The sequence below is a fragment of the Lycium ferocissimum genome, chromosome 2, assembly GCF_029784015.1.
Source record: "Lycium ferocissimum isolate CSIRO_LF1 chromosome 2, AGI_CSIRO_Lferr_CH_V1, whole genome shotgun sequence".
Taxonomy (NCBI): domain Eukaryota; kingdom Viridiplantae; phylum Streptophyta; class Magnoliopsida; order Solanales; family Solanaceae; genus Lycium; species Lycium ferocissimum.
Genome location: NC_081343.1, coordinates 40974302 through 41097909, shown reverse-complemented (window position 1 = coordinate 41097909; position 123608 = coordinate 40974302). Strand labels below are relative to the sequence as shown.

General features: G+C 36.1%; 7 protein-coding genes, 1 long non-coding RNA gene and 1 pseudogene across 11 annotated transcripts in view; 7 read left to right on the top strand and 2 right to left on the bottom strand.

Moving 5' to 3' along the window:
- Positions 1-8561: 8561 nt before the first annotated feature.
- On the top strand, positions 8562-11444 carry LOC132037720 (uncharacterized). 2 transcript variants are annotated; one of them, XM_059428326.1, is made up of 4 exons: positions 8562-8719; positions 8806-9360; positions 10043-10310; positions 10935-11444. In XM_059428326.1, the coding sequence occupies exons 2-4, from the start codon at positions 8818-8820 to the stop codon at positions 10997-10999; spliced, it is 876 nt and encodes a 291-aa protein (XP_059284309.1). In that variant the 5' UTR covers positions 8562-8719; positions 8806-8817; the 3' UTR covers positions 11000-11444. The 2 variants fall into 2 exon arrangements, with proteins under 2 accessions (XP_059284309.1, XP_059284302.1); XM_059428319.1 differs by having other exon boundaries at positions 8562-9360.
- Positions 11445-15077: 3633 nt separating this feature from the next.
- Positions 15078-27832, top strand: LOC132037694 (uncharacterized). 3 transcript variants are annotated; one of them, XM_059428278.1, is made up of 17 exons: positions 15078-15390; positions 15475-15600; positions 16767-16826; positions 17446-17559; positions 17677-17764; positions 18864-19009; positions 19085-19186; positions 19977-20048; positions 20120-20219; positions 20310-20392; positions 21367-21444; positions 21560-21658; positions 21760-21810; positions 21921-21977; positions 22085-22126; positions 23573-23636; positions 23736-24208. In XM_059428278.1, the coding sequence occupies exons 1-16, from the start codon at positions 15247-15249 to the stop codon at positions 23630-23632; spliced, it is 1422 nt and encodes a 473-aa protein (XP_059284261.1). In that variant the 5' UTR covers positions 15078-15246; the 3' UTR covers positions 23633-23636; positions 23736-24208. The 3 variants fall into 3 exon arrangements, with proteins under 3 accessions (XP_059284261.1, XP_059284244.1, XP_059284252.1); XM_059428261.1 differs by lacking the exon at positions 23736-24208 and adding an exon at positions 27638-27832 and having other exon boundaries at positions 15080-15390; positions 23560-23636; XM_059428269.1 differs by having other exon boundaries at positions 15080-15390; positions 23560-23636.
- Positions 27643-30701, top strand: LOC132037708 (hypersensitive-induced response protein 1-like). The gene is made up of 5 exons (XM_059428294.1): positions 27643-27831; positions 28981-29101; positions 29267-29358; positions 29444-29540; positions 30202-30701. The coding sequence occupies exons 1-5, from the start codon at positions 27643-27645 to the stop codon at positions 30558-30560; spliced, it is 858 nt and encodes a 285-aa protein (XP_059284277.1). The 3' UTR covers positions 30561-30701.
- Positions 30702-31697: 996 nt separating this feature from the next.
- Positions 31698-35528, bottom strand: LOC132037710 (mitochondrial outer membrane protein porin of 34 kDa). Its single transcript, XM_059428307.1, has 6 exons — positions 35383-35528; positions 35228-35295; positions 33086-33196; positions 32689-32775; positions 32376-32584; positions 31698-32196 (listed from the first exon to the last, which is right to left on the bottom strand). Exons 1-6 carry the CDS (start codon positions 35429-35431, stop codon positions 31890-31892), a joined length of 831 nt encoding a protein of 276 aa, XP_059284290.1. The 5' UTR covers positions 35432-35528; the 3' UTR covers positions 31698-31889.
- A 5304-nt stretch (positions 35529-40832) lies between these two features.
- On the top strand, positions 40833-41762 carry LOC132047594 (uncharacterized). The gene has a single exon (XM_059438617.1). The coding sequence runs from the start codon at positions 40833-40835 to the stop codon at positions 41760-41762; it is 930 nt and encodes a 309-aa protein (XP_059294600.1).
- A 10276-nt stretch (positions 41763-52038) lies between these two features.
- On the top strand, positions 52039-55184 carry LOC132048052 (probable pectate lyase P59). The gene is made up of 4 exons (XM_059438997.1): positions 52039-52366; positions 53055-53458; positions 53559-54070; positions 54678-55184. Exons 1-4 carry the CDS (start codon positions 52167-52169, stop codon positions 54903-54905), a joined length of 1344 nt encoding a protein of 447 aa, XP_059294980.1. The 5' UTR covers positions 52039-52166; the 3' UTR covers positions 54906-55184.
- Positions 55185-80500: 25316 nt separating this feature from the next.
- On the top strand, positions 80501-82404 carry LOC132037691 (pectate lyase-like). The gene is made up of 3 exons (XM_059428249.1): positions 80501-80966; positions 81151-81727; positions 81821-82404. Exons 1-3 carry the CDS (start codon positions 80663-80665, stop codon positions 82128-82130), a joined length of 1191 nt encoding a protein of 396 aa, XP_059284232.1. The 5' UTR covers positions 80501-80662; the 3' UTR covers positions 82131-82404.
- Positions 82405-101709: 19305 nt separating this feature from the next.
- Positions 101710-102723, bottom strand: LOC132047593 (L10-interacting MYB domain-containing protein-like; annotated as a pseudogene).
- A 19510-nt stretch (positions 102724-122233) lies between these two features.
- Positions 122234-123608, top strand: part of LOC132037686 (uncharacterized) — a 1512-nt gene continuing 137 nt past the window's right edge. Inside the window, exons 1-2 of the long non-coding RNA XR_009409963.1 lie at positions 122234-122335; positions 123487-123608. The exon at positions 123487-123608 is cut by the window's right edge and continues 137 nt beyond it. This is a non-coding gene — a long non-coding RNA (uncharacterized LOC132037686). The remainder of the gene's footprint in view (positions 122336-123486) is intronic.

The window sequence follows — 123608 nt, the reverse complement described above, 5'->3', positions numbered from 1 at the left end:
CAGTTTCAGTTCTTATCATGTTATTCCATGTCCCATGTTATTTCTTTCAGTTACTTTACATACCAGTACATTCAATGTCGACGTCCCCTTTTATTGCCGGGGCTGCATTTCACGACGCGGTACACATTTACGGGACGGCGCCTCGCTCGTTAGGATGCGCACGTACCGAACATTGGTGAGCCCCAACTCATTCGGGGTTTAGACATTGTCTTTCTTTATTTAGTTTTGCATCTAAAGGTATGATGGGGGCTTTGTCCCAGCAAGTATATTATGTGTTTCAGACTCATGTTAGAGGTTTCATAGACAAGACAAGTGTCATGTTAAACTTCCAGAGTTGGTTAGCCGGTTTGGCTCATTTATGATATTGTCCGCATTCATGACTTAACCAAGTACTTATGTTTAATATTATGACTTATTATGTTTTATAAAAGCTCATCATGCACTTCACATTATATTTCCGCTCATGTATGCCCCATGATGATTTAGCAAGCCATGTGGTTCGTTCGGTCACATGCAGTCAGGCACCGAGTGCCGTGTTACGCCCAGGCCATAGTTCGGGGCATGACAAAGCTTGGTATCAGAGCCTAGGTTCAAATGTCTTTAGGGAGTCTATGAAACCGTGTCCAGTGGGGTCACTTTTATATGTGTGAGGGCCCCATACATATAAACAGTTGACCATCAAGACATTCGGTGATTGTCTCACTTCTTTCATATTCTAGATTGTGCGGTTAGAAAGCAAAGATACTTTTAGGATGTCTTTCTAATTCGGCGTGTACGTATTTTCGTAAAATACTGCAAAAATGAAATACACCGTAAAAGGCTACAACCGGCCCAAGGGGCTACTGCGGAAGCAACTCGCGAAGAGATCGTTCCGACTCGGACGGCCCCCCAATCGCTCCCACAGTAACACCTCCTATTGATTTGGATGGGGATGTTAGGAATGCTATCAATATACTCACACAACTGGTAGCAGCTCAGGCCCAACGTCAGGAATCTGGGTCAAGTTCAAGAGATAATGGAGAGTCTTCTAAGACTAAGGACTTTCTCAGGATGAATCCCCCAGTCTTTACGGGGACAAAGAAAGATGAGGACCCTCAGGACTACATCGATGCTCTTCAGAAAATCTTTAGGATTATGACAGTTACGGAAACCGAAGAAGCTACTTTTAGAGCTCATCGTACTGCAGAGCATTGCTAACACCTGGTATGAATCTTGGGAGTTATCCCGAGGTGAAGATGCACCTGATGCTACATGGGATGAATTCACAAGTGCATTCCTGGGACCACTTATGCCAATAGAAGTCGAGGAGAGGTGATTTCGAAGCTTAAACGTAATGGTAGGTCGGTTCGGGACTACTATTTGGAATTGTCGTGCAGGCTAAGCATGCTCCACATATGGTACCGGATATAAGGGCAAGAGTGAGGAGGTTTGTTGGAGGACTTGATTCCCATTTGTATGATGGGGCCAATATTGCTGCACAGAATGGGGGAATGACCATCTCCATGGTTGCTTTCGTACAGGGGTAGTGAGACAAGGCTAAAAGAGGAAGCTTTGCGAGAAAAGAGAAAGACAAGAAATTCAACAAGAGGGTCAAGTCTCTCGGACGGTTCGGCGGGGAATGGAAATGACATTCTTTAAGAACGGGTCGGCAGGACTGCGCTCCGTCCACAACAAGTGCCCCGGTCCCCAAGTTCCGTAATGATAAGAAGCAGAATTTGTGCCATCAAGTTTTTACTCTTAGGCTAGTGTGGGTCAGTCGACTTATTCTCATCCGATATGCGGTAAGTGTAACAGGAGACACTCAGGTGAGTGTCGTATGGGTGCGATACTGCTTTTAGATGTGGTCGAAGGGCATTTTCGAAAGACCGTCCATCGACGGACGAGTACGCGGAGCTAATGTGACGCGATCCGTAAATTCGACGACTCTCGTCTGTCCGGCCCGGCGGGGGCGTGGCACGGCAGGTCCGACAATACGGGCGGTGGTCGGAAGCTGTTTGCACGCGCAAAGGCGTCGAGGTACGCAGGCTAGAGCGGATTTTGTCATAGGTACACTCGCGATTTTTCACTTTTGAAGTATACGCCCTTATTGACCCGTGATCCACCTTATCTTATGTAACCACTTTTGTTGCTAAAAAGTTTGGTATTGAACCTGAAAAAATGTATGAACCCTTTGAGGTGTCCACCCCAACTGGGGAGTCGGTCATAGCTAGACGTATTTATAGGGTTGCCCAGTTTTAGTCTATCACCGCAAAACCATACCGATTTAAAGGAATTAGAAATAGAGACTTTAATGTGATCATAGGTATGGACTGGTTAGCTTTATGTTATGCCACAGTATGTTGTAGAACTAAAGTTGTAAGATTCGAGTTTCCTAATGAGCCAGTCATAGAATGGGAGGGTAATTCAGTAGTACCCAGGTGAATTTTCAGTTAATTATTTCTGATCAATATATGTTATATGTACCAACAAAGTTGGCTTGTGGTATAAATTTATATTTGATATATGAACTCTGGATGACACTCTAGCATATATTTGACATAAAAAAGCAGAGGTCAAATAGATCTCAATTAGTCCTTTGATTACATTTTATGTGGCATTACTTCTTTACTAGTATTAGTTTGTAAAAAAGAATGACATATTGTAACACCTCGTACCTTTAACCTAAGCTTTGACCATGATCTTAGACTTAGAAAATCAGATAAAGGATGTGAGAATTGGAATTTCCCTATTCAGTTGTAAGATGGGGGTTTACGCCCATGAACAAGGACTATATTTCAAAGATACGAGCCGTAATTCAAGTCGTAAACTGGTACCAAGGATTTCTGAGCATTCTGGAATTTGGCATTTGGATGTTACATTGTTAAATATGGACCGTATTTCAAAATACAGCCCGTCTTTCAAAATATATTTGGAATTTGAGAAAACTTCCTTGATGAAAGTTGTAGAGCTTTGAAATACCTTTCCAACGGTATATTATGGGGGGGGGGGGGGCAAACGGACATCTGTGCAAAGAGTTATGGCTATTTTATCAAGAGACGCAGTGTAGACCATACGGAATACGGACCGTATTTCAAAATACGGCCCGTCTTTCAAAATACGGCCAGTATTTAATTGGGCGTAAAATTCAATTTTCCAGAACAGTATATATTCGTCCATATCAGTTCAAATAATTATTTTTCATTCCTTCAAGCCCTAGCATGACCTCCTACCCTCTTCCATCATCAAGAACACCAAGGTAAGCCTACTATAATTATTCCAAGTCAATTATAATATATATCCTTGTAATCTAAACAAGAGATCATCATTCCTAAACTAGGGTTTTCAAGAAAACCTATCTCAAGGTTCAAGAATTCAAGATTTTGGAAATCCTATTCAAAGTTAGAGTCTTTAATTCAAGTTTGGGGCATTACCAGGTATGTAGAGTTACTATCTACGTGTCGGAATATCATTGTTCTTTCCCACGCCTCATAATCCATAAATTATGATTCTCTACTAAAACTAGGGTTTCTATACCATGCTCATGATAACCCTAGGTCCATGTCCATGATTATATTATGTATGAATTGTTATAATTCCATCATTTAGTTCTTAATATTTCTTTATGATTATTAAGAATCCGTCCGTAATCCATGAAAACCCATATCTTGTATTCCATGGGTTATTGCATGCATGTTTTTAAATAAAAATGCTTATTTCATGAATATCCTACATGTCTACAAGTTTTCATACAATTGTATTATATAACTATCTTCATGCCATGACTCAAGATACATACATGCTAAATACAAGTTATTTCATGAAATCATGTTTACAAGTTATTTCGTAAAATCATGATTACAAGTCAAGTACAAGTTAATTCACGAAAATCATGGGCTTCTTAGCCAATTATATCATGTTCATGTTTTTGGGAGTTGCACGAATTACCGAGAAGGCTCAAATAGCCTGAAACTACGTAGCCACCGTAGGACAAGGATCGCTCCGCCCAGTTAGGACGATTCCTTAATTTCACACTGAATGGATCCATCAGGCACGTTACCACCTAATACCCTGGCATGGGGCCTTGTTATTGTCCCATGAGGTACCGACTCCACGTACCCACGTGGTGATATCATGTTATCGGTTTATGAAATGCTCTATACTTATCATGTTTTACTTATGTTATATATATGTATCCATGCTCATGTTCATGCTACGTTCATATCCAGTTTTGTTTTCGGTTCTTATCATGTTATTCCATGTCCCATGTTATTTCTTTCGTTGCTTTACATACCAAGACATTCAATGCCGACGTCTCCTTTTATTGCCCAAGGGGCCTCGCATTTCACGACGCGGTACGCATTTACGGTGACGACGCCCTCGCTATCGTCATGGGGATCCGCACGTACCCTGACCACGGGGGCGAGCCCCATCTCATTTGGGGTTTAGACATTGTCTTTCTTTATTTAGTTTTGCATCTAAAAGTAGTTGGGGGCCTTGGCCCAGCAAGTATGTTATGTGTTTCAGACTCATGTTAGAGGTTTCATAGACAAGACAAGTGTCATGTTAGACTTCCAGAGTTAGTTAGCCGGTTTGGCTCATTTATGATATTGTCCGCATTCGTGACTTAACCAAGTACTTATGTTTAATGTTATGACTTACTATGTTTTATAAAAGCTCATCATGCACTTCACGTTATATTTCCGCTCATGTATGCCCCATGATGATTTAGCAAGCCATGTGGTTCGCTCGGTCACATGCAGTCAGGCACCGAGTGCCGTGTTACGCCCAGGTCATGGTTCGGGGCGTGACAACATCATTGATATTTAGATATAACTAGTAAATTGGTCCGCGCTTCGTGCGGTTATTAAAAATTTATTAAATTATGAAATGAATCTTTTTTTTTTTTTTGAATATCTAAATACAAAGAGAAATTCAATAAATAAATAAACCTAAAATTTTGTCAACCGCGTTCTCTTCACATTTATGTAGTTTTGAAGTATTCAAATGTTTAACAAAATAATTGAGACCCTTAGTTATAAATGTATACCTTCGATATTTTATTGTATTTTGAGAAAATACAAAAACATTGTTTCCTTTGAAGTCAATCTTTTGCATAATTCTTTAAAATCCATCTTTTGTTATAAATATAACATTTTAATTTCTCAGATAATCTTTGATTCCATTTTTTCCTTTTTTGTTGTAGTTTCAAATAAGTAAATTTTATTTGTTTCAAAATAAATTGGTTTACTGGAAAAAGTTAAAAGGAAAAATACATAATTTTTCTATTGTTGATAAGTTAAATAAGGATATAAGAAACATTGACTTTAATCCCTACATTAAGCTTAAAGGATTTTTTCAATAAGTAAAAAAAAGCCTATTACAATAATAATATGCATAAATAATTGAAAAGGAACAAAATACACAGAAAAGGAGCACCAAAAGAGAAAAAAAAAAAAAAAAAACTGACCTACACTTTTGTTTTAATAAGCACTTGATAATCCAATTGAAATGAACATATAACAATGAATAAAAAATATCTTTAAATAAGTGATAATATTACAACAACCTTCAATATATATCACTCCTCCATTCTCCTTAAATATTCCCTTGATCTTCTTGTATCTACCATCCTTCAGGAAAATATATTCAACCATTTTTCTCATTCACTTTCATCTTCTAAAAGTCCTTGCCACAAGCACAAGAAAATAAAATTCAGAAAAGAATGAAATCTACAGCAATTTCGAATCAATTGAATGCAAAAAATAAGGTACCAAGAGATACAAAATATGTGTGAAGACTCCAAATAAAAATATGGGAAAAAAATATTAATAGAACATTTACTTTCTTCTCCACACTAACTTCCGGTTGTCCTCCTCGAATCTCTTTTGCAGAATTTGTCATTCTTCTGCAAAATCATGAAATTTCTTTTCCTTGATTAACTTTTCTTAATTCTATAAATATTTTTGAAAAATGGAGAGGAAAAATAATAATTGAGTGAATTTATAGATGCACAACTAAGGAAATTTAAAAAAGACGTAGAATCATACCTAAAAATAGGAGTCAAAGTACTGTTAAAAAGGAAATCAAGGGGCAAATTAAGATTTATAATTAGGATAAATAAAGAGAAGGAAACTCCATATTGATCAGTAATGCAGAAGGTAATGGCAATGCACCCCAGCAGGCAAAGCAACTATTTTATATTGAAAATAATGGGCAATTGAAACAGATCATTATACATAGAAGTAATGAGGTACTAATGAAATTGAATGGAGAAAGGAACGTGGGATAGGAAAAGGGGTGGTTAACGATCATACCATCTGTTGAAGAAAACCAATTGTATACAACAATAACTAATTACCACAATGAATTAGTGTGGCAGAATTAATGAAACTCATTAAATAAGGTAGATTATAGTTATTTCTTTAATTAAAAAAATGAGGGAAAAATATAAAAAAGGTCAAAAAAAGGAGATAAAAGATAAATAGGAATGATGGCCCCACGATAGAGTATACACACATAACTTTATCTACTTTAAATTTTTATATTATATATAGATATAACTCTAAGCTTTTCATGTTATCTTTAATGGCGAGACTTTATACCCACATAAATCTCATAAAATATACTATAATTACGAAGTTAAAAAATCATTCGTTTTTCAAAAACTATATGTCCAATCAGACTATATTACATACTCCTAAATTAAAGCATGAGGAGTAATTTTTCCCGGGTAGATAAGGTTAATGGTAATTGACAGTTTGATACTTTGCCGACTCAAGAAACAAAAAAGTCCTGCATGAATCAAACATTTTTCTAAGGTTGAAAAATTATGACACCGTGGCTCCCCCACGATTAAAAAAAGTTGTGGTAGACACAGGGCTATTAAAGACCGTGTCTGCCTTCTCAAACTCGCCGACAATTTCCTACAAGCATCAAGGACCAGAGTAAACACATGAGAATCAGCAACTCGACTTTATATGTAGAGTGAATTCAGAGACGGATTCAAGATTTAAATTTTATGAGTTTAATTTTTAATTTTTAATATTGAACCCATTATATTTTAAAAGTTATGAATTCATATATACTATTTATTACAATTTTAATACTCCGTCCCAAAAAGATTATTCTAACGACATGCGAGTTTAAGAAATAAAAACTTTTGAAATGTTGCGGTCCAAAACAATGTTTTAGATCTTTTGTGTGGTAAATCATCTCATAAAGTTAAATTGTTTTTAAATATAGAAAGGGGACAATCTTTTTAGGACAGATTAAAAAAGGAAAGGAGGACAATCTTTTTGAAACGGAGGAAGTAATATTTTACAAATAAACTTATATTCTGTGTCGAAAATTAAACCCCACTTGGAATGCTAGATATGCCCTACTGTCCAAAGCATTTGTGCTGTGAAACACTGAAACACACTTGGCTGAAGAGTATGATCATGTGGTGATTAATCAACCATCAGGACACAAGCAGAGAACAAAAAAGTGAAACTTGACTTATATGCCCATCCACCGACCACCGTGGCACTGTCGGCCGCTACACTCGTTGTCTTGTAACGGAAAAATCTACACGTAATTACTTTGAGTTAGGGAAAAAATGTAAAGCAAAATTAAGAACAATACAGTGGCCCTAGGCTAGCTAGTCGTTACCAGTGGGGCACGTTGATTTTTAATTTATGTATCACATAAGAGGCCTCCACCTAGTAGAAATAATATTTGATTTTGTGGTCAGTCTGGGACCAAACAAATGACAGAAGTCAGAGTCATTTGTTAGCCAAGAACTTTAAATTACAAATTCGTTTTCTTGTTGAAGAAATATCTAGGGATTATTAGATTGCGTGTCTCAGTTGTAACAATTGATTTATGTTTACACGTACATTGATGCAGGGTGCATATTTTTACATTATCTGATTAATTAAAACACTAATAGATTACTTGTATATAATTATTGTAGATTGATAATTTGAAAAATAGAGTAATTACTAACATAGTAACATGTTACACCGACGAAAACTATAGTAATAGTACTCCTTTCACGTATAATATTGAAGGGGTGAGGGATTCTTCTTTACATACATATTGATTCTAATCCATATAAATTCGAAATGTTGGTGTGAGCAAGTCATATATCAAATGGAGTCTTTATGGTATACTATATGAGTTGATTTAAGAAACCACAGAGTTGTAGTCAGAGCGGAGCAAGGGATTTTAGCCGGAAGATTATATATATATTAGATATCGAATTCTTTGACTTTTTAGTGTGTTTTACTTTTTCATTTTTTTAAATATTTTTAATGAAAATTTTGACTTCAACATTAATTATAATAGAATGATTGGAATCGCAATTTTCGAATTTGACTTTTGAGAATGATTTTTTTAATAGAAAGCACCTTATTTCTTTTAGTAAATTATACTAGTGAATAGTAGTAGGAGTACTATATTAGTGAGGTCAATAAACTTTAGAAAAAAGGTTGATTGTAACGTGAAAATAGTATGATCGGATAAAAGGAAAAGGTACTGAAAAAAAAAAAACAAAGATAAAAGGAAAACGTTAATGTTAAAGTCAAAATTCTCACACAGAGGTTAGCCAAACAAATTACTACCTACCCTCCCATCTGCCCGTTACACAATTAGGACATCTTACATGCATTAATAACAGTTGTTTCACACAAACTCTATACTTTCTTCCTCAATTTCCTGATCTTTATCACATGTCTGGAACCTCAAGTCTCTGATCCAGGTGGAACTCTACATCAAAAAGATAATTCCTTTTTCGTCATTCAATTCTTGAAAATTTTGCATAAAAATTTCATTTCTTTATTGCAGAATTAATTCTTGATGGAATTCTTTCAGAAATCCAAATCTGTTAGGCTCAAGAGCCACCATGAGAAATTCTTACATGCTGATCCTGATCAAGAAACCGTATACCAAGATCGCAGTGGATCTTCAAAATCCGCAAAATGGACTGTTGAATTCCCTGAAGGATTCGACAATGTGATCCGATTAAAAAGCTGTTATGGCAAATACCTTACAGCCTCAGATGAACAATTTTTATTTGGTGTAACAGGTCAAAAAGTTATCCAAAGTTTGCCTAGTAAATTGGATTCATTAGTTGAGTGGGAACCAATGAAGGAAGGATCTGTAGTAAAGCTGAAAACTAGATATGGGAATTATTTAAGGGCGAATAGTGGATTACCTCCTTGGAGAAATTCAGTTACACATGATATACCTCATAGACATCAAGATTGGATCTTATGGGAAGTTGATACTGTTGAGGAACTTCCAGAATCGAACGATGAAAGCATTTCGAGATCGGAATCAGTGGGTGATGATTTGAGCTCATCTTTTCATCTTACAACTGCTAAATTCTCCAGGACTCAGGTTTGTATAAATTCTGCCTATTGTACATTTTGATGCCAAATGGAATCTTTCTTATCGTAATAGATAGACTAATAGATTTAATGTCGTTTGGTTCGTGGACAAAGTTATGCTGGGAATTGTAATGCAGAGATTGTAACAGGGGATTATACAGTACTTATGATTTATTTGGTTCATTAGATCAAAACTAATCTAAAACAGGTGTTTGGTTTAAACTAGAGAAAGTTGGATAACCTTTTGCTTCAAATTTTAACCTACCTTCTTAAGGAAAGGGCTTTGGGAGAATTCCAATTGTGTCATTTACTTGTTTTTATCCAAGTATAGTTAATCCTTGGCTTGTTATCCTAGATTGGATGTGCTATAGAATTATACCAATATTCCAGTACAGAATTATACCAGTATTACTTATACTGAAAATGAAAGTGCAACCAAACAAAGTATATAAATATTACCGAAGTTTCCTTGTTTTGATAATCCCAGTAACAAAACGAGCCCTTAGGATTTAACTTATAGGCTTACAGTCATTGTAACAGGTTACTTCCATTTTTTGTAGGTTATCGATCAATCCATGCTTGATATTAGCAAGTTACTTGTAATTGACTTTTTAAGTGTTCTCATAATGTAAGTTACTATTTACACTGGAATGAATTAAAGCTGATCTCCTAAATTTGTATGAAACGTGCAGTCCTCGGTGATGTCCGAAGGTAGGCTTATCAATTATTATGTGGCAGATGAAAATGGAAATGTGAATGATTCAGTGGAAGGGCCTTCATTTCAGTTCAAAGGGCATGGATTAGAGGAACTGACTCAAAAGTTGGAAGAAGAAACAGGGCTCGAGAAGATTGTTGTTTGTTCTAGGAACAAATTTAATGGGAATTTATATCCTCTCCGTTTAGCATTACCTCCAAACAATGCAACTATGAATGTTGTTGTAATACCTGCATCGTCTAAAGGTCAGTATACTTAATCCTCTTTTGAAGAATGTACCGTCCTTATTTCTTTTCAGTAACCAGCTCGAAAAAGCTTTTGCAAATAGCACGAGACACATTGTTTTTAACAGCAATGTGACTTTACAATGGCAAATGCATCGTAAAAATGGTTACTTGATCAGACCATGTGTGATAACAAGTCTATGTGAGCATTATTCTTTTCATTTGGAAGTAACATTACTGATGTCTGATCGTTCATCTATGTGTACTATGTACTGCTGCCAGTTTCTATGTTTGCATGCCTAAAGTACTAACACTGTGATTAGGGACAATCATTAGGCCTTTAATCTTCTGGAATTAGAAGTGCATATAATTAGGATGCGGAGTACAAAATGCTATAATCGAGGAACGAAAGATTGAAACAAAGATCTTTAGAGTTGGTTTTTTTCTTGTCTAAAAGTTTGTTTTTCGTTTGACCAAACACAGTAGTCCTCAAAACAATCTTTCTTGACTATCTTTAGCATATAGATCTAAACCGGGAGCCTCCTTGCTTTGGCCTCTGTATGTTGGTGTTTTCTTCTGTGGTTTTATAATCCTGCATCTTGTTTTATGATTTGTTGACAACAATGGTATTGTGCTGCTGGACAGTGGCAAAGGAACTGATGGCAGATGTTCCCACATCCAAATGGTCGGTGTTGAAGACTCTATCGTGAAACATTATTCCTGTCAACTAGAAAGTATATTCTAAATCTTCCCGAGAACCAGAGGCGGATCCACAATTTGAAGTTTATGAGTTCATATAACAACCTCAAGTTAATATACAATAATAAAGGGTTCATACCCAAATATTTATAGATATTAGGTAGATTTCTTGATACATATACACGATCTGGTCAAAAGTTATTGGGTTCATGTGAACCCTTAGATGACGTGTGCCTAGCATTTCTTTCTTCTTTTGGTTGTAGTTAGATTTTAAGTGAATGTGGTGCAACCAAGACTTGGTATCTTTGCAGATTCCAGTTGGTAGCATTATTTATTTGTTGAGAGTTGACAAATGCAACTTTCTTCACCTGTGTATTTTGGTTACTTGTCTTTTGGAGATATAGTTGTAATATCCAATCTTTTCACTTGCAGTAACTATCCTTATGATTTCTGTTCCTTCTTTTTGAACCTCTAACTTATAACAAACTGAGAATCTTAATACTGAGACAGAGTTAGATAACATTTTACAATAAGATATTCTTGGATAGTTTAAACAAGAAATTGGATTCAGAGAAGGTTACTTCTAGAAACTTTCAGAACAGAGGGAAGCCAAGGATTTGGGTCTGACAATCTTGCTCTATTAAATATGCACACTAAAAATCTGTTCCTGCATCATGTCACTGAGATCCAACAAGTGAAATAACTCTATATGGCACCACCAAACATGTATGATGTAACTGGAAATGAATTTGAAGTTAAAAAACACTGAACTCCGTGAAGTTTAAGAAATTGCACGTATTTTAATCAAATCACATTTTTGTTAACTTATGTTGACGGATAAGTAAATAGTACTCTAGGAAATAGCAAGAGTCGAATACGTGGCGTGTCAGGGCGACTAAAAATCCTGGATTCGACTTTATCGGTGCAATATATCTTCAACACGGCCTAGCCTTGGAACTTGGAGGCAGGCGGTATTTATTTTTCAAAATATGCAGGGGCGTGGAATTAGTCCTGATAAGTACTGTTGACCATGGAACATGCAGAATCTGTTCATTTAGGGGTTCTTCATCAAGGGAAGTTGATTCATGATTATATTAAGGTGAGTAATTGGTTAGAATAACATGTGTTTATCGGTATTGAACATATTGATCATATGTATGTTAAGTGTTAAGGTGGATCCGGGATTTGAAGTGTATGGGCTCTGGGTTCTAGCCCATTTGAGTTATTGGTTTCTAAATCATAATTTGTACATATTAAATGATTTTTTTGGATTCTGCATGCCCAACCCACACTGTCAACTCCTTATCCGCCCTTGCTAAGTGGGGGTGTATTCACTTGGCTACTGAGGTCTTTTGCAGCATGCCTAAGAGGAATAAGCATAATTTGCAGCAAGGTTTGAGAGTTTGCAGTATGGTTGCCTGAAGCAGCAATTACTAAGCTGTTTGGAGAGGACTGATGGTATTGCCAGTCTGGGGCACATGCATAGCTTCTGAAGGGAAGTCAGATGTTTGTTGAATAGCATGGAATATTTATATGGTGTTGCACTCTGTGTAACAGAATCCTTGAAATTTGCCTTGACATCCCGTGTTGAACATTGTAATAAGAACGTTGGTACTTCGCCCGGATTCTTTAAAATACACTGAAACTTAGGAAAAAGCTTAACGTACCCCTACCGGATACCTTGTGTACACCCTAGCTAGGTACCGAAAAACAATTCAATCAACCTAAAACTAGTAACCCAGGATAGTTGCGCAAGTATGTGACAGCATACATTCAACTCTTTGACAAAATAAGGGATGCAATACAAGTACTTCTGGTACTACTCTCTCCAAACACACCTTTAATTTTTTTTCTGTTTGCAACTGGCTGGAACTCACTGACTCGATTAATCTGCATTCGCTCCATAAAAAGCTCAATATGCGAGGGTTTAGCTACCTACGAAAGTGGATCTCTGCTCTAAAGTAACTTCATCAAATAACTAAAGTTCTAAGAACAAAATAAATTTAACATATCATTGGACATATTAATAAAATATCTTAAACAACCAGTGTAGCTATTCTTCTAACATTTGAGACAAGAAGTGATATTCTAAACGGAAAAGGGTCAAATATATCCCTGTACTATTAGAAAAGGGTTAAATATACCCTCGTTATACTTTGGGTCCAAATATGCCATTTCCGTTATACTTTAGGTCCAAATATACCCCTCTGTTATACTTTGCGTTCAAATATACCCCTCCTCCATTAAAATTATCTATGGTGGACATGAGATATGACGTAACACTGATAAATCGGTGAGGTGGACACCACATGGCATGCCACCTCACCACCCCAATCCATTTACCCTCTCTTCCCCTTCTTCTTCCATCACTACCATCTTCTCCACCTTCACAACTTTTGCCACCATTACCACCACTCCATTGTAATGTTAACTAGCGAACTCTCTAAACAACCTTATCGTGTGTAAATTATTTGGTATATACCTAAATTATCAAGATGAATTACTAGGTTGATAAAGACAATGCATGGATTGTGGAAACGTAGGTGCAGTAAGTTGCTACTTTGTTCTGTTTGGTCTTCTTATGCTTGCTCTATTTGTCTCTTTGCATTTGTCTACTGTACTGTTGAATGATTGAGATCTAACTGTGTTGCTATTCATTCCAGAACGGACCGGTACACCCTTGACAACAGTACCAGGAACAGTAATTTTTTAAATTGACTAGTGATTCAGTATGCCATGGATTTTGATAGATGGAGAAGTTCACCAGAAAGTCATTTGTTCCAAAGGGAGTTAGTATAATGGTGGAGATGGTGCTAATGGTGACAAAGGTTGTGAAGGGAGAAGAGATGATAGTGATGGAAGAACAAGGGGAAGAGAGGGGTAAATGGATTGGGGTGGTGAGGTGGCATCATTTATCGATTATGGATAATGGTGTTTATCTTTAATTTCATGGGATAAATTATCACCGATTTACGCCCTTCAAATTATTTTACCCTCAAATAATTTTTTTACCCACGTAAAATATCTCAATCCGACCCAAATTTTTTTTTTCAAAGAAAAATAATAATAATTTTTCCAAAAAAAAAAAAAAAACGTATTAGTTTGAAATTTCAAAAAAAAAAATTCAGATTAGTGGGTAAAAAATTATTTGAGGGTAAAATAAGGGCTACACAGAAGGGTATAATCGACCCCAGATATAAATGGATGAACTATTTTTCAAAGTTCGGGGTAATTTTAGCCCCTTTTAATTTTATTGAAGGAGGGTATATTTGACCAAAGATATATTTAAACCTAAAGTATAATGAAAAGGACATATTTGGATCCAAAGTATAACGAGGGGTATATTTAACTCTTTTCTAACAGTATAGGGGTATATTTGACCCTTTTCCGTATTCTAAAAGTCACCTATTTTATCTACTAATCGTTCTTCAAGAATCAAATGAATTTATATTTAAATAAAAAATTTAGTTTCCATACATTACGTAAGATCCTTAGATTTCATTTGTTGAATAAAAAAATTATCCAATGCTAAATTTCATCTAATTAATTTCAACAAACCTGTTTTGTTATTGTTTTATTCTGAGCCGAGGGTTTATCGGAAATAATCTCTCTACCTCCCAAGGTAGGAGTAAGGTATGCTAACACTCAACCTTCCTTGCACTCATTTCAACGAGTCAAAATATTTCAAAATTAATCGGATTAAGGTAGTCATTAGAGTTTTATTTTAATAGCTGTCACTCCAAACCAATCAAGAATTTCCTTTTCAGCTATCTTTTATTTTTGGAGTCAAAATATTATCAAAATTAATCGCGATTAAGGTAGTCAAATTAAAAAATTATTTGTTTTAGTTTAATTTAAAAATTGTGCTTTATTACCTCAAACCAATCAAGAATTTTCACCATTTATCTTTTATTTTCAATGAAAAAAGTGGCCATCAAATATACCTCTCAACATTATTATCAAAATGACTCATCAAATTTCATTAAAACCCAATAAAAAAGTGCTAGCATATATACGTTTATTAGTTTGATATTTACACAAATGATACATATTTGCCCTTTCATTAACACAGATACTTATTTTCCAAATTAAAAAATTATTTGCTTTGGTTTTAATTTAAAAATTGCGCTTTATTAAAAAAAAAAAAAAATAAGAATCAACTCATCATGGATAGAGCAAACAAGACGTCAGTGAGCTTATTCTACATTTTGTATTGAAAAGGTTGCAAACTCAACTCGAGTACAGGATATTATCATCAATGAATTTGATACCGCAGCGCTTCATTTTTCGTCTTGGATTTGCCTCTCAAACTTCAATTCTCAAAGTAAACCATCCTTGCTCAATCCCTAGCCATGGAAGAAGAAAACTTAGTACAATTACTTTCTCCTTAGCAGTTCCAAAGGTAACATTCATAGTAATGTACATATTTCTACAGACTTATGGTAATTAATATAAGCCTAACCAGTTGATGTTTTCGGTGAAATAGTCAGGTGAAGAGGTTTTGGTAGTAGTAGGTGGTGGAGCTGCTGGAATTTACGGTGCTATTAGGGCCAAGACTATTGCTCCTAATCTTAAAGTTGTTGTTATTGAAAAAGCTAAACCTTTATCAAAGGTTAGTACTTAGTACTCCCTCCCTTTCAATTTGTTTGACTTACATTGAGTTTAAGAAAGTAAGAATACTTTTCAATCTTGTGGTCTTAAACTAAAGATAGATACTTAGAATGTTCCATAATGCCTTTTAATCTTGTGGTCTTAAACGTGTCATGTGGAAAGTTTGGAACCAAAGAATTGCCAAAAAAAAAAAGAAAAAGAAAGAGACATTCTGTTTAAAACAGACTACAAAGGAAAGTAAGACAAACAAATTGACACAGAGGGAGTGCCTTTTTCCACTGTTATGAGAATCAACACAGCAAAATTTCTCCATTTTTCATTTATTAATTGTATTGAAATGATTTGGACCCGAATAAAGGGGAATGATTAAATAGAGGATTGATATAACCTGACCCAACTTTGTTTGAGATTTTGAGATTCAAGTGTAGTTGTTGTTTTTCAGAACTTTGAGAGTGTTGTACTCCCTCCGTCCCAATTTAATTTTGTTAGTTTGGCGAGGCACGAAACTTAAGAAAGAAAGAGAGACTTTTGAATCTTGTGGTCATGAATTAAAGATGCGTATAATGTACTAAAGTGTCCTTCAAATCTTGTCGTTTTTAACTTTCCATGTAGGATGTTTGAATTGTACTTATTAAATATAGAAAGTGGCACTCTTTTTGGGACAGACCAAAAAGGAAAGTAAGACACTTAAATTGAGACAGAGGGGTACCTTTTCCCCTGTTCTGAGAATTAGCACAACAAAATTTCTCCATTTTTCATTAATTAAACGTATTGAAATGGTTTGGACCCGAATAAAGGGGAATGATTGTATAGAGGATTGATATAAGCTTACACAACTTTGTTTGAGACTTTGAGATTGAAGCATAGTTGTTATATATAAAACTTTGAGAATGTTGTACTCCCTCCGTTTCCGTGCAAAAAAGAATGACCCCTTTCTATATGTGGAAACAATTTACCTTTATGCAATGATTTATAGCCACACAAAATATATGTGACTCATTTAACGCACAAGTTTAAAAGTCTTCTCTTCTTTCTTAAACTCCGTGCCCAGTCAAATAGGTTCACATAAATTGAAACGGAGGGAGTATCATTTATCTTTTGCTCATAATTCTTGAGGATTTAGTTTGTGTTTGTAATGAGGAAATATTTGGTTGTTTGTTTTGGCAGGTCAAAATTTCTGGAGGGGGCCGCTGCAATGTGACTAATGGGCATTGTCTTGACAATAAGGTAAAATTCTCTTTTCAGTTAAAAGATATAATCTCTGCTTAGCTGTATGAAGAATCGAAGCCCAAAGCTTAACGTTCTTGGAATATGACATTTGTGGAAGAGTGAATTTTGTTTATGTGTAACTTTTGTTCCTTGGTGGCTGGGGAATTCAATGTATTTGCTTGCTCCTCTGGTGTATCTGACATTGGATTTCTCATTTTTAATCTTAATATTGGAAGCTATTTCAGAAATACTAGTACTAATTATAATTCCGAAGATTGTATATCTTAAGAATTTGAAAATAAACGCCTTTTATCCTAGGCACTTTGCACATGATAAATCGAAGATACAAATAGATAATTGAGTTTGAAGAAATACTTACTCTTTTCTACTATTTGTAGTCTGAACTCCCTCAACCCAGATTTTGCATTCGCCTATACTAATTGAGTAGGATGTTTGTCAGTAGCTTATGAGAATTATAAGCTCAACTAAAATAACTGAGTCTAAGAAGAGTGTGTGTGCGCATGCATTCTTTTCTTTTCTAAAAGGCGTTCATAGTTGAATGTCATTTTTAACTTCAGATATGTGGCATTATAGCAGCATATAAGTCAAGCTCAACCAAAACCAACCTCGTTTACAGATTTTGGCAGAACAGTATCCAAGGGGTCATAAGGAATTCAGAGGCTCCTTTTTCCATACTCACGGTCCAATGGATACAATGTCCTGGTTCTCTGATCATGGTGTGGCGTTGAAAGTAATCACCAAAACTACCTTTTTGATGTTTCTTTTCTTCTTGTTGATGTTTTTTTTGATAAGGTAAAAGTGTTCTTCTTGTTGATGTTAACTAGTAGTTCTGCTGATTTTGTCTCAGATTGAGGAAGACGGAAGGGTCTTTCCCACCAGTGATAGTTCATCTACTATAATTGATTGCCTCATGTCTGAGGCAAAGAGGAGCGGAGGTAGATAAACTATTCTATCACAATTTTGTTTTATCTAAATTGTTTAATTGAGTAGCTTTGGACTTTGGATCGTTGTAAGGTCAGAATTTCCCTAAAAGCAAAAAAATTGGACTTTCTACTCTTGTATGGTCACACTTCCCCTGAAAGCAAAATGTTTTCTGTTAGCTCGTGTGTATCTGCGTCTCTCTCTCGCTCTCTCTTTCTCTCTGTATGCACTGACACTTACTGATATGGCATTACTGGTGAACTTGAAGCCAAGTATTTGCCAAGAACATCTCGGGATTTGAGACATGGAATCCTTTATTTTTTCTTATGATAAAATATGGGAGACGGTGGCAACTTAAACAAATTGGAATTGGAAACTATTAACACTTTGAATCGTTCTGCCTAAAGTATCCACTGCCTAGATGTTTATGAAATTGTTTCAGGGTTATAGACCAAGGCTAGATGTTGAACAATCATGAATTTAAGGCCTATGTTAAGACTCCCTGCACCCGGCTATAGTATGCTTAACTGCTTTATTTTTAAAGTTTTCTCAATTATCCTTAATGTATTTATTCTGTTTCAGTCACCAGGTTGAGATGGAAAAGTTGTGCCTAAAAGCTAAAATAGCTACATTTTGAAATAGTGTCCTGCATTTTTTGTGCATTTTCTATTTCATTTCGTACTTGTGATGATGAGAAAATTATATCATCCAAATGTGCAACTTACAGATAGACCATATTTCATGGACTAAATCAAAAAGTAGGTTGCTGAAAATTGGAAGGAAATATGCTCCTAATCTGAACAGCTATGAAATATCAGCCTTTTATATTTCTTCTTTTATTAAACTTAGAATGCTCTATCATCTACAATGGCGAGTTGAAACATCTGCCTAGGTATGGTGAATCATGAATTCAAATACCCTTATGCTAAGTAAAAAGAAATGAAAGTCAAAATTTCTTTCATTTCTCAAATTCAGACCACAAGCTCTCAGAAGGTTTAGGATTGCACATCCTTAGCTATGACTCAAGCAATTACTTTACGTATTTTATAATTTGTGGGGCATTCTATTTCTCTTTTTCCTATTAAGATGCTGATATGCCAGTTCCTCATTTAGTCTTGTTGCAGACTGGAAAAGTTGTTACTGGTGCATCTTCCACTGCTGATGGCAAATTTGCGGTCAAGCTTGAGAAACGTAGTCTTGATTATGTGGAGCAGATTGAAGCTGATTTTCTACTAATTGCTAGTGGGAGTAGTAAGCAGGTCAGTTTGGTAATGAGTTAGTTGCACTTTTTTTGCATCCATTCCTTCACTTCATTTCCATCTTTTCCTGTTCAGGGTTATGATCTTGCCACTCAACTTGGTCATTCTATTGTGGAACCTGTTCCGAGCCTATTCACTTTCAAGATTGATGACTTGAAGTTAGCAGAACTGTCTGGTGTAGGTTTCTCTACCATTTGCAGCCAATTGAGTGAATTCAGTCTTTGAGGTGTTTGCCTGCTACTCCTTATCTTCTATATCACATCAACAAAGATATAGCTTATTATGTATTGTCAATAGTACCTTCTTTCCTGAACCTTGGTTATACTTAGGAAGATGCTTTATATGTCTCATAAATGTTGTTTAAAATAATTATTTTGGATTCAGATCCTATTGGTTTTTGAATATAACCTGATTAATATTAGTACTAAGGATGACATAGCTCTGATCGTCTTCCAAATATCTGCACTGATAATTTTTTCTTTCCTCGTCTGGCACTTTATGTCTTATGAGGCAGCTAGTTTCTTTCCCAATGCTACACAGTTGCATGCTTCAACTTCTATGTTCTATAAGTACCCAAGCTAACTCTTTTCTCGAATTAGTGCTAATTGCTATATAAAAACATGATAGTCTTGTGTGCCCTGTAAATTCACCTTTCTGACATTTTAGAAGATGCTTTGGTGTTCTTTATCATGGGGCAATGTGCACTGATAATACTTATTTGTCTAATGGCATCGTGATCTCTGCTTCTTAACAGAGATTTTCATTTAAATTATGAAGATTTTGACTGTTTCCCTGTTTTTTTGTTGCTAGAAATTCATATTAAAGTGAACATATATTTTATGTATTTCAGACATCATTGCACTTCCGTGTTGATTCTTAAATAGTTGTGACATACTTATCACACCTTTGAGAACATGAAGATGTTCATGCCTATGTCTAATGGTAATCATTTTGCTGTCATCCATAGGTGACATTCCCAAAAGTAAAAGCAAAATTACAGCTAGAAGGCATCCAGAAGAATATACCACAGCTTACTCAGGTATGCATTTCTGATTGATTGCATTTCTGGGATATAATTTTTGTACTGCAGAACATAATTCTATCTTTTAGGTAGGACCCATGATAGTAACCCACTGGGGACTCAGTGGGCCTGTGGTTCTTAGGCTATCTGCTTGGGGGGCACGATATCTATCCAGTTCAGACTATAAGGGTAAAGAATGTCTTCCTTTTTCTGTCATTACCATTTTCTCTTTACCACAACCTTTTTTCTCTTGCTGAATTTAGTTGCAAACACACCCAGGTACGCTTTGCGTGGATTTTACTCCTGATATCCATATTGAAGATCTAAAGTCTCTACTCACTCGTCACAAGAGTCAGTTTTTGGTAATACATTGTGTGACCTGAGTTGAAGTTTATGACCTTTCAATTATCTTGTTTGCTTGTCCATATAAACTAGTTTGTCAAAGACGGGAAACATATGGAAGAGAGAAAAGAAAGCTGTCCTCCATGAGAAGAAAGCTACAGGAACTACTTCATCTTTTAAAAAAAGAAGAAAGCTCCAGGAACTAATACTTAAACATGAAATTAAATATTTGCTTTATATAGTGAGCAACTATATCCATGGATGCTTCATTTGAAGTACATGTGATGTGAGCAGGTATGGGTTTTGTCGAATAGATTCAAAATAGCAAAAAGGGTTGTATATGTTAATAGAATTACAGGAGCTCAATAGAACTCGAGGAATTCTGTGCTAATCCAGGACTTATACAGAGATAATTTGAGTAAATCAGCTATAGAAATGAAAGGAAGAAGATGGAATAGAAGTTGAATAGAATAGAACTGAAATGTAAAATGTTTGTTACAATGACTTGTATGCACTCAATGAATGGAATAGCTACAGATTACAATTTGACTTGACTTCAACTAACTAACTGCTTTTAACAACTTTTGTTGACCTGGACAGTTCGTAACTAACTTCTGGAACTGTCAACTAACTAACTGAGTAACTAACATTTGGACTTAACTAACTTTTGAACTAATTCTCAGAATCATGTATCTGTATATATCTCCACTCGGTACTTACGCACACCCATATATGATAACTGGACCATATAAGGTAGTTGAACAGAAATAAAAAAATTCTACTAACTGATTGAACCACATAAACGGAGTTGTATGAGATACAGTGACTGAGGGTTCTTAAACTATTGGTCGATCTTATCAAGAGAAAAAAGGTTCTGAAACTATTGATTAGTCTCTTCTGTGAATAAGATCTCATCACGACACCAAAGCATATGATTTCTGAATTTGAATTGGATATTACTTCACCACTTTCCTTATTGTTCTCTTCAATGCAGAGGCAGAAGGTGCTGAATTCTTATCCTTCCGAATTTGCGGTTGTGAAAAGATTTTGGAAGTATATATTAGATCGTGAGGTGAAAATGCTTACTTCAGTTGCAAGGATGTCTTTTGACTTCTGCAATATGAATATCTTCTCAGAATGTTTGTCGTCCACTTTTATTTATTATTTTTCTTTTTCGATTAATGCAGGGCATATGCGGAGACATGCTGTGGTCGTCCATTTCCAATAATTCGTTATTCGCTGTCGCTTCTTTGTTAAAAGATTGTGCATTTAGCGTGAAGGGAAAGGTATCATGGCTCTTTCCATTTCTTACAATGATTTCTGCTTTTGACATCATTACTTTGATTGAAAAAAAACTTTCTGTTGCATCCTTTTCGGGGTAATGAAGGGCCAATTTAAGGATGAGTTTGTCACAGCTGGAGGTGTTCCACTTTCAGAGGTGCTCCCTTTTCTTTTCTTCCCGTCTGTATATGCCTTTCAATGCTGAGACCCTTTCAATTTAGCTAAACTAGTTTCTGAGAGTTGCAACCTTTCTATTTCTTCAAGCAGATCTACCTTGATAGAATGGGAAGCAGGATCCATTCTCATCTCTACTTTGCTGGAGAGGTTGTCTAACCTAATACCTGTAGTTTACTTCTCTTGCTTCAGGTTCAAATTTAGGACACAGGTTATGGCTTTCCCTATGTATTTATGATTCTTTGAAAATCGTGTAGGTACTCAATGTTGATGGTGTTACTGGTGGCTTCAATTTTCAGGTAATGTGAACATGATGTGAATCCACAGGGTAGAATTAATGAGAAAAGTGCATCATGATCTCTTTATTATATATTTTAATATGTATGCATTATATGTCTGTTGGCTGATGGGTATACTATAAAGAGAAGTGCTGATGTATTTTAACAATTTGTTCAGCCAAAACCTTTTACTTATAATCATATTACTATTTGGTGCATCATTCAAAAACTGAAATCATCAATGTTTGTAAGTTGAAAATAAATTAGAATGAATTGGTCCAAATTACTTGAAATAAATAGTGAGGGTTCATATAGCTGATTGCAATTAGCTTGGGGTTGAAGCATAGCTGTTGTATTATCAATTTGATCACACTCACCAAAAAGAATACATATTGCTGATGTTGTTGGTGGATCGTCAAAGTGTGATTTAGTCTGGTTTAATTTGAGATAGATACAGTAGGGATCCTTGTCAAAGTAAACTTATGTTCATCTAATTAAACAACTAAATTGATGCTCATCTTTTCCTCATCTTCTTACAAACAGAAGACTGGAAACGACATTTTCTTTAGATTGTGTACTTTCAAATTGATTGTCGTGTTGTCTAAGAAATTCGTTTTAGATTTTCTTAGGTAACTTATATCATAAAATTTGCATTCTTATCTTTTTGTAATTCCACTTTTCCCATGATATTTGTGATAATTTTAGTCCATGATAGAAATTTTTCCTTATCAAAAAGACATGATAGACAATTTTAAGTTAATCTTTTAGGAAATTAACAGACCAAAATATGTTGTATCGGAAGGAAGATCTACTGATATAAATTTGGCCTGTTAGGGTATATTGGCCGATTATCTACTCTCTGCAAAAAAGAAATACTGATTGTGATATTTGATGATGTATCGTGTAATTTACTAATAATTACTCCTCTTTTTTTTTTCCCCTTGCTATCAAGTTACTAATGATTACTCCTATACATGATATTGCCTATTTTGAAGGCTTTATTGTAGAACTTTTTTGCAATTTCATTTATCAAAGTTTGATATAGCACTTCTGCATTCTAAAAATTAATTTTTTGATGCACTACCTATTATTTAATGTAAACGTCTAGTTCAACGGGATTATCTTTAAGTTTGAGCCTCTAAATAGTTAAAAATGTGTCCAGATGGATTTGTGCTTAATACTCTTGCAAATGGGGAACGTGACACTGATAAATCTGATATCACGATTCTTAACCATGATGTGTTGTCTTGCTCCTAATACGCGTAGTCACTGTCTGAATAAACCTACTTTACCCATGTGTCTTGTTTCATAATTTTTTTAATCCCTTTCTTCCTTTTAGTTACCTTTTGGGGGAGTGGGGTGGTGCGGGGGTGGAGAAGGGGGTGTATAAATAATATTCGTATTTCAGCAGGCTACTTTCTTTGCTGATTGTTAGCACTCTGTCAACTCTGCAGAATGCTTGGACAGGGGGATACATTGCAGGAACAAGTATCGGTAACCTGGCTGGAGTTGCATATAACAGAGTAAATCAGTAAGTTATGCAGTATTTGGAGATATTGATTATTGAAGAGCCTGACAAAACTTTGAAATTAGTGATTCCCTTAGTTATGTCACCTGTTTTCTTTCAAAGGAAAAAGCAAGCGTATCAAAAGACTTCTGTGTAAGTTTTTGAAGTAGTGTTCTATGCCGAAAGTTATGCTGAAAGCCTTTCGGGAGCTAACAAATGCTCAAGAAGTCGCTGAATCAGCTCAGAGAGAATCTCTTTAGAATGTACTGATAGCATGAGCTCTCTCTTCTTGCATCAGTGGCTATCTATGGAACTATACTAGTTAAGGTAACATGCATATTGAAGAGGAAAAAAGGACTAATATGAGGAGTGGCAGAATTGTATAACTAATTTGGTGCAGCCTAATTGCTAATGCCATATTTAGAGCACAGTTCAAATCTCAAGAAGTTTGCTATTCAGTTGGGCTTTCTCAACTCTTCTAACTTATGTGCAAAGCTTAATTAAAACAGAGACGGAGATAGAATATATAATCCAGTTTTGCGTTTTTGTTAACCTGACATCTGCGCAAATTAGTCTATTCACATTTTTTTTAATCATTTGCTAGCTAGCAGTAACGTGCAAGGTTATCAGATAACTTTTGAATTGCATCATTGGGTGTATCACTCAGTGTAGCAGCTATATTGCATGAAACATTCATTAGCTTGACATAATTATGGATGTCAAACCGGTGTAACAAGATGTTCATACCTATGCATAAATCATAATACCCACATGTACCCACAACAAGTCCATGTGAAATGCTATTAAATTTAGACCTTTTAAGTTTCCAAGAAACCTCATTGACCAAAGTTAATAAAGAAATTTGCCGGACTGTGATTACGCCTATAAATATTCCTCTTAATAAATTATGGGTAATTTCAACATCATTTGCTGGAAGATTTGCCTCGGAGTTGGACATGTGATTGTGATTTACAAGAACAATTGGCATTAACAATTGAGTTGGTCAAACTTTTGTTTTTTTAAAACTCTGGTACTGTCTTTTGTTTTAATATTGTATTGTTGTGTGCAAGACACTTGTCGAAAATGAGTTGATCCAGGTCTGTCATCGCCCGTCCACAATTTTCAGTTACGTGTCGCGTTTCTTGTTGAATATGAATATTCTTCGAAGGTTGAAATCTTGATATGTATGGTTCCTCGAAATGTCGAAAAGAACAAGGAGATTTTATCGAGGTTCAAGTAATTAAAATCTGTTAAAAAAATTAAAAGTGATTTGAGTACTATAAAAGAATTGCATGGAGATTTCAATATTCTATGCTCCCACTATCTCAAAAGGTCATAGTCAAACAACTTTTCTTTTAACGAAAGTTTTCCTTGCAAATTGTTAGAAAATGTTTTGAGTTACCGATAACTGTGGTTTACAGTACTTCCTTTGTCTTTTTATTGATATTGTCTATAAGAATTAAATAATCATGGGTTTTATAGTATTTTCCAAATAAATTTAGCTATGAAAATTCTGATTTAATATAGTTTTTAACTAGTTATCCCTTCGTTCATTTAATGTGAATCTGTTTGACCGGACATAAAGTTTCAAAAAGAAAAACGACTTTGAAATTAATCTCAAGTATGCTGTAACATTTCTATGATTATAAAAGAAAGTCATTAGCTAAAATGAAAAAAAGTTAAAATTAAATTGTTTTTAAACATATAAAGATATTTTTGCAACTGAGCTAAAAAGGCAAAATACATCAAATGACTCCTGAACTATACTCGAAATGTCGAATTCACACTTTATACAGACAATTTATTTACACACCCGAACATCTAAAAAGTGAATTTAATTCCACCCTACAAATGATGGCACAAAAATAAAAAAATAATTAATAATCGCGCGTTTTTTATAAAAATTATTTTTTTATTCCATTTTTTATTAAAATAAATGTTTTTGTACCCCCACCCCCTCAGCCCGCCCCGCCCCTCTATCACTCCAAACCCGCCCCACCATTCTTTCTTCTTCATCCCTGCACCCTTCACCCTTCACCGCTGCTCTTTTTTTTTTTTCCCCTCCCTTCACACCTTGCTCCATCCCCCCACCACGCTGCTGCCCCGCCCCGTCCCTCCATCTTCACGCCAAACCACCCCCACCCCCCAAACCCCTCCCTTTCTTCTTCACCATACCTTCCATCACAAATAATCACATTGCCACAATCAATTTCTCCATCCTCACCTGTCCCACCATCAAAAATTCAAACCCAGCACCATTAATATAAATATCTCAATCAATTTTTGTTGATTAGGATAGTAATACAAAAAAAAAAAAAAAAAAAAAAGAACATGAATCTCGATGGTGGTGATGACATCTTTGTTTATAACTAGTAAATTTGATGGTGCTGATGGAATTGATGATTGGGTTTGGGGATGGTGATATGTCGCCGGTGATAATGGAGGTTTTGTAATGAGCGGGTGGGGGAAGAGGAGCGGGTTTGGGAGGGGGGGGGGAGGGGAGAAGGGTGCAGCAGCACGGGTGGGGTGGGGGGGTGGGGGCAGCAGCAGCAACAGCACATTGAATAGTCGGGGCTGTTGAACAGCAGCAGCAAATTGAATTTTGGACGGGGTGATGTAATTTCGGTGGTAAATTTAGTTGCAGATCTTGAATTTATGGTGATTGTTTGCAATTTCTTATAGTGGCAGTAGTTATAAAGCGATTTAACGGTTGATTTGGTTGTGGGTGGTGAAATTTGTGGTTAATTTTTTTATTTTATGGTGGTGGGTTTGATGGTTGGTTTGACGGTGGTGATGGATATGGTGGTGGTGAAATTGATTGTGGTGGTAGCGGCGGATATGGTGGTGGTGAAATGGGTGGTGGCAAATTTGGTGGTGGCGGATATGGTTGTGGTGAAATTGGTGGTGGGGGTGGTGGGTTTTGTAATGAGTATAGAAGAAAAGGAAAAAGAAAATAGTGCAAATTAAAAAGAAAAAAAAAAGTACTGAAAATAATAAAATTTATTTTATTTTCACGGCATTCTGATGGCGTGCGCGTGTGGAACACCACACGCTGTGAAAGTGGTGTAATACCTTGCAGGGTGGAATTAAATTCACTTTTTATATGTTCAGGTGTGTAATAGGTCGTCTGTATGGTTTGAGTGTGAATTCGACATTTCGAGTATAGTTTAGGGGTCATTTGATGTACTTTGCCGAGCTAAAAATGAAAAGAGTCACTATGGAACATCCATAGTTTATTTCAAAGAAAATGATTAACGAATATATGTTTAACTTAACACCGATAATTAGATCCTTTTGCACTCTAAACCTCACAGTTCTCTGACGGGAAATACATGTTATATAATAGCATTATCTTCCTTAGTGCATGCATAAAATATTATTAAAATAAATTATTACGATGACTAATAATACTATGTAGAAAAAAGTAAACGCATTGATCGTTATGCAATCCTCGTCATTTATTTAGGGCGAGATGTAGCTTCCTGACGTAATTTTCTGTGCTATACAGTGGTCTATATAATTTAGATTTCCCCTTTCTAAATTCCATCTACTTAATTAACTCACACGTTGCTACACATCGAGCCATATTTACCCCCACAAACAACCCACCCCACCTCGTATCTTTATCTGCAGCGAACAAATTGATCTCTGCAAAATAATAATCAAGGCAAGTATATTCTATCCTTGTAATCTGGGAAATTCAATCTTTATCTTTTTCTTATCCATTCTTAAAAAATTACTTATTTATTAAGTTTGATGCCAAATGTTAGCATAACTTTTGCAATTTCATTGTTTCCTTCGTGGGCACCTTAAAGAACAGAAAGAAAAACTTGCCCTTTTATTCTTATATAACTTAGTCCAAGATACTAGACCTATACACTTCTTCTATGTGGCGTTGGATAATTGGTTCTTCTTTTATTTGTTAGAAAAAGAAAGATTGCTCTTTTATCTTCAATTTTTTTTTTTGTTTTTTTTTTTTGAAGTCTTGAATTCTTCCGTGCTCTTTTGGAATTGTGTTGAAACAGAGACAATGGGGAATCTGTTTTGCTGTGTACAAGTTGACCAATCAACAGTGGGTATCAGAGAGAGATTTGGCAAGTTTGATGATGTGCTTGAGCCTGGATGTCATTTCTTGCCATGGTGTATTGGCAGCCAGATTGCTGGTTACCTTACTTTAAGGCTGCAGCAGCTTGATGTAAGATGCGAGACCAAGTCAAAGGTGCGTAAACTAATAGGGTTTGGTGTAAACACTAGATGCGATAAATTTTTACAGTCAAAGGTGTTAGCTTGTTTTTGAATGCCAATTGCTTTCAATACTTTTACCGAGTTCATCTGAATTCAATACTTTTAATTTGAAGTATAAAATTTATGTGTAAAAATTCATTAGAATTGCAACAAATAGTAGATATGAACTCATAACTTTGAAAATATAATGGGTCAATGCGAAAAACCTTAAATGTTGAACCCATAAAGTTTAAATTCGAAATCCATCTCTGCTGCCACCTGAATCTCTTAGCATATGCTTGGAAAAACACTTTTCCCTTGATTCTTGTGGATTATTAGTTCATGTTGCAACATGATGTATCTGCGTATGGCTTTTCAAATTTTTCAAGTTTTTGACCTTTCTTTAACTTCTCTTAACTAATGAGAATCAGGAAAAGACTGTTAAACTAAGAGGTTGGAAGTTCGAGTCACCAAGTGAGCAAAGTTGGAAAGGGCCATTGTTGACTCTTGGGTAGGTGGTTGTGGGGCGAGATTTAACCTATCAAAACAAAAAGGTAAAAAAAATATTGAACTATTAATGCAAAGATGATGTTATGTTATAATTAAATTTGTATTGTCTTGATCATTTCCTTTTTTGGATTTTTGATTTTTTTGTAATTTTTTTTTTGCCTCACCCTTCCACGGGGGAAAAAGTTTCTACTTCTCTTGTTGACTCGAACCTCGCAACCTAGTGGTTGAAGGTCGAGGTGTTCTACCACTATAAAAAACTAAATCCTTGTGCTTGTCCTCTCTGTCTTCTGCGTCATGTTTACTGAGCCAAGAAGTCTTCAAGAGCACAAGCAACTAATTCACTTAACTTGGATTTCAGTAGATAATGTCTGATAACTGATATGGCCATAGAATCTAAAATATTTCTTGCTAGACTGCTAGTTGACATTTTCTAGCACGTTTGTTTTTCTCCTTATTCACCTTTGTAAACATCCAGGTTCTGGTTTCAATCAAATGAAAGGACATTATGTAAACCATCATATCATATCATGGTAATCTAATATGGGCTATCTCAGTGTGCTCAATGACCGTAATCTACAGCATGACCTTTTCCTTTGTCATGATTTAACTGGTAAAACCTTCATTCATTGTGCAGGATAATGTATTTGTAACTGTTGTTGCTTCAATTCAATATCGTGCTCTGGCTGATAAAGCTACTGATGCTTTTTACAAGCTTAGTAATACTCGGTCCCAGATCCAAGCCTATGTCTTTGATGGTATGAAAATGTGAATCTCTTATATTTTTCTTTCTCATGACAATAGATAAAAAGTGATAATATCTACAAGTTCTGTGTGCTGCAATTGCACAAGCACAATACTTCTCTTTTCTGAACTATTTGTTTGCGTCCCAAATGATGATGGCCTCTCTCATAACTGTACAGTTATCAGAGCGAGTGTTCCAAAGCTAAATCTGGATGATGTCTTTGAGCAGAAGAATCAGATTGCTAAAACAGTGGAGGAGGAACTTGAAAAGGTAATTCATTCCCATCATAAATGGTGTAAGTAAAATGACAAGCAATGATGGTTATTGTACTCATCTTCCTTTGGATGATATGTAGGCAATGTCTGCTTACGGATATGAGATTGTTCAGACACTAATAGTTGATATAGAGCCAGATGAACAAGTCAAGCGAGCTATGAATGAAATCAATGCAGGTATTATGTATAACCTGTCTCTTTAGGTAGACTGATGTAGTTAACACATCCTTTCTCTCTGTCTAATAGCAGTAATTCATCATATGGGAAAGTTCTCTGGTGCTTATAAAGAACTAACTGATGAAATTAGGTGCGATCAGGTTTGGTAACCTACAACCATAGCTGTTTCAGAATTATGGAGGGACGAGGATGTATAGCTAAGTGGAGAACACATGAACCCAAGATAAACGAATATGGATAATAGAGTAGAGGAAAGATTTGGCCTCTCAGATGTACGAATTATCTCTTTTTCTTGAGGAGAACAAAAAATTTAGCTTATGTATATCTCAGCCTTGCACATATTCTCGTTTGAAGCATGAGAACATGAACAAGCTCAGTCTTTAACTACTCGTGTGACCCACCTCTTAGCTTTCAAAATGGCCTAAAGTGCATGATGATTCGATTTCTGAAATATATAAACGTAAAGAAAAAAAATCCTCTTTTACTGTTCTCAAGAAAAGATCTCCCTCAAAAGGAGAATAATACCATAGTAGCTAGGTTATGTTGACTACATTGGGCTATGTCAAGCAATCCATTTCAATCTTATCCAAAATCTGGTGCTAGTGGTAGGTAATTTTTTTAAGCTTCAACCTAATCGCTGGTTTACATTGAATTCTGGCAGCTGCAAGGTTGAGAGTAGCCGCCAATGAGAAAGCAGAAGCTGAAAAGATTATCCAGATTAAACGAGCTGAAGGTGATGCTGAGGCTAAGTACCTGGCAGGACTAGGGGTTGCTAGACAACGCCAGGCCATTGTGGATGGTTTAAGGGACAGTGTTCTTGGCTTCTCAGTTAATGTACCAGGAACTACAGCCAAGGACGTCCTCGATATGGTCCTCATCACTCAGTATTTTGACACCATGAAGGATGTTGGTGCCAGCTCCAAATCCTCAGCAGTCTTTATCCCACATGGACCTGGTGCTGTTAGTGACATTGCAGGGCAGATTCGACAAGGGTTACTGCAGGGTTCAGCTGTCCAGTAACCAAATCTTTTATAAATGTGTTTTCACCATGTCTCGTGTGGTTCCAGTTTGTAAGTAATGTTTCTTTGTGATTTGATTATGATGGCCGCAATTGTTCTCTACATACGTGTGTTGCTAATGTAATTACATGCAGTTTTCTAAGTTTTGAGTGTTTGTCATCTAATAGTCAGGTTCAGTATTTTGTTTCATTGACATTAATATGCCGGAGAGCTTCGGCCGTGGAAAGTGAGCAAACTGACTGCAACGAGGCTTCCACAGACACGCTTCCCTTTTGGGCGGTTGTTTGAACTTGGAAGCAGTGTTATACAATACAAGTGTCTGCATAAAGCTATATACATGAAGTCTTCTTCAAAATGATTTCACTGCATTTAGGGCTCTAATTAGCCTGCCCCTTTACTCTTACGTAAACTTACTTTCACTTTTGTGAGAATTGGATCGATACCTACTAACTCGCACCTCTTCTTGGATTCTGAACAGGATCTTCCTTTCTCTGTTCCCCTGTCTATGCCTCCCCATTCCCAAAAAATAATTGAACAAATAGTGAAAAAATAGAAAATGCCGTGTCCCGCATGATATACATTTCCTTTGCACAAGAAAGTATAAAACGAACTTGGACGTTTTGTGCTACGGGAAAAAATCTTTTGCCTCCAAGAAACAAATGTACAGGCGAGTGACTTTGTTCATACGAGAAAAAATTGAGCGATCGCTTAACGAGGTAGTGAATCAACTGCAAAAATACCTACGAAGAAGGTTGACTCAAAACCTTTTAATCACGAGTTTAAAAACTTTTTTCCTGTCCAGTGATCAAAAATCATCCTTGGTGGATATTTTATTGAGGACAGTTGTTTGGGAAACCTAGAAACTAATGACCACGTTCATTCTCGTTGCGAGCAGTGTCATGTGGATACCTTAGAACACAACTGCAAACACTAGAATGGCACCAATAGAATAAAAGTAGAAATGACCACTAAGCAGAGGCTATAAACATCAATTACTCTGAAAAACAGAACCATGCATATGGCTTGGTATGAGCTTTATTTGACCGACCCGGCTGCATGATACAGTCTCAGCAGTTTCAGAGCTGTAAACATGGACCGGTAAGAATATTCAAAATTGGCTGTTGATTATAACAAAATCTCAAGCTTAACCTCTTAGAATCAATTGCCACCCACCATTTTCGAAAAGGGGGAATAAGAATGTATGAACTTGGAACGAAGATGCATAGGTTCAAGCAACCACCTAAATTTATTTTTACAGAGCAAAAAACACCACAGAACAAGTCTTCAAATTGCAGCAACGCCTCATGTCTATGGATTAAAGATGACAAGCCTATGGCTTGAGAGCCAAAGCAAGTCCAAACTTGGCACCCTTGTCAACAGACTTAGTGTCCACTTCTCCTGAAACAGTGAAAAGGGACTTTGGGCGCCACTCATGTTGAAGCAGAGCACTGGCCTTTCCAAAGTTGTTAATCCTTGCTTTCACACTGGTCAAAGGATCCAATCGGTGCTGAGTACCGACAGTGATGGTGTTCTCATTGGTGGAGAAGCTGTGGTTCACCTCAGCCCCAACAGCAGTACTTGTGAGAGGGTTGACTGTGTGGTAGTATGATGCACACAGATTATCTCCCTTGTTATTCCTGAGTTGTCATAACACAAGCACATTGAATATTAAACCTATGATCACTGTTAAGCCTTTCGAAACATTTTATAATAGAATAGCCTAATAAACTAACACACAGTATACCTAACTTGATATTTAAAATATGCTGAATCTCAAGTGAACATATGCTACAGTAATGCAATGTAAATCACTCACAGATTCAAAGAAGCAACAAGGTCGGCATTTGTGAAGCTCAAGCCAGCATTGCATTTGGTGAAATCTCCCGTCTTGGTGTCAAAAGATACATCAGTTCCAAGAGCAAGAATGTTGGTACCCACTACACCAGAAAAGTTAACAATCGGGTTTGCTGTCAACCCAACGCTGGTGCATATACCAGCATAGTCATGTAGATATTGAACTTCCAACTGTCAAGACCGATACAAAAATTAGAACAAGCAGACGTGTTACGCAATTTGACATTTTCTTCTTTTAATAGATATATTTGATGCCATATGATATTGCTATTTACCTTTCCAGACCTCTGGTCAGGAACTCTGAAGCTCAAAATTGTCTTCAACCCTGGAGCAGGCTCATCAACCGAAATGGTTGTGAAAAGCTAGCATAAATACACCATTAAGTCAGATCAACTATATTGTCATAATGTATATCCCAAAAAGAAAAAAAGGCAAAAAACTTATGCTTCAATAATACATCCCAAGCAGCAAAGACTGAAGAATGAAACAGTACGTGAAAATCAATTTATAATCAATCAAATGTTGTTTTTCATATACTCCCCGGTTATAGGACCTAATGTCCACATTGATAGAGCCCAGAATTATAAGCTGACAAATAAAATAAAAGGGAAAATTTAAAAGAAGAGGATAAACTAGGAGCACATCAAGCAAGGAGTAAGTTGCAGTACTCACGTTGGAGTTTGTGTCTACTTTAATGTCTGTTGTAACATTCTTGTTCTTCAACTGAGTGTTAACATCAGCCAAAAACAGATCACCTTTCTTTGCTCCTGATGAAGTAATAACCTGTGAAACGACATGGAAGGTTAGCTTACAGAACAATCCTAACAGCAAGAGAACAGTGAGTCCATAAAATTACTGCACAGAAGGGCTTATAATCAATGGGCAGCAAAAACAATCAACTAGATTTCCATCGCAAAGAAAAAAAGGGAAAATATAGCAATCAGCCTGAAGCAAATAATTGCCATTATTAAGAGCCTGTTTGAAAGGGCTTATAACTTATGGCTTACAAGTATAAGCAATCCTAACTTATGACGTTTGGCTTATTTTTGTTATTTTGACTTAGCTAGTGCTTAAAAGCATTTTTTTAATCTTACCTAAACAGTACAAAAATGCTTAAAAACAATTTTGGCTAAAAAGCACCTAAATTAAGCCAATCCAAACAGGCTCTAACTTTTTGTTAATCCATAAAAAAATGAGGTTAAATCAGCCAATCCGAAAGGTGCACAAGCCTATAAATGAGTAAATGCATCAAAGTAGCGTTCCTAACAACTATACCAGTGGAACCAACTGGAAAGACTTCTATATGCATTAAAACATCCACAACATAACATCTAAGGGGTCATTTGGTAGGATGTACTAGAGAACATAATGCATGTATTAGCTTTGGTATTACTAATCCCTATGTTTGGTACACTTTTTCAACCTATGTATACACCCTATTTGGTATTATCCTATGTATAACTAATACATAGCAAATCATGGTATTCGCAATACCAAGCCTATTAATACATGCATAAGCATGGTTAAAGACAAAATTTCCCTTGAAGTCCGTCAAAGCTAAAGAATGTGGAGGATATTTTTGTAAACAAATTACTTTTTCTGAAATTATGAAATGCATGTAATCTTTAACATACCACACCAAACCATCGATAAGAAATAATCTTAGCATAACTAATCGCTGCATTACTAATAAACCCTATTAAGTACAATTCTTATACACCCTACTAAACGACCCCCAAGTGTAGCTACAAAAATGCTAGTACTGCCTTTGTCCCAAGCCGAACTCGGAGATGTAAATGACTTATGAGTCATATTATTAGTAGTGGAAGAAAAAAATAAGTTATTCTTATGAAGTTGAAATTGAATAATTAAATGAAGTTAAATTTTTGAAAGGTGTGAGATAACATTATTCATTAAATAGTTCCAAATGCCCCTGTATTAAAGTGATAGTGAGAAACAAATTCCTTCTATAATAAACAGCCATAACCAATTTTGATGAATTACACAATACACAAGGAGGTCAGAGGCGGACCTACATGGAAGGGTGGGAGTGCACGTGCACCCCACTCTTCGGAAAAAATTATGTATACATGTATATATATCCTGAGAAATTAGTATATATTTAATTGTGCACTCTAACAAACGAAAATATTTTTGGGGCATAACTGCTGCTTCCCTTACATGTCACCCCGGATCGAACCCGAATGTCACTTTTAATTATTTTTTTGAGCCTATTTTTAGGAAAACAATAAGCGTTAAATGAGCTCGCCCAGATTCGAACCTGCACTGTCACCACATGTTGCACAGCCTTAGCCACTGAGCTATCTCTTTCATTTGCTTCACTGTGTTAAATTTTATTTATTACACATATTTGACCTATATACTTGTATTTTCGCCACTGCTATGCTATTAGTGACCGGTCCGACACGGTATTATCCCTCAGTCGTCATTAAAATTTTTGTTGGCGTTTATGTTAAGATAATAGTGCCCCCGCCATCTTAAAATCCTGAGTCCGCCTCTGAAGGACGTATTAGTAATATAAATTGGGAAACTTTCAAAAATATACAGCCCAACATAAAACACTACGCCACGTAGCCTAACATACAATATTATACCTGGGAAAGCATTATACATAAATAAAAGTGTATAAAAGGTGTTTATACACACACAAGTATGTGCTAAACCGGGTAACAACACTAAAAAATATGGGCTAGGTGGTGTAAATATTTTTCTCTCAGCAGACATATAGCGTAATTTTCCCATATAAATGAAAGGAACAAAATCAGCAAAAATAAAGAGATCAGAGAAACTTACAACACCGGTGGGAGAGTAGGTGGTAATAGAGAACTTATGGTCACTCTGGTAGTCCTTGTACAATAGATCTGATTATTCAACACAATACAAATACATTAAAATTACCAACGGAAACAAACATTAACAAAGTTGAAAATACAAAAAAGTAATGTTACCTCGTGCTTTTTTGCCAATTTCAGTGTAAAGACCAGGACCTTTCCCCATGATTGAAGCTTAAAATCTGAGAAATGCAAAGGAAGCACTAGTGTGTGTGTGTGTGTGTGTTATTTTGTGTGTGTATATAAATGCTGCAATGCAATGCCCTAATTATTTGGTCTCTTTTTGAACGGTGTGCTATTACCAAGGCTGATCTCCACCGTAGATTTCTGGCTTGCGAAGGGATATTCCTCGCTTAGGACCGTTGATTTTGTGCATAGAGATGGGAACTTAGAACGTATGATGTGTGTTTTTTTGATGAAAATAGTGAGAGTGTAAACATTTTAATTTTCAAAAAATAAAAAAATACTCGAATATAAATGTCTGCAGCAATTAAATTTGAGATATGTCACATTGGTAACAATTTGGAGTCTGGTTTTAAAATTAAGATGTTCATTACATTTTAATTTATACCCCGTGAGATACATTAGGTTTTAATTTACTGTTATTTTCTTGATTATATACATTCTATAGTGTTTTATAAAAGGACCAAGGCAATGAACAACTATGAATTAGAATGAGCCTAGTATTTTGGCTTAGGTTTTGTATATGCATTAAAAACATGCTAAATAAGTAAAAAAAAATAGAGTTTAAATTAGTAAACTAGATGATATGTAATAGCATTCTAGTTTCAAACGTAAAATTCAAATTTTTATACTAAGTATAGTTTACGTCATACGCAATGACGACGTTATCCTTATATGGAACATAAAACTAAGTGAATAAATAATAAGCAAAATAAGAAAATAACATGTGTAAAATAGTAGCGTATCTCATGTACTCGATTGGGTGGTAGATACTTTTTTCCAATTTTTTTTTTTCTTTCCTGTAGTATCGAATAGGCTTAATAGATATGTGGCCTTCTAAATTTGTTTTGTTTTTTTTTTTCTTTTTTTCATTTTGGCACCTCAACTAAGTGTTGTTCTTATCAAATTTCTGAATTCATCCTCAAGTGTGTTTATCAAACACAATCCGACTTACATAGTATTCCATCTTCAATTTAGCAACATGCTAATACATATTCTAATTTAATTATGTTATTTTTTAGCTAAGATTAGCAGCAATTAAGAGGGCAAAAAAGCATAACTCTTAATTAATTGCTCGGTGGAAGAAAAGTGGAAGTTAATAAACCGACACATCCATGGCCTAAAAAATAGCTTACCAAATGTCTAAAATATTACTCCATCTTCATTTTCCAATTTAATTTCTGCTTCTAATAAAAATCAGATTTAAGAGGTTTGATAGACACACTTAAGGATAAGTTGAGGGGTTCAATAGGAACAACACTTAATTGAGATGTCAAAATGGAAAAAAAAAAAAAAAAAAAAAAAAAGGACAAATTTAGAAGGCCACATATGCATTAAGCCTATCGAATAAGATAGCAAAAGATGGATTGTCCATCAAAAAAGTGTTTTTAATACAGCATAAAGGAGAAAATAGAATATTGTCCTAAAAGGATACTGTAGGTCTTTCCAGCTATATATAAAACATGGTGACAAATTTTGCTTTCAAGCCTAGACCAAGCAAATAATATGAGGTGCTCAGCTCTGGACCAAAAAGATGTACTCGATATTTGTTCTATTCTTTGTGCTTAATTTATGCAGTAGGTTTTAGCAAATCAAATTCTATTAACCTTTGAGTTTATTACAAAAAAGAAAAGAAAAGAAAAAAACTTCGAGTTTAACTAATTTACAAAAGAACTTCCAGTAGTAGATTGACAAAAACTTTTCGGTATCAAAATTCGCAGTTGAAAAAAGTTTGGGAAAAGCCTCTCTTTTTTTTTTTCCTTTTTTTTTTTTTGGCTGAACATTCCTTGCCTCATTTTTGGACTATTGTGAGTTTTGTTTGTCGCATGGTCGATGGAGGACTATTATGATAAAGGAAAAATATGTCAAGAAAGGGACATCATTTTTGGTTTCTTAACATATGCCAAAATGATTACACTAAGGATGATAATATGATATCATTGAAGAGCAAACATGAGGACATCAATGGCCTACTACTATATATGCACTAGATTCATGAAAAATCTTGAAAATAAAAAGTCAAGAGTTGGGTGACTTTTTTTTTTTTTTTTTTGGAAAACATCCAAATTTGTACTGTATGAAAAGGTTTAATTTTACCGTTCGTTAGAGGTTTGATTTATTCATATTATCGCTGTTAAAATTAACTCGACACTGTCCTTAATTAGTAACGACCAATATTATCAGAGAAAAGATTCAAATTTATCCTTGTGGTTTGATATTTGGCACAAATATCTATGTTTTGTGTCATTTTACATCCTATTCTTATGACTTTTATCGCTTAATCTATGATGAAATCGTCATATTTGAGCTTATGTCGTTATATTTCATGTGTATAGGTACGATGAGGACAAACAATAGGAAATCGAGCAGTTTTGATTGAGTCTGGAGGTGATTTGGTGTGCATGAGTAAACGAGAGGAGCGTGCGACACTTATAAGATTTTCTGGAAAGAATTGAAGGAAATTGTGCCAGACCCGCCTTGTGGATGCAACGCGGGTTCACAATCAGGCGTTAGCCCCGCGTCGCGTGGCCATAACGGGAAAACCAAGCTGCAGAACTTTGGCAAATCCATGTCAAACCTGCGTCGCGAGCTCAGCACAATTGAGGGCCCAAATCATTAAAGACCCCGCGTTGGACCCGCGACGCGTGGCCAACGCGGGAATGCCTAATTTTGTCCGATTTTAAGTAGGATTAGGACCTTTTTATTTGGTTAACAACCCTAAACTATAAATAGATGTTTTGTTCGTTATTAATGACGTCTTTGGGATTATTTCAAGACTTGGTTCGTCATATTACTTTCTCTTTAGATTTTATTCTATTTTCATCTTTTCAACCCTAGATTATTCATGAATTCTTGTTGTTCATTGAGAATCATGAGTAGCTAAACTCCTTAATTCTAGGGTTGTGGCAAAAGACATGATAGGTGGTTTGGCGACACTTTCTATCAATTAAATTTCCATATTTTGGGTTGCTTATTTATTCTTGATCTTAATTGTTTGATTATCTGGCCAATAGTTGAACACTATCTGTGCCGTGTGAATTGAACTAGGGATAGGGAATTCGCATGCGTAATAAGAATAAATAGGGCTTGTTCGATATAATCGTTTCGCTAATGAGGATAGGAATATACCCTTTAGCCTTACTTAGTTGAATACAGAGAAGTAAATGCGTTCTTGTTATCTCTGGCGACCATAGGGATATAGGCGTTATAATAGCATCTAAAGGCTTGCGAGCAACTCGGAAGATACTCATAAAGTTATAATTAACCCGTCAACTAGTAACCCAGGAAATAAGATAGGTAGAATTGTCAAAAGATCAACTGGATTGTCGAAAGTCATGACCTTGGAACTTTATCTCATCTGATAAATCTTATAGTGTTTGTCAAAATACTCTCAGTCACAAAAACACTCATCACAAATTGTTTACTTTTCAATTTTAGTTTAGTTACAACAAACACCTTGATTTACACTTTCTTGAATAGTTTTATTCGGATTTGAATTAGTTTAACAGTAGAATCTAAGTCTCTGTGGGATCAATATCTGGACTTAACAGTCTATATTACTTGTACGACCACGTATACTTGCGTGTGCGTTTGGGAGCAACAAATTTTTGGCGCCGTTGCTGGGGACTTAGAAAAATTTACTGTTTTTCTAATTTGAGTTTGTTTTTCTACTTAAGTCTTTACTTTTTTTTTTTCATTGCTCTACTTGTGTCACTTCAGGTTTCTCTAGTTTATGCCAAGTACTAGAAGTTCAGGAAAACCGTTAGTTGATCTTGATCCCGAAATCGAAAGAACTTTTCACAGATAGAGAGAAATGGCTGACGAAGCAGCAATACTTGCTCTTGAACAGCGAGAAGGGATAGAAACGAAACGGGGATGAACGGGGTGCAAGAGGTGTCACAGGGCACAAGAACAACGGATTCTTTTGTCCAGTTATGCTAGACCTAGTCTAGCAACTATCGCTAAGGCTATCGTTAGGCCTGACATTACTAAAAATTTTAAGTCGAAAGGTGAACGATCTTGTTTGGTGAAAAGATACGTGCTGCTAAAGATATATGGGTAAGTCTAGTGAAGACCCGCATAAGCACTTGATGCAGTTCGTGGAGTTGAGCGATAATTTCCAATATAGAGATGTTCCCGATGATTATGTGCAGCTGTCCTTATTTCCGTTCTTATTGATTGGTGAAGTAAGGGAATGGTTGACGAATCTACTTGCAGGTTCTATCACTTCTTGGGAGGTATCATCAAATAAGTTCATCAACAGGTTTTCCTCACCCAAGAAAACAAAGGAGCTGCAAGGAAGAATAGCTAACTTCACTCAGAGAGATTCTGAATCTCTGCCACACGCTTGGGAAAGGTATAAGGGTTATTTGCAAGATTGCCCACATCACATACAGCCAAAGGATATCATTGAAAACTATTTTGTAGAAGGACTTAACCATGAATCAAAGGCCTTGTTGAATGCTTGACTCGAGTACAGATCTTAAACAAAACATGAAGAGATGGAAGCTCTCCGAGATGATATCCGAAGGTCATCATGAGTATCACGAAACTAGTAGGGGTTACCACTAAAGCTAGGGGTTCTTTAAGTTGATGATGTTACAGCTATTCGGGCTGATATAAGTACTCTTACTAATGTGATGTTGAGGGTGTTTCCTCAAGCTCAGCAGATTCAATCAGTTCAATATATTCAGCAAGCAGCATGTGTAACTTGTGGTGAGCCTCATGATTATAGCAATTGCCCATTGAATCCAGAGTCTGTCTATTTTATGGGGCAGCAGAACCGTGGCATTGGAAATCGGGGAAACTATTATAGAAATAATTACAACACTCCATTCGGGAAGTAGGACTTCCACAAACCGAACAATTATCAGCAACCTCAGGCTCAACTAGCTAGCAATTTGGAAGAAATAATGAAGCAGCTCATAACTCAAACACAAGTGACGCAGTAGTAAAATCAAAAAGTTCAGAGTGAGATGCAGAAATCTATTCACGATCTTGAGCTTCAGATGGGGCAGATGGCTCTTATGCAGAATGTCAGACCACCGGGTGCTCTTCCTAGTGATACTGAGAAGAATCCAAAGGATTGGAAGGCAGTCACCTTGAGGAATGGCAGAGAACTTGAAGAAGGGCCTCCAAAAAAGAAAAACATAGCAGAAGCAGAACTCATCCCTGATAAGCGAGCTAAGCCAAAGCAGACAGTCACGAAGCAACACATAGAGGAAGTGGTTCGACCACCCCCTCCCTTTCCATAGCGACTTCAGAAACAGAAAGCAGATTCGGCTTGCAAGAAATTTCTTGAACTCTTAAAACAGGTACACATCAACATACCTTTGGTGGAGCTTTTGTAAGAAGTTCCAAAATATGCTAAGTATATCAAAGATATGGTTGCGAACAAAAGGCATTGGACAGAGTTTGAGACTGTTACACTTACTGAGGAGTGCAGTTCTAGAGTGAGGAGTAAAATTCCTCCAAAGTTGAAAGATCCGGGCAGCTTCACGATTTCGATTACTATTGGCAACATGGAAGTTGGGCTAGCATTGTGTGACTTGGGTGCTAGTATTAATCTGACGCCTACTTCTGTGTTCCGAACGCTGGGCTTGGGTGAGCCTAGGCCAATGACTATTACGTTGCAGTTGGCTGATCGATATCTTGCTTATCCTGATGGTATTGAGGATGTTCTTGTGAAGATAGGCCCGTTTATCCTGCCGGTTGATTTTGTAATACTTGATTATGAGGCAGATAAGAGTGTTCCTCTCATCATGGGGAGAGGATTGTTGGCTACTGTTGATGCTGTGATCCGAGTGAGAGATGGGAAGATGTCTATGACAGTTGATGGACAAGAGACGACTTTTGATGTGTTTGAAGCTACCAAGATTCCAGCCCATTATGAGGAGCTGAAGATAATTACCGTGGCGGAGCCCGAGCTCACTAATGCAGAATTAGATCACTTTTTAGCTTCGCGAGATCCTTTGGAGACAACTTTAGTGTATTGGGAAGAATTGATGATTGATGCAGAAGTCGAGGAGTGTCTTAGCATCCTTGACACTTCATGTGCTTATTTACGAGCAAACACACTATTTGAGGAGTTAGACAGACCAGAGTCATGGAAGAAGCCGAAACCATCTATTGAAGGGGCTCCAGTTCTTGAGTTGAAGCTATTACCTCCTCATCTTCGCTACGCTTTCTTGGGTAGTGGAGACACATTGTCTGTAATCCTCTCTACTTATTTGACTGATGTGCAGGTTGAACGTGTGTTACGAGTGCTAAGAGATCTAATCCGAGCCCTTGGGTGGTCGATAGTTGATATTTGAGGTATTAGTAGTTCGTTTTGCATGCACAAAATATTATTGAAAGAAGACAGCAAGCCTAGTGTTGAGCGCCAGAGACGACTGAACCCGATCATGAAGGAGGTGGTGAAGAAATAGGTAATCAAGTGGCTTGACAACTGCATTATTCATCCCATCTCTGATAGCAAATGGGTAAGTCCTGTACAATGTGTCCCGAAGAAAGAGGGCATGACTGTGGTAGAAAACGAGAAGAATGAATCGGTGCCTCAACGAACTATTACTGGTTGGAGGATATGTATTGACTATCGCAAGTTGAACAATGCCACCATAAAAGATCACTTTCCTTTGCCCTTCATGGATCAGATGCTCGATAGATTGGCTGGGCATGATTATTATTGCTTTACGGATGGCTATTCGCTACAACTAGATCATGATTGCACTGAGGATCAAGAGAAGACCACATTCACATGTCCATATGGTACGTTTGCATTCCGGAGGATGCCTTTCGGTCTGTGCAATGCTCCAGGTACTTTTCAGCGATGCATGATGGCTATTTTCATCGATATGGTGGAAAACTATGTGGAGGTATTTATGGTTGACTTCTCTGTTTTGGGGGATTCTTTTGATGACTGCTTAAACCATCTTGATGTCGTGTTAGCTCGTTGTGAAGAAACGAACTTGGTACTTAACTGGGAAAAATGCCACTTCATAGTTCGAGAGGGCATCGTTCTTGGGCACAAGATATCGAGTAAAGGAATAGAAGTTGACAAGGTGAAGATTGAAACAATTGAAAAATTGCCACCACCCATATCAGTTCGGGGAGTGCGCAGTTTTCTTGGGCATGCAAGCTTCTATTGACGGTTCATCAAAGACTTCTCTAAAGTTGCTAATCTAATGTGCAAGCTTTTAGAGAAAGATATGAAGTATGTGTTTAATGAAGCCTGTTTGACGGTTTTTGATGAGTTGAAACAGAGGTTAGTGTCTGCTCCTATTATCTTCGCACCCGATTGGTCTCTGCCGTTTATTTTGATGTGTGATGCCAATGATTTTCTTTGTGGGGCGTCCTTGGTCGAAAAGGGACACGATTTTTCATCCTATTTACTATGCCAGCAAGACACTTGATGCAGTCCAGATGAACTATACTGTCACATAGAAGGATTTATTGGCGGTTGTCTACGCCTCTGACAAATTCCGATCATATCTTGTGGGCACAAAGGTGATTGTATATACTAATCATCTTTGCAGTTCGTTATTTGTTTGCGAAGAAGGATGCAAAGCTGGGGCTTATTCGTTGGTGTGTTCTTCTTGCAGAAGAGTTTGACATTGAGATTCTTGGACCCGGAAGGGCATGAAAATCAAGTGTTAGATCACTTATCGAGATTGGAAGATCGGGAACATGTAGATGAAGCTGGTGATTAAGGAGTTTTTTCCTGATGAACAACTTTTTGCTCTTCAATCAGCTGAGATACCATGGTATGAAGACATGGTGAACTTTATAGTAAGTGAGATTTACCTCCCTGAAACTAATCACGAGAAGAAAAAGAGGATTTTACATGATAGCCGTTTCTATGTATGGGATGGGCCCTATCTATACAGGGTTGGCACAGATCAACTGATTAGAAGATGTATCCTAAAGGAAGAGATCCCCGAGATTCTTGAGAAGTGTCACGCGTCACCTTATGGTGGTCATCACGCGGGTGACATAACAGATGTGAAGGTACTTCAGTCCGGGTTCTATTGGCCCACTTTGTTCAAAGATGCTCATGAATTTGTGAAAGCATGCGATAACTCCCAGGGAACCGGAAATATCTCCAAGCGTCATGAAATGCCTTTGAATGGCATCTTAGAGATCGAACTATTTGATGTGTGGGGTATCGACTTCATGGGACCTTTCATACCGTCCAAGGGGAATAAGTACATATTGGTTGCTGTAGACTATGTTTCGAAGTGGGTGGAGGCCATTGCACTTCCCACCAATGATGCTAGTGTAGTGGCAAGATTTTTGAAGAAGAACATTTTTACAAGGTTTGGGAGCGCTCGAGCCATCATCAGCAATCAAGGTACGCACTTTTGCAATCGACTTTTTGATAAATTGTTGCTCAAGTATGGGGTGAAACATAAGATAGCGACTGCTTATCATCCTCAGACGAGTGGTCAAGTGGAGGTATCGAATAGAGAAATTAAGAGGATTTTGGAAAAGACTGTGAGCATAAGTAGGAAAGATTAGTCGCTGAAGCTCGATGATGCTCTGTGGGCATACAGAACGGTCTCTGAAAAACTCCTATTGGCATATCTCCCTATAAGCTCATCTTTGGTAAAGCATGTCATCTACCAGTGGAGCATGAGCACAGAGCATATTGGACGATAAAGAAGCTGAAATTAGACATGGTTCAAGCTGGAGAAAAGAGACTGTTGCAATTGTATGAGTTGGAGGAATTTCGCTATCATGCTTACGAGAACGCGAAAATGTACAAGGAGCGAACTAAGAGAATTCACGACAAGCGCATCCAACCTCGTGACTTTGAGCCTGGGCAGTTATTTCTTGTTGTATAACTTGAGGCTGAAGATTTTCGGAGGGAAGTTGAAAAGCAAGTGGTCTGGTCCGTTTGAAGTTGTTCAGGTAACCGTACATGGGGCGGGTGAGCTGAAACCGCTGAACGTAGAGCGAACATTCTTGTTAAATGGGTAGAGGGTCAAGCACTATTTTGGAGAAGTCATCAATCCAGAGAAGACCTCGGTGGATTTAGAGGAGGCTTGAAAAAAAAAAAAGCCTACGTCGTGACGCCACGTTAAATCAAGTGCTTCTCGGGAGGCAACCCGTGTTTGTAAAAGTAGCATAAGAAAAAGAATAAGAAAATGAAAAAAATGAGAAAAATACAAAAAGAGTCGTGCCACGACCTTAACTAAGGTGCTGGTTAGGAGGCAACCCAACGTTTTTGTGTATATCGGTCACGTTTGTTCATGTTGCAGGACTAAGCAAGGAAGAGGACCACAAAACACGCAAAAAAAAAAAAGTTGAAATTCATCCAGGTTTGATGTATGAGCTGGACCCATGATGCGGGGCCAACGCTTGAAAATAAATATTCTGCAGCTGTGTTTTCCGCGTCGCGGGTGTAATGCCAACTCTGATATTTTTAAAAATATTCTGCAGCTTTTTTTTTTTTTTTGCGTTGCACCCGCGATGCCGGTGTAACGCCAACTCTGATATTTTTTTCAAAAACATAAAGTTTTAGCGTTAGACCTGCGACGCGATGTCAAAGTGTGTGGGGCGGTTAATTTTTTTTTTTTTAAAAAAGGCCAGATTCGCCCCTCAATCCCTCTCCCACTCCAACTCCACACACCTTTCTTTCTCCCCTTCCCTCTTAAAAAATTTGAATCCCTCCACTCTTTTTCCCCAAAATCCATAGGAAACCCAATTACAACTTCAAGAACTTGTGATTTCATCTCATAACATCAAGAGGTAAGCATAATCTTTTCCTTTTTCACTTGTTCTTGAGGATTGAAGTTGTGAAACTAGGGTTGTTGGGTTTGGGCGAAATTGGGTCGGGGATCGGTATTGGTTGTGTGTTATTGATGTTTAGGGCTAGAAGATGACTCCCATTGTGAAAGGGAGGGTTTAAACCCACCAATGTTTCTTCAAATTTAAAGGGAGGATTCTATGCCCGTAAGGTGTTCATAAAAATGCTCGAATGCTTTTTTATGTGCAGTTGTGAAGTCTTGAGTAGCAATATGACATTAATTAGTTATCCGAATCCTTGGACATCGATTGTGTGCCAGTAATTGAGAATTGGGTTGAAAAAAAACATAAATCACTAACCCCAAGTCCTAAAACATGAAACTAGTTTAGATTCTTGATTTTTGTTCTTTAGTCTAGTCCAACTTAGTTTATTTTTTTGTTTTCCTCTTTTCTAAGTAGTTTGAAGTAAGTGTGGGGTCGGTTCAACCCCAACTTAGGTGTTAATCATGAAAGGGCTCGGAAGAACACAAAGTTGGGCCACACAACTCTAAACTTGAAAACATGGGAAAGACTTAAGTGTGGGGTCGTTTCACGACTCTTTTTAAAAATAAAAAAAAAATTGGATTCATTCTTTGGTATTGTGTTGTTTTGTAGGCAAAATGGTTAACATCAAATTTAAGGAAAAATCGACTGCCACTTCCACCTTCCAAGGTACAAAACGGGGGAGAGCCAACCCCCTCAAAGCTAAAAAGACAGTAAAATCGCTATCGGGGGGTAAGCAACCAACCGTCCCTATTCCTCGTGCTCCATCGTCCAGACCCAGGACAGATGTCCGTGCATCCAGAGAGGATTGGTACGACACATTTAACCCCGTAGCGGGGTACTTCCATGAGCGTGCCATCAATGGCACCCTATTGTAGCGCCGCTTCAGGAATGTGTACAATCGGCTTGTAGACATGAGGTGGGTGTCCATCTTTGAGACACCGGGGCTAGTTAACATCGATCTTGTCCTCGAGTTCTACGCCAATATCACGTTCACCCGACATAACAAATGGGAGCCGACTATCTATTGTAGGGGAGGGGATATACCTATCTCACCATCCTTTTTATGTGTACACTTAGGAGTCCTGATTATCCTACCGAACTGCTGTTGGACGTCATTCACCGGCATGATTACAAGGCCATTCGGGAAACCTTGAGTGGTGTTGATTCCAAAGCCTCATAGGCCCGTTATGCGAGAAAATATTGTAAGCACAAGTACATGAAGATGAGTAATTTCAATCAGGAGGCGCGCGTATGGTTGCGTTTGTTGAATTACCGAATCTGGCCATTGGAGCACTATTCTGAGGTGAACAAGGAGCGGGTCTGCATTGTATACTTTCTTATGATGGGACAGCCCGTTAACATAGGATATTTGATGATGGAAGAGATATATAGAAGGTTCGATTACACACCCCACCGAAGTTGAGTTTCGGCAAAGACTTCTCGCTTTTACTTGATGAACTTGAATGACTGGACAGACAAATTGGTCCTCGATGAGTGTTACCACCTCCTGAGGATGCCCTTGATATTTCAAATGTCGAGGCACCAGAGTTGAGCAAGAAGCAGCAGCTCACCTCCGCCGATGAGAGGGCAACCCCATCCACAGTGTTGGCCCAACTTTACAGAGAGATGACAGTGGCCGCCGAGCACTTCGATGTCGATCTGTCCAGTGTGTTTGCTGCAGTCACACCGCATACTCCCGAGATCTTGTGGGAGAAGAGGCCACGTTAGCTGCCAATGAGGATGTGAACTCGGCGGACTTGATTGAGGCCGATATAGCCGTTGGTGAGGAGGTAGAGTCCCAGATGGGGGGGGGAAAAATGACGATAATGCTGTGATGGAAGCTGAGTCTGAGGATGGCGAGGCTGATGATTTTGATGAGGATGACTAGGCCCTAGTGGGCCCCAGGGAGTATCTCTCGCATTACTTTTGTTTTTATCTTTTCATACGCACGAGGCGCGGCATAAAAGTAAGTGTGGGGTGGGAGTACGTCTCGAGATAGAGGATGCTTATGCCTTAGGATTTTTTTAGGATGTAATTTTAGCTTAATCTTTCTTTTTAATTAGGTTGATGACAACCTACTTGAGGGAAAATTAGTCCTTAGGATAGGCGTATTCAAATGCTAGGTGCACGGGTTAGGTGAAGTATTGGCATATGAGTGATCTTAATTTTTTTTTTGTGAAAAGCATGCCTTGAAATTTATCGTTTTCTTGAAAGCACTTGCAAATTGTTTTGTGTTTGACTCGTTATGACCCACTTGGCATTGTTGATTCTTATTGTTTGTTGATTCGAGGGACAACCGGATCCCTCTTGTGTTAATTGTGTGCCATGTGTGTGTAAGGTTTTGCATTTGTATCCATGTGTGGTATTGATGTCTAGAACTTGCCCTGTGTGTTCGCAAAGCGAAATGAAGTTCGGTTGAGACTAGAAAATGATAGAGGCGTTTCTCTGATTAGTCATTAAAAAGCCTAAAATGTTTATCTTACCAACTTGTAAATATCACCCTAGTTAACCCTTTTGAGCCTTTAGCCTTTTCTTGGGTAGCAGTTAATTAGCCTTTACCCCTTCGTTCTATAAAACTCGATTTTTATCCAAATACTCTATGAGCACTTTAATCATTTACATATATAATAGGAGTTAGGATGTGAAGGGAAAAAGGGGAAGTGGCTGTTAATTGTAATCTAGGAAGACTATGGGAGCACCGAATGAAAATAACTAATTCACTTGTTAGTTGGGAACTAAAAGAAAAAAAAAATGCAGCGAAAAATTTTCCCTTCTAACTTGTGTGACTTTTAAAAGAGTGGTGCTTAAACAAAGAAAAATGGGTGAATTGGGAGAAATTTAAAGGGTGGTTGGTGTTGAATAAGGGCTAATGAAGAAATTGTGCCAGAATGATAGACGTATATGTATTAAAGTGCTTAGGGAGGTTAGTCACTATTACCCAAATAATTCCTACCCATCCCTTAGACTACATTACAACCCTCAAAGTCCTACTTGATTCTAGGTTCGTCTTACTTGTATTAGTGGAGTGGTTACACTATGGGCAAGCCTATGGTACACCGTACCTTGCATGTGGTATTCTTTGTGAGAGTGAGCGTAATTATCGATGTTATGTCCATTGATTTAAACATATGTGATTCTTGAGAGATATGGACTACTTTCTTTTGGTGAGGGCACATAGTTAGAAATAGAGCGGTGAAGTGTTGATTTCTTGATCATAAGAATGTTTACATGCTTTAAAGTGGTGTCGCTGGGTCAATTAATTTTAAAAGTGAAAGTGTTTTTAAGGAAGATGGTCATTGTTGCTAAAAATGAGGTTTCAAATCTTTGGCATGACTTTCGTAACTTGGCTCATTGTTTTGGTTTTGAAATCTTTCTTTTGAGATAGCCATACTAGTCGAATCCCGTTGCAGACTTGTTTGAATGAGTTAAGCTAGAAGTGTAGTTTGGTGTTGGTTTGTGGTTGCTCGAGGGCGAGCAAAGTCTAACTGGGGGTGGTGATATTTGGATCAAATATCTATGTTTCGTGTCATTTTACATCCTATTCTTATGACTTTTATCGCATAATCTATGATGAAATCGTCGTATTTGAGCTTATGTCGTTATATTTCATGTGTATAGGTACGATGAGGACAAACAATAGGAAATCGAGCAGTTTTGGTTGAGTCTAGAGGTGCTTGGGTGTGGACGAGTAAACGAGAGGAGCGTGCGACACTTAGAAGATTTTCTGGAAAGAATTGAAGGAAATTGTGCCAGACCCGCCTCGCGGATGCAACGCGGGTTCACAATCAGGCGTTAGCCCCGCGTCGCGTGGCCATAACGGGAAAACCAAGATGCAGAACTTTGGCAAATCCGTGTCAAAACCGCGTCGCGAGCTCAGCACAATTGATGGCCCAAATCACTGAAGACCTCGCGTTGGACCCGTGACGTGTGGCCAACACGGGAATGCTTAATTTTGTCCGATTTTAAGTAGGATTAGGACCCTTTTATTTGGTTAACAACCCTAAACTATAAATAGATGTTTTGTTCATTATTAATGACGTTCTGGGATTATTCCAAGACTTGTAAGCCGTCATATTACTTTCTCTTTAGATTTTATTTTATTTTCATCTTTTCAACCCTAGATTATTCATGAATTCTTGTTGTTCATTGAGAATTATAAGTAGCTAAACTCCTTAATTCTAGGGTTGTGGCGAAAGACATGATAGGTGGTTTGACGACACTTTCTATCAATTAAATTTCCATATTTTGGGTTGCTTATTTATTCTTGATCTTAATTGTTTGATTATCGTCAATAGTTGAACACTATCCGTGTCGTGTGAATTGAACTGTGGATAGGGAATTCGCATGCGTAATAAGAATAAATAGGCTTGTTCGATATAATCGTTTCGCTAATGAGGATAGGAATATACCCTTTAGCCTTACTTAGTGAATACGGAGAAGTAAATGCGTTCTTGTTACCTCTCCGTGACCATAGGGATATAGGCGTTATAGAAGCATCTACGGGCTTGCTAACAACTCGGAAGATACTCATAAAGTTATAATTAACCCGTCAACTAGTAACCCGGAAATAAGATAGGTAGAATTGTCAGAAGATCAACTGGATTGTCGAAAACCATGACCCTGGAACTTTCTATCATCTGATAAATCTTACAGTCTTTGTCAAAATACTCTCAGTCACAAAAACACCCATCACAAATTGTTTACTTTTCAGTTTTAGTTTAGTTACAACAAACACCTTGATTTTCACTTTCTTGAATAGTTTTATTCGGATTTGAATTAGTTTAACGTTAGTAATCTAAGTCTCTCGTGATCGATGTCCGGACTTAATTTACCCCATATTACTTGTACGACCACGTATACTTGCGTGTGCGTTTGGGAGCAACATGGATTGTGAAAGGTCTAACTTCACCCTATGGTGGTGAAAGGTCTAACTTTTCCCTCTAGCGAAATGGATTACACAAAAAATTCACTCATTTTCACTACACATTCCTTCTTCCACTTTAATTTCCTTGTAACAACAATTTTAATCGCACTACTAAAAAAAACAGGAATCCGCAACGGACAAATTCTGTAGCTAAACAACAAAATTCATTCTGCGTGCTAATCCTATTTAGCAACCGATTAGCGATGAATTGTCACAAAATTCTATTAGCTATGAGCTAGAGATTTAGCAATGAAGTTCATAGCTAATTCAAGTTCTTTTGTAGCATCTGTTTATCAATAATACACAAGAAAAAAAATACCATCTAACTATTTTGCCCTGTATTACTATTACATTATTTTGATAAATAAAATATCTTCAATATGCCCTTTTAGAAATACCTTTAAATTAAAAAACCTAATTTCCTCGTAATTTAGAAGACGTTGCAATTCTACCATGGACTCGACCTTTTTGTTTTGCGTAAAGTAAGTTATATTATTAATATACAAAAGAGACTAAGTCGCAGTAAATATTATAGGTAGCCCGTATAAATTAGATGATTCTGATTCCAATATAAAAAAATTACTCATTGACCTGTTAATGTTTTCCTGAAATAAGGAAAAAACAATTAAGTCCAAAGAGGCTGGTATAACATTCAAGGAAAGAATTAAATCATATAGCAAATGAAAACTTAAATCAAGAATATACTAGTTAATATTAGGATGAAAATCTGAGACAATTTTATGAAAAATACCACAAAGAATAGGTTCAGCCATGACCTTATCTTTAGCTAGTGGCTAAGGGCGATTTAAGCCAAAATTATAATGGCGAGGATATGGATACGCCAAATTTCTAAATGAGGATAAATTCACACCTTCACACAAAGTACAAAGGTAAAATTGCATTGTTTCCTTTTTTTTTTTTTTTTTTAAATCACAGTATTTGGGCTTAGCTTGCGCGCATCTCAACTAATTTCACGAGATATATGTTACCTCTCACCAATACGTATCAGGTAACTCTGTCCATCAAGGCCTTGACAGATGGGGGAAATCACCTACTATGTAGTTTTGTCTCCACTAAAGTTTTGAACTTAAAATTTCATGGTTCTCAAATCACTTCATTGATCACCAGATCACATCCTTAGTTGAATGACTAATTTTGTCGGAACAAAAATGTTGCCTAAACACAATGTCGAGTTCTTTCCCGCTTAGTGGGCAATTATTTGCCAAACATGAGTAACATTTATGAACGATACTTTTTGTATACCAAATTATTTTCGGCATTGAATTGAATTTAAATAATTCAAGAAGAAATATACTGACTGGGGGGCCTAACTAACAACCCGTTTAAAAGGTAATATAATTTGGTTATCATAACATAATGTGCCGAATCAACCCATTTAAAAATCTAAGACTAATAAACGAGAAAAGACTGGATATAGTTTCCTATCTGAACAAGCAAATCGGAGTACTCCGATCCCTCTTCTTTTTATTTTATGCGGTAGAGTTCAATACTTAAATTTCGATGTGAATTAGAATAAAATTACATACTTGGCAAATATATATAAATCTATGTAATATGTGTCACAAAAGTTTAAAAAAAAGAAAAAATCATGGTCAAAGGAAATCTTTTCTTTAATTTCCTAAATAAAATAGTGTCACACGAAAAGAAACAGAAAAAAATGCTTAATGCTTCAAATATCACACCCTTGTCAGCATCTTTGGACCAGAGTTAAGCAAGGAAACTCAGCAACGAACTAGTGTTGATGGTTCACTTCAGTAAATAATGGATATGCGCATCTTGCGATAATTCTATGTCCATTGTTACGACAAATACCTATTTAAGCCACATTTTACCAAAGATAAAATTTTATCTTTTCTCTGTTGAGACAGAGAGGCTTAACTAAGATCAAAATAAAAATTGTGGGTGTAGGGTCTGAACCTTTTATTGAGTCATCGGTTCGACCCTGCCTAGACCACCAGTAATACAACAAAAATAAAAAATAATGAAAGAACCTAAGATGACGCATTCACTCTTCGTTTTATTTTTCATAGTTGGTGCAATGATTCCAACCTTCAACGCTCATATTGGCGATTTTGATGAAGTGTGGAGGAGGAGAGCTGAGGAAGCTAGAAAGTTCGCTCTTCAGACTTATGAGAGCGAACCTGCAAATGTCACGTTGGCATTTAACAAGAAAACTCGCGAGTATGTCAAGTTCCCCTCTCTTTCTCTCTCTCTTTCTCGCGCTAATTATTATTAGCACATGTTACATCCTTTTGTTTCTGATGGATCAAGTTCAATAGCAAAAATGCAAAAGCATAATTATATCTAACATTTATAGGATTTATCTTGTAGATTATAATGCAGAAATTCCACGGACGTAGATTGAGGACATGAGAATTCGGACGTAGGATGCAATTTGAAAACATTAATCAAGTTAATTACTTTCAATCTACTTTGTTGTATTACAAATTCAAGATTTTAATGACGTTTCCACCCATGCATTATAAGCAAAAGAAAGAGAACAGGGCAGCTAGCATATACTTTTGTGTTAGATTGCCCACATTAGGAGAATTCTACACTTCATGAGCTAATTTTTGGTATTGAGGTATATCCAATATTCATTTTTTTGCCATGGTTTCAAAGCCAAATCAATCATTATTATTGTGTTTCCCAATGTTGAGGCCCATGTTATGTTATTTACGCTCCATTTTTCCAAGACTAGGCGTGCGAGATGGGGATGTTAGCTACATTAATTGAGGGAATGTAATGTTGTTTTTCTATATGGTGCTGAACAATCTTCAGCTCGTGAACAGGCTTTTATGGTTTAGTTAGGTCCAACGCCTATTTTCTTGTCGTTATGTTGCTAAGATTTGTCCTCTTATTCATGCAGTGCTGTGAAGGAATTAAGTAGTGTAATACCAAAGAATGACACGAGGAGGGAGCTAGGAACCAAACACTACGAGGGCCCTTGCATGGTCACAAATCCAATTGATAAGTGTTGGAGATGTGACCCTAATTGGGCTGACAACAGGAAAAAGCTAGTAGAGTGTGCTATGGGCTTTGGGTCCAAGGCCACCGGGGGGAAGGACGGCAACTTGTACGTTGTCAACGACTCTTCAGATGATTATACCGATCCAAAACCAGGAACCCTCCGTCATGCTGTTATCCAAAAGGAGCCATTATGGATCATTTTTGACAGAAGCATGAACATAAGGCTACACCAGGAGCTGATCATGCAGGCCGATAAAACTATCGATGCTCGTGGTGCTAATGTTCACATTTCTGGCGGTGCTGGTAATGTTGACTTGTCTGATCATCTCATTTAAGAACTTAAACGTAACTGATAAAGAGATCACAATACTTTTATTTACTTATTTATATCATGTCTGAATAGGTATCATGATCCAGTATACGAAAAACATTATCATCCACGGATTACATATTCACGATATTGTCCAAGGGAATGGTGGAATGGTTAGAGATGCAGTGGACCACATTGGGATCCGCACAATGAGTGATGGAGATGGAATTTCCATATTTGGTTCGTCCAATATTTGGATTGATCATATGTCAATGTGGAATTGCTATGATGGGATCATTGATGCTGTTGAAGGATCCACCGGTATCACCATATCTAATGGACACTTCACAGATCATAATGAGGTGATGTTGTTTGGTGCAAGTGACAGTTCTTCAATAGATCAACAAATGCAAATTACACTGGCATTTAATCATTTTGGAAAGAGGTTGGTGCAGAGAATGCCTAGGTGCAGATGGGGATACATCCATGTTGTTAATAATGACTATACTCACTGGAATATGTATGCTATTGGTGGTAGTAAAAATCCCACCATCATTAGCCAGGGCAACCGTTTCATTGCTCCCCCTGACATCTTCAAGAAGCAGGTATTTTTTCCCCTTTCTTTGTTTGTTCATTTTCAAATATTTGGTCCATACCACTAAAAGGATAGTGTAGGATAGTCGGGATCTCTACATTCTTAACAAAAGTTTCAACCAGGTCTAGGAATATGGAACCTTCTGGTAGCTAGAGGTGGAGCCAGGATTTAATCTTTATGGGTTCTAATTACTAGAAAAACGACATCAGGCATTAGTAATTACAACAACAATAACAACATACCCAGTGTGGTTTGGGGAGGATGGGGTGTACGCCGACCTTACCCTTACCTTTGTGGGGTAGAGATCAAGGGTTAGTATTTGAATTCAGATTTTTTTTTTTTTTATTTTTTTATTTCTTTTTATACATATTTAGTGAATTTCTTAATACAAATACAATGTTTAGACTAAAATTACTGGGTTCGGCCAAACTTGTAAGTAACCTTCTAGGTCCACCGTTGTTGGTAGCACTTTATTTTCCTTAGTGGGGCTGCCTAGTGTGAATCCAAATTAGTTGAGTGGGTGAATTTCAAAGACTCTTTAACTTTTTCAATTTCCATCTAATATTGTGGAAACACCTACTAATTTTTTCCCTATAATTATGAATGTACAAACACAGATTACAAAGAGGGAGTACTCTCCAGAATCAGTATGGATGCAGTGGACATGGAGATCAGAGGGAGATTTATACATGAATGGAGCATACTTTGTTCAATCTGGAGATCCTGATTGGTCAAAGAAACATCAAGATCTTTACGATGGCATAGCAGCAGCACCAGCAGATCAAGTCACTTGGATAACAAGGTTTGCAGGAGCACTTGGTTGCAAGGTAGGAGAGGCTTGTTAGAAAACAGCTGACAGAAAGAATATCAAAAACAATTATTACTCCACATGGGATTATACTATGTTGTTGTTCTAATGACTTTATATTTTTGTACCTGTACATAATCGAGACCCTCTCAATTTTGGATTAATCTAGTTTTGTAATCAATGTTTCGGTTATGGAAAAGAAATCCTTTTTGATTCAATACAACCGTTTGTAGCCTAGCTTCTGACATCGTGCTTCATAATAATAATGTAAATAATTTTTACACTATGAATAATAAAATTGAAGTATAAAAAATTAGATTACTATAAATTCCTAAAATACTAACTGAAATTTTACATATTAAGTATGAATTGGTTGGTTGAGTACCGATAGTTACTATAATGAGTTTAAGTTTAGTGCACTATCAGTGTACCAATTTTTTACATCATCAGGTACTTTTAAAGGTAAGTACAATAACTTGTTTAAGTAATATTAACAATTCGCATTATTTAATAAGAATGTAATTTACAGAAGATAAATAACATTAAAGGAAAGTTGAGTCCTACTTGTACTCTAACCAAAATCATCTCCTTATTTGCTCGTAACGAAATTAATTCCTTCTCTAATGTTGTTTACAGTTTTGAGTTTTTCATGATTTTTCTCAGGATCATTACTGAAGTAATTCTTTAAATCTTCAAAAATTGTGAACCTCGTAGCAAGTAATTCTTAAAACACCTCATATATTGTGAACCCTGGGGAGCTTCTTTTTGTTTAACAACAATTCCTTATGCATTTCTAATAAATATCGAATTTTTTCTTTCCCTTTTTAAGTATATAAAGGATCATTGTATCTTAAAAGGCTTTTCATACTTTCCCCAATATTTTGCCATGCTCTTTAGATGGATGGAACTTTTTGAATTGAAGTTTTATTAAGGTTGAATACTTTAAGAATGGAAGATGAGATGAGACGATAAGAAAAAGCAAAGAGAGACCAAAAAAATAATAGATCTAAGGAAAAGAAAATTTTCTTCAGCAAAAAGAAAATGCAATTCAAAATTGAATTCCTCGAAATCCATTTTAAAGTCATCCTCTTCCAAAATATTTTCATGAATTGGGGGGGGGGGGGGGGTGGGGTGAGGGAGAAACCGAAGTTTACGGTGGTACAAAGAAGTCAAGAGAGAGAAAGAAAGCATCAATTATTTAAGAGCATGATGATGGACGTTTAAGGAAAGAGAGAGTAAGGGAATAAAGAAAAAATCAGTGAGTAAATTTTAGTAAAAAGAGGAAAAATAGGAGTATCAAAATTGTCAATATTACGTGATAGTGTAAAAAAAATGGCACACTGCTATAGAAGAATTTGTTGTATCTTCACAATTATTGAGCAATAGGATCGATGGGGAAGATGAATTTATGTGAGGCAGTTATTAGAGCTAGGATGGAGAAATGATGAAAGAGTTTTCATTCATATGATCCTTAACTGTATCTGTACATGCAAGTATATATATATATATACACACACACACTTGACAACTAACTTAGCTAAGACATTTACAACTAATTGCCAACTAATCATGTACAACTCATTAATGCTAGTAACTAACTAAGTACAACCATGCACAACTCAACTTGTACACCTAAGCCTTTCTACACTCCCCCTCAAGTTGAATCCGTGAACACATTTATAAGTCCCAGTTTAAGCATGAAATAATCATGTTGTTGTCTTCCCAAGCTTTTAGTCAATATGTCTGCAGTCTGTTCCCTTGTATTAACATGATTGGTCTTGATAAGCCCTTGTTGAATCTTCTCCCTAATGAAGTGGTAATTTATCTCAATGTGTTTGGTTCTTTCATGGTACATTGGATTAGATGCTATCTGAAGTGCTGCCTTGTTGTCACAGTAGAGACTCATAGTGTAACACCTCGTACTCTCTTACTAAACCATATCGGTAACATCCCGTAAGTTCGAGTTAGGTCCCAATGGGTAATATTGGTATTACAATGACATGTTAATTATATGAATCCCTTTGGGATTATTTCGGGCGATAGATAGTCGTTTTGAAGTCAAACCAAAAAGTGAAATCCTTAAGGCCTTCTAAATCTGTCTAAATCTGAGACAATATTCATTCATTATCAGTTTTTAAGAATGTGCATTAGTAATTTGAGAAAACTTCCTTCTTGAAAGTTGTAGATAATTGAAATACCTTTCCAACGATATATTGTGGAGATCAAACGGACATCCGTACAAAGAGTTATGGTCATTTTACTGAAGGTGGCAGAGCTGAATCTTTATTCATGGCCAGTTTTCGAGAATGTGCGTTAGTAATTTGAAAAAACTTCCTTCTTGAAAGTTGTAGATAATTGAAATACCTTTCAACGGTATATTATAGAGATCAAATGGACATCCGTACAAAGAGTTATAGCTATTTTACTGAAGGATAGCAGAGCTGAATCTTCACTGGAAACTTCACCCAATGTACGCCCAAGGAGTATTGGACGTACTTTCAAGTATGGGCCGTACATCCTAGGACGTACATTTCCCGTTTTTGGCAGAAAACTCATTTAGAATGGGTATGGTCTTATTTTGTTCCCATTTTTCATTCTCCCAAACCTTAAGGACGAAATTCTTCTCTCCCAAACTCAAGATACTCTAAGGTAAGCCATTCTAAGTCATTCCAAGTTAATTCTAACATGTACCCATGATTACTAATCAAGAATTCATTATTCCTAACCTAGGGTTTTCAAGAAAACCCACATAAAGATCAAGATTCTAGCTTTTGGAGTTCTTCTTCAAAATTCAAGTCTTTAATTCAAGTTTTGGAGCGATTAAGATATGTAGAACTTCTATCCACGTGTGGGAATCTCTACGTTCTTCCCCACGCTCTGTTTCTTGATATCCATGAAGTTCAAATCCTAGGGCATTAAACCCAACATATTGGTTGCCCGTATTTATGTATTTATGAACATGAATTTTGTATCTATATTTGTTATTGTATTCCTAATCTTCCATTACGATTATTAGGAACCCTAGCTTAATCCATGAATCATGAATTCTTCCTCATGTGTTCTCATTATGTTTATATGAAGCTTCATGATTTTATCTAGCAAGTTACAAGCATGTTTTCAAGTTAATTATATAAGTATTTATGATTATTATTATTATTATTATTATTATTATTATTATTATTATTATTATTATTATTATTATTATTATTATTATTCATGAATCAAGAACATGTTTGCAAGACTATGACAAGTATCTCGTGAAACCATGGTCTCACAAGCTATCATGATAATTCACATGTTTTCAGATTTGCTTAGTTAACCGAGAAGGCTCAAGAAAGCCCGAAACTACGTAGCCACCGTAGGATAAGTGGTTGTCAAGAAGGAGGTAACACCTTCATTATGCGGTTGATCCTTACATGCTTATTATTATTTAAATCTCATATTATCGGCAAGGTGTGAGTGTTCTTGGGTAGGACGCAAGTACCGCATCATGTTGTTTATAATATAGCATTCCCCACGTTAGAAATGCTTATATATACATGTATTTCCATTGGTTTACTATTTTCAAACTTTACTCATGCTCATGTTCGTGTTATATTCGCTCATGTCCTTACCTCATGTCCTATACCTATATTGTGCCATGTTCTTCATCTCAAATTTTTAGGTTTTACATACTAGTACTATTCACCATGTACTAACGTCCCTTTTTGCTCGGGGGCCCGCACTCACTGGTGCGTATACCGATTTTTAGTGAGCATACACTCGCGCAAAGAGATCACCTCGGTTATCGCCTTATTGGTGAGCCCCACTTCTCTCGGGTTCGAAATACGGAGTCCGCACTAGTATTAGTTTATGGTAGTCCAGTGGCCATGTCCCGGTAGTTAGTATTCGATATGTTTTAGAGGTTTCATAGGAAGATGTTAGTACATGGAGCCAATTGTGCTTTTATACTTTGCGTACTATTACGTTTTCATGATATGTCATGCTATGAGATTACTTTAAGACTTTATTCCGCAATTATGTTTTCATGATTCATTTAAATTGCATCATATAGATTATGTTGTTTTGATGCCTATGTTGACAAGCAAGCCACGAGGTTCGCTCGGACACATGCAAGCAAGGCCCGAGTGCCGTGTTGCACCCAGGCTATGGTTCGGGATGTGACAAAGCTTGGTATCAGAGCCTAGGTTCAAGTGTCTTTAAGGAGTCTATGAAACCGTGTCCAGTGGGGTCACTTTTATATGTGTGAGGGCCCCATACATATAAATAGTTGACCACCAAGACATTTAGGATTGTCTCACTTCCTTCATACTCTAGATCGTGCAGTTAGAGCAGTATTTTCAGGATGCCTTTCTAATTCGTGCGTGTACGTATTTTTAGAAAATTTCTGCGAAAAGGAAATACACTAGGAAGGCCACGCTGTGCACCAGCCAGGGGGCTGCTACAGAAGCAACTTGCGAAGAGACCGTTCCAACTCAGACAGCAGCCCCAACCGCTCCTATAGTTACACCTTCTAGTGATTCGTATGGGGATGTTAGGAATGCTATCAACATGCTCACACAACTGGTAGCAGCTCAGGCCTAACGTCAGGAATCTGGGTCAAGCTCAGGGAATAATGGAGTCTTTTAAGACTAAGGATTTTCTCAGAATGAATTCCCAATCTTTATGGGGACAAAGAAAGATGAGGACCCTCAGGACTACATTGATGCCCTTCAGAAAATCTTCAGGATTATGACAGTTACGAAAATCGAAGCAACTACTTTTGGAGCTCATCAGCTGCAGATCATTGCTAACACCTGGTATGAATCTTGAGAATTGTCCGGAGGTGAGGATGCACCTGATGCTACATGGGATGAATTCACAAGTGCATTCCTGGACCACTTCATGCCAATAGAAGTCAGAGAAGCTAAGACTGAGCAATTCCTGAAGCTTAAACAAAATGGCAAGTCAGTTGAGGACTACTATTTAGAATTTATCAGTCTGGCCAAGCATGCTCCAAATATGGTACCGGACATGAGGGCAAGAGTGAGGAGGTTTGTTGGGGGTCTTGATTCCCATTTGTATGATGGGGCCAATATTGCTGCACAGAATAGGGGGGATGACTATCTCCAAGATAGTTGCTTTCGTAGATGGGAACGAGACAAGGCTGAAGGAGGAGGAAGCCTTGCAGAAAGAGAAAGACAAGGAGTTCAACAAGAGGGTCAAGTCTACCGGACAGTTTAGCGGTAATGGAAACAAAAAGTTCTTTAAGAACAAAGTCGCCGGACACGCTCCGTCCACGGCAAGTGCTCCGGTTTTCAAGTTCAGGAAAGATAACCGTCAGCAGAATTTCAGGTCGTCAGGCTCCCAGTCTCAGGCCAGTGTGCCAGTGTGACTCAGAGTAACTTTACTAATTCGATTTGTGCTAAATGTGGGAAGAGGCACCCTGGGGAGTGCCGCTCTGGATCGAATGTTTCCTATGGGTGCGGCCAGCCGGGCCATGTTCACCGAGATTGCCCTTCAGTTAAATAGGGTACAGGAGGTAACCGGACTCGGTCAAGAATTCATCGGTTCTCATAATAACCGGACTCGGGCGGGGACGTGCACCAGCTAGGTCCGGCAACACAAGCGGTGGCCCAAACTGTTTGTATGCTTTGATCGGGCGTCAAGATATCGATGCCCGAACTGATGTTGTCACAGGTATACTCACCGTTTTCAGTTTTGATGTTTATGCTCTCATGGATCCATCCTGGATCCACCCTATCCTATGTCACCCCTTATATTGCTAAGAAATTTGGTATTGAACCCGAAAAGCTAACAGACCTTTTGAAGTGTCTACTCCTACAAACAATGTACTTACAAAAGTTTGATTGTAAGCATTGGTATGTGATTGTGAGATGGCTGGATCAAGGATGTAAAGTCCTTCTTTCTTCTCACTAATCCCCCTCACCTTGCCAGTACATAGATCCTGTAAAACAAAGAATTCAGGATAAAGGAATCACAACAGTGTAGGCTCTTAGTTAGTTTTGAGATGGACAAAAGGTTATATGTAAAATGAGAAATATATAGAACATTGTCTATCTGTAGGAACTCTGAAATAGTGGAACTACCTATGAGAGAAACATTAGTGTAGGAGCCATATGGTAAATGTACTTTGTTTGAGGTGGAAGAAGTAACAACTTGAGGATTAGTAACAAGATCCAAAATAGAAGCCATGTGATCAGTTGCCCCAGCGTCAACCACCCAGGATTTAGAAGTCCTAGCTACAGTAAAACAACTACAAGAAGAAGAGTGATCACAAGAGTTAAGTATACCTGCCATGTTAGCATTAACTTCAGCAAATTTAGAATCCATATCCATGATCTGCAGCATTTGTTGGTATTGACTAGGACCAGGACTATTGGCCACAACTCCTTCATTGTGGAATCTGCCCATGATGTGATCCTCCAGATGAATTAAACACATTTGCCTTACCATGATTAGGAGCAGAGTTTATATTGTGTTGAGGAAAACCAAAACCAACATTAACAGGTACTTCATCACTAAACTCTCTATTGTCCGTTTGCCGCATACGTTAAGGTCGCATAGGGTAGCTTTGTCAAAATGCCGACCATAGTAAGACATGACTCGATGGTGCCTTGTTTGCATAGAACCTTGGCTTGTCAAGATGGTTTAGGCTTATAACTTATCTGTTCCTGTGAAGCCAATATGCAAAATATACATCAAGAGTCACATAACCTCCGTTACCCACATACAAGTATCTACGAGCCTCTAACTGAAACTCTGAGGTCATGAAGATGGGACAGGACCCCATCATATCCAAATATATACACAAAAGAATATATCAGAGACGGCACCTCCGGTCTATGGAAGTGCTCCGGTGCAAGCGGATCTGACTCCTAGGAAGCTGGGTCGTCTCCCTGTCTACCTGTGGGCATGAGCACAGCATCCAAAGAAAAAGGATGTCAGTACGAACAATGTACTGAGTATGTAAGGCATGCATCATAAAGTAACAGGAGAACAAGAAAATAAAATAAAGATGAGAAGATAACTGGTGACTGCTTGCCTCTTAAGGCGGAGCCATGCATGCATACGCGTAAATATCATATCATGTATTCATCGCGGAACGTGCGGCCCGATCCATATATCATCATATATCAATATATTATCGTGGAACGTACGGCCCGATCCATCACCCATATAGCCCGCGCCCGGGCATCCCGCGTCCGGATGATATCATAATATGCAAGCTGATCAGGTTGCTATGCGTCTATAGCGCCTCACCTTTCCCCATATCCCCTATATATATATATATATATATATATACATATATAATATATATAGCATGCATGAGAGCCCAAATAAAAGTGCGCTCTCTCGGAGTGACGTAAGGTCGTAACCCTCCGAGTACATTATGGCGTCATCATCATCATTGGTCGTGTCCTGGGTGATCCATGACATAAACTGAGGCCATATGTTATATAGCTCAGACATAAGCTGAAGCCATATGCTTTATAGCCTGGGGCCATATGTTATATAGCTCGCTCGGACACAAGCTGAGGCCATATGCTTTATAGCCCACTCAGTCACGTCATGAAACCATTTAGAATGTTAAGCTTGAAAATCTTTCGAATTGGAGTCATTGTAAGATTCTTTAGAGACTATAAACTTCTGGCATTTCTAGGGGTAGAAATATGATGAATGACATGTATGGAGTCCGAACTTAGGGATCATGCCTTTGAAAGAAAAAGGGATAGCCTTACATACCTTTGTATCTCCTTAACGACGTCGACTAAAAGCTTTCCTTCCGACTTACGATTCTACATACAAAGGGATTCGTACGAAGGTTAGATTGTTGAAGGTATACTTAAGCTTAAACTAAGGCGGATAAGGCTAACGAAAATTGGGCAGCATTTCGTTTGTTTCGACAACTTTTCCTCATATAACAAAACTGCTCCCAAACAACACAACAACATTCATAATATCATAATACGCAAATTCCCTCAAGTTAAATTATTCAATTCAATCCTCCATAACTCATATAATGCAACTTCGTATATCATTCACATAATACTTCCTCGACATCATTAACACCCTAAAATTATAACTATCATACATGAATCACAATTCAACTACCCTTCTAACCAACATACCATTATTTGTCATTTCAAGCTCATATTCCATACTTGTTTCTAATTCAAGTTCTTCAACTACTCAACACCCTTACTAACATGAAATAATTGTAATACTCACCTTTGGTTATGTAGAGATGGTCTTTGGATGAGAATACTTCACTTGAGAAGAACTCCACTTCAATACCAAAGAGATTCTCAACTTCTATCTACCCTTGGGAAGCATTCACACCCTTAATTCTACCAACTTTTGGTGTTTGATCCTTGATTTCCCTTCTTGGATATGTGTTAGTGTGGTATGGAGAAAATTCTAGAGGTTTAGGGAGTGTTTGAGAAGTGGGAAATGAGAAAAAGAAAGAGGAACCATGCATATATAAAAATTATACTCGGATCCGACCCGGAACCTACAGTTCACTATACGGACCGTATAATTTATACGGTCCGTATATTGGACAGTATGTTTCCTCCAGAACGCCACCCTTCACTGGAAGGGTTCTACGGCCAGATATACGGGCCGTATAAAATATACGGTCCGTATATATGACCGTATAATCCCCAGTTTTTTTTCGATTTCGTTCTCGTCGCTTCGTTTGATCTCGAATCCTTATGGAACCTTCTTGGTACTTGTGCAACACTTCCTTAACGATCTAACGGACATTATAACTCATCCTCAAGACCTTACTAAATATTCGTTAGTTCGACACCCATGAAATCCTTCCCAAACATAACTTATACTTCACTTTCATGACGAACCTAGTTTCGCCAAGTCCTATGACTTAAAAATCTTATCGTATATACATTAAGGCTGCCAATCACCCTCTTGTAGTCGTGAAGGTCTCGTGTCCGCCTTGACCGACGTCAGTCCATTCACGACGCAACGTCACGAAATTGCCGAGGTGTAACATTCTCCCCCCCTTAAGAACATTCGTCCTCGAATGTTAAATTCTCGGGAATCCTACGAAAATTTTGCCAGAGTTTCCCCTGTAATTTGGCACTACCATCCTGTCACAACAACCCAAAATAACATCGCCACACAGGGCTACAACATCAACAATAAGAAATATGGTCACACACGACCCAAAAGTAATAAAGTAAAACATTTCATACCTGGGGGCACTGATGTTCCATCTTGAGCCTCCTCTGGGGGTGGAAATAGATGCGGATATTTAATATTCATAGCTTCTCTCGCTCCCAAGTCATCTCTCTCTGTTATCATTCCTCCATAAGACTTTGACCGAAGCGACCTCTTTATTTCTAAGCTTCCGCACTTGTCTATCTAGTATAGCAACAGGAACTTCTTCATAGGTCAATTTTTCAGTGACTTGAATGTCGCTTGCAGGTACTATTTTGGTCGGATCCCCAACGCATTTACGGAGCATCGATACATGGAAGACTGGATGAACTGAATTCAGCTCTGAGGGTAAGTCCAGCTCGTAAGCTACTTGGCCCACTCTGCGTACAATCTTGTAGGGCCCAATGTATCGAGGACTAAGCTTACCTTTCTTACCAAATCTCATTATCCCCTTCATTGGCGATACCTTCAAAAATACCCAGTCATTAACCTGAAATTCCAAATTCCTACGGCGATTGTCCGCATAAGACTTTTGGCGGCTTTGAGCTGTCACCAACCGGTCTTGGATAAGCTTAATCTTCTCAACCGCTTGTTGGATCAATTCTGGGCCTATTAGTTGTGTCTCTCCCACTTCAAACCATCCAATAGGCGACCTACACTTCCTCCCATATAAGGCCTCATAAGGAGCCATCTGAATACTGGTATGATAACTATTGTTATAGGCAAATTCAATAAGTGGCAAATGATCCTCCCAATTACCGCCAAAGTCCAACGCACAAGCTCGCAACATGTCTTCTAAGGTTTGAATAGTGCGTTCAGCTTGCCCATCGGTTTGTGGATGGAATGCGATGCTAAATTTCACTTGAGTGCCCAATCCTTCTTGAAAGGATCTCCAGAATTTAGCTGTAAATTGTGCTCCCCTGTCAGTAATAATAGATATAGGAATGCCATGAAGCCGCACTATCTCTTTGAGATACAATCTAGCATAGTCTTCCGCTGAATATGTAGATCTGACCGGTAGAAAATGTGCTGATTTTGTGAGCCTGTCAACAATCACCCAAATGGAGTCGTACTTATGCCGAGAACGAGGTAATCCAACAACAAAATCCATATTGATCGCCTCCCATTTCCAGGTTGGAATTTCCATTTCTTGCAAGAGCCCTGCTGGTTTCTGGTGCTCAATTTTTACCTGTTGACAGTTTGGACATTGAGCCACAAACTCGGCTATATCTCTCTTCATTCCTTCCCACCAATACATTAATTTAAGATCATGGTACATTTTCGTCGCTCCCGGATGAACGGAATAACGGGAATAATGGGCTTCTTCCAGAATCTAACGACGAAGTCCTGCAATATCCGGAACACATAACCTATTTCGGTACCCGAGAACCCCATCCGCCGAGACTTCAAATGGTGACTTTTCTTTTGGGAAGCGCACATCTTATAATACTTCAATTTGGGATCCTCGTATTGACGCTCTTTTATTTCGTGTCCAAGGATGAAGCAATTGGGTTAAGCACATTAACTCTGTGTTGCCCGAGTCCATTAAACGAACTCCCAAGCTAGCCAGTTGGTGGAGTTCACGAGCTAATTCCTTCTTTTCTGGCGGAACATCACTTCGACTACCCATAGATTTACGGCTAAGGGCATCAGCTACCACATTTGCTTTACCAGGATGGTATAGAATATTTACGTCATAATCCTTCAATAGCTCTAACCATCGCCTTTGACGTAGATTTAATTCCTTTTGCTTAAAAATATATTGAAGACTTTTGTGATCTGTGTAGATGTCCACATGGACACCATACAAATAGTGCCTCCATATTTTTAGAGCGTGAATGACCGCAGCCAATTCAAGGTCATGGGTCGGATAATTCTTCTCATGCTTTCGCAGTTGCCTGGAAGCATAGGCAATGACCTTGCCGTGTTGCATTAATACACAGCCTAACCCGACACCTGAGGCATCACAATACACCACATAACCTTCTGATCCTTCTGGAAGTGTCAGGACTGGGGCTGAGGTCAACCTGTCTTTCAGCTCTTAGAAACTCCGCTCACAAGCATCTGTCCACTGAAATTTAGCAGTTTTCTGTGTTAGCTTCGTCAACGGTGCCGAAATAGAGGAAAATCCTTCCACAAACCTCCTGTAATATCCTGCCAGTCCCAGAAAACTACGGACTTCTGTAGGTGTTGTAGGCCTTGGCCAAGTTTTCACAGCCTCGATCTTTTGGGTGTCAACCCGAATACCATCAGCTGAGATGATGTGGCCCAGAAAAGTTACAGAGTTCAACCAGAATTCACATTTTGAAAATTTAGCATATAATTTGCGAGCTCGAAGAATTCCAAGGACAGTACGCAAATGTTCTGCATGTTCTCCCTCTGATTTAGAGTATACCAGGATATCATCGATGAATACAATTATAAATAAATCCAGGAATGGCCTAAACACATCATTCATCAGGTTCATGAACACCGCTGGAGCGTTAGTCAAACCAAACGACATCACCCGAAATTCATAATGACCATATCTGGTCCTAAAAGCCGTCTTCGGAATATCTTCTTCTTTGACTCTCACTTGATGGTATCCTGACCTCAGATCTATCTTGGAAAACCACTTGGCTCCTTGTAGTTGATCGAATAAATCGTCGATCCTCGAAAGTGGATATTTATTCTTTATTGTCACCCTGTTCAACTGCCTATAATCGATACACATCCGCAGGGATCCATCTTTCTTTCTTACGAATAAGACAGGTGCTCCCCATGGCGATGAACTGGGCCTAATAAACCCCTTCTCGAGTAAATCTTTCAACTGTGCTTTTAATTCTTTCAGTTCTGCAGGAGCCATTCTGTAGGGAGGAATAGATATTGGCTCAGTGTCCGGCAATACATCGATAGTGAATTCAATCTCCCGTTCTGGTGGAAGACCTGGAAGCTCGTCCGGAAATACATCTGGAAACTCGTTCACTACCGGAACGGATTGAAGAGTCGGCGGCTTTGCTTCCGTATCATGGACTCGAACTAGATGATAAATATAGCCCTTGGCAATCATCTTCCTTGCCTTGAGGTAGGAAATAAATCTGCCTCTTGGAGATGCAGTGTTACCCTTCCACTCTAAAACTGGTTCTCCGGGAAATTGGAACCGGACCACCTTGGCCCTACAATCTACATTTGCATAGCAAGAAGCTAACCAGTCCATGCCCATAATAACGTCGAAATCCAGCATTTCCAATTCAATCAAATCAGCTACGGTGTGTCGGCCACACACTACAACTATACAGCCCCTATAGACTTGCCTGGCTAGTACTGGGTCGCCAACTGGAGTGGACACTTCAAAAGGTTTGATTGGCTCGGGTGTTATCCCGATACGACCGGCAATGTAAGGAGTAATATATGACAAGGTAGAGCCCGGATCAATTAATGCATAAACATCATAAGAAGATACTGTCAATATACCTGTCACAACGTCGGGAGAGGTCTCCAGATCTTGCCGTCCGGTCAATGCATAAATACGGTTCTGGGGACCGCTCGAACTAGAGGCTCCTCCTCTGCCTCTGCCACGGCCCGCTGGAACCTGAGAAGCCTGCCCTACGGGGCGCACCGACGACGAAGAACCTGCTGCTGAACCTGTAGGCTGGACCTCATCTCGGCCGCTCCTCAACGGACAATCACGCATCATGTGGCCAACTTGACCACAGGCATAACAAGCATCCGAGCCTCGGCGACACTGACCCGGATGTAACTTACCGCATTGACTGCACCGTGGTACCGGCGGTCTCCTCTGGCTAGAATCACCACGATACTGGGAACCTGAAGCTCCCGAGCCCTGACTCGGCCCAGAATAAATAGGACGATCAAACTTTCGGCCCGCAAACCGAGGAGGTGCACTAGATGCAGGCTGGCCTGAATATCTGGAATACTGCTGCCCCTGGCCTCCTCTGTACTCACTGCTAGCACCCGCTGATCTAGTCCTTTTACCATGTCCCCTGTCCATAGCTCGCTCTCCCCTTGGCGGCTGCTGTTGTTCTTCCAGGTTCTGAGCATGCGCTTGAATGCGCGAGATATCCATTCCTTCCAGTAGCGAGGCTGTCAAACAATCCTTAAATAAGTGTGGCCCTAAGCCTCTCACAAATCGGTGTACCCGGTCTCCCATATCTGCTACCATGGCCGGAGCATATCTAGCCAATGAATTGAACCGGAGACTATATTCCCGGGCACTCATATTTCCTTGCTTAAGATTCAGGAATCTATCTGCGCGAGCCCGACGAACCTCAGGTGGCAAATAATGCCGAATAAAAGCATCCACAAACTCTTGCCATTTTGGGGGAGGTGCATTTTCCCCTCTTGAAGAAATCCAGTTATTATACCATAAAACAGCTACGTCCCGGAGTCTATACGAAGCCAACTCCACGGACTCGGTATCAGAAGCATGAATAATCCTCAACGTCCTCAATACCTCATCAATAAAGCCCTGCGGGTCTTCATCCGGTTTCGACCCGAAGAATTCTGGAGGATTTAAACTTATAAAATCACGGGCCCGGGCACTGGTCGCCCTATCACTTGAACCCGCACTCTGCCGCTGGGCCTGCGCGGCAACTAACTGAGTCAGCAACTGGACGGCATCCCGTAAGTCCTGATCTGGAGCAATAGGGGGAGGAGCTGGAGCCCTCTCATGCTCCTCTGCCGCTGGAGGAATAGGAGTGGGAGTGGCATGCGAGGGAGTAGCACTCTGTGCCTCGCCATGTCCCAACTCAGCTGGAGGCTCTCGGCTGGTGCCTTCCCCGGCGGCATTTAATATTGTGCGGATTTTCTTCTTTCTTGTCGGCATCGCTGAAATCATAACGCACAATTAGAATAAAGGAAACCTTACATTATGGCTCTATCGCACGATCTATGAAAAGAAAGACGGTCATTATTCCTAAATGCCCCGCAGCCTCTCGTTTATAAGTGTGGCGCGCTTCACACCCATAAACAAGACTCTACCGGACACGGCTCGTAGACACCCCCTAGGACGAAACTGCTCTGATACCACTTTTGTCACGACCCGCCTAGAGGGCCGTGACGGGTACCCGGAACTAGCTACCGAGCACCACACATCATACTACTATCGTCTTAACCTGTACACATATATGCTCCATAAAACATGTACACATATCCACATATATAAGCCCTCACGGCAGCAAAAGAATAATATGCAAAATATACATCAAGAGTCACATAACCTCCGTTACCCACATACAAGTATCTACGAGCCTCTAACTGAAACTTAAGGTCATGAAGATGGGACAGGACCCCATCATATCCAAATATATACACAAAAGAATATATCAGAGACGGCACCTCCGGTCTATGGAAGTGCTCTGATGCAAGCTGATCCGACTCCTAGGAAGCTGGGTCGTCTCCCCGTCACCGCGGGGCATGAGCACAAGCATCCAAAAAGAAAAGGATGTCAGTACGAACAATGTACTGAGTATGTAAGGCATGCATCATAAAGTAACAGGAGAACAAGAAGATAAAATAAAGATGAGAAGATAACTGGTGACTGCTTGCCTCTTAAGGCGGAGCCATGCATGCATACGCGTAAATATCATATCATATATTGCTGCGGAACGTGCAGCCCGATCCATATATCAATATATTACCGTGGAACGTACGGCCCGATCCATCACCCATATAGCCCGCGTCCGGGCATCCCGCGTCCGGGATGATATCATAATATGCCAGCTGATCAGGTGGCTATGCGTCTATAGCGCCTCCTTTCCCCTATATACATATATATATATATATATATATATATATATATATATATATATATATATATATATATATATATATATATATAATATACGTAGCATGCATGAGAGCCCAAATAAAAATGCGCTCTCTCGGATATGACGTAAGGTCGTAACCCTCCGAGTACATTATGGCGTCATCATCATCATTGGTCGTGTCTGGGTGATCCATGACATAAACCGAGGCCATATGTTATATAGCTCGACATAAGTCGAGCCATATGCTTTATAGCATGGGGCCATATGTTATATAGCTCGCTCGGACACAAGCTGAGGCCATATGCTTTATAGCCCTCTCAGTCACATCATGAGATCATTTAGAATTTTAGGCTTGAAAATCTCTCGAATTGGGGTCATCCTTTGATTCTTCAGAAATTATAGACTTCTGGCATTTCTAGGAGTAGAAATATGATGAATGACATATATGGAATCAAAATATGGGGATCATGCCTTTGAGAGAAAAAGGGGATAGCCTTACATACCTTTGTATCTCCTTAACGACGTCGACTAAAAGCTTTCCTTCCGACTTACGATTCTACATACAAAGGGATTCGTACGAAGGTTAGATTGTTGAAGGTATGCTTAAGCTTAAACTAAGGCGGATAAGGCTAACGAAAATTGGGCAGCATTTCGTTTGTTTCGACAACTTTCCCTCATATAACAAAACAGCTCCCAAACAATACAACGACATCCATAATATCATAATACGCAAATTCCCTCAAGTTAAACATTATTCAATCTCCAAACTCATTTCCGGAATCCTCCATAACCATAACTATAATGCAACTTCATGTATATCGTTCACATAATACTTCCTCGACATCATTAACACCATTTATACTAAAATTATACTTGTATCATACCATGAATCACAATTCAACTACCCTTCTAACCAACATACCATTATTTGTATACTCAAGTTCATATGAATACTTGTTTCTAATTCAAGTTCTTCAACTACTCAACACCCTTACTAACATGAAATAATTGTAATACTACCTTTGGTTATGTAGAGATGGTCTTTGGATGAGAATACTTCACTTGAGAAGAACTCCACTTCAATACCAAAGAGATTCTCAACTTCTATCTACCCTTGGGAAGCATTCACACCCTTAATTCTACCAACTTTTGGTGTTTGATCCTTGATTTCCCCTTCTTGGATATGTATTAATGTGATATGGAGAGGTTTCTAGAGGTTTTAGGAAGTTTGGAGAAGTGAGAAGTGAGAAAAAGAAGAGAAACCGTGCATATATAAAAATTGAGTTCGGACCCGACCCTAAATATACGGTTCAATATACGATCCGTATAATTTATACGGTCCGTATATTGGACCGTATGTTTCTTCCAGAATCTCCAAAAAAATCACCCTTCACTGGAAGGGTTCTACGGCCAGATATACGGGCCGTATAAAATATACGGTCCGTATATATGACCGTATAATCCCCAGTTTTTCCGATTTCGTTCTCGTCGCTTCGTTTGATCTCGAATCCTTATGGAACCTTCTTGGTACTTGTGCAACACTTCCTTAACGATCTAACGGACATTATAACTCGTCCTTAAATCCTTACTAAATATTCGTTAGTTCGACACCCATGAAATCCTTCCCAAACATAACTTATACTTCGCTGGATTCATGACGAGCCTAGTTTCGCCAAGTCCTATGACTTAAAAAATCTTATCGTATATACATTAAGGCATTAGCCTTTGTTGTTCCATGTGTTCATTGTAAACCTTAGACTTATCACAACATTGTGGTATTGGTACAGGGCTGAGTAATTTTTCCATGCTATCTTCAATCTAGAGAAAAACGAGCATTGCCATATGGATAGATTAGCCTTGTTTTCCATGTGCAAATCTCATGGTGAACTTGATATATCCTAGTGAGGTCTCTTTTAGCAAACCTCTCCCTTAGGTCTTTCCATACAGCAGCTGCATTTGTTGAATGCACCATACCACTTCCAATTCTCTTAACATAGTGTTCATTATCCAAGACATAATAAAGGCATTGCATCGCTCCCACTCATACTCCAAATCTCCTTTGAATTGAGATTTTTGACACTTTCCAGTTATGAAACCTATCTTATTCTTCGCTAATAACGCATTAATCATGAACTTACTCCAAACCATATAAGTTTCAATTCCAGTTAATTGTTGCGTAATCAAAATACTACCAAGTGTATCGGCTGGATGAAGATATAAATGATGCCTAGGGTGTATATCAGTAGGTATATCAATAATAACAGCTTCAAATTGATCCAAATCTTCCATTGCATGCGATTGTTTTATCGATATCGAGAAGAGAAATCACAAACCAACACTCGATTCTACTTATAAAACTGTAAAATTGAAGTAAAAAACTTGTTGTTCAAGCAAAATCGATCACAAAAACAGATGCAAAATGAGCTTTGTACCTTCGTCCTCGTTATTCATTCTTCACATCGCATCGAACGTGATCTTGGACCGCTATTAAAGCTGCGCTCTGATACCATATTAAGCAATAGGATCGATGGGGAAGATGAATTTATGTGAGGTGGTTACTAGAGCTAGGATGGAGAAATAATGAAAGAGTTTTCATTCATATGATCCTTAATTGTATATACGTATGCAAGTATATATATATATATATATATATATATATATATATATATATATATATATATATATATATATATATATATACACACTTGACAACTAACTTAGCTAAGACATTTACAACTAATTGCCAACTAATCATGTACAACTCATTAATGCTAGTAACTAACTAAGTACAACCATGCACAACTCAACTTGTACACCTAAGCCTTTCTACAAATTGTTGCACTCGCACTTGTTGCACATAGGGGCTCCAAAACAAATAGTTCAATGTCGAATTCCGAAAGACATTGACATGTTAATGGAATCGGAGAGAATAAAAATGAATTGTTAGTATGAGTTTATTGGAGTTCAGTCTTCAGAAACCCATAGTTAATAACATCGTATAATTATCTTAAAGCCGAATAAATTAAACATATAATAATGCATAGATGCTATGACATTACCAGCTAAATTGTGAAAAGCAATTATTGAAATTAAGCGTAGTACCACGATGGCTCAGATCATATAAATGATGACATTCGATCGTGGACACATTCTGAGATAGCTAATATAAGAGTTGGACCTAGCTAGACAGTGATGATTTTGTCAGACAAATTAAATTTGACCAATACATAACATATATGATGCCATGTACTATTCAAACACTACGAAAAATAGATCTGACAATGACATAGTTAGTTTTTTTATTTTTTTGGGATATTGCACTTTTTGATATGTTTATTCGTGAAGTATAACTTTAAGTCTTATATAGGCTATATTCAATTAAATACGCGCTTTAATCTTAAGTGGTTGTTTGATACATGAGATAAAGATAATAATTCCGGGATAGATTTTGGGATTAATTTAATCCCATATTTAATTTGGAGTATTAGCTAATTTTGGAATAATTTTTATACTAAATTGTGGAATTAGCTATCCCATATGGCCCCTAGAATATCTCACCCTTGTACCATACGACCGTTAGAGATCATGAAATGTGCACTTTTAAGTCTTCTATTAATTAATGGAGTAACTTTTACCAAATTTAATGGATTTTTCTCTTAAAATAAGAAAGGTATCAAAACAATTTGGGAAGAGGAGGCTTATGGTTTAACAAGTAATTCTATTAAATTACTAATGAAAATTTAGACAACTTTTATTAGTTGAATATTGTTAAATATGTTGATTTAGTTATCACGATGACTAAATGAAACTAGTTAAAAATTAGGGGGCCAAATCATGTTTTTAATATTACCATGGTCATAGCTTATATGTGTTTTTATTTATATCATTTTTAAGAAGACCATAAGATAGGCGAATCCAGTGGATGGAAGTCTTTAAGGGCGCAATTCTCGGTGCATAAAGCATCCTGCATTAGCATGGTTTGAGGAAGAGCCTCACCTCACGGTCGGGTGTGATGTAGACAACCTAACCTAATGCAAACATTAGTCGATGTTTTTACGGCTCGAACCCGTCAACTATAGGTCACACGTAGAGAACTTTACCGTTGTTCCAAGGCCCTGCTTTTTTCTTTTTAATTAAAACAATCAGCTCTAAGCTGATTGTCATTTATTGGAAAATAAAATAGGTCCAACTGTATAGAAAAGCAAAAACAAGAAGAAATAAATCTAGCCTAGAACAAAAATGGCCAAAAGTGCCTCTAAAATGAACTAGAGACTGATAAATGAAACTTGGAACAGATAAAACTTCAGCTGAACTTCAAGTGTTCAGTTGATGCCATCACAAGTCACCTCACAAGCTCTCACCAGGTGCTATGGAATAAGAATCATCAGAATAATCCTTCTAACTTGAAACATGCTGCTGTATTCTTTCCAGTTTCAGAAACAATCTCTATGACTTATGTACTTCAACAAGTGGGAATGATCCATGCAGCCATCACACTATATACAAAGATGCTAATGAATTTCTTCTAATAGATTGAACTATAAGTTGATACCACACATTGGATAGAATTTCTTTAGCAACCAAGTTATGGAAATGATGCCGCCTCCAATACTGCACCATATTGTTGAATTTCCAGACTGATTTCTCTTCAGTTTTCCAGTCTGATGTAGATCCTACTGTATAACACTACTTTGTAATATCAATCTTGTTCTCTTTCTTATAGAATTTTGAATCTCAGATTTGGTAACTGCATCTTATCTGCATTCAAAATCTTCCTTGCTTCAACTAGCAATTCCTGAAATGCTGAATATTGAACTGTACCTGCAAAATGAAAAACCCTTTAGTTAAGAAATCTGCTAGCTTGTTTCCTTCTCAGACTACTTGTATACTTTCTTTCTTTCTCCATGTTTGGATCATGTTCACCTCCATACAAATCTTCCATGGTACCTCCCATTCCTCATCAAGCACTCTTTTCATCAATAGAGAATTAATTTCAATAATGAGAGGAAGCAACTTGTTCCTAACACAATATGCAATTCCTTCTAAGACTGCTTTTGCTCCAGCAACAATGCATGATGAGTCAGTAATCATACTTGCCCATGCATGCACCAAATTCTCTGCTACATTTCTGATACAAAAAGCTGATGAACTCTGCCCAGTACTGCCTTTATATGCTCCATCAGTATTACATTTGAACCATCCAATAGGTGGACAACTCTATTTCACAATTTTGCACATAATCTGAGGTTTGTACCCTTCTAGAAACTGCACCAGTTGAGGCTATGTATTTAGAAATGTCATCCAAGGATATTTAACATTTGCCAATTGACATAGATTCAAATTTATCTCATATAACACCCTACTTCTTGACATTACCTCTCCATGCACTTTTGTGTTTTTCCTTTTCCATAATTGCCATATTATGATATCATGAGCAACCTAATATAATGTTCTAAGTTTAGCATTATATTCTGCTGTCCCCCATTTAGAAACTGCTTGATTAATATGCACAAATGGACCTTGAACACCTACTGCAGAAGTAAAAATATGCCACATATCTGTAATAAGCTCTTCTGTTAAGAATAGATGAGTCATACTTTCTTGCTAAGGAAAAGTGCAACACCTGCATATAGAAACTATGTTTATACCAATACTGGCCAAAACATCATCTACAAGTAACTTCAAATGCCACACTCTCCATAAGAAAAAGAAAATCTTGTATGGCAATCCTTTTGTCGATAACAACTTGTAAAACCAACTCTTTTGTTTTCTTTGCCTTAATAACTCCCAAGCACTGCTCACTGTGAACTTTCCTGTACTGGTTAACATCCATCATGCTTTATCTCTTTACTCTTCTCCTTTCTTCACAATAAGCTCACTTCTAATGTGTTCTTCTATATCTTCAGGAATTGTGTCTTGTAGCATCTGATAGTTCCATTGACCATTTATCATAGCATCTTTCACTTCTTCTATTTCTTCACCAATCTGGAAATCAACAGGAACAATATGTGTCAAAGGAACAAGCTTGGTCCAATTATCAAACCAAAAATTAGAGGAATCATTTTTTAGTTCCCACCAAATTTCTTGTTCATTTGCATCTCTAGCCTCTAACATTAGCTTCCATAATTGTGATGCTCCTTTCCATTACACCATAGTTGGAATTTGCTTCTTGCAGTACTTATTCCACATGAATGTTGACTATAAAGTACAACTAGTTCTAAATCTCTTACAAAGCTTAGCAAATAAAGCTTTGGATACATCAAAAAGAGATCTAAATCCCATGCCTCCTTCTTGTTTAGGATAACACATATTTAACCAGGAAGACCAATGTTTGTTTCTTCTTTCTTCCTTGTAGCTCCAATAAAATCTAGCAAACAATTTCTGCAACTCCTGTATGGTATGATTTGTAAGAGCCATTGCAGACAATAAATACATTGGCATTACTTTGAAGGACACTGTTGATGAGAACTGCTTTACCCCCAAAAGACATCAGCTTCCCTTTCCAATTCTGCAGTTTATCCTTCACCTTCTTTATAAGATCATTGTAATAAACCTTCTTCTTCCTTGAATGAAATATTGGGCAGCCAAGGTATTTGAATGGGAAACTACCTCTTGAAAGACCAGTGATTTGAGCTACCTCCTGAGATAGTATTGCTGCACTGTTCTGATGCACATACAAACAACTTTTGTCCCTATTCATCAACTGGCCTGAAATTTTCTCATAATTCGATAGCACATCCATGATCAACTCCAAGGAATGTCTATCTACAAATGCAAAGATAATGATATCATTTGTATATGCCAAATGATTAAGATTAGCACTCCATTTAGGCATGCATGCCAAAGTTCTTGTACATTCCATCGTCAAACAAACCATTCAATGCTCTATATAATACTTTTGGTGATAATACAAATAAGGTAGGAGATAATGGATCTCCCTGCTTAACACATCTTTTAGAGTGAAAGAAACCATGGGGTTTACCATTCATCATCACAGAATACCAGTTGTTTGCTATGAGTCTCCATACCATATCAATAAATCCTTCTGAGAATCACATTCTTTTAAGGACTCTGATCAAATACAACTAAGACACCCTATCATATGCCTTGGCCATATCCAATTTGATGATCACATTTGCTAGTTTGCCCCTCGTCTTTATGTCAGTAACAATCTCCTGAGTAAGGAGAACATTTTCACTTATGTTCCTTCCTTTCACAAAACCTGATTGATTGTGAGAAATTAATCTAGGCAATATACTCCAATCTCCCATGCACAACTCTTGAGATAACTTTGTTAATGAAGTTGCTTAAGCTAATAGGTCTCGAATCTGCATAAGTCTGCAGTACTAGTTTTTAGTTTTTTTTTTTTTTTTTTTTTTTGGTAAAAGAACCAGATTTGTGTGAGTAATTGACTTTCACAATATTAACCACATCTGATCCCACTATTCCCAATAAGTCTGGAAGAAAGAACCAGATAAACCATCAAGACCACATGTATTGTTCCCATTTACTTCAAAAACTGCTTTTTTTTTTTTTTCACTTCCTCAATACAAAGAGTTGCACAAAGGACCTCATTATCTTCTTCTGAAACCATAGAAGGGATATGATTTAGCATACTAAAATCTAGCATCCTCTTCTTGAGAAAACTGCTTTCTAAAAAAAGCTTCTGCTTTACTAGCCAACTAATTTTCCTTCTCTATCCAATCCCCTTCTGAATTTTGGATCCTCTTAATTTGAAATCTCTTCCTCCTTCCATTAACCAGATTATGGAAGAATTTAGTATTTCTATCTTCTTCTGCAAACCAAGTTACATTAGCCTTTTGTCTCCAAATTAAAACTCTTCTTCATAATGCAAGTACTTCATCAATTCTGCTCGAGCCTGTTGAAACACCATTCTATTAAAGGGTGAAGGACCCTCTTCAAACAACTCTTCTTTAACTCTCACAATTTCTTATCTGATAATAAGCTACTTCAAAATATCCTCAAAGGCTTCTCTACTCCATGCTAACAAAACTCCCTTAATATGCTTCAATTTCTGCTTAAATAAAATAAAAGAATTTCCTGCAAAGGCTCCAGACCAATTATTCCTGACAGTATCCAAAAAATCCTTATGATCAATCCAGAATTTCAGGAATCTAAAGGGTCTAATATAATCTTGTCTTTGTTCTCCCATAGAAATGAGCAATAGAGCATGATTTGAACCAGTTTTGGAGAGGTGTTCCACATCAATTTTTTCAAACCACTGTTGCAACCGAAGATTTGCAAAAATCCTGTCTAACCTCTCAAATATACAATCAGCACTAGCTCTACCATTCTACCAAGTAAAATGACGGCCTCTAAAGCTTGTTTCAAAGAGTTCACAAGAACTCACACAAAATGCAAAATCTTCATGATCCCGAGGTTGAATGGGCACACCACCTATCTTCTCTTATTCATTAAGCACTACATTAAAGTCTCCTCCGGCCAACCAAGGAAGATTAGTAGAATGTGCCACCTGATAAATACTGTCCCATAGATGTAACCTCTCAAATTCATCACATTTGGCATAAACCAATGTAATAATCATTGTTTTATTCTGCTCATATAACAGTAGCTTCAAAGAAATTTCATGTGAAGAGTAAAAAATAACTTCCACTTCCACATTGTCTTCAACAAAATACCATATTTTGCTAGAACAATTTGCCCCTAGCCTGATGCATTCCAATTTCCTCCTGTATTTGTCTATGTATCTAGCTTGTTGAACTGGCTCCACTAATGCTATAATACTAAATTTATGATGCCTATGCAACATTTGAAGCCTATGAAAAGCTTGTTGTGTCCTTACTGACCTGATATTCCATATAAAAGCTTTCATCATCATTTACAGTTAGATTTAGTGGTACCTCTCTTTGGCAATACCCTTGTAGATAATTGAACTTCAGCTGCTCCTGGTTTCCTGCCTTTTTTTCCTCCCTTGGAGATTGATTTTGGAGAGAAATCTGCCATTTTAGCCACTTGAGATTCTCTATCCGATCCTGTATCTGCTCCTCTTTATCCTCACCTATGACTGCTGCATTAGAATTTTCTAGAAAATGAATCATCTCTTCCTTTGAGATATTATGAGAAATTAAATCATGCAACTTCCTCATTGGAGAATCCTTCTTCAACATTGAAACTTTAACACTGCTAGGACTTGAAGAATTCACAACTAGTTGATTTGTCTTATCGACAAGAATGTTTCCTGGTGAACTTTGAAGAGAGAGATCAGAATGCTTCTTTTCTACACTATTTGCCCCTCCAGAGGTATCAGTTGATTGAAATAGGACTGAAACTTCTTCAATAATGAAACTTGTACATTGCAAGGACTGCTGACCATGACTTGGTTTGCGTCATTATCACTCTGATGGGATGGCTTCTCTGCAAGATTTGGTGAACTTATATGCTTCTTTTCAATACTTTTTGCCCCTATAGATGACTCAGCTGCTTGTATATGCATCTCTTCTACACTGGCTTGAGACTTCTGAACATCCTCAGGTCTGTAAAATTCTGATTGACAATCCATCACTTGATCTACATGGTCTGCACCTGTATCCTTATTATCTCCAATGCCCTGCTTCAAAATAGATGGAGATCTTTATTTATAGTATCATTCGGGGAAGCTTCGCCACCGAAATATTTAAGTTATATTCACTTTTTCAAAATACCTAATTTGTAACTAGGGTTGATAAACTTCATACAAAACTTACTGCTCTCTTCTTGAAGGATATATATATATATATATATGTCTTGAAGTGTTCTTCTGTTGACTTTTGATCCTCTAGAGATAATTTAACGTTTGTAATTGCTAATTATGATGCTCATTCCAGTAGGAATCACGAATTAGGAATTAGTTTTGATCGGAACCATGCGAAACCGAAACAATTAATTGTATTTTTCGTCTGTCTTTACTAAAATTGATAGCTTTTTCCAACGGAGTTGCGAAAAGTACGAGTATTTGATCGATATCAAAGTTGAAAATAAAAGGACATTAAGGCTTTCAAACTTTAGCTATACATATCTGGAAGTTCAAGCTAATTAATTTTACGCATAAATGTCTAGTGTTTGAACTGGTCAAGCAATATGACAACTTCAGACATACGTGATTGGAGTAATGGGCGTTGGCAAGCTCAACTTCAGATTTTAGTAAAGACAGACTGCTTGCAATCATCAATAATGTCAGTATAATGCATATTATCTTCATATATCATGGTTATTATTATTATTATTGAAGTACTTAAAACACTGAAGGATATTTCAACTCGGGACATGATTTTATTATATTTGGCTTAATGCCTACCCTTCCTCTACAGTCCAACTGCAGTAGAAACACAATAATTTAAATGCTTGAGCGGATGATAATATAACTTGTAGAATCAGTCAATACCGTATAACTAAAACTCATTTTTCATAGGGCGTATATTTTTTTCTATTTTTCCTGTTTCCTTTCTAACACTTTCCTTTTTCATTTGTATTTTCCTCACTCTCACTGCCAGAAAAAGGAAAACAAGAGAGCCATAAAATTTTAAGCCAAGACACATCGGTCTCTACGAATCCACTAATTGATAAATGATCCACCTTAATTTTCGTTTCCTTATTTCAAGCTATGGATGTAAATAGTGATCAGAATCAATATATAAGGAACCCTTTGTTAATATAAACAAATCGTGAAATAAGAAGCCATAATGTTATAGGGAACATCTTGAGTTTGGTCTACGAAGATCAGTCATCAGCCCTACGAACTTTACCAAGACCATAGACCAAACTCTAACTTCCCACAAAAACCCCCAAAAAAAAAAAAAAACGAAAAAAATTACAAAACAAAAATATGGAAATCTCCATAACAAAAATGAATGGGCTTCTTGTCCTCTTGTTCATCACATTTGTCACTGTAGGGGCAGCAGTGCCAGACAACAGCACGAGAAGGCACTTGACCAAAAAATACAAAGGACCATGTGTAGCAGCTAATCTTATTGACAAATGCTGGAGATGTGACCCTCGTTGGGCTGATAATCGCGAAAAATATGCTTCATGTGCCATGGGCTTTGGCCGCAATGCTATGGGTGGAAAAGGTGGACGGGTTTACGTTGTCACTGATAATTCTGATGATGACGTTCAGAATCCCAAACCAGGTACTGTTACATACTAGTTTGTAATATATATAAAGTGTATTTGGACAACATCAAAATTCAAGAAAATGACTTTGAACATTTGACATATTAAGAAATTTGGTAAATGTAAATTCAAGTTTTAAGATAAACAAATACTTATATCCATCAAAGCATTTCATTCATTTATTGGTAAATTTTCAAACAGGTACCCTCAGGCATGCCGTGATCCAAAAGGAGCCCTTGTGGATCACATTCGCAAAACACATGCATATTAAGCTGAGCAGGGAACTACTCATGCAAAGCTACAAAACCATCGATGCCCGTGGATTCAATGTCCATATCGAAAAAGGAGCTGGAATTAAGATGCAAGGTGTGAGCAACATTATCATCACTAATCTTCACATTCACAACATTGGTGTCTCTTCAGGTGGCATGATCAGGGACTCAGTAGACCACATTGGCATAAGGGGTAATGATGAAGGCGATGCCATCAGTATCTTCGCGTCTCATGATATTTGGATCGACCACGTTTCCATGTCACGTGCTGCGGATGGGCTCATTGATGCCGTCCAAGGATCAACCGGTATCACCATCTCCAACTGTCACTTCACCGATCACGATAAAGTAATGTTGTTTGGTGCTAACGATAACTACCTCGATGACAAGAAAATGCAAATTACTTTAGCTTACAACCATTTTGGTAAGAGGTTGGATCAAAGGATGCCTAGGTGCAGGCTTGGATTCTTCCATCTTGTCAACAACGATTACACCCACTGGATGAGGTAATCCTTGAAATTACTTAAACACAATTTTGTCAGTAGAAATTTAAAAGGCTTGTCATATCCACTGAAACTATTTATCTATATTTCCAACAGGTACGCTATTGGTGGCAGCAGTGAAGCAACAATCATTAGCCAGGGAAATCGTTTTATTGCTCAACAGGATATTGCAATTAAAGAGGTGACACACAGGGAAAAGGCAGTTGAATCAGAATGGAAAAACTGGACTTGGTTATCAGTAGATGATGATATGCAAAATGGTGCATTCTTTAGAACTTCTGGTGATCAAAATGCACTAAGCAAATTGAAGAACCTCAATTTGATGCCAGCAGAGCCATCATATAGAGTTGGAATTCTTACTAAGTTCTCAGGATCACTTGGTTGCACAGTAGGACGTGCGTGTTAGTACACGTACAATATATGTTCCATTTTATTATTTCGAAATAAATAAACTTCTATATTATACACCTCTAGCCATCACATTTACCATAACGAAAATTAAGAAAGAGATATCTTATATTAATTCTCATGCAGAGATCAAAACTCTGTTTTCTTTTTTTCCTTTCTTTTGGAGAAGGGTTTGGGGTGGTCAAGAGGATTATCTACTATTTTGACTTGTTAGATTAGTTTGTAATAACAGTTTCGTTCTGAAATGTAAGTTCGTTTATTTTAATTTTCAACTATGCGTGCATTCTAGTAAATATATACAGCCTGGGATTTCATTGAAACTTCAAGGTGAATTTTAAACCCCCTAAACCACTTAACCAACCTCTTCTCTTGTATTCAGAGTAATCAAAATCTATGTATATACATAAAAAATTAAAAAATATTTTATATATACGTTGTAATTTCTTGGCGAGGGTGTTCGAGTGAACATCCTTGCCGGGCCTTAGATCCGCCTCTGAATATATAGGTACAAGTATTACATTCGAAGTACCATAACAGAGGCTGGGGGGCTCTCACCTTCAGGGCAAAATAACTCTCGAGTACTGAACCTTTCAATACCAAATATCAGTTGATAAATGCAATCTGATTTGTCCATCAACAAATTAAGCTTGAAATGAAAATGAAATAGAATATGAAAATCTTGTATCCAAACTTAAAACCAAAAATGATAGAAAGAGTTGATAGTTGAATCCGTATACATGACCCTTATAATCTCTTATTTTACTGGATTTTTTGTATTATCATTTAATTGTATCAGAGTGGCAAAATCAACAACTAGTAATATTTAGTAACCCGTTTAATCCTCAGGTTTAAACGCGTTGCGCTACAATCCAATTATTGATAATTTTGAAATTTGGAAAAACTCAAACTAACAATTGTAGAAAAAATACATTAGCTTTCACATTTTTTTCCGAAAACTTAAGTGAATGTACTCTTTGGCCAACTAATTTACCAACATGGCCGAAGTATACACTTCAATGAAATGCAGATAGTTTTAGGTGTATGGATTCTAACCCAAACCGAATTTTTGTGCGAATCATATATTTATATTAATCTTTTTATCAAATATGTACAATAATAAAGAACCCAATAACTTTAAAGAATTAGAACCCCGAACCCACAAGCTTCCGAATCTTGACTCCGCCTTTGCACTTCAGCTGTATATATTGTGTATATGTATGTATAGTTTATGTATAGTTTATGTATAGTATATGTATATTTAGTATAAAGTATACACTACCTATGCGCTATGTACATATTTTGTAAACTAGATGGCCAAATGATATTTGGCTATAATTTTCCTTTTCTTTTTCAAAAACCAACATAAAAAATAGGAGAAGTTATGCCGTATTGGATGAATACTGTTATAACCCGTTATTTGACCAACTAAATTCATTTCGATTCAAACAACTTTTTAGCTGATTGGACCATGACCTGTTACTGATTTGAGCTGCTTTGTTCCGCCAAATTTGACTCAATCGTGTATTTGCGTCCTCAAGCTTGTATCAACTAAAGCATATATAAGTCGAATAATAAAATCTTATGCAGCAACTCACAGCTTGCTCTAGATATTCTTTATGCCTAATTTTGTCTGTGTGATTTTGTTTTCTTTTTTTCTTTTTCGAGTGTGACTTCTTTTCGCATAATCATACAGTCCAGTAATACCAGTAGGTGTTCGCTCACATAATAAGTATGACTTCATGTTTCTATTATGTATCCTCCTTTCCCAATTCTTATTTATAATGCAGTGATATTGATAAGTACTTCTCACACATTATCTACAAGTTTGTTTCGAAATATCCTCTCTTTTCTTCAATACCCGGCCAATTTAATGGAACTTTTTTATTTATTTAAAAGAAACTTTATACCGGTTGTGCAGCCATGTCAAGAAGAAGCATGGGCCTCCACGTGATGATGGATTATAGCTGACACTTAGAACGTATCAGTTAAGAAATATATATGATCGTAATGACCAGATAAAAACATCAACCGTTCAGGTGCAACTCTATTGAAGCGAGCAATGGTTGATGTGAGCATTAAGCACCTGTGATCCATTTGCAGTTTGCCTTCACACTTCTCAAGAAAATTCCCACAGGTCAGTGTAAAGCCTTCAATGGCCTACATAACATTTTAAATAACCCTTTAAAAACCCACCACCACTCCTAATTCCTCGTGACAGTAACATTCGAATTTGTGTACGTATGCACTTCAGACTAATTCATCGGCCAAGTTGTTAATTATGATTCATGAGAATCACAGTTGGCATGTAAACATGTCTACTAAAATTGAAATTAATATAGTTCACATTAGAGTTGTAACTGAAAGTCTGAACTTCAAATTCAAATTATTTCATAAAGAAAACTGAAAAGTCCACTTGAGACTTGTATAATATGGAATCCACTAGAGTATATGTTACTCCTTTGTAAAAGTAGCTTTTCGCGCATCTACCTATGTTTTGAATGTTTAGATAGCTATCAGTGTCACATAAGCGGGTTGAATCAAATTTGGGCGAATTAAAATACGCAGGTCAAATGACACTCCCTAGTGTTACTTGGGCTAAGATGGACTACGTCAATAGAGTCTAAATGATATCGGTCAATGCCCAAATCGTTCAAATCTTACATAGTTTCTTTATTCTTTATTTTTATTTTTTTTGGTTAAATTGTGCTCTAACAGGCTATGCCTATTAGAACATTTTATTAATAATTGCAGAATTTAAAAAGTTTCTTTATTTGATTTGTTTAATTACTTAATATTTTTTTCTTTATTAGGGCTACATATTTTCTTTCTCTATCTACGTGAGAGTCGGAACTCTTGTTGACTACAAGCCCTGGTTTTGCTTTATTTTTGCCCTAATTTCAATTTTTTCCACCTACAACTACGAAAATGGCTTCCTCCTCTCGACCAAACATTGACAATACGCCCTTGGAAGAGAGATGTGCGGGGTTGAATATCAATGATGTGCCAGTCGAACTGGATTATATTGATGACGAAGACGTTGCCGCATATGACAAACATGAAGATAATCCACAATTCTGTATCATTAGTCGTGTGCTTACTGATAGAAATATGGTGCTCCGATCATTTCAAGACACAATGGGAAACGCCATACGGCTGATGGAAGGTATGATTTTGAAAGAACTTGGGAATAATGTGTTTGCCTTTCAGTTCTTTGACGAATTAGATTATGAGACAGTCTTGGCCGATGCTTCCTAGAACTTTATGCAGAGCCCTATTGTCATGCGGCAACTCTTACCCGGACAAAACCCTAGACAGGTTAAATTGACACGGTTGAACATTTGGGTGCAAATACATGGTTTAGTAGGTGGCCTATGATCTGAAAAGGTTGTTCGAGACATTGGGAATACCATTGGAGTTTTTGTCTGTGCTGATTCAAAAAACCATGATTCTATTTGGCGGGAGTAAATGCGAGTCAGGATTAGCTAGCATTGATGTGTGTAATCCCTTGAGGAAGAACATGAAGATTCAGCGACCAGGAGAAACATACATCGAGGTCACGTTTAAATATGAGCGGCTAAGAACCTTCTGCTTCTACTGTGGTATGCTAAGCCATACTGATAAGTTCTGCCGCAAGCTTTTTCAGGCTCGGGGAATGGATAAATCACAATATCAATATGATATTTCTTTACGAACAGAACGGCGGACATTGAGTATAGGGGGATCCAGATGGATACGGATGGGGGATTGGGCGGAGAGGAATGAGGCAGCAAATATGGAAGGTGCGCATGGTAAGATGGAAGCTCCATGTGATATTGCTGATACAATGCCGAGAATGAGGGGAGAAAATCATGGGAATTTATGAAAGGGGGGGACTGGGAAGGGAAATACGAGAGATGGGGGAGTTATGAGAGAAAAATATCCGAAAAATCAGGGAAGAAAGTGTACTCGTAAGGGGAATGAGGGAAACATGAATGTTAAGGAGGAACAACAAATGATAGTAAGTGGGAGAGCAAATTCCTTTGGGTAAAAAAAGGAAACTCGATGAGTTGGGTGCCATAAAAGTTGTGGATGATTCAAAAAACTTGTTAGTGGCGGGTTCTGGATCCCAGGCCCGTCAATATCAATGAGTTTGCACTGTTGGAATTGTCGTGGGCTTGAGAACCCATAGACAATTCAGGAATTGAAGGACACGGTCTCTTCAAAGCAGCCAATATCATTTTTCTCCAAGAGATGAAGACAATGTTGGACCACTTTAAATCAAATTCGGGCTCAATTAAATTATGAAGGATTATTTATTGTGGCTCCAGGGGGGGTCTAGCATTTCTCTGGAAGGAAAAGAGCTCGTGCTATCTTATTAGTTATCACAAGCAGCTTACTGACGTAGAAGTACATGTACTTGGTACTCCACGTTTCTTTTTACAGGTTTTTATGGTTATCCAGGAACACATCAAAAACGTGCATTGTGGAATCTATTGAAATACCTGAAGGACAAATCCAATCTCCCATGGTGTATCCGTTGTGATTTTAATGATATACTCGACTATGGGGTTAAACTTGGTCGAATACAACAGCCAGAATGGAGGATAAATAGATTCAGAGAGGCATTAAATATTTGTAGGCTTTTTGATCTTGGTTACAATGGCAACCGCTTTACGAGGCAACGATGAAGAAACACTAGAAACTGGGTTCGAGAGAGGTTCGACTGTGCTTTGGCAACAAGATATTGGCAAAATAACTTCCCAAAAGCTAAAGTGTTCTATGTTGAATCGGCCTCATCTGATCATGTATGTATCTTTTTAACCTTGGGTGTGAATGTGATTTGCTATCTTTGCAAAACCCTTCTGGTTTGAAAATTTCTTGATGAAAGAGATAGATACTAAGCAAGCAGTCCAGACCGCATGGGAACATGGAAAAAGCCAGCCTATAGACGAGATGATAAAGAGTTGTGGTGCTCATCTCCTTGAATGGGGAAAGAACAAAAGATAACAATTTAAGGCCAAGTTGAAGCAAGACAAGGAGCAAGATATAGAAACAGCTCAAACCCGAATCATATGCAGTTATTTAATTCAGCTAAAGAGGTGTACTTACAGGCACTTGAATAACAAAATATTTATTGGAAATAGAGAGCTAAACAACATTGGTTGAGAGAAGGTGACACCAACACAAGATTTTTTCATGTTATGGCCTCGAATAGGCGAAACAAAAATACATTGCACGCAATTGAAAGATGGTTCGGGACAATGGCGTGGATGGGATAACGGCTAACAGGATGTGATCACGAGTTTCTATGATGCTTTGTTCACATCTAAACAAGATGCTATAGATATAATTCTTGGCTTCGTTGAGAGAAAAGTGACGACGACCTATAACCTATGTTTGAATAGAGTTTTTACTGCTGATGAGGTGAAGGACGCGGTCCCCGATAAAGCTCTAGGACCTGATGGACTAAACCCGGGCTTCTATCTTAGTTTTTGGTCGGTGGTGGGTAAGGATATTTCAGATGCGATTTTACATTGTGTTAATGACAATGGCAACATACTTGACCATAACAATACAAAGATCGTCTTAATCCCGAAAAAGCAGCAACCGTAGGTAGTGTCTGATCTTAGGCCTATATACTTATGTAATGTTATTGACCGCATTACTTGTAAAATGATGGCAAATCGAATGAAGCATTGTTTAATTGATATTATCTCTGAGGCTCAAAGTGCATTTATCCGTGCAAATTTATTATTGATAATGCCATGATATCGTTGGAGATAAATCATTACTTGAAATGAAAAACACAAGGAAAAACAGGTTTTGTGGCTTTGAAAACTAATTACATGAGCAAATCCTATGATAGAGTAGTGTCACGACCCGACCGTGGTAGTGACTAGTGCCGCACGGGCACTCGTACCTTCTACCAACCATAATCAACTCATAGCAAACATACTAAGAATTTATACATACGAAAGGTACGGTGAAGCATATACATATATACATATCATACAAATAACCGGAATGTACAGAACGCAAACGCAACTGACTATACTACCCACGACCCACAGACATGTCTACAGACCTCTAAGAGTGATAACAGAATCATATGACGGGACAGGGCCCCGTCGTACCCCTGAATGGATATATACATATATAACAGAAAAGTCTGTACCAAATATGGGCTCTGAACAAGGGAGCACTCCAAAGCAATGAGAATGGATGTCCTAAGCGGCGGTGCACCGAAGTGATCGTCATACTGCGGGCATGAAACGCAGCCCCCGAAGAAAGGGGATCAGTACGGAATATGTATTGAGCATGTAAAGCATGGAATAAAATAAACAGGATCATAACGGTAGAAGTGTACGAACAAGTATTTTATGTGGAAAATCAAGGACTTGCCTTAATCATATATCATGCGTGTCATTGTCATATCATAATATCATTATATATATATATATATACCGTACCCGGCCCTCTAGTGAGGGACTCGGTGTGTGAAATCATATAATCATCATGCATAGCCATCATGTAACCATATATATATATACATATATACCGTACCCGGCCCTCTAGTGAGGGACTCGGTGAATAACGTACCCGACCCTTTCGGGACTCGGTGGATAACGTGCCGCCTTTCGGGACTCGGTAGATAATCATATATATACTGCATCCGTACCCGGCCCTCTAGTGAGGGACTCGGTGAATAATGCAAAAGTACGTGCCGAATACATACACCGGCCGGGACTCGGTGAATGATGTAACCATGGTATGCACGAGCGGAGTAGTGAGAAACCATATGCATACAGACCATCATTATCGACTCGACAGAATGATCAAACGAACTTTCATTTAAAGGCCAAACAATAATCAAATCACGTTTCCTCTGAATGTCGCTCGGGATCATATCAATTAGGACTTTAGATGTCATAGGCACATATCCAAACCATATGAAGTAGATTATGGAAATCAAGGTCACAATCGTCATTACAGACTCGGTAGATAATTAGGTAATAGACGCTCGAGGGTTAAAACGATAATCGTATTAAATTCTTTCAAAGAAACCGTTATAAACGAACATAGAAAGGTCTCGGGGCCCACGGACGAGTACTAAACCAATCCGAGCCCGCTTATGAAAGTTAGGGTTATCACTCGTTATGGAACCTCCCACGAACGTTTCGAAGCGATCCGAGCTCGTCTGCGAAAGTTACGGTCGTTCGTAGTTACGGAACATTTTTAAGAACAGAAATCCTTTACGCACAAAATCTCCTTATGCAATATTTAGAATCCAATCGTACAAAGGACATAAGAACCATAGCTCGTCTACATCAAACATTTGAATATCAAGGAGTGGTTAAGAATCGTAAACATGCTCGGATCGCGAGAATAGAGTCACCTCGGAATCGTTTCATAGCCTACTTGGATCTAAGACATGCCAAAAGAAAGGAAAGATAAACTTTACATACCTTGTCTATTCTCGAAGCTAATTCAATCTTACGTCGCGAACTTCCCAAGATCTACAATATGCCATTAAATACCAAACGTTAGCTAAAGGCATTTAGGAACCCGATTCCAAACGAATACCAAATTCTACAGAAATTACAAGCATTTCCGTAAATGCGGCACCCGAGAATTCAACTCGGCCAAATTCATCAACAACCATACCAACAACATACTAGCAACATCAATAATCAATTCTAAACGTATTCTAACATTAGCAACCCTTGACTACGCAATTCAACAATAGTCATTATATTCAATTTAACCACTCACAATCAAACCAATATTCATGTTCATACGTTCAATTACTAATCCGAAACCCTTCAAACAATATTCAAGGACACTTTAAACAATTCACACAATATTTCCAACAATCCAACCAACACTCCAATTCACCCGAAATCCTCCCCAAACCCGAGAACAACACTAACATATTTCCTTCTTCCAAAACTCATAAACTACATCAACAATCTATATGTTAACAATGTCATTACCATAAATATAGAATCTACATAAGAATCACATGAACTTCTACACCAACCCACAACAATTACAACTTCAACTTGAATCATTAAAATCTCATTATCAACATAGAATTCACAACGACAACAACTAAAACACTAAGTAGCATTACTTCATTCCCTAACACACAAAACAGCCCATTTTCGACCAACACCTTCACACACACATTCCATGATTTCCATCCATTTCCACCCACTACAACAACACCCAAACATGCTAAATACAATTAACTCACCATTTCTACACAACACACACAACACACGGCCAAACCTCAACATTCACGGCTCAACTTTAACATCCATATTTTCATGAATTTCATTCATTTCTACATACTACCACATCCACAAACCATTCATAACATATAAAAGAGAAGATTGAACCATACCTTCTTCACCTACTTCTTCCACTCGGCTAGGATGTCACTTTGCAAGATAGAGCGTTTTGTTTGTTCCAACGACTACTCCACGTTGTAGAGGGCCTTCCAATTAGTAGAGAAACTAGAAGAAACTATTTTTTTTTGCGGTCAATTTTTGGACTTCAAATTTCCATGGTTATGGCCGAATATAGCTTGGCCTTTCTCCTTCTCCAAGTTTCTTGAAAATTCTTAAGGGTGAGGATGATAAAATAAGATGACTTAGTCATCTTTTTATTCCACATATTGGCCAACCATGTGGCCATGGCCCACATAAGGTGGCCGGCCACATGGCCCTTATTTTTATTTTTTTTTCCTTTTTCATGAACTAAATACTTTCTAAAAATAACCTTTGACCCCCAACTTTCCTCAATATTCCATGCCACAATATCATGAACAACTCATGTCATAAAACACACTTGTGGTTAAAATCTCGACTTCGCGTTCCGGAATAGTCTTGTCCTTAACTTATCGAGGTTGACTCGGATTATCCCGACGTACGAAATACGGGATATAACAAGTAGAGTGGGATTACTTGAAGAACATCATGCTTAAACTTGGTTTTTCTATAGAGTAGGTCTTGAAGGTCATGAGGATGGTTAACACAGTGTCGTACCGGATATCTTATGCGGGCAGGGAGTTTGGAAATATTATTCCATCGCGAGGCCTCCGTCAAGGTGACCCTCTATCACTTTAATTTATTTATTATTAGGGCTGAGGGTCTTTCGGCACTATTGAGATTTTATACATAACGTGGTAGTTTGCATGGTATATAGATTGCACTGCATTACCCTCCTATTTCTCATCTCTTTTTTCACAGATGATGCATTCTTTTTCTTTAAGGAAGTTGATAATAAAGCAAATACTATTAAGCACTGCCTTATGATCTATCAGCAAGCATCGGGCCAGCAGGTGAATTTTCTTAAATCGAAGATCTTTTTTAGTAGAAACACTAATGGTGTAGTAAAGGACTCAATTGCTTCTATTCTAAATGTACCGATGGTTGATCCTCTTCTTGATCACTATCTTGGGCTACTAGCTGTTGTGGCTCATAACAAGAAAGATGTTTTCAGTTATGTAGTGGATAAGGTGCGCTCAAAGCTTCAGAGTTGGAAACGAGCAATCCTATCAAGAACAGGGAAAGAGATTTTACTGAAACAGTTGTACAAGCAATCCCGAACTATCTTATGTCCCTCTTTGCATTGCCTATTGACACCCGTACTGCTATTGAATGCGCTATGAATGACTTTTGGTGGCGCAGTGGGGTAATGAGGGATCTGGAATTAAATGGATGTCATGGAAGCATCTCGGCAAGCACAAAAATGAAGGTGGTATGGGATTTCGGAGTCATCAACATACAAATACGGCATTGCTAGCCAAAACAGGCTGGATGATTTTGACACGGCCATCTTCTCTTGTAAGTCGCGTCCTTGGGTCTAAGTACTATCGCAACTCAGACTTTCTTAATGCGGGTGACAAGTCAAATCCTAGCTTTATTTGGCGGTCTCTTTATGCAGCAAAATATCTTCTTCAAAAGGGATGTGTAAAGAGAATTAGAAATGGGCTTGATACATGGATTTACTATGACCCATGGCTACCAACAGGCCAAGCTATGTTTATTCAAAGTGCTCTAGATGATGAGTCCATGAATCTTTGTGTTGCGGACTTGATATATAGTGATACAAGAAAATGGAAGCTACATCTTTTGGAAACCCTCTTTACTATAGATGAGATGAATTGTATCAAAGCCATTCATTGGGATTTACGTCCCAGGATGATGGTTGGATGTGAAGGCTAGATAGACAAGGAAGATATACTATTAAGAGTGGGTAGTTGGTGCCACAAGAAAATAATATCCCTAGTTTGGATGGTGATATTTGGAAGAAAATTTGAAAGCTAAAAATGTCACCAAAGATCTTAAATTTTGCTCGGCGGGTATTGAAAGGAGTATTACTGATAGGTGATAACTTACTTGCTCGATAGGTCCTTTAGCAGAATGTTTGCCCGGCATGCCTTCAGGAAGCCGAAACTATCTTTCATTGTCTAGTAAAGTGTAATAAAGCAAAGCAGGTTTGGGTTAAGTATTCTTTGGGCTGGCCGCTAGTGGGAAAATCGTTAATGGACTGGTTTATAAAACTAGTACATCTTTGTGATGCGTGATCAACTTCATGAGGCTATCATGCTCCTCTGGGAGACATGGAATGCTTGCAACAACCTAATATGGAATGGTAAAAATACACGACCACACACTGTCATACATAGAGCCAGTAGTTTCTGGAAAGAGTGGACTGCGACACGTATTAGTGGTAATATTTACTCTGTGTCTGAACCTGATTTTATTGTTAAGTGGTTTCCTCCTGATCCGGTTATTATGAAATGCAACATTGATGCTTCGTGTGATATTAACTCTGGAAGGGCAGGGGCCGGTATGTTAATCTGTGATACTCATGGAAATTTTGTTAGAGAATTTAGCTCACCACCGGAAGCTTCATATGATGCGCTAATGGCTGAAATCCTAACAGTCCGTGAAGCTTTGAGATGGTTGAAGAACCATTACTGCACATCCCCGATTGTTTTTGATATGGATTGTCTTTTGTCGAAGCAAGCATTGGACCTGAGAACGACAATTCTTATTTTGATATTATTGTGCAGGATTGTAAAGCACTCATGTGTGACTTTACATTTATATCTTTGTGTTTTGTTAAACGGCCAGCGAATCAGTGTGCCCATATGTTAGCCCGGGCTGCAGGTTCTACATCTGAGGCTATGGAGTGAATTGCGCATCCCCCATCTTTGATTTACTCATTTACTATTTGAATAACAATTGAGCTTATTGCTTCTTTAAAAATATATATATATATATATATATATATATATATTAAATAAAAAAATATTTAGATACGGTTTTCATAGATCAATTTTGACTATATATTTCACCAGCTCAGCCCAATTTTTTTATGCACTGAATTAAACGGATCAACATAAGCTAAGTTAATAAATGGACGGATCATTAACTTCCTCAAACTTGAACAGATTGTGGGTCATATTTCTCTGACCCTATTTTGTCACTACTAACCGACATCTTACTTAGTAGTATTACTTAAGTCGAGCCTATTGCATGGAAGGCATGTTGAGGGTAATAAAGGCCAAACCGACGCTATGGATTGTAAACCAACGGCGTACACGTATATATATGTGAGAACACTGAATTTTCAATCTGCTACTAGAAAGAGGTCAAGAACTCAACTAGTGGGAATCTTCTCATCTTTCCTTCCACTGTATGTATATTTTATCTAATTTGTCCCTCATAAATTGAGAAAATAAAATTTCTTGGCCTCTTAGAATTTGAATAGCAGAAACTGAGAAAATTGAAGATTTCTTGCAAAAGAGTCATAAAACTTTAAAAAAAATTATAAAGAGCCAAATAATCATATCTCTCCCCTCATAACTCATATCTTTTAGCTATATATAGATGTACATATATAAGCTAGAAACTTCTGAAAGTTGCTATCAGACATCGAAGAAATCCACAGTTTGACAATACATAAAGTATGAATGAGTGTGTCTACCTCAAAATAATCCATTAAATTTAACGAGAGAGAACTAAAGACGAGCTCATAGTAATCAATGGAGGTAAAATGAACCTATTTCCACCGAAAGGATATAACCTGTTGGTCAATAAAATAATTTTGAAGATCAGAATTTAAATTTCAGCAAAAAATTAAAATAAAAGTAATTTCTTACAATCCATATAAGTCTTGAAGGGTAACGTTACCCGATATTTATACTGGTGTGAGATAATTAATATCCTGTAAAATGATCAAAGCTCTTTTCTTTTTCTTTCTTAAACGTCTCAATGAATATAGCATTAGGTTAAATAGTGAAACTAAATGTAACAAATATCTCCTATTACTTAAAATGTCAAATATATATTTTAAAATAAATTAATTTGTTAACACGACTAGTTTGGGACGAATGAAAGTATTACCAACGCATGCAGATGAATAGGTTGGTACCTTATGGTCAAGGCGCGATAAATGATCAACTTGGATGAAATTTACGCAGGTTAAAATGAGTTGAACCAATAAATAAGTTATTGCCTAATCCTATACAAAAGTTGGTTGGCCTAAGATGCCGGACCAAATTAGTCCTTAATATGTGACATAGTCCAATCCGTACAACTTTACAAAGCATTAATTTCTTATTTATTTATTTATTTACTTTCGAGTGATTTATTAACTCAGAGGGGATCTTAATAGTTCAGTTGGTTGGCTATCTGAATTTTCACCTTATTGGTGAGAGTTCGATTCCCACATTGTAATCCCCTCTCTCATTTTCCCTTCCCCTACCCCCAAATTTAAAATTTTAAAAAAAGTTAATAACTTATTATTATATCATATTTTCATTTTCATGGACTAATATTATTATTCTTACTGTTAGGTTTTTGGATTTTCCCTTCCTATGTGGAATTGGATTAACAAAACCCAATCCAATTTGGACCTGGCCAATTTTGCCCAAAATTTCCTCTATATATAGGATCAATTTAGATCTTATTTTCACAACACAAGAGTGAATTCGTAGCAGCCATATAGAGAGAAAACGTGAGAGAGAAAGCAGATTTTCGTCCAGAAATTTTCTGCTACAGCAGTACGCTTTAAATTACGTTTCCCAATTCGTTAACCGTTGGATCGTGCTGAAATTTGAACTGGGGGTTCTAAACATCTGGTTCTTCGATTTCAACGGTGGAGATCGGATTTTGTGGTCTGTAGATCCAGTTTTCGAGTACGAACAGTAGCTCATTTTTTGGGGTGATTTCTCTCCTTTCTTCACTAGTTTTGGTGCTATCTTTTATGTATTGTGGCTCCGTGCTTGGCTTTGTTGTTGTAGCCATTTGGAGAACATTGTTGTAACTCTTGTTGTTTATAGTGGAGCTTTTGTGGGTCGGAGGTCCCGTGGATGTTTCCTCTTCACCTTGAAGGGGTTTATCACGTAAATTTGGTGTCTTTTCCATTTGATTTATTTTTGCTTGCTTTGCTATTTTATTGTTGGTATAGCTACTGCCTGGATTTCCATTTGTGCTAGTGTTTATTGTCTTCTCTTGGTTCAAATAGTGTGGGAAGTTTCGACTTGCGTATTTCTTCCGTTGTTACCTCGTCGTGCAATTTGGTTATTGCTTGTTTCTTCCCAACACTTACTTACGGCATCGATCGGATGATCACTGTTTAAAGATCATCATTCCTGAAAAGACGTCACTAGTACTAGCTCGTGATTAAGGGTTTTGAGAAGATTGTTGCAATTAATCATTAATCTAGCTATATCTATATATAATATAAAGCTAAGCATAAACAAGGTGATGTGATACCTCTCTATGGTCACCATTCCTATTTATCTATTTTCTCAAATTTTTAAAATTTTTTCTTATTTTCTGGTTAAAAATCTTCACAAAATTAGGTACTCTTAAATTCCCTCCGTAATCATTTTCATTAAACTGAATAATTAATACATATTAATGACTATGCTTTTCATCTTCTTCTATATTCTATGGATCTTGCTACTTTTACCGTTCATGTGCAGGGGCGATTTTAAGTGCTAACATTGGAGCACGTGAACACATGGTCTCTCCTTAAAATTGGATTTTTATGTATGTATTTTCTAAAATTAGTATAATACTATATCTTTGGAACACATGCTACAAAAAGACTAAATGGTGCATTTGATTGAAGGTTGAGTTATTTACATAGAGGACTAGAGATCAAGTCTCACTCAATACATTCTTTTTTTTTTCTTTTAGTGGTGAACCCATATTCTAGAAATCTTAGATTCGCCTCTGTTCATGTGTCAACAACAATTTCAACCTCCAATTAAATTGAACAATTAATATGTCTATGCCTTTTATTTTCTTCCATATTAGTTATTCCCCTCAAATTTGTCATTCATCTGCCATTGCAGTGCTCAGTTTGTAGTTTTCATCTTATGTCTGAAAATTTATTTTTTCACAAATCTTTTGTTTGCTTGCTCTCTTTATATGTATGATAGAGCATATACGGTTATTTAAATAGATTGTTTAATTTATTTTTCAATTATTTTGCGGAAAGGGAGATTTATTTTTCCGACCAAGCTAGAGAAGCTATTCTGTAACTAAAATTTGGTGATCTGATAAACTTCAAAACTCTATAGTTATTCCATGATCGATTTGAGAAACAAAAGAAATGCAGAGAAATTGAAGGAATGCACTGTTCTAATACATGGTGAGAAGGTAGCATAGTTTTTCCTTTGTTATGCAACTTTCATGAGCTTCTTCTACATTTTTTTTATTATTTTTTTTTTTATTATAATTGCAAAAAGAACTTCATATTCCTTGATGTCAGTATTTTTAGCCCAGAAGGTGCAAATATTGTATATATTTTGGATCAATTATTTCTTTAATATCTTTTTCATTTTTTGTATCCATCCAATTTTAGACGGTAAACATATGATCCTCATGTAAGTAGTGTTACAAACACATAGTCATATCATGTGATTGGGATAAAATATGGGCGTCCATCATGAAGGTGGTGATTGATGTCATTAATCCTTGACAAGTTGAGCATCAACTCTCAAAGACATGTCCACGCCAAGAGAAAAAAAATGTATAAGAAGAGTTAGAGGCAGATCTAGGACTTAAATTGTATGGGTTTGTTTTTAAGATTCACATTGAACCCTATATATCAAAGTTATGAATTTATATCTATTATTTATTGTAATTTTAATTGATTTTTACACATAATTTTATGTTGTGCCGATGAGAAGAGCCTGATAATAGCCGATCTTTAAAGCTCTTAAGAGGACCATTTTCCCCAAGTGCTAAAGAAAGATTTGTTCTCATGTTCTATTATTTAATTCCACTCTGATGTGTTTTTAAAATTTTAAACTTTATCAAATATAGTTAACAATAAAATGCATAGACTTAGCTTTTTACTGATTTGTTGCCATCAATTAAATTTTGAGTTGCTCCAAAATAGCGTCTCATATTGATTCTGTATATTTTAAACCAAATATAAATTTTTCCTTTTATATTTAAATTTTCTTCCAATATGTTTTACCAGGAAAAGGCATGGCCTCTCTTCGTTAACGGGTAAAAATCCTAACTTCTTGACCTTTCATATTCCTTAATAAATAAGATCTTAAATGTCTCAATTTACTATTTTTCTATTCTTTATTATTATTATTATAACTACTACAACAGTACTACTAATAATTTTTTTTTTAAAAGTGTCTTTACTTTGTGTGTGCGTGCGATTGTAATATTCTTTTGCTTTTTTATGTTTTTTTGTTTCAGGTGTTCTCCATGAAGGTTCTCACAGCTTAACAAATATGTAGTTTGTTCATAATTTCTTTTGTTGTTCTGTTTGTTTGTATTTATATCTCTTTCTTTTAATATTATAAAATGACATTTTCTTAATAGAAACATATTTGTTTTTAGCTAATATGCAGGGATTAATGATATACCTTTATTTTACTTATCAATAATAAAAAGAATTACGTATTTCTTTGTATCGTAAATCCATGAAGCTTATGGTTATATGGTAAATATTATCATCTTTCTAGAAACAAATGCTTTTAAGCTATGATGTAAGGAGTAAATTAGATTCTGAAGACCTCAAATAGTATACAAAATTAATAATAATGGATTAAAACTTAAAATCTGATCTTTCTGGTTTGAGGACTATAAATAATAATTAAAATTACTTTTCAATTTTCAAATATTATAAAAGATTATTTTTAAATCTAATGAGGTGTTTTTATCACGCGGATAACTTCACTAGTTGCTTACCATTGTTGATCCGTGCATGTGAATGCACGCAATCTATTGCATATTTTTTCCAACGGGACGATGTCAACAATATTACCTATCTTCTTTTCTTCAATTCATTGGTCAAAGTTTTTATTGCTCCACACTTTTTGTCAATTCAGCCAAATGTTTAAAACAAGGGAATTTCGACAAGGAGTGATGTATTCTTCCAATTCAGAATGGATTACTATTAATGCTAGTGTCAATCTATGGTCAAGGAGAAAAGTGTATCCAATTCAGAATGGATTACCATTAATTTAGTCTCGAAAATTCACGAGTGATGTATTCTTCCAATTTTATATTGTGTAATATAGATTGACCACAGATTTAAATTTTAAAGCACTGTTTCCATTAAACAAGAAAAATTCTTCTTTTTTCAAAAACTAAATCCTTTGATATCCGAAATCTAACGGCTCAATTAATTAGAAAAGTACAAGCATGGTACATCCACCATAGGAGAAAGTACTCTCTACCCTTAAGACCAACTTTGAATAAGGGTAGAGATATTTTAAGTATCCCATCGTACCTTTTGGTGGTAAATCAGATTCCATAATTATCACTCCTACTCCTTCGGTTTAGAGCTCGTTTGAATTAGCTGGAAAAAAGTGAATTTTAAGCATAAGTGCTTAAAGTACTTTTTAAGTGCTGAAACTTATTTTATAAATAAGCAGTTACTACGTGTTTGGATAAAAGTGTTGAAGCTAAAAATAAGTTATTGATGTGTTTGGTACACAAGTGCTTTAAGCACTTTTCTGTCAAAATGACTGAAATACCCTTAAAGCTGTTAACACTATAAAGAACTTGATTACTATAAGATTTTTAATTCTAAAATTGATTTAAATTAAAATTAATTTATATCTTACTTCACTTCCAATATAAACTGTTTGTTTAAGTTAATTTTATAAATATATGTTACTTTTAATTTTTAAAATATGTAATTTGAATAAATATTGAACCATAATAAAATGTTTTAGGGATAAAATTAATCAAAACTATAGATGAACTTTTCCACATTATTGACAGGCTTAGTTAGTATATCCCAGCATCAAAGCAAACAATTCAATATAGTGCCTGCATAGGAAAGTAATAATAGTAGCAGTACCCCAAAGCCTTCATCTTTTATACAAAAGGATAATACCATATATATTTATATTCCAAAGATGGAGAATTTGAGACAGAATAAAAGTTAATTATATATATATATATATATATATATATATATATATATATATATATATATATATATATATATATATATATATATATAAGCATCAAGCATTAGAAATTTATTGGCAATCATATCACGAAATCCCATCCAATAGATATCACTTTGTTCTCCTACGTCTTCGACAGCTACATTGTTAGCTCTTGAAATTGTACCAATATTAGAATCAACCGATGGAATATATTTCTCATTCTCAGCTGTTTGGAATGCATCATCCACATTGCATTTCTTTCTAATATAATTGTGAATGACCATAGTAGCAAGCCAATGTGATAGTAAGGCATGTCTTGCAAAATAGATCATCTTGCTTTCTAAACACCAAATGTGCGCTCTACTACATTTCTATGAGAAGAATGCAAATAGTTAAAGTTTTCAATGCATCCTCTTGGCTCTCGCAATTGTCGAGTTGCACCACGGCGAAATTCAGTTAGGTGATATCTCACATTATATCCTTTGTATGGAGCAATGTATCCATTCATGTGCGAATATCCTGCATCAACTAGATAATATTTGTTTCCGCGTGGATGTGGAAAGTTGAGCTCTCGTCTATGAAGGGCCTCACCAAATATACGTCTATCGTGAGTTTCTCATTCCCACCCAGCCCATGCAAATGTAAAATACTTATTAAAATCTATAACGGCAAGTATGTTTTGAGTCGGATAACCTCTACATCCAATATATGGTATCTCTTGACCTTGCGGTAATCTAGCTTTAATATGTATCGCATCAATTGTTCCAACACAATCCTACCAGTATATACATGTATAAACTTAACTTTACTAAGTAATAGTGAGAGAATTAGTAAACATGAGTTTTTTTGTTTTTGTTTTGAAAAAGTTCTTTTATTGAAATTAAAGAAGAAACATGCATGCTTGGCTGAAAGAATGATATTAAGTCTTGGAAGAGATGACACAGTAGATCATATTACTCCACTTCAATAGGCAAAGAATGGAACTAAGCCTTGGAATAGATGACACAGTAGGCTTCATTGTATTTCCTTATCTACAAGCTCAAGTATTAATTAAGAAGATTTATGACTTTTTTTTGCACTAAATTGAGGAGAGAGATATTTCGCAGCTTCAAAAGATTTAAAAAAAAAAGGGTCACTTACTTTAAAGTATAACAAAGTATAATTTTGAAGAAATTGGTTACTTACTTTAAAGAAAGGAAGATATCTTTCATTACATGGCTTGTGAGCTCCTGCATCATCATTATCATTTGGATGTGGTCTAATGATATCTCTTGCAAGCTTACAAACAGCCTTTAAAACACTATAAAAGTGTGTATGAACCGTCTCTCCAGAATGTTGAAAGATATCTTGTATCATTCGATTTCCAGCTTCATGTGCACAAGTCATCAAGAATATGCCTAACATTTCATGTATAGACATTCCACGCGTGGGTTTAAGCCCATATATTTTAGTTAAGTCATTTGGTAGATTAATGAACACCGCCTTCTTCAATCGAAAAGTTTCATAACAACGCCTCGTAATATCTCTTGAATAAATACATTTCCAGAGAGCTTTGATGTACGATAAGGTTCTTTGAATAGGTATTTTTCATAATACATCAAAATGTATTTACCTGTTACTTGACACAAAGCCATCCGTTCCTTCTTATCTTGCACTCTCCAAATTTCTTCTAGTCCTTGATCTTCGTCATCTAACAATCACTTAGATCAGGAGTTACCACGTTGCTAATATCCCAACTCTCCATTTAATTGAAAACGGAAATGACTCAAATCAGTAAATAATGGAAGTTCTTACTTTAGAATTCAATTTCAAGATTTTTGAGAGACTCCATTTTTTCAACGGTTTACAACACTAAAATCAGTAAAGAATGCGACACTCATCTCTTTCTTTGCAAAATCACATTGTACATCTCAAATTTCTATTCCATCAGTAAATAATGCGGCACTCATACTTCCCACGTGACTAATTCATTAAAGTCAACACAACAACAACAACACATAAAGTTTGCACGTGCAACCATAAGGTTTAGGGATAAAACCACAACGTCTAAACAAGAAGCAATGAATAAAGTTTACACGTACAACCATAATGTTCGACCGTGAAACAATAAAAATATTTAACGACAACAACACATTCTTCACATTTTCTTAAGGTGTAACTGATAGTTATACTCCAACCAAGACTTCTGAGCTTCATCAGTAGTCATCTTAAAAAATAGGTTACTTACATCTTTCTTAAGAAACATGTCGCAAGTATAGTATAGTTGTACATTTCACTCCCTTCAGGAATATCAGGTAAATTTGCCGACACGTTCATATACTTATCAATGATTGATCATCTACTGAAGGAGATGTAGCAGTGCTTTTGCTAGACATAAACTCCATTAGAGAGTGTATTTCCTCTCTCATTGATATTGCACCAGATTTTGTCTTACTTTTTTTAACTTGACTACTAGTGCCAATACCATCAATTGAACTTCGTCTTTTAGTGACGGCTTAGGAAACATAATAGAATCCACATTTTGTAGATTATCACTTTCATCAGTCCCTTCATCATTAGGATTGATAAAGTGTTGTTTGTCATAGCCATCAATATCATTTATTCCTTCTTCGTCGAGATCAACTCCAATGCCAGACAATATGTTCTTGATTCGCTGCATGTGTTTTTTCTCCCGTAGCAACAACATCAAAATAACATTGCCAAACCATATGAGCGAAAGATCTCTGTTCCTAAACTTTTTGTATCGATCATCCTCCTGTAACGAAAAAAAAAAAATCAAAACTTCTTTAAGCAAACCAAGAAATTTAGTGAAAGAAACAAGAAAGACATATAAAACAATGTGAGAGATGTACCTTAACTTTTCGCTTCCACTAATCATATGCCATCCTAAACATATATCCCCTCTCGTCAACGGCTTAAAAAGAGTCCAATCTCTTTTCATGTTATCCTAATGATTTTTCATTTATTTTTTATCATAGTGTCTTCCCTTTTCTTTATTGAACTCTTCAACAACATTTTTCCATCCATCTTTTGATAAACGAGTGTGTGGTCTATTTCCTTTTCTAATATCTATTTCACACAACTCTATAAATTTAATTTTAGCTTCATCATCCCACTGAGCATTACTTCGTCCCAAACTAATTTCCGGCATGATTGAATGTAAATAATCTGAAGAAAGGAGAAATAAATGTTCATGAACTCTTGGCGTGAAAGCAGAGGAGACAGTCAACCGTACTTATTCCAGTGTCGTTAAAAAGTTACAAACAAAGCCTTTTTTGCTCATAATAGCTTATTTTCTTAACTGCATTCTTGAGGTACTTTGGCATAGTTACTAATTTTCTAGATGCACACGAGCGATTAGATATTACCTGCTAGCGTCGGAAGGGTAGATAAAAGTTACAGTTGTCGGATAGGCATATTAATTTTCTCTGTTCTATACTCACAAACTAACAATTCAGATTAGCTCATAACACAAAAAGCAGAAACTTGTTCCACATTTAAAGAAAAGTTAAAACAAACATTAACACCTGAAAGAAGAAGTGATTGATAAATCAGAAACTTGTCCATATTTAAAGAACTTTAACAACAGAAAGAAGTCACTAATTGAATAATGTTTACTTGAAACTTCAACAACATACCGTGTTGTTGTCTAAAACTCTAAATGAAGAATGTGACTTTTCTTCACCTTAGTCGAACGATTCTAATCATTTTATGTTTCCAGTATGTGAAGTATGAAAAACCAAAACCAACACACCCTGCACTAAATGTTGTAGTAGTACTCGTTACCACTTCTCTACGTATGCTTAAGTCTTTTAGTTAATAATTTTGCAATTTCCATGCTATGTTGGGGTCAGAATTAGCTAAAGATAAAAGATTTCCATCCAATAATTAGCTAGTATGATCAAGAATATAGTATTAACGAGCAGACATAACTACAATTAGATTTATTTAGGGAACAAGGTTTAAGTGTTCTTCTTTACAGTGGTTCTATTAAAGCCCTCCCTTCCAGTTTCAGTTTAAGAACACAGTTTCTTGAGATACTAGAAGCAACAGATTTAACTTATTGCTACTGTTAGTTGAGGATTTCCTTTATTAGCAATCAATGAAACCCCTGTTTTCAACTTTACTATTTCCTTTCTTGTTTCCCTATTTTTGTTTGTGCCTTGGTTCTTCAAATGGTTAATTTCTGTTTCTTCTAGTCTAGCTACAAGCTATATAAACAAAACTCATGTCTGATCAATATGCCCTCAAAGAAATCCCAACCAGAGACTCAAATTGACAGAAATTGCAGCTTTTTTCAAGAAATTATTAATTCTTCTGTCTATATTAAGCTCAACATGTTAACAAAATAAGAACTTTAACAATATATCAAGCACAAGAAGACAAAACAAATAATGACGAACGACAAGCTCGTAATTCAATCAACTATACGACTGTAATGACTAACTTTTCATTCCTGAAAATAATAATCAAGACAAGAAAAATAGTGACAAAAAATAATATTTGATTTCAAAAATTTGTGCGGCGGTTACAATCTTTAAGAAATCTTAAATAAAAGATGTAATTCTCTGATTCTTCTCCTCACGATACGACCGTCAATCAAGGGCTTTGCTTGTTCTTGAACGATGGATTAGTTGTTGTTGCGATTTCACAATGAATGCGGTGCTAAGCTTTGATCACGAACGTGGAGGTATGGAAACTTGCGGCTCACCACTTGGAGCGAAGAATTCTTAGTATGCGGAAGACATGCGGATGAGAGCTTCTCTATGTATTTTTCTTGATCGCTTTTGGCTTTGTGAAAACCCTATTTATAGTTGCAAGGGTAAGCTAGGGTTTGTATATGATTGGTTGAACCATGTCTTTTGGACACTTAGCGACATTTTATTGGTTCTTCTATTGACTTGACATGTTGTGTCACTTACGCACGTGGCACGATTTTATTGGTTCTGGACTTGAATTGGCGTGCCACGTCACTTGATACGTGGTATGAACCTTGGGCTAATAGAGTGGGCTCATCATGTGAAGTCCGATAAGATAGACTAGCCCAATTGAATTGGTCTTCCAATTAAATCCATATATGTTGGACTTAAGCAATAAATCCGATTATATTAGCCCATAATATTTGTTTGGACCAATACATCTCGAATTTAAAAAATATGATCCAAATTAATTTATGGATTTAAGCCCGACAGAATTGTAGTGCCTACAACGGCATCTCTCCCCACCTTTTATTTATCTTAATATGGACTGGCCTTCTCCTTTGCTCCAATTTGGAACAGCTACTTTGCCCATATACAGGCTGTTCCATCCTTCCTTCGGAACTTGGCCTTTTGGAAAGATTTTTCAGTATTTTCTTATGATGACCTGGTCGAGAGAGTACGATACATCAGTGTAAAAGATTTCCGTTTTTCTGTGATCTTGGTTTACTTGACTGAAGGGTGGAAGTGGAGCTAAGTCCAGAAGACTCTCGGGATTTTGGCCATAAATAGCTTAAAAAGGACTCAAACCAGTAGTTGCCTACAACGGTGTCTCTCCCCACCCTTCTGCTTTCCGAACTCCATAACAACATCATACAACAAGGCAGCCCAGGAACCAACACAAACAACCCACAACAAGTTCAATAACTCGGACTCACAGCTTCCAATCACCATCTCGTGAGTCCTATATGATAAACATACTAAAAACGGTCCTTACAGCCTCTTTTATGAAGTTAAGAAGTGATAACATACCTTAACCACGAAGCGAACCAGCCCACTCTTGCCCGAACTTACAACCACGAGAGAGAGAAAGATAAGAGCCCCTGAATCCGAAGTAGAATCGAACAAATACTACAACCACTCGTCTATTTGGAGATTTAGAACAGAAACAGTAATAATTAATAAAAAAAAAAGTAAAAGGAACAAGAATAATGTATATACCACTGAAATTGCAGAGAAATTGATGGAGAAGAACTTACCACAAGCTTAGTGGGAGAGAAATATCTCCCAGAATTGATGCAAAATTAAAGGAAATGAAGAGGAAGAGTTGCGGTGATGAATTGAAGAAAAGAGGGGAAAGATCAATAGTTCAGGGTTTTCAGTAGTGAGGGTAATATTGGAATTAGAAGAAAATATAAGGGATAAAAGAGTAAAATTGTTGGTCAATGGCTTTTAAAAAGAAAAAAGTTGGGGCTCCCCAACTTTTTGCTATTGGCTTATTTTAAGCACTTTTTTATTTCACCAAACATCTAAAAAGGTTAAAAATGGCTTATAAGCCAGTCAAACCAGCTTATAAGCCAATCCAAACGGGCTAGTCCTATTTATAATCAAGTCAATTTGTTAGGGGAAATTTCAATTAAGATTTTCTTCCAATGAAAATGATAATTACCTCATTGGAGACATCATATGTCTAAAGGATTTAACTTGAGAACATCATCTCCCAAGGGATCGACTTCATGAACTAAAGAGAAAACAAGCTTAGTCAAAATTAGGAGCAATAATATCAAAAGTCATAGGAATATGTGGACAAAGTCAATTTCAATTACTAATACAATCGTAGAAATTAGTACTACTCCGTCCGTCCCATATTATTTGCCCACTTTCTTCTTTACGCGTTCTTTAAAAAATCATAAATAAAAGTGTATTTCATCGAGAATTGTCGAGACTAATTAACAATAGTGTCAGCATGGATTACTGTTATATTCTGTAACCTTTAACTTTTGCATAGTAAGAGTAAATTGCACGTGATTAATTACTGAGTTAGATAAAAAAAAGATATAAATGGCCTCAAAATACAAAAAGTTCACGAGAGTTTTTCTGCAGTAAGAACAATTTGATTCCACTATCTTCTTGACTTTACAAGCTGGTACGACAGTGCTCATACTAGTAGGATGAAACTTTAGATATATTGCAATTTGATATCAATTTTGGATGTAGTTTTGTCCAAATTTATCAAGTTGAAAGCCCCATGCGTACCTAATTTCAAGTGGATTTGGCCCCTTGATTATTCATTCATTTGACTATCTATTAGTGGTTGGTCAATTACTGGAGAAAGACTTTCTTTTTGCGTGATGCATATGTTATTCATGGTGAGCGAAAGATATGACTTGATCATTTACAAAGAAACTAATGGTTTGTAATATACATATTTTGCTAATTAAAAGGTTAATGGAAATGATACCAACATAAAGTACTAATTTGTGGGAAAAAATGTTCAGTAAGAAAGGAACGTTTCTTTTGACAAAATGGAAAAGAATTTAACAACATGAACTTAGGGGATCTATTTATGTTTTTTGTTGAATCCTCGAGAGCCTTTTGTTCAATTATACTAGTAACTATTTTCTTCTTTCTGTTTTCAGTACAAGAATAGAGAATAATAGCATGACGATTTAGTCTACATGGGCTTGAAAGTTTTGTGGTATTTCTAGATCCTGTCGAATTTCTAACAATTAAAGCTTGATTTATTATATTATACTCCCTCCGTCCCATAATAAGTCACTTTAATCAAAAAAAATTATCTCATAATAAGTATGACCTTAGGAAATCAAGACATAAATTGGCTAGCTTTTTTTAATTCTACCCTCAGACAAAAAGGTAACATGTATATGATGATTGGATAAGCAACATAGTAACTTGGTATGGTTGGATTCCCAATCTAAAAAGGTTTACTATTTGTACATGCTTTAATCAAGAGGAAAAAGTAATTTATTTTTATTATATAAGGGTAATTTGGTAAACTTAACATAGCATTATTGGTTTCTTAATATGCGTGTTTTTGACTAAAATGACACTTATTATGGGATGGAGGGAGTATTACTTTTAGGGAATATATGATAGTCTCAATTGACGGAAGGAGTTCACGGAATAATTGACGGAGGGAGTTCACAGAACAAAATAAAAAGGCATCTGTGAGCTCTAAACTCTTAGGAAGCAAACCCAAAAAGAATGGAAAGGGGAAAAATAAAATAGAAGAATAAGAGAAGATAAAAGGAAAAGTAGGGAACAACATAGAAAGAAAAGAAAGAGAAAGGAAAAGGAAGATTAGGTGCTATAAGTTAAAATTATTCTTCTAGCTATAAAATTATGTTCCTAATTAATTTATTGGGGCTAAAAAATATAGATGTTATAAATCGAGATTATATCATTTCATCATAATAACAGCCCGTTTGGATTGGCTTATAAGTTGCTTACAAGTTGTTTTCAAATTTTTTTTGAGTGTTTTACCAGTTTTAAAGTCATTTTCATGCTTAAAATAAGCTCAAAAATTAATTGGGCCTTTTGGCTTATTTATCTAGTTAAATTTATGCTATAACAAATGTACTTATAAGCCTTTAAAATTTAGTTAGGGTACCCCAATTTTTTTTTTTTTTTTGGCTTATAAGTTGTTTCCAGCTTATAAGCTGCTTTTTTTAAGCTCATCCAAACAGGCTCTAAATAACTGTACCTAAGCTAGATGTCGCCACGATTTTTACTACATGAAATCAAATTATATATACTTAAATATGATACTCCCTCTGTTAAATTTATGTGAACCTATTTGACCAGACACATAATTTAAGAAAGAAGAGAAAACTTCTAAATTTGTGGTGTTAAATGAGTTATATATATTTGTGTGCCTATAATGTTAGTAATTTTCTATTTAAGTGGACTCACATATTTAATATGATTGTATATGAGTTTGCTATCAATTCAATGAGCCTATATTAGTGATCTAATAAAGTATTAATTATATGGGTTGTAGAAATATTACGTTCTAAGTATGGACTTTATTTATGTATAGAAACATATTTACTTTTTAATTATAATTAATGGGTCTTATAATTAAAAAAGTACCTCTTCTAAAGAGACATAATTGAAGAGTTGCCTTTGGAAGAGATGTCAGAATTTAAGTGTTGTGGTCCCTAAGTCTGTACGCAACTTTTTTTCTTTTACACCATCTTAGAAAAGATCAACAAAACAGCGTATTAAGGCTTAAAAGATCTTATAACTAGTTATCAAGAGAGAAGACCTTCAACTAATTATCTCTGCAATGGATCAAGGTCAAGTATCTATCATTGTCTAATGATTCACATGTGATTCTGGATTGTTATCTCCAACAAATGGTATCAGAACATGGTCTTGTTAGATCATTAGACGTGATATTTAAGTTTTCGGAGTCATTAAGTGTTTTGGTTGGGTGGATGGTTAATGTCTAAATCGAAAAACCCGCTGTTCTAAAATTTATTTCAAAGAAACAATTTTGGGTGACGCCAGAATGCCCACAATGGGTCAAAATCGAGGAACTTTTGAAGCAAAAGTTTTCATATTTTTTAAAATGATAATGACAAAAACTAGTGGGTTTAAAGCCATGTTCTTCCTACACTTTGGAAAGTTGGAGTTTTATATTCTCCATTATGATTGTTGTAGGACTTTTGAAAGCATTTTACAATTACATAGTTTTTGGGTGAATTAAGTTTCAAAATATTGATTGTCATGCTTGTTTCAAATTGAGATACGAAAGGATTTTTTTTTTTTAAAAGAAAAATTCTGCACTTTTTTTTTTTTTAAAAGATTAGTGCAGATTTTTCTAATATTTCTCCGCAGTTCTGGGCAAATTCTAAATTCCTGTAGTTTTGTGCAGATTTTTCTGCATTGTGCAAATTATTTTTTTTGCTGGTTTTCTGTATTTCTTTTTCTGCAGATTTTTTTCTGCTGTTTTATTTTCTTAAAAAAATCTGCACGCTGTTTTATCAATTTTTGCGTGTATGTTGTTCTTGTTTCGCGCCAAAGGGCGAGTCCGGAACATAAATGACCCAACAAAAAGCCAAATAGACCAAAGTACTGCATGAAAAGAAATTGTGACCATTGTACCTTTAACGCATAAATTTTATGCGTTAAAGATTTAACAACCATTAGACACTAACAGAGCAATGTGTTATGCAAAATGGGATTTCCAACAAAATGGCTCCTAACTCCTAAGAGTCTGCCTCAATTTCATTGAGGAAACATTTAATGACTGAGGAATCATTTAGTTATGAATAAAATTTGAATATTATTTTAAATAAGTACTCTCTCCGTCTTAAATTATTTGTCCTTTTTTTAATTTCACATGCCCCTTAAGAAATATTAATTAGCAGGGTTATCTGACCTACTTCATCCTTATTTATGTCTAAGTTATAATCTCTCTCCATTAAATGTTCACTTTATTTATGTGTCATCTCCATTAATGACAAAATTCTACTATGGATAAAATAGTGAAAAAATAATTACTTATGCCTTGAACTTTTAAAACGACAAATAATTTGAGATAACTATTTTTAATAACCATGATAAATAATTTGGGACTGAGGGAGTACTTCTTCATCAATTTTTTTTTTAAGTCTCAATCAAATCATGTGCAAGCTAACTTACATGAATTAATTAGGTAGTAAAAGTTTTAACGGACTAACGTAATTAATTCGTTTGAGCACCTGTAAGATAATTCTATAGAAAAAATGTTAATCTATGTAACAAATTTACCTATAAAAATATTATTTTGCGAGATGAAAAAAGTAAAAATTACTACTCTGATAAGTTAACGACGTTCTATAATGAAATAAATGAGTAGAATAAGAAACTTTAATTAGATTATTAGAAAAAAAAACTCTTTGCACAAGCAAAAATAACATAGAGGGATAACTTTACATACATATTTAATGCAGGTAATGCAAACAATTAGTTAATATAATTTAGGTATTTTACAACAAATTCCTAAAAGATTTTCTGTTTATATTATAAATAAATTTTTTAAATTATAATTTAGAATTTTTTTCATTAATGACAATTATAGCAAAGAGATGTTTTGTCAATATAAATAACGGAATGAATATTGTCCAAGGGTTTGTGGTCCCTTTCAAGTGTCAAAATACAATTTTTTTGGTGTGAATAATTATTAATGGCATTCTATATAATAATGTCAGTACCAAAATACAATATAAATTAACTACGTTCTATAAGGTATACCTTCTCGAAGACACATTTATCACTAGAAATAATATATATTTTTCTATAGGTGAATTTTCTACATATATTGAAAATATAAATCAAGATTTTAAAGTAGTAAAAAGAAAAAACAAAGCGGGTAAACATTGTGATTATTGGAAAATTGTGTTTTGACACTTGGAAGGGACCTCAAGAGTCTTGGACAACATTCAATAAAATAGTCAAATGCCCCCTCAACGTTTGGCCGGTTTAATTATGACGCACCAAATCTTTGCGGGCGACCTATCACCCCCCTGAGCATTTTAAAAGTGGAATATTTACCCCCTTAAAAAGCCACACCCACATATATGCTTGCTAGTGAAGCGCACGCGCTTGACATCCGAAAATTTCAGTTAAAACTTTTTTTTAATTTTTTTTTTTTTTTTGATTTGTTATCTATTTTTTTATTTTTATTTTTATTTTTATTTTTCTTTCCTTTATCTTCCTCAATTAAAACTCATTTTCTTCCTCCATTAACACACACACATTCAATTTCATCGTCAATCATACATATCTTTTCAAGAAATCAACCAACATATTTTCTTCCTCCATTAACACACACACATTCAATTTTCATCATCAATCATACATATCTTTTCAATACCTTACAATAAATTTCAAATTCAAGCTCAACCCAAAAACTTCAAGGTTGTTAATGGTGTTCTCCGAAATCAAACTCCAATAAAATCAATTAAATTTTCAGAAAAGAGAAGAAGCAGCCCCGTGGAAGAGAAATTCTTGAACCCAAATAGGTTGATTTCTAAATTTAGTATGTATCTTTTAAAAATTAAAACTGGATCAAAGAATCATGAAATTTTTAAAATTTTAAAGTGCAACTGAAACAAAAATTTCAAGGGAGTTTGATAAAGTGGGTGACTGGGTGGTGGAGATGGTATTGTGGTGAGGAGGAGAGAAGGGTGGTTGGTTTTGGTGGTGGCATTGTCATCAGCAAAGGAGGGTAGGGAGAGGGGAGGCAATAGCGGCTTAAGGGTTGTTTTGGTGGTGGTGGCTCGCCGGTCGTCACTTCCGGCGAGCGGTGGAGCGGGAGGGAGAGAAGGAGATGAGGGAAGGGGAGGAGGGGTCCTTGGCGCAGTGGTGCAAGCAATGGAGAGAAGGAGACGAAGGAAGTGGGGTCGTTGGGGCAGTGGCCGCTGGCCGGCGATGAAGTCTGGCAGCGGCGGCTCTTGATGAAAGAAGAGGGAGGGAGTAAAAGTAAAAAAATAAGGAAAAACATTTTTAGAAATGAGATAGAAAAAAATAAGAAAAAATTAATTCAAAATACATATATTTATGAAAAGATATATTAAAAATAAAATTTTAATATTTGTTTTTGGTGCTCACACTCTCTAAGAGAGTGAAATACACTCACTTTGCCACGTAAGCATTTAGGGGGTAAATATTCCACTTTTAAAATGCTTAGAGGGGTAATAGGTCGCCCGCAAAGGTTGGGTGCGTCATAATTAAACCGGCCAAATGTTAAGGGGCATTTGACTATTTTCTCTATTTATATTGACAAAACATCTTTTCGTTATAATTGTCATTAATGAAATATTTTCTAAATTATAATTTAATTTTTTTTATAATAGAAATAGAGAATCTTTTAGGAATTTGTTATAAAATACTTGATTTTTTTATTTTTTTTTATTTTTTTGCATTACCTACACTAAATATATCTATAAAGTTATCCCTCTATGTTATTTTCGCTTGTGCAAATAGATATTAGAGTTTTTCTAATAATAAAATTAAAGTTTCTTATTGTGCTCAATTATTTCATTATAGAAAGTCGTCAACTTATCTACTCAATTGGAGTATCAATTTTCACTTTTTTCATCTCGCAAAATAATATTCTTTATAGGTAAATTTGTTACGTAGATTAACAATTTTTCTATAGAATTATATTAGGTACTTTGCTACAACCAATTAATTACATTAGTAGTTAAAACTTTTACTACCTAATTAATTCATGTAAGTTAGCTTGCACAGGGTTTGATTGAGACTTTAAAAAAAATTATTTGATAAAGAAGTACTCTCTCAGTCTCAAATTATTTTTCGTGGTTATTAAAAATAGTTGTCTCAAATTATTTATCGTTTTAAAAGTTCAAGGCATAAGTAATTTATTTTTCTCCATTTTAGCAGATTTTGGCATGAATGGGGATGACACATAAATAAAGTAAACAATTAACGGAGAGAGATTATAACTTAGACATAAAAAAGGATAAAGTAGGTAAAATACCCCTGCTAATTAATATTTCTTAAGGGAAGTGTAAAATAAAAAATAAAGGGGACAAATAATTTGAGACGGAGGGAATATTTATTTAAAATAATATTCAAATTTTATTCATAACTAAATGACTCCTCAGTCATTAAATGTTCCCTCAATGAAATTGAGGCGGAGAACCATTTTGTTGAAAGATCCCTTTTTGCATAACACAGTGCTCTATTAATGTCTAACGGGAGTTAAACCTTTAACGCATAAAATTTATGCGTTAAAGGTACAATGGTCACTTAGGTTCCGGGCTCAGGGCCATTCCTTTTGACACGCCCAAGCATATTTTCTAATTGTTATGGCATTTTAAAACAAAGTTAAAGTATCAATGTTAAGAAATTTTTCATTAAATCTAAGATTTTAGGAATTGTAAACTCATTCTAAGATCATAAGGTATTAGATTGAGAAGAATTTTCATTTACAAAGTAATATTGTAGTAAAGGACTAATGTCATGAAACTTTCGTAAATCTAAGATTTTAGGATTGTTAGCTAGAACTATAAGGTATTAAATTTTAGAAAATTTCAAATGGATTATGACTTTAAAACAATAGCATTAATACCAAAGGTAAGCATCTTAAATTTGATAGTCAAGATGTGTCAGCCTTATAAAGGTATGGTATTAATATTGCAATCAATTCATTAGGTAATTAGCCGGTTGCCCAAAGGTACAGTTAATATGAAGGAATTGATTGGGGTATAATGAGACATTTAAATATTAAGAACGAATTTTTCCGGTCGCCCAAAGGTACAGTAAAGTTCAAACGGTTTTTGTATTTGAACTGTTTCAGTTTTATAATTGGTAAATTCCATGTGGTTTGCAAACTTCTGCCCAAAAGGTGATGTTGGAATTTGCTAGTGTCAAGTTCATTTGTTTTATAGCACAAAAGTAACTTTGAATTTTTGCAGCTTTATCCCACTTATATTAGTTTTTTTTTTTTTTTTTTTTTTTTGAGCACCTTCAATAATAAGAAGGGAAGAACGCTGTTAAATAGAAGAATATGGAAAGCCTTTCCTCTGAAAAATGATAAGGTGCTTCTTATATCAGAAAATGGACATACAAAGAGTACCTCAAGTACAAGTAATGAACTGAAAAGAAATGACAATCTTCAAATTTTGTTTGTCGAAATCACTTCTACTAGATGGTCTCTCAAAGTTTGGTCGATTTATTTTGGTTTCCCAATCCATGTGGTAAATATCAAATTAGTATACGTACCGGGGCGCGATGTGCGGAACAGAAAAAATCACCAATACCTTTACTATATGTACCATCACCACCGACATAATTATTCTACTTAGTATTGCATTTTAAAAAGGGCTGTTTTATACCGTATACCATTCAGAGAAATCTCAAAATTTCAAGCCCCTTGAATTAATTTCTATTCAAATGCCAGAAGCACTTTATTATGTCTCGACCAAAATAAATGCAAACCCAGCTTCCAGGCCTTAATTGCAGCTCAAATAACATCTCAATTTTTTTTAACCTATATAAAAAGAAATCTCAATATTTCCAAAGCACTATAGTACTATCCTAAAATCGTGCAATTAAGAGTAAAAAAGAAGATAAAGTTAATGGTTAACTTTACATAACAATCACATTAATTAGGTAGAACCAAATGGTACTCCCTCTGGATAAAAAAAAGTCTACTTAGCCTTTTTTTCTTAGATAAAAAAAAGAGGTCACTTAGCAAATCAAGAAAGAATTAATCTTGTTTTTCCATATTTGCCCCTATTAAGTGTTATATGATCAAATCCCAATGCCTATTTAATTAGGGATAATTTAATCAAATTACCTATTTTTGTGTAGGAGTTGATAGTTTCTTAAGAGGTGTGTAAATGGTTAAGTGGACTCTTTTTTTGATCCGGAGGGAGTAATATTCAAAGAATAGCGATAATAAAAGCAAGCCATAGCCAAAATTAGCACATGCATCTCGTTTTTTTCCTTTTTTCTACAAACTATAAGGAGGTTGCTCCTTTATTCCCAAGTAGTTCAGGCACTCCCAAAATCTATTGAAATAAGGACATATAAATCTATTTAGTAGGTGTTTGGATAAGCGGTTTGAAATCATGAGATGAAATCAGCGTTTGGACATATATTTCATCTCGCTGTTTCAAATCATGATTTGAAACCCAAAATCATTTTTATGGCATGATTTGGGGTTTCAAACCATGGTTTCAAAAATTTTAAATATAAAACTTGACCCATAAGTTTATATTTTAGTAAAAAAGACCCATAAGTTGGTAAATATTTTTAACAATTACTCCCACCAGTCAATTACCAACCTCATTAACTTCCACCAACCTTTATTTATGTCTACCATGTGGGAGGATTATATTAAAGAGTAGTTATATTACTATTCATGTTAAATCTTTGTTTTTATTGAACTAAAATTTGATCAATTGATGTTGTATTTTTTAGAAAGGCCTTTTAGTAGCGTATTAATTTTGTTATAAACTATGACTTGCTCATTTAGTACGATTGTATAAAAATTAGAAATGTTTTGATAGTTTTCACAACTTGTGAGTTTTTATGTCTTAAAATATTTAAATTATAAAATACAACCTTAAAATATTCAAATCAAACCTCACACTCTTCCTCGACCAAACATAATTATATTCAAGATGAAGCTGCGAAAAGATACTAAAATTTTAGCACCAAAAGTTGAAGCTACGAAAAGATGCCAATGTCGTGCTACCCATTAACTGTGTTAATGATCACACACCCCAAAAAACAGAAAACACAAAAATAACAAAATACTCTAACCTCGACATAAGGCCCTCACCACGAAGTCATGGAAGAATAAGTGGTTAATTAAAGGTACCAAAAGATGAAGCTGCGAAAAGATACTAAAATTAATAGCACCAAAAGTTGAAGCTACGAAAGATGCCAATGTCGTGCTACCCATTAACTGTGTTAATGATCACACGCACCCCAAAAAACAGAAAACACAAAAATAACCAAAATAGCTCTATTAACAACTTTATGGGACTAAGAAGATAGAGTCGTACACGATAGCCCTCACCAGCAGAAGTCATGGAAGAATAGCGAGTCGCTTTATTACAATCATTTATTTCAGGTTACCCGACAGTAGAATAGGCCCAAGCTCAAGTACATTTAATTAATTCTTGTTTCTGTGAATAACTTTGTCTTTTTCAAGTCGCAAATCAGCTTCCAAATCAGTATTTAAGCAGTACGATGGTGAACTTAAAAAACTATTTTAAGTAGTATAATCAATTAGGTAATAGACGGAGGACACGAGCACATTCAGCAATAGTAGTTCTTTTCAATTTCGATAATAAGATAAAAACAATTTGGATGTCCTAGATTGCACAATTTTTTAATCTCAAATGAAATTATAACATCGCTGTAGATTTTATTGGTGAAAGGCATACCTTCTCAAGACATTGTCTTTCTGATAGCATATGGTTGCAACTGTTGTATGTTGAACAAAGAAAACTCATTTATTGAAGAGAAACGTATAATAAAATAAAAGGTCATAGTACAGTGGTAATGACTATGCCAAAGAAGTCAACTATAAGAAAAGTAACATACAACAACTAACAAAAAAAAAAAAAAAAAAAAAACCACTGGACAAATAAGCAAATGATACAACTATAAAGATGTGAGATGTAAGTTGTAACTGAAGTAGCAGTCCAAAAAAACAGGGCTTGCTATCTTGTTTCACTGACATTAGAGAACGTTTTTCACTTGATTCCAAAACAGCCTGCAAGAATAAATGTGGGTTCACCTGCAGATACAGAGTCATTAGGATATGAAGCCATGAATAAAAGATGAAATTTATATGTGATAATGCAGGGTGAGAAACTGTCCTTTGAAATATCTTGAATGCCAAAAATATATATGACGTTAAAATTCCTACATATTCGATTTTCAATTTTTACATTTATAGATTATAAATAGCGAAATATATATTTGTTCATCTAAATCCAAAAGCAAGGAAAAACAAAAAAATAAAAGGGGAAGCAGAGTTCTGACTGCAAGTCAAACTCCAACCATATAATACCTCATTTATCAGAGATTTATGTTCTAATATCTTCCATTTTTCGTGATTCTTTTTTGGTGGAAACAATTTTTAATTGTGTAATTCAATGAACTTCAAAATAATAATCATAAAAAAAAAAAAAAAAAAAATTAAACAAACTTTACTGTATTCATCCTCATGATTCTGTCTTGCATTGGAAGCCTATGCCTCAATATTCTCACAATCTCCACCATCTCGTCGGTCCACTCCTTGTAATCGTCATAACCACTATCAGTCCAGAGAGGGTGAACTATGTCAGGTGCGACAATAATGTGAATAACTGCACTGTGGAAGTTTTGAAGGGTCCCTTTTGATCTCTTATTGAGGCATCTCTGAATTAGTATTAGATATTTGCATGAAGCTTTCCTTCATTTGCCATATAGTTTCTGCTTATCCTAAGATGTGCAAACTGCTTATTACGGGCAGTTAAAGCAATTTCAACTTAGATTATGGATTTTGTGTTGGAATTATGCGGTTATTCTTGAAAACTGGTTCGGTTTACACTTGAAAATTGTTCCTTTAAATATATGACTCTTTTACACTTGAAAATTGTTACCTTAAATAATGTTTAGCAACCATACACACACGTTACTGCAATCATATTGATATTTAATTAATTTTAAATTCAAATTCAAAAAATTTATCTTTTACTCTTTTAATAATAGATAGAAATATATGGAAATTTTGAATATCTTCTATTTTGATCTCTTTCTGAGGCATCTTTAAAAAAAAAAAAATCATTTGTAGTATTTGTTCCTAATATTTATTTTTTACAAAGGAACGTGGAGGTTTCGGTGCATGAAGTGGAGTTATAGCACAAAAGTAACTTTGAATTTTTGCAGCTTTATCTAACTTATATTAGATTTTTTTTTTTTTTAAACACTAGTAACACCTTTAATAATAAGAAGGGAAGTACGCTGTTAAACAGAAGAATATGGAAAGCCCTTCTCTAAAAAATGATAAGGTGCTTCTTATGTCAGAAAATGGACATACAAAGGAGTACTTCAAGTACAAGTAATGAACTGAAAAGAAATGGCAATCTTCAATTTTGTTTGTCGAAATAGATTAGATGGTCTCTCAAAGTTTTGATTGATTTTGGTTTCCCAAATCCATGTGGTAAATATCAAATATGATTTTGTAAACTTAAGAAAGCCATAAAGAAATAAAGAGAGCCTCTAATTTGGGAAAAGGACTTGCCATAAAGTTCTAGTTTTTTGTTTTTAAGTTACTTGTGAAAAAATTTTTTCTATAAAACTATTTAAATATTTATGACTTTCTTTTAGAAACTTTATATTGTGAATTTTGATTTTCATGTTTTGAAAAAGGAATTTTTTTCGTGGTGGAACTTTAAGTGATAAATCGTTTAAATTATCAATTAGATCACATTTTGAAGGCAAGACCCTACCTATGCACGTAGGTGCTGGCATAAAGAAAAGTGATTTGAATATATTCCTTTTGAAGAATTTGAATTTAGATATTGAATTTAGATATTGGTTTTATAATTTCTTTAAATTTGGAGAGGAAAAATTTATCTTTAGCTTTCAACGCATTGGGGTTTAATAATAGATTTTTTGGACACTTTTTAATATATAATTTTTGGCAGTTTTCTGCATTATTCTGTAGAGTTTTTATGTAGATTTTTGTGCTTTTTGAATTTTCTGGAACAACTTTTGCATAAAGGGAACATCTGTATCTTTCCAGTTACATTTTGTGGATGTCTTTTTGCTTTTTTTTCCCCTGCACATAAAAAAGAAATAGCTATTTGTACTGGGAATGGAATTATGCCATGTGTGCTTCTTGTTTCGGATGAAATAGATTAGTCTAATATGTTACCAAAGTAACCTCTAAAAAAAAAAAAAATCATTTGTATGTGAAATAATTATCTGATTATTTTGGCCATACTATGGATAGTTATGAATATTTATGTATTTATTAACATCAAAGGACATATTACTACGTTTTGGAGTCATTATTCGGTATCTATGAAGTGGACAGATTATTATTAGACTACATAATAATGTTGTGTTAGGTATCTTAACTTTGTATAAATGTGTTTGGAATATGTATATAGTTCTAACTTATTTTTAATTGTGTGAGGAAAAGAGTTTAGAGTTTTCTTGTGTCAATAGATCATATTAGTACAAACTCAATGATTGCGGATCCGCTCACAAAAACACCTTATATGGATAATAAGAAGTGTGATTGTTTTGTTTATGCTTTTGACATGTTTAAGTATATTTTACAGCGGATTAAAGTTATATGGAATTTCAGCCCTGAAAAATAATGATATTTCAGTTTTACATAAAAAGTATAAGAAAAATGATAAGGACCACTTGAAAATTGACATGACTAGATCAATTTACATGCAATTTTCATGGGATGCATTCGTACTTGATCTATGTCATTAGTTTTGCTAATGTTGTGACCATTGATGCGTTTAGTTACAAATACATGTTACGAAAACCTCCTTGATCCTATATTAGTATAATTGATGGACCAAATTGTTTCAAATTTTGTTACGTCGAAAAATGCACTATAAAGTTTTAACTAGATGGTCTCTCAAGATTGTTAATCATTTTTGGTGGCTCACATATTTAATTGATTTATATGGTTTCTATCAATTCAAAGCCTATATTAGTGATCTAATAAATATTAATTATATGAAATATTTTGTATGGACTTTATTTAGAAAGCCATATTTACTTTTTAATTAAGAAGGCATAATTGAAGAGTTGCCTTTGGAAGAGATGTCAGAATATAAGTGTTATGGTCCCTAACTTTGTACGCAACTTTTCTTCTTCTACCCCATCTTAGAAAAGATCAACAAAACAACGTTCTAGATCTTTTTACCAAGAGAGAATATCTTTTATCTAATGGATTACTTGTGATGAACTGTGAGATTGTTATTTTCAACATATAAATCATAGCATGAATGTGAATTCTTTCCAAATATAGAAAGGATCATTCTTTTTGACACATACTAATAAGGAAAATAATTTACACACTACTAAAAAACAAAAGCGACCTACAAAAAACGACCTCAATGTCGGACCTCATGAGGTCGGTTCATGGTTTTTTATTTTATAATTTTATTTTACAAAAAAATCGGTAGGTCGCTTTAATTTAATAATTTCTGAAAAATACGTTACCGACCTTTCATGTTTTGAAAAAGTATTTTAAGAAATTAAATATATAATTAATTGGGCGACCACGTGGTGGAATACATAATTAAAAAAAAATTCAAAAAAAATTCTACATTAGCGACCTCACGATCGGAACATTTTAAAATAAATAATAATTAAATTACATTAGTAAATCAAATTAATATCACATTACTTGAATTTCTCAACACTCTTTCTCTCTCACCGTTGTTTTCTCTCTCTCTCTCTCTCTCTCTCTCTCTCTCTCTCTCTACCAGATTTCAGCCATCGCCGGTGACTACCCGTCGCCCATCGTGCTGGCAGCCCGGTCTCAAGTCGTCAGCTGTCCAGTAGAAAATACACCGTCGGAGTATTTTTGAATATATTTTCCCAACTATTAAAGATTAATATAGTTATGTGAAATTTCTATGTTTAGTTATTGTTTCTAGCCATTTAAGTGGTTATTCTTGGTAGGATTAGGTTTTAATTCTAGGGTTAGGTTTTAACTCGGTTTTGAAGATTAAGGTTTTCTTGAAGCTATAATTTTAGGCTAATTGGATATTATTACGCTTTTGTTTTGCTCTTTTAATCGTTTAGTCTTCTATTTCGGTCTCTCTTTGGATTTTGAGTTTGTTATTTTTCAACTTGCATTAGAGGTGTTTTCAGTGTTTACAATATTTGTCTGCTTTTTTTGAGATATACTTTTATGTATTTTTTTGCTTTTGTTTTTTCAAGTTGTAATTTTTGGACAGTTTTCTGCATTTATCAACACAAACATGAGATTAGAGGTCAAATTTTGTTATGTAATCTGAAACCAGATTTTTGATGCTTTTTGAATTTTCCATGAGAACAAGTCTTATCAAAACCATAAAGAAAAAAATAATCCATTTTCTCTCTCTGATATCATAAAAGTATAGGGATAGCCTAAGTTATCATTTTGATATTTAATGTCTTTATTTTTTGGTTTTTTTTTTTTTCCTATTTTATACTTTGTTGTTAATCAAGTAACTTAATTTAAACCAAATATCGCTTGCTGTCTATTTAGAACCCCATTCTTTTCAAGTTAATGATACTATTTTTTTAATGTCAAAATAATGTTCTTTGTCAAATAATGTTTACTTCAGGGTGGATAGTCATATTACTTGGTTTAGCTACTATATCTTGTATTGTTGGTGATTAATACTTGGTTTTGAAAGGTATTGCATGACTTTAACCATTATGCTATTCTTGAAATGGGAACTATGAAGTTGGCATAATGTGCTTGAAGATGCATAAAATTTGACAAATTTTTTTGAGATCATAGCATGATTTGCTCTTGTGAAATTCTAATTTTCATCTCATAAGGTTCTTTATATTAATATAAGTTGGATTATTTGGCTGTCACCTTTGTTTTACTTTTAAGGGAAATTTTTACTTTGGATTGGTTGAAATCCTATATTTTTCATAGACCTTTTTGAATTTGTGATGTGAAACTATGTTCTTCCAACTAATTTGAGTTGATATTTACTTTAACATCATGCTATTAATCCATTGAAGTTTGTTCGTGCTGGTTCTACGCTCTCATTTTTTCTCCTAAAAGGTTGAAAGTCTTTCCCTTCTTGCTCGGGGATACAATTGCTCGGGGATGAAGTTACCCATTGTTGGCACTAAATCGATTTACTAGGTTATTTATTTTTGTTAGAAAAAGTATAGATCATTATTAACCTTGGTTAACGATTCGTAGTTTCCTTGATATTATCTATAAGACTACTTGCTCTTCTCTTCTCAAATCCGGTGTCTCTTTATCAAAAGGTCCTTTGCTTATGCAGACTGTGCTCTCTCGTCTGCTATTCCGGGTTAAACTACTTCTTGTGTCATCTCATTCTTCTTCCATAATGTGCTAATGTTTTTTGTTTGTTTGTTTGTTTATTTTTTTTTTGGAGTGGTTAAGGTCATTCTTGATTTCCTTCTCATTTGTCTTTTTTGTTAAAAGTTAGTAGTATTTTTGAAGACTCCTTTTGAATGAAAAAATTATGTTCGTACGTGAGTAATAATTATGTTTGTAACTTCTTGATGTTCCATAAACGTGTATCTTACAAAAGATTCAAATTGCAATAATTTAGCATATACACAAGATTTAATTCAAAAACTATAAATAAAGTCCCTAAGAAGTATACTAAAAAAACAATGCTTAGGATTAAGATATTTCAAAAAATTGTTGTATCTAACATATATGTTGGTCTCTCTTTCTCTATATATAGATTACGGAGATGGTGTCTGACTTGCCTATGTTCGACGGCAGTTGTGATAAGCAATTGCTTTAGATGGAAATGAAATAGCTGGCGCAATCGCAACCCGATGGTATTTTGCAAACATATTTTAATATTTTCAATAGCCTTCCCAATTATTCATATTTCAGTAAAGAAGGATTAATGAAATCTTCATGTTGGTTCTTACATAGTTCATACGGTAGTCACCATGTTGGGCGTGGGCGTTACCTTCCTAGTATTAAATTGTGTTACTACTTCAACAATCAATTTTGTTGGTCGTATCTTTACTATTTTTACTTCGATATCCCTCAACTTTAATATCGAAGTATATTTCTTTAATAAAACACATCAAAAAGTATATCAAAGCATGTTAACTTCAAATTGACCAATGGACTTATATTAGTAAAGCATGATAATAAGTAGTACTGAGTACTTTTATGTTTTAAGTGCCATCTTTGGAATTGCAGGTTGATAGTGTCGACCTGCCAATAGAGTTGCCAAGTTTTTGCTGCTTTCAGTCGGATTCACATATATGTCTAGACACCCTATTAGCTAATACTAGCTGTTTTTACCTATGTTGCTCGGACTCTCCAAAAATGCCCGTGTCGGATACTTCAAAAATGCACTACTTTTGGAGGATCCGACACACACCCGTGTCCACATAGCAATTTTCATGAGCTTGTATATTAAATTGTAGAGCACTAGCAAGCTGAGGAACTTGATAAATCTTCTCATCTACTTGTTCAAAATCATATGCAGGTTTTGGCTTTTAGTAATTCTTTGGTACATAAAACCTAAGTTACTCGGACTCTCCTAAAACGTCGTCGGGTGCGTGTTGAATCCTTCAAAAGTAGTGTATTTTTGGAGGATCCGACACTCACTTTCGAAGAGTCCGAGTAACTATAAAACTAGTATAGAGTAGTGTTTAAATTTTGGTAATTCTTGGCTACATAGGACAATTGAATACATATAACATGCATAGAGTAGTGTTGTTTAGCACAATAAAATTTAAACAGTACTTGTCATTATTAGACCAGGTATGGTAGTGCGTTAGTCATTCAATTTCGAGTTTAACTACTACTACTAGTATTTATTGACTATAAAAAAAACTTGGGTAAGTGATCTTTTCATGTAAAGTTGGTATTTTTCATATAAAGTTGGTGTTTATCATGTAAAGTTGGTTAATATGACATAAAATGTATAAGGAAAAAAAAATTGTGCTAATACATATTCTTGATCTAGGTCACGACATCGAGAGCTTGGTCAAGACAACCATCTTGTAGATGAGCCCGCTAGTGGTGATGATGATGGGGAGCACGTGTCAAACACACAACAACATGATTGAAATTTAAGTATTTTACTAA

What these genes read in the sequence shown, in the direction of transcription:
- LOC132037691 (XM_059428249.1), top strand. Translation starts at nt 80,663, where the DNA reads ATGGAAATCTCCATAACAAAAATGAATGGGCTTCTTGTCCTCTTGTTC. An exon ending in CGTTCAGAATCCCAAACCAG is followed by an intron (nt 80,967 to 81,150) that starts GTACTGTTACAT and finishes ATTTTCAAACAG; the next exon opens with GTACCCTCAGGCATGCCGTG. An exon ending in GATTACACCCACTGGATGAG is followed by an intron (nt 81,728 to 81,820) that starts GTAATCCTTGAA and finishes TATTTCCAACAG; the next exon opens with GTACGCTATTGGTGGCAGCA.
- LOC132048052 (XM_059438997.1), top strand. Translation starts at nt 52,167, where the DNA reads ATGAAAGAACCTAAGATGACGCATTCACTCTTCGTTTTATTTTTCATA. An exon ending in TCACATTTCTGGCGGTGCTG is followed by an intron (nt 53,459 to 53,558) that starts GTAATGTTGACT and finishes ATGTCTGAATAG; the next exon opens with GTATCATGATCCAGTATACG. An exon ending in CTGACATCTTCAAGAAGCAG is followed by an intron (nt 54,071 to 54,677) that starts GTATTTTTTCCC and finishes GTACAAACACAG; the next exon opens with ATTACAAAGAGGGAGTACTC.
- LOC132037710 (XM_059428307.1), bottom strand. Translation starts at nt 35,431, where the DNA reads ATGGGGAAAGGTCCTGGTCTTTACACTGAAATTGGCAAAAAAGCACGA. An exon ending in CTGACCAGAGGTCTGGAAAG is followed by an intron (nt 32,585 to 32,688) that starts GTAAATAGCAAT and finishes CGGTCTTGACAG; the next exon opens with TTGGAAGTTCAATATCTACA. An exon ending in CTTGTTGCTTCTTTGAATCT is followed by an intron (nt 32,197 to 32,375) that starts GTGAGTGATTTA and finishes ATGACAACTCAG; the next exon opens with GAATAACAAGGGAGATAATC.
- LOC132037720 (XM_059428326.1), top strand. Translation starts at nt 8,818, where the DNA reads ATGGAATTCTTTCAGAAATCCAAATCTGTTAGGCTCAAGAGCCACCAT. An exon ending in CTAAATTCTCCAGGACTCAG is followed by an intron (nt 9,361 to 10,042) that starts GTTTGTATAAAT and finishes TGAAACGTGCAG; the next exon opens with TCCTCGGTGATGTCCGAAGG. An exon ending in AATACCTGCATCGTCTAAAG is followed by an intron (nt 10,311 to 10,934) that starts GTCAGTATACTT and finishes GCTGCTGGACAG; the next exon opens with TGGCAAAGGAACTGATGGCA.
- LOC132037708 (XM_059428294.1), top strand. Translation starts at nt 27,643, where the DNA reads ATGGGGAATCTGTTTTGCTGTGTACAAGTTGACCAATCAACAGTGGGT. An exon ending in GATGCGAGACCAAGTCAAAG is followed by an intron (nt 27,832 to 28,980) that starts GTGCGTAAACTA and finishes TTCATTGTGCAG; the next exon opens with GATAATGTATTTGTAACTGT. An exon ending in TATGAATGAAATCAATGCAG is followed by an intron (nt 29,541 to 30,201) that starts GTATTATGTATA and finishes GAATTCTGGCAG; the next exon opens with CTGCAAGGTTGAGAGTAGCC.
- LOC132037694 (XM_059428261.1), top strand. Translation starts at nt 15,247, where the DNA reads ATGAATTTGATACCGCAGCGCTTCATTTTTCGTCTTGGATTTGCCTCT. An exon ending in AGTATATATTAGATCGTGAG is followed by an intron (nt 21,445 to 21,559) that starts GTGAAAATGCTT and finishes CGATTAATGCAG; the next exon opens with GGCATATGCGGAGACATGCT. An exon ending in CATTTAGCGTGAAGGGAAAG is followed by an intron (nt 21,659 to 21,759) that starts GTATCATGGCTC and finishes GGGGTAATGAAG; the next exon opens with GGCCAATTTAAGGATGAGTT.
- LOC132047594 (XM_059438617.1), top strand. Translation starts at nt 40,833, where the DNA reads ATGGTTGCGAACAAAAGGCATTGGACAGAGTTTGAGACTGTTACACTT.